The 143,270-nt window shown below is 48.6% G+C and overlaps 2 protein-coding genes across 5 annotated transcripts; one reads left to right on the plus strand and one right to left on the minus strand.

Moving 5' to 3' along the window:
• Positions 1-37,190: 37,190 nt before the first annotated feature.
• THAP12 (THAP domain containing 12) lies at positions 37,191-101,677 on the minus strand. Of its 4 annotated transcripts, none has more exons than XM_058663611.1 (5): positions 101,295-101,672; positions 89,048-89,168; positions 85,709-85,816; positions 82,128-82,164; positions 37,191-37,810 (listed from the first exon to the last, which is right to left on the minus strand). In XM_058663611.1, the coding sequence occupies exons 1-5, from the start codon at positions 101,381-101,383 to the stop codon at positions 37,782-37,784; spliced, it is 384 nt and encodes a 127-aa protein (XP_058519594.1). In that variant the 5' UTR covers positions 101,384-101,672; the 3' UTR covers positions 37,191-37,781. The 4 variants fall into 4 exon arrangements, with proteins under 4 accessions (XP_058519594.1, XP_058519593.1, XP_058519591.1 ...); XM_058663610.1 differs by lacking the exon at positions 37,191-37,810 and adding an exon at positions 38,426-38,514 and having other exon boundaries at positions 101,295-101,675; XM_058663607.1 differs by lacking the exon at positions 37,191-37,810 and adding an exon at positions 77,136-79,906 and having other exon boundaries at positions 101,295-101,677.
• Positions 101,678-102,151: 474 nt separating this feature from the next.
• Positions 102,152-103,605, plus strand: GVQW3 (GVQW motif containing 3). Its single transcript, XM_012928305.3, has one exon. It carries the CDS (start codon positions 102,182-102,184, stop codon positions 102,704-102,706), a length of 525 nt encoding a protein of 174 aa, XP_012783759.3. The 5' UTR covers positions 102,152-102,181; the 3' UTR covers positions 102,707-103,605.
• The last annotated feature ends 39,665 nt before the right edge of the window (positions 103,606-143,270 follow it).

The raw sequence follows: 143,270 nt of genomic DNA on the forward strand, positions 1-143,270 counted from the left end.
CGGGCTCTTTTCCCCTCTAGTGGTAGGATGAGCACAGAGGGGCTATCTGGCTCTGTTCCTGTCATTTCCAGTCGCTGCCTGGGCTCTGGCCCAGGGAGGGCGGGTGTGTTAGAGAGCAGGGAGAGGGCTGGGGGTGGGAGTGGGGGGTGAAGGGCCAGTCTTCAAAGTTCTCAGCTGACAGGGGCTTGGCAAGCCCAAGTTGGGTATCTTCCTGGAGCGCCCATAGACCCTGCCACTGCTATCCTTGGAGCCCACACAGAAGGGGTGTTTATGGGGGTATCCTGCAAAACAGAGTCTTCCCCCAGGGTTCAGGACATTCCTGGAGACCTGTAGAGTCCTGATGTGCTGCCAGGTGGCTTGGTTTTCTCCTCCATCGACATGGTGCCCTCTAACACTGCCCACCTGGCACCTGGACTCTGCAGCTGGCCACCTTCCTGGCTTGCTCTTTGCTCCATGTGACGTAGTAGCCACAGGGCTCCACCAAGAGGAGGCAGAGAAGCTGCAAGGCCTGTCCTTACAGTGTGGGGCTTAGGCTAGGGTCTCCCCATCATGGGGAAGGAGTTACTTCCAGATAATCCCATTTACCCTGTGCCCAGGGGTCTGGCACTGTGGGAGTTCCCTGCCACCCCTTGAGCTCTGTCCCCTGGCTCAGAAGAGGTGAGCAGGAGAGCAACCAAGGCCAGTCCAGAAGTCCAGCCTGGCTTCCTCCTCCAGACCCCCTCCCACCCCCTCCCTGAATCCCCTTCAGGCAGAGGCCATGGGACATGGTGGGGGTTGTCCCCATCCCAGCACTTGGCAGGCAGTGTGCAGAGCTGTAGGTCAATCATTAACTCCTGGATGCAGCCCAGGAAATTAAAAGCCACTTGAGCTCCCTTCCCCAGGGCAGGTTTCTTCTCCCATCGTCTAGGAGCTAAGTGGCTACCATATCTCAGCCTCAGGTACACAGAGGGTTTGTGTCCACTGGCCTGCTGCAAATAGTGTCCCGAGTGATGTCAGCTGAGCTGGTGTCTTCATCTCTTCAGGGCTGGGATGGATGAGTCTAGAAGTATCCCTTAAAAAAATACAAAATTTGTTTATCCGTTTATTTTAAAACATATTTATTTTATTTTCATTTTATTTGAAAGGGAGAAAAAAGAATCAGAATGACCTCCCATCTGCTGGTTCACTCATCAGACATCGTCAACAACCAGGGCTGGGCCAAGCTAAAGCTGCATCCAGGTCCCCTCATTGTGTAGCAGGGACTAAGCCACATGGGTTGTCATCTCCCAGGTTGCACTTTGGCAGGAAGCTGAATCAGAAGTGGAAGAGCCAGGATTTGAACTAGCAACTCCAGTGTGGGATATGGGCTTACCACACCCCCATCACATTATATTCTGAATGGAGCCGCTGTGACATAAAAATAGCTTTTGCTGAGCTCCCTGGCATGGGCAGGGGATCCTAGGGGAGTGGCCAGCAGGGACCCCTGAGCTGTCTGCAGTGCATGGTGGGGTTTGGCTGGGGGTTGGGGGTAGGCTCTGACTGGGCACTCCAGGGAGAAGAATGTACTTGGCCAGAAACGTGTCAGTGGCTGAGGGGCAGGTGGGCAGATGGCAGGCCGGTGGAGAGGAGGCCTGCTTGTCTGTGGTTTTGCTGCGGCTCCCCCAAAGAGGGCAGGGATGAGCAAGCCCTGAACATGCAGGACCTCCACCATCAAGGCCTGACTAGTCTGATGGAGGAGACAAACCCCTGTCCACACAGGATGTTCAGGGCTCAAGCAGGAGTTGAGGATGAAGCACAGCGGGCTGGGGAGTCAGGCACCCTGAACAAAGCTGTTTGCGCTCCTGGAAGGGAGGATGCGGGCAGAGGACTGGGACTCCCTACCCTGCCTTGGTTTACCCCTATGCACTTGAGTTCCCTCCCCCTCCCCCTGCCTACCCTCCCTGCCTCCAACCTTACCCACTTGTAGTTTATCCTAGATGGGACCCAAGCCATGCCCTATTGCCCTCTGGGTCATGTCCAGATTTCCCATGGTCATGAGAGGGTGGGGGAAATCAAAGCCCTGCCAAGCTTCCCAGCCTCCAGAAGGCAAGACCAGGTGAGACTGAGGTAGGTGGGTGGGGGTGGGGGATGTGCAAGGGCGATTCCGGATGGGGCAGGCGGAACTTCCCGAGATAAGGCTGCAACAATGAGGGGCCATATGGTGCGGTGGTGTGGCAGGCTCCCAGTAGAGGAAATGAGTGGCCTCTGCACCATTAACCCACACAGCCTGCGGCACCCTGGAGAAGGGTGACCCCCTTCTAAAGTGTGTGCACCAGTAGGGGCTAAGGCAACTAGGGGGTGGGGACACAGGACCCGGGCCTGCTGTCAGAGAGAGCCTCCATTCTCAGGGTCCAAGCAAGCATCTCACCTTTTCCGGAACCCGCCTCCTGACTTCTGGTTCTTTCCTTCTCTCCCTGCCCAGAACCCTGAGGGTGCCCCACGCCTGCAATTTTTACCTGTCTGCCTCTCAGGGCCCCTGGACCTACAGGGGGGCTGTGGCCTCCAGGTTTTAAGAAGCAAGCAAGGTTGACAGGGGAGGGGCCTTGGGCTTGTCTGGGTTCAACCCAGCACCCTCCTGGCCTGAGTTTCACCTTCTGGGAAAAGAGTTATGGAAGCCAGTGACTATCCTATGGAGCAGGGCTGCTGTGGTCAGTGACAAGGGACAAGACACCAGGGTAAGCTGAAGTTGCACTGAGTTCAGGCAGACCGCTTCTTGCCTTGGGACCTTAGCCTTCCTGACTGTGAAAAAAGTTGACTGAGGCACCTTGCAGGAATTCCCTAATAGTGAGTATGAATGCAGCCCTGTATGAGTTGGGGGAAGTTGGGCCGGGGAGCACCAACCCCCCACCCAGTCTGAGAGTGCCCCCTCTGTGCCCCCTACAGGTGGGGTAACAACGTTCTCAAGGGCCTGCAGAGATTTGAACCTGAGCCCAAGTCTGCCTCAAACTTCAACCCTGGGTACCCCGCAGAAGCTGAACCCTGGACAGCTGGCTGTGGGGGTGCAGAGCCCAGGAGAGTAACTCTGACAGTGATCTGGGGGATCAATATCCAGTTGCTGGGCCAACAGGGAGGTGGCAGTGGGCACAGAAGTGGTGACTCCAGTGACCCAAGATGCAGGAGGCAATCAGAGAAACTGTGTGAGAGGGGCCAGGAGTGGGCAGCGGGGCAGACGGCTGGTGAACTGGGAGCCAAGGGTGGCAAGCAGAGGGTCAGGGAGAGCAAGGGAGAGAATGAGAAGGAGATGCAGAGAGGTGGGGGGTTGAAGGACAGGAAGTGTGACATGCTTCCTATGACCTGCCAGATCTGTGATTGAAGCAGCTGACCAGGATCTGCCCCTAGGGACCAGAGACCCAGCAGCCAGTGGGCCAAGTACCCTAACGTGCAGACAGTGGCCACAAGAGCTAGGCCACAACACCGGCAGCCTGACCACAACTTCTAGCTCCATGCTGCCACAGCCTGCGAGCCCCTCAGTGGAAGGGCCCAGTGCAAGATGCCTGGCGCTGCAGCCAGCCTCTCCCAGGGGTGGTGGGTTGAAGGCCGTGAGGCAAGTCTGGTGACACATGGACAGACACACGGACCTAGGCAAACTCACGTCCAGCTTGGGAAAAAGTGTGGAGGAGCTCCAGAGCCCAATCCTTTTGTATTGTCCCCCTTCAAGGTTCTGCCCAAGCCCTGGCCAGGCAATGTGGTTCCTTCCCTGCTCCCCAAGCCTGGTGCTCCCTGACTGCAGACACTGGAAGGTCTGGGAAATCCAAGTCCCTCTAGGGTGGGCTGCTTGCACTTGCCCCACTCTGCCACGCCCTTGCAGCCCAAGCCCTGCTGGGAGAAGGCCAGGAGCTGGCTGGGGACAGCTGGGGCCAAGAGATGGCTTAGGAACTTAATTGGGGTGGTGCAGCAAGTCCTAACAGATGCCAAGTTCATCACCCCTGGAAGGGCCAGACTGACAGGGTGCAGGGCCTTCTGTGGCTGCTGCCCGCCCCCACATGCAGGCCTTTCTCTTTCTTGCCTCTCCCAGCTGCCCAGATTGTTGGCTGTCTCTCCCCCTGCCCTCATGCCACCCAACTGTAGGGCTCAGAATCTCCCAGGAGACCCCTTTGGGTGGGTTCCCCCACCCCCTTTCAAATGCTTCCAGTCCTTGGCCTCCCACCCCCCAGGAAGATTTTGTCCACTCCATCATCCCATCTGCCTGTGGCCTAAATGGAACTGTCCTCAGGAATTCTCTACCCTGTCACCCTGACGCCTCTCCCCAACCCCGGATTCCTTGGCCTCCACTCTCATAGCAATAGTCTCATTTAGCAAGTGGAGAGATGGGGGAATCTTCTGCTGCACCCTGCTGAAGACCTCTGCCTGGAAGGTCACAACTCTCAGACTAAACTCTGGAGACACTGTTCTGTCCCTGGGGAGACTCCATCTGCACGCCAGCAGCTGCTTCCCCTGGCTTCCTCAGGACCGGTCTTGGCATGCACAGACAGCTGCGCTGACCCCTCCCCTGGCACTCCTGCCCTCAATGCTCAGCCCAGGCCTGTGCTCCTCTGGAGAACCCAGGGCTGGAAGGGCAGGGACAGCCCTGAGTCCAGTCCCACTAGCAGAAGAAGAAAAGTGAAGCTCTGGGAGGGCCCCAAACAGTCCCAAGTCCCCACTCCCACCCCAGCCTGAGCACTGGCCTAGTTCTTTCTGCTTTGCCAACTCCTCCCTTACTTTGCTCAGCCTTCTGATGAGGTGGGGGTTCAGCCTTTATTAAATTTTAAAATTTATTTATTTATTTTGAAAGAGTTACAGAAAGAGGGGCAGACAGAGAGGTCTTATATCACTGGTCCTCTCCCCAGGTGGCTGCAACAGCCGGGGCTGGGTCAAGCCAAAGCCATAAGCCAGGAGCTTCATCTGGTCTCTCATATAGATGGCAGGATCCAAGAACTTGGGCCATCCTGCTCTGCTTTTCCAGGCCATTAACAGTGAGCTGGATCAGAAGTGGGACTGCTGGGACACAAAACAGTGTCCATATATGTCTGATGCTTAACATGCTGTGGCACAGTATCATCCCGCTTGAGTCTGATTTTAATACTCTGAGAATGATGGGGCTTGTATCTCCCAGCCCCATGCCTTGGCGTTGCCTGTCAGGATCTAGTTCCGCCACCTGCTTCTATAGCTTGCCTTCCACCAGCCCAGCTGAACCTTGTGTACCTTTTGCACACCTCAGCTCTTTTCACTCCCCAACTGTCCATAATGGCTGGAGCTGATCTGATCTGAATGAAGCCAGGAACCAAGAGTTTCCTCTGGGTCTTTCGCAAGGGTGCAGGGCACCCTCTTCCTGTCAGGGGAGAGGAGGCAGAAGCTTGAAGGGGATGCTTTGCCCTCTCCCCCAATGTCACCTCCTCCCTGGACCCAAGGTAGCTGAGAGGACCAGCTCCACCCATCAGGTACTCAGGCCATGGCTTTGATCTTGAAAGAGTGACCTTGTGTTTCAAGTGCAGTATGCAAATTCATTCAGGGAAATTTTATTGAGCGTTTACTATGCATAAAGAACAGAGTGAATGAAGGAATGCGTGACAAAGTGCAGGGGTAGGGAAACCTCAGGTGGCTGCCAGAGAGTGCTGAGCCTGGTGGAGAAGCCTGGCTGGGCGTGTCAGGGAGTGATTCTGGCTTGAGATCCAGGAAGTCCATTGCTACATGCACGGGCCAGGCAGGGGTCTGGCCTCCTCAATGCTTGGGTTGCTTTCTGCTCCAGACCCTGTGGCCTGTGATGTTGTAAAGCCCTGTTTATTTCCTTGGTATGGTCTCCATGAGTTCTCACCCCATGTGGTGAGAAGGATGGAAGCTGGGAAATATTTTTCATGAAATTTCTAAACTTCATCACCTCTTGTTCTGGCAGAATTTGGTATCTTGATGAAGGTGGCAGCTGGAGGCCTAAAGGACCAGGTAGATGCTCGTGGGCTGGGGAGCAGGCGGATCTCTAGGTAGGGAAGGCGGTGGCCAGGGCACTGTGTCTGTCAGGCAGGCATAGTCCTGGCTCCCACAGTGCCTCTTACAACTGTGCATAGCTTATGGGGTCATGCCTGGGCCTTGGTTTCTTTGTGAATAAGGTGTGAATGCGGCCACTCACTTTCTAGAGGCTCTGGTTGAATGAAGCAATTCTGGGAAAGCACAGCGCTTGGCCTACAGGAAATCTTAGTAAGTGTAGGCTGTTATTCCTGGAAGAAATGATTGTCCAGGGGCTGGCGTTGTGGTGCAGTGAGTTAAACTGTTATGTGCAAGGCCAGTATCCCATTCTAGAGCACCAGTTTGGGTACTGGCTGCTCTACTTCTGACCAGCTGGCCCAAGTGCTTAGAACCCTGCCATGTATGGTCCCTGAGTGACCCCCTTTGGAACACAGGCTAGGGGAGTGAATACCAAACCCCCAAGTTCAGCACAAGAACACGTGACTAGGCTAGCCAGTGCTACATGCCCACCCCATCCCAATCAGGAGTTGGTGGTCACAGTTGGGCAAACACAGCTGCCAGGGCTCCACCTGTTAGTCTGGCCCACAGAGAAGCACCTGGGGCAGCAGGGGGGTATGACATCCCAGAAGGTAGCTACCTGCCAGTAGAACAGTCTCCATGACACAGTCTAGAATCTGTAGGTGGGGTGTAGCTGTGGTGCAGCAGGTCAAGCTATACCTGCTACTCCACTCCAAGCTCATGTACTTGGGAAAGCAACAGAGGATGGGCCCCTGCATCCACAGGGACCCGGGTGAAGCTCCTGGCTCCTGGCTTCCGAACAGGCCCAGTTCTGGCCATTGTGGCCATCTACAGAGTGAACCAGTGGATGGAAGATGGTCTCTTACTCTCTGTGTAACTCTATCTTTCAAGTAAATAAAATAAATCTTAAAAACTAAACAAAAGCCCTCAACACAGGGGGATGAAAAACAGCGACAGCACATTCCAAAGCTCTCTGCAAGAGGCCCGCAAGAGGCCCCAGAAGCCTCGCTGGGCGCTCCTCAGGGCTGGTGCTCCATGAGTGTGGCCGGGAGAAGGGAGCAGAGAATAGAAGCGTGGGCTGCCTGGCAGGATGACAGATCATGCCAGGCAGCCCTGCATGTCACTCCTGGCACCTGTCCAGCCTACATTCCCCCATGTGCCCAGTAGATGGGCCATCCACCTCCCCGGCCTGGGTGGCGGAAAGGGGACGAAGCCCAGGGTGCTAGGACCCTTAGGCACTGAGATAAGCCAGCCCTGCTTCTGTCCCTGCTTGTGCTCCCATCTCTGTGGCTGCAGCCTGCGTGAAGGACCTGCTCCCTCGGTGGAGCTCAGAGAAGCTTCTTAGCCAATTCATCAGGGTTGGGTCTGGTCGACTCTCAACTGTGTCTTTCCTAGGAAACCAGAAGTACATAGAAATGTGAGCACAGACTCCCCCAGCTGGACACACTTTTGACAAAATTGTGCCCTGGGAGGTGCTAAGGTCCTGATTCCCTTGTCTGGCTGGACCTTGCATGATTGGTGCTGCTAACAGAGGAGTGTGGGCCTGGTCTCCTCACATGCCTCACTTGGCCTCACTGCTGGGAGGTGACAGGCCCTGGGAGCATGTTTGAGAGATGTCAGCTCAGGCCAGGAGCTGTCCGGGGAGGGCCACTCAGCCTGGCCTGAGAACTGCATCCCCTCGGGGATCCCTGAGCCCTGAGTTCATTGCTTAACTCCACCCCTCATCCCTCCTCCACTCCCTGCCCTGGCCCAACTTAGCCTGGCTTAGCCTAGGGCTGCTTGGGACACCCAGTTCCTCCTGGAATCTCTATTTGGGTTTGGTTTGGGGTTGGAGTTTGTTTCCATTCAAGGCAACTTGATCCTGACGCAGTCTCCAACCCCTTCCCCAGCGGCCCTGCCTTCCTGCCTCTTGGGAGGGGGTTTACCCTGGCCCACATGCTGACAGGGCAGTGCCTGCAGACCTCCCATCGAGGGTATGGGGGTTTGGCTGACTTTGATGTTCTGAGAGGGGGGCCTCCCAGCCCCAGCCTTGCTGTGCCCTCAACAAGTAAACAAGTCAGAGGCTGGGAAGACCAAATGCCACCACGTAGAGGACAAGAAAGAAAAACAGGCTTGGGGAGACAGAAGATGCTTCTCCTCCATCACGCACCTTGGGAGAAGACCCCCAAGCCTCTTGTGGGGAAGGTGGCTGAAACAGCAGTGTTACTAGCTGGCCTATGTTGGGTGGACCAGATGACCACTGCAGTGCCTGCCTGCCTGCCTTTGCTAGCCTTTGTTTTGGGTGGGGGCTCTGGCCCACACTGTACTTGGAGTAACACGTGGATACATTTTAGTCCTGCTCCCAAGGAACCCATCCACCTGAGGACTAAGTCCCAGCTGAGGAAACCGTATCAGAGAACATGACTACACTGGGAAGTTGGATGCTAGGCTGGGGCAGCTGAGGCCCAAGCAATTAAGGCACTGTGGGCTTTGTGGTGGTTGGGGACAGTGTGTGTGTGCTCGAGCTGGGCGCACAAGGAAGACTTGATCAGAGGGACCTGCTGTGCCCTCCCTGGGGGACCTTGGCCCCCACTCTGGTCCTGGATATCCACTTTGCATTATTTCCTTTGTGGTTTTAAAAAATGTATTTGAAAAGCAGAATGAGACGCACACACACACACACACACACACACACATCTTGCATCCACTGGTTTGCTCTCCAAATGGCAGCAATAGCCAGGGCTGGGTCAGCTGAAGTCAGGAGCCAGGAGCTATATCCAGGTTTTTCCTGTTGGGGCACAGACAGTTGAGCCATCATCTGCTGCTTTTCCAGGCACAGCCAGGACTTGAACCAGGTGCCCATATGAGACATTGGTGCCTACAGCAGCCGCTTGACCCACTGCTCACACTAACCCAGACACCTGCTTTTTTTCCATTTGCCTCTGAATTCCATGAGGTCACCAAAGTTCCTCAGAGATGCCAGCACCATTCAAGGCCCTTCACACCTTATTAGGAGCCTGAATCCTGAGCAGATGCAAGCCAAGAGTTCATTGGTCAGCTAAGATTAGGATGCCCTTGATTAGATGGACCTGGAGGTGGGGGAGGTGGAGTGGGTTGTGGTACCCATGCATTGAGGGGTCAGCAGGTTTGGGATCTGATTCAAGTCTGTCTGTTGCCACAACTTTGCTCCCAACACTGTGGAAGTGAGACCCTGGGCTCAGACAGAAGGCCTGGCCAGAGTGCCAAAGGCTGCATCACAGTTCACACTCTGTGACTCTGGACAGAGGGGTTTTCACGGACCCTCTAGGGCCCAGTTCACCATCTGGGTCACCCACACACGAGGAATTCTAGGGGTCCACAGGCCAAGATTCTGTGTTGCAAATGGAATCTCTGTTTCAACCAAAGAAAACACCAAAGTGCTGTTACTGTGGCTTTGTGTGATTCAATGATTATAGAATCCTAAGATGACATCAGTAGCAGGCTCCATGGTCCCACAATTCCAGGATTCCGGCAGCCTCAGAGAGCCTGGGGCACTGAGGAATAGGAAAATCCAGCTGAGGTGGTGTAGGGGGCAGGGACAGCTTTCTCAACAACGACAGAACAAGATGCTGTTTGATTTGCATTGTGTTCAAAGGGAAGCCTGGGCTCAGCCAAGCCACATCACAGTGCGAGTTCATCCACCCTAGGGCAGAGCAGCCCTGGGAGCTGGAGGACTGGGAGGCGAAGGGGAGGAAGGGTGAGGATGAAGGATGAGGAGGAAAGAAGGAGGAAGGAACACTGACCTTCTAGGCTGAAGCTGGCTGGAACCCTGCTTCCATCAGCAGGGGCCTGGGTCGTGCCTAGTGCTGTGGGAACCGGGGAATGTGTGTCACTCACTCCTTTGTCCCCAGACACTAGGAGAGGCCACACGGGATGCAGGAACAGACAAGCAGACAAGAAAAGTTAGAACAGGAGACGGCCATAAGGATTCACCCTACTGTAGTGTGAAGACAGTCAGGGAGGGCTTCCAAGAGGAGGTATTGTCTTCCGGGAGTTGGGGAGGACAGCAAGGAAAGGGTGCTCCGAGAGTCTGGGAGGGTGACAGCTGGGGCTGAAGGCGGAGGTAGGAAGTGGGAAGAGATGGACTTTTAGGGCCACAGAAGTCAGTTCACACGGGGCCTTGAATGTCGTGTTAAGAGCGTGAACTCTGTTCTGAGACAAGCGAGTGCCAAATGAAGTTCCTGTTGGTGGAATGAGGTCCCTGGACACTCTGGTGTTGTCGCAGATGGAGGGACATGAGAGCATTGGGTCCAAACACGTACTAGACAGTCAAGGACATTTTCTCCTGGACATCCAGCTGTCCCTCAAAGTCCCACATCTATTGCCAGATTCCTGCCATCCAACCTGACCTCCCCACCCCTGGCAGCCAGTAATCTGTTCTCCATGCCTGCAACTGATCACTTAGGCATGCGTGCATGTGGACTCACGCAGTGTGACGGATGGGGCTTTCTTTGCCAGCCCTGAGATCCCCCAGTAATACATTGTGTAGACAAACAGCTCGTTCCTTCTGGCTGCTCAGTGGTGTTCCATCGTCATTTCTGGCTGTTAACCCCTGTCTTGCCCTGGCCTCTGAACTACTCATTCTTATCTGTCCCACTCCCTACTTTTCTCCCTTTTACTCAGTTACTGCTGGGATGGGACCCAGCTGTCATCTTAATGTGGGCTGGGTCTTGGAGGTGGAGCAACGGATGCACGGAAAGCAGGTCAAGGCTGTAGTACTGGCACTGGCTGGGTTAGCCTGTACCTCAGGCCATGCCAGGGAGGCCAGACAGGGCTGTTCAGAGGGAAGCTGTGACCAAAGGATAGGCACTGGTATTCTAAGCCAGAGATGCCATGGAGGGGTGGGCTATAGGAGGAGAGGTACCCCATGGTTAAGCTAGGGCTGTCCACAACCAGAACTTGCTGGGGCACCACCTGGGAGGCTCCCTTACTCTGAGTGTCATGTTGGGGCAATTTTAAGTATCCACTAAGGAACAGATTACTGGCTGCCAGAGACTGGAGAGGTCAGGTTAGATGGCAGGAATCTGGCAATACCGATGGAACCTTGATGGACAGCTGGCTGTCCAGGAGAAGGGAAGGGACTGTAAGTGGATGAAGGGGGATGAGACGGTGAGCATGAAGGCCCTGTGCATGGGCAGGGGAATGTATGGCGCCCAGGGTAAAACAGAAAGCCCACCTTTGTACAGAGGCCCTGTGTTGCCAAGGCGAGTGAGAGTAGAGCAGCTTCCCCTCATGGCTACCTTGCCGAGCTCCTCCCAGAGGCTATTCTGCCCTGGCCTTACCACAAAGTAGCACTGGAACAAGCAAAGAGGCTGGCCTAGTTCTGAGTCCTGACTGCCTGCTGGCTGCCTCAAATGTGTGGCCTGATGACTTATCAGGCTCTCTTAGGAGAGCTTATTATCTCCTTCCTCAGTCCCCTACCAAATGCTATGGTCCCAGAGGAGGCCACCGTTTCCCAGGCCTTCCTTGGGTTCCTGGGAACCCTTTGGGACTCACAGCATGGACAGCAGTGCGAGTTCATAGACCTGGCCAGTGGCACTTCCAGCCACTGCAGAGCTGGGCTGGCTGGGACAACACTGTTTTGTGTCCCTAGCAGAGCACAGGACCCATGATATAGCACCTGGCTGGCTCATGTCCTAATTAAAATTCATGACCAAAAAGGGGGATATGACCCAGAAGTTCTCCTCTCCCAAATAAAAACCTTCACCACTCTCTTGCAAGATTCACCCGAAAATCTCACATTTGGACACATCTGACTTTCAACCTCTCAAAATGCACAATGTTGGGCTCAGGGGAGGGGCATCCAAGAGAACGTTCTCACGCCCAGCTAACTGACTTCCTGGGAGACATGAAGTCTGCCTCCAAGAACTCTGTTAACTTCCCATTTAGCAATTGCATGCCTAAAACGGATTTCTGTCTTGGCCCAGGGCCTCAACCTGTCTGTAAGTTTCTGTTTTGTCCTCATCCCGGAGGCAGGAGGCTGGAGAGAGGGCGTAGCCTGTAGAGATCCTTCCACTGGGGACGGTCCCAGCTGCTGGGTAGCAGCTCATTGGGCAGCAGACCAATTGGTATCTCAACTTCCATGAAGCCCAACACAACTCTTGCTCTAATTCCCCCCAGTCCTGGGTGCCTCTGATGACACCCAAAGGCTCCAGTCCTGCGAAGGAGCCAGGGCTGCAGTCAAGCATGGCACATGCTCAAGTCTGAGTGCATGTCTACTGGGAAAGGACATCTGAGAGTGTGGATGTCGTCTTGGCCCAGGAGCTCACCCTGTAGATAACACTGCCCAACTGAAGACTTCCGCACCCATCACTGCTGGAGCCGGCCTGGTTCCCTGGCCTGGAGACAACCTTGCCACCGACATCCCAATTTGTGGAAAGTCTGTAGGTGCCCAGGTCCTGCTCCAAGCTCCACGGTGAGCTGCCCTGGCTTTGGGGTGCTTCACCATAGCTGTCTTCATTCCAGGCGGCCCCCAGATTTCTCACCACAGGGCCTGGCAAAGCCCAAGTCTCCAACTCCTGCGCCTGAGCCACCAAACCTGTTGGGGCTCTCAACAACTGCAGCTGCCTTTCTTGTCCCCTTGGGAGACCATGTGCGTGCTCACCAGGAGATGGGCTGGGTTGATCAGATGGGACTGTGCCCAGGTTTCTCCTCTTCCCAGACCACCTGCCTTCCGGGAGATGACTGAACTTAGCCCAACCCTTGCACAATGCTGGCAAGGCTCTCGTGTCTAGAGCTAATCTTTCCCAACCACGTAGCTCTTTCATGGCGCTTCCTGGGGCTGGGGGTCTGGCCTTGGCAAGCAGCTGTTATGGTGGAGTCACAGGCTCTGGGTGGGTCGGAGGTGGCGCTATTTTGGGGCCAAGGAGTCACAAACAGGCAGGATGTGAAAGCACAGCACCACCTGTGAGCTCACTGCCATCTGCCAACACGCTGAATTTTCTCACTCACAGAGACCAAGGCCCCAGGGAGCTGTGGTGACTCATGTTGTGTCCATCCAGCAGCAGGCAGGGATCGGCACTGGAGACGGTAGAAAGCTCTGGCTGTGACTGAACAGACCCCAAGTCTCAATCACAGTCCTGGTGCCTCTGAGCTTGCCGATTCTGCTCTCCGGGCCTCAGTGTCTTTATCAGCAACCTGAGGTTGATAATACCCATTACACAGGGCATCAAAGCCATCAGTGCCTGCAAAGCATGGGGCTAGTGTCCACATGGCTTTTGCAAGTGCTGTTCTCTAGGGACTCCCACGCCCCTTGCAGCAGCTACCCACTGTGTCCCTCAGGGTGCCCCTGGGTCTGTCAGCTCCACTAGTAGAAACCCTGACAGCCAGTGACATCACAGCGGAGGTGGTCTCTCAAAACTGAGGGTTGGGGCCCGGCAGCGTGGCCTAGCAGCTAAAGTCCTCGCCTTGAATGCGCCGGGATCTCACACAGGTGCCAGTTCTAATTCTGGTAGCTCCACTTCCCATCCAGCTCCCTGTTTGTGGCCTAGGAAAGCAGCTGAGGACAGCCCAAAGCCTTGGGACCTTGCACCTGTGTGGGAGACCTGGAGGAACTTCCTGGCTCCTGGCTTTGGATTGGCACAGCACCGGTCATTGCAGTCACTTGGAGAGTGAATCAACAGATGGAAGAACTTCCTCTCTGTCTCTCCTCCTCTCTGTGTATCTGACTTTGTAATAAAAATAAACAAATCTTAAAAAAAAAACTAAGGGTGTTCAAGACCTACAGATAGCCCTCTGCCTGGGGTGTCTGCTGCCGAAACAATGTCCAATCTCTCCATGGCTAGATTCAGGATCCCTGCTCCCAGGGCTGGTATCTGGTTAGGATGCCACCTGGGATGCCCACAAACCTGATGAGAGTGCCTGGGTCCACAACCGGACTCTAGACTCTACCCCTGATTCCGGCTTCCTGCTAATGCAGACCCTGGGAGGCAGTGGCGATGGCTCAGGGTAGCTGGATTCCTGTCACGCACATGGGATCTTCAGCCTGGCATAGTTGTTGTGGACATTTGGGGATGGCATTTTCTCTCTCTTTCTTGTTCTGTCTTTTGAATGAATACGGAAAATGAATTCCTGCTTCAGGCAGTGCCACATTCCTGCTTAACTTGTCTTCAGAATGTGGTGTTCCGCTCCTGGGACAAGTTCTGAGTGTCAGTCCCCTTGCCATGGATGCATGTCGCAGCATTAAGGTTGTTTTGAGATTTCCAGGGAAGAACATGCTGAAAGGACTTCGCTCCACACCTGGAGCTCCTTCGGCACTGGTGCTGTCTCTGATGGCTGGGTGCTCAGTCAAATTTTGCTGAATGGACAGGCATCCCTATGCCCGACTTACAGAAAAGGAAAACTGAGGCCAGGGAAGAGAAGAGTGGCTTGCGCTGGTAGCTAGGATCTTGAAGGCTCTGAAGTTGAGGCTCTGCCCACCTCCTTCCAGAGCTCCATTCCTTCCTAAGTTGTCCTTTCTGAGTGGGTTTTGGGGAAATTCTGGGTTTCTGGCATTCGGCAAATCCCTGATGGTGTTTGGATCCACCCCCGCGGCTGGGACTGGACAGTCTTGGGGTAGAGAAAGCAGACAGACACCGACCCTGGTCTTCCCCAGCCAGTCCGTCCTGAGTCCGGGACATTCCGGAAGCCACACCCTGTCCCCAAGCTGCTCTTGCATCTTGGCAGTTTTATCTGCTGAGGGGGAGGAGCAGAGGGTCAGTAGGCGGAGAGAGGCCGGGCAGGGAGGGATGGAGAACACCCCAGAGAATTCAGCCACGGCCTGCTGAGCACTTGCTGCACTAGCCTTCAGGCTGCAAGTGAGAACTGGCCCCCAGCCCTGGCTCTGTCCTGAGCCTGCTGGGTGACCTTGGTGAAACCATTGCTCTTCTCTGGGCCTTGGTTTCCCAGCCTGTGAAATGGGAAGTGGAACCCCAACAGGAGCCTCCATCCATGGGGAAGAAGCAGCATTTCTAGAATGAGGCTTCTGACTTGTCTATCCTCCCTCTTCCCGTGGGGCCCCACACCATCTGCATGTGTCCAAGAATTCGGCTGTGGAATTTCATTCATCATCCTGTGGTTTGCAGGTACTGTGGTGGTAGGCTGATTACTCAATAGGCTTATGACCTCTTTGGTGACTAATAGATTCTTTTTCTGTTTGTGTTTTCAAGCCATAGTAATAATGTTGGCTCCCGTAACTCCACTGAAGTCACCATCCTCCAGGGCGACCCTACCTACATGATACATAGTTCTGCTCAGAGAGTGGGGGCCCCTGCTTCTCTCCCAAGCCGGACCAGTTGCCGACATGGATATTGCTGGTGTGTGCTGGGGGTGGGGTGGATTTATGAACTGCGGAGAATCATAGCATTAGGTCATTGCTCTGGGCCTGTCCAGCTCTGAGCTACACACCGGCTCTCATCAAAGGGAGGGGCTGAGCAGATACCATCTTCCCTTGGAGAGTTCCAGAGTTGGGGGTAAGAGCCCAGCTGGGAGTCAGCCAGCATGGCTTTTGGGTCCTGACATGATTACTTCCAGCTGGCAGGAGAGGGGTGGGGGGGTCTCGGGCAAGTCGTACCCTCTCTCAGAGCTGGTCTTCTTCTCTGGAGCTGGGGAGATCAGGGTGATCACCCCTGGGAGTTTGGGAAGGTGGTCAGAAGGAAGCAAGGTACCACAAGAGCTCGGCACCCAGGTGGAGCCCAAACTTTGGGTCTTGCTAATACAAACTGTCTTCAAAAAGTTCATGGCGAAGTACATTTTGGGGGACAGGAGAAGCATTGATTTCAGTATGTTTTGCACAAAAATAAGGTTTTCTTTTCATTCTGGTTTTCCATGAGCTTGTTAAAATGCCCTTGCTCAGGTACATGGGACCCTGGGGAGTGGGCTGGGGCCAGCAGGGTTTGTAGTCCTGACTTAGATGCTGAGGTGGACTTGAGGGGTACCATGGCTCCAAAGGGGACCCAATGAAGGGCTGGTCAAAGTCAGAGCCCCTTGCTCCCCATTTCCTGTCTTGTCAGCTTGGGCAAAACTGTCCAGCACAGCACAGTGGCCCCAGCATCCAGCATGCAAAGTTGCTAGAATGCTCTGATGGTGCACCGTGACAGCAACTGCTGGGCATGGTATCAGGGTCAGGTATACCAGAGCACCTTACAAGATGTGTTGCTGGTGGTGATGCCAGTTTGGTGAAATGGTGAGCCAGTCTCCATAATGTTCTGAGCAAGTCGCGTCTCGCTCAATTTACAAGGCAGTCACACTCCTGGAACATTCAGGGTATATTAGAACCATTACAAATATAAGGTGTGCATATACAGGAAACATAATTAGACTCAAGGTGCAGTTAATTAAAAACAGATTTTTTTTGTCCACCCAAAGGTCCCTCAGATCTTCCAAATGTTTCCACTTACAAGATGCCAGTCTAGAGACTCCCACAGACTTTCAGTCCAGCCCTTCGGCTTGGCAGCTCGCACCTGTTGAGACCACTGCTCCGATTGTACAGTCCTCACCCCAGGAAGCTTCTCTCTAAGACACCTGTTTCTCTGTGACTTTTATTCACTTGTTCATACAGTGTCTTCCCAGTTCTGACCTAGAGTTTAGTCAGCCAGCCAGCCAGCCAGCCACCCATCCATCCTTCCATCCATCTACTCATCCATACACTCACCCATCCCTCCATCTACCCACCATCCATCCACCATCCATGTCTTCTGGGCCAGTCCTTAGGTCCCAGGATTAAGTCGCTGGGATCTCCTCAGGAAGTTTTGAGTAAAGTGCACAGACAGGTGATGGAAGATATATATATATCTCCTGCTGTCTCAGAGCTGTTGTGTCTGTAAACAAGGAGAAGGATCGCAGTGGCCCCACATGCCCTGGCAGGAGCTCCGAGCAGTGGAAACGGCAGCCACAGCTTCTTGCTGGTGCGCCCTGTCACCAGCTACTGTTCCTGTCCCATGGTACCCCGGGTAGTAGGAGCTGGAGCTTGTTCTAGGCTTCACAGTCCTAGTTTTGTAGTGATCTGACCTCTCAGGGATGGCCCAGGGCTTCCACCATGCCCATGTCTGCTGTAGCGTCCCACGTGTCGGCTGGACGTGCCACTGTCCAGGCTGAGCCCCTACCCTGGGCAGTCCCCAAGTGACCAGTGATGCCGACAGCCCCTGAACCACTGGGGGGCTTCTAGCTATGGGCCAGGCCCTGCCCGTGCTTTGTCTCTCAGCAGCCACACCACAGTCCCTGTCACCCACTCGTCTCGATCTGTCCCTGATGACGATCCCCACTCCCCAGGAAGCTCCTGGCTCAAGCTCAGTGCTCCTTGGCCCCCATGGGGAGGAGGAAATTGCCCCACTTCCCTGTCTTCCCCAGCCCCGTGGCCTGTACAATAGCAAACAGCTGCTGTGACCACGCGCTGCCCAGACCCCAGGGGCCCTGGGGAAGACATGGGCCAAGGAGAACTTGGAGAAAGAGCTCTTAATAGCATGCCTTTCCTGAGCTGCTTCCAAAGCAACCTCTGCTCGCAAATCATTCCATAAACACTTCGCAGGCGCAGGAAGGCGTGCGCGCTCTCACCCGCCTGTCAGGAGGCTCCGACGAGGAAATTGAGACCAGGCCGCCAGGGTCTGTGCCAAACCCCCCTTCCTGCTCTCTTCTCCCTGGCCTCCTCCTCCCCCCATGCTGGGCTTAAAGCTCCCCAGACAGGCCAGGGTCCTGTCCCCATTGTTGCTGCTGCCCTGGACAGCTCTCCAGCTTCTCTCCCTCTCCCCATGGGTGCCCTGAGACCCACAGCCCCTCTTCCCGAACCAGCTGCTGTTGCTAGGAGGCTCTCCTGAACTGCTGTGGTTGGGTAGGGAGTATGAGGGGCATGCCGAAACCCTCTTGAGGTTTCTGGGGGCTATCTCACCAGGCCAGCCTGACACAGCCACCCCGTAGCCGCCTAGGCTGCTGGTGTCTCTCCGGCTGGGGCTGCTTGGCCAGGGAAATAACTCCAGGTCCATCCAAGTCACGAGCTGGAAAATCCCTCCCCTCAAACAGCCTGCTCCAGGGAGAACACAGTGCAATTCTCAGCTGGCCAGCTGCCAACACCTGGCCAAGATCCCCAGCAAGGAAAGCCAGTGAAGGGGTCGTGCGTGAGCTGACACATGGGCTTGTGGGTTAGCAGCTGGCCGGGTGATGAAGTATATGAGGGCCCCCGGGGACAGTGGTGTAGGATAGCATCCCAGCGTCGCCCTCCAGTGCCATCTGCCATATAAAGAATGACTGGATTTGTGGGCACTGAAATAAGAAGTCGAGGGGCTTGAACACGTGGAGCTGGAGTTGAGAGCCCGTCCCAAACTCACTGGAAGGCTAGGGGTGAGCAAGGCTGTGCACCTTCAGAGTAGGGTAGCCCCTTCTACTCCAAGAGCCGCCAGGATGAGTGCCCTGCACTCTGCCATGCTTGCTGTGTGCTGGGGCAGGGTGGGTGGAGGATATTGGAGAGTTCCTAGGGCTTCGGTAGCCTAGGCTTGCCCATGGTCCATGAACCCTGGGGGTTCAATCGTTGTCTACCCATTTAGCCTTCCTTTCAGCAAATGCATCAGAGTCTTTTTCTGTTTCCCAGACATGAAAGCAAGTTGCCAACCAGGACAGAGGCATGCCTGCTATGTGAGGAGCAGACAGGGAGCAGGGACAAGCATGCAAAGACAAAGAAAAGCTGCAGCTGCAGCTGTGGTCAGAGGACAATGGACAGAACATTTCCTTCCCAGGGCAGGGGTCAGTCTCCCAGGCCAGAGCAGCAAGGAGGAAAGAAATCCAGACCCCAAGGTCTCTGGGAGAAGAATCCAGTTTCCGGGGTATGTTGGCTGCTCTGGAGAAAGGCAGGAGTGATGCCAGCCCTGAGGGTAGGAATGTTACCACAATGGTGATGACGGTGACATGATGGTGATAATGGCAGTGGTGGAGGAGGGCAGGTGCCTTTCACAGAGGCACTTAGCGTCAAGCACCTTCTATATTTACTTTTATTTGAAAGTCATACATAGAGAGAAGAGATGGAAAGATCTTCTATCTGCTGGTTCACTCCCCAAATGGCTGCAATGGCTGGAGTTGAACCCATCTGAAGCCAGGAGCCAAGAGCCTCTTCCAGGGTTCTCCAACTGGTTGCAGGATTCCAAGGACTTGGGAAATCCCCCATTGCTTTCCCATACCATAAGCAAGCAGGGAAGTGGAGCAGCTGGGACACGAACTGGCGCCCATATGAGATGCTGGTGCTTAATTGTGGAGGATTAGCCTGTTGAGTCAAGGCACTGGCTCCTTCTGTTATTGTTTTCCAAGTTTTATTCATGTGAAATCAGAGTGTGGGAGAGAGAGACACACATTCATATATATGTGTGCGTGCACACGTGCACACACACACACACACAGAGGTTTTCTAGTTTCTGGTTCATTCTCCAGAATACCTGTGCTAGGTCAGGTCAAAGCCAGGATTCTGGAATTCTATCCCGTTTCCCATGTAGGTAGCAAGGACCAAGCACTTGAGCCACCACCTGCTATTGTAAGATGCGTTAGCAGGGATCTGGAGCACAAGTGGGGAAGCTGAGTCTGTGACTGGGCATTCTGAGAGAGTGTGCAGATGTCCCCAGAGGTGCTGGAACCTGCTGCATCACAAGTGGGATGCACCTGCCCCTTTATTTTTTTTTTCAGTATACCATTTTATCTTTATTTCATGCTTTTTTCAAGATTTCAGGTTTTTTTCTCTTTTTTTCTCTTTTTTTATTTTTTTTTATTTTTTTTTTATTTTATTGTATTGTTGTTGACAATCTTTACATAGCTAATTGTGGTTAAAAAAAAAAGGTTCAGGGGGTATAGGGAAGTGGGTAATACTATTATGTCCATATTGCTTCCATCATGTATCCAAGGTAAAGGGGGATATTGAGGGTGAAGCCCCACCCAGTTTCCCACCCACCCCAAGTCCTGGATGTGGGGCATGCTCTGAGATATTTGCTTAAGTGGTGTTAATAGTTCTCCAGTTATGAATCACTGCCAGTTTCACTTGATGAGGTCGTCCACTGATTGATATGGTCCATCATAAAGTCACCGTTTGCCCCATATTTCGCTGCCAACATATAGCTAAGATGAATGATTGACCTGTTCTGTCTTCTGTCTTTTCTTGATTAGAGTTCTGAGTCCAGCAGTTCGATTGGGGAGATCTCCAAAGAAACCTTGAGGTATTCCCAGACCAGATTCTTGTATGTTCTAGCAAGCACAGGGCCCGGCACAGTCCATCACCCCGATCAGCTGGTGGTTTCAATTGCTGGGTTGTTTCTGTTTTCAGTCCCAAGTTGCACTGGAACCAATGGGTGTTGCAGTCCAGTCTGGTTCTGCCCAGCACATACTCGGCCCTTACATCAACCAGTGCACCTGCCCCTTTATTTTCATGATTGAAAATCTGTATTCCCCTGCTCTGTGACTCACAGGTGTGACTTTAGAATGGTCTGCACTGAGTCTCAGAAAAATGAGGTGAGCTGGTCCACGCCACACAACTTGGAAGCAAAAGGGCCATACTGGAAGCCCTGGATGCAAATTCAGCTATACGTCCTAGTGTAAGAAGCTGATGGCCAGACCCCTCCCCAGATCTGAATCACCGGAGTCTCCTCCAGATGCTGGGCCATGAGATACCTGTCCCCAGTGTGTGATCTGGGAGACACAACATAGACTTAGAGCCCCTCCAAAAGCTTCTCTCAGAGGCCAGGTGCTGGGATGCCCCCCTTGGTGCCCTGCCTCTCTGAACTCATCCTTGTCATCCATGCATTAGGGGTCTTCTAACAGCACATAAAAGACCTACATTATGGGAACCCCACACATGAGTATCCATATTTTTGCACCAAAATAAAGACGTAATTTCACTTTTTCCACCAGCTTTTTGAAGTCACACTATGCCTCCTAGGAACTGGAGGACTTTTACTTAGAAGCTACTTGACTTGGCACACAGACTGCCTGCTTGCCTGCCACCTGTGTACTTGTCCTCACATCCCAGTCTGCCCCATTCTCCACACCTGCCCACTCCCCCACCCAGCTTTGGTTCACAGTTTCGTCCTACAAGGACCTCCTATCCTCCTCCTGTTGGAATGCAACCTATCCTTCAAAACCCAGCTCCCACTCTGCTTTCTCCAGAGACTGGGAAGCTCTCAGAAGAGGAGAGAAAAAAAACACCTGTTCTCACCTCAGAGAACTTGACCCTAGTGCTTAGCTAATGTCATCCAAGATCAAGTCCCATTAGCTTCACAGGCTGTGCAGCTTATTATTATTATTATTACTTAAAATATTTCTTATTTTACTTTTCTTAACAGGCATGCACACACACACACACACACACACACACACACTTCCTCCATCTGCTGATTTCAAGTGTCCAGTTAGCCCAGGGCTAGGTCAGGCCAAAGCCAGCGGTGCAGAGCTGCATCCTGGTCTCCTGTGTGGGAAGCTGCCACCCAGTTTCTTGAGCAGTCATCTTCTGCCTCTGAGGGGACACATTAGCAGGAAGCTGGATTTGGAAGTGACTTTGGGACTCGAGCCCAAGCGCTCTTCTGGGTCCCACCCAGCACCTTACATGCCACACCAAATGCCCACCCTCAGTTTTCTTATCTGAAAGGTAAGGTAAATAGTCCTCACTTCATGAGTTTAGTGTAATGATTAGGCAAGGTATGGGCATGAAAGTACTTTGTAAATGACAGGTTACTTAAGTATTATTTATAATCAAGGATTCTGTTGCCTGACCAGAAAAAAATAGGCGCTAGCTTAAAAAAGGAACTGACATAAGCAATTGAAAAGTCAGAGAATTTCAAGCATGGCTTTATTCAGGGACTCAAATTCCATCCCAGGCCCTGTTTGCCCCATTTCTGAGTTTTGATTCTCATGTTAGTCTCATTGTAAACTCTCTGTGGTGGGAAGATAACTGTAAAGTCGTCTATCTTGGGTTCAGGTTCAGCCCTTCTGTACCCTTTCTGAGCATTTCCACCAAGTATCCAAGTAGTTCACCTCACTGCTTCTTATGAGTCCCGGGTCCACCCCTCAACAAGCTCCTGTGTCCAGGAAGGCATGATGCTCTGCACAGGGAAGTCAGGGGCCTCAGGAAAGGACACACCAATGTCAGTTCCCTGATTGGTTCACGTAGCATGCCTCATTAGCATGCAACTGGACCAGTCAGGGGGAACTTGTTGCTTTAGAAGCACATAAAAGTCTGAGCTGGGCAGTGTTGAGAAGCAGCTCTGCAGCCAACCCCTGTGCAGCAAATCTTCCAAGCTTTCTCTCCCTCACTTGTTGTGGTTGTGAGAAAAAGGACGCAACAACATGGTGGACAGGTGCTGCGCGGTTCCTGAAGAATCCCCATGAGAAGAATGGAAATGATGAAGATCCAGACAACCAGAGCTGCAGACTCCTTCTGCCTCTACTCCTGTAAACACCATACCAGAAGGAGAAGGGGTCAATCAAGGCCTTAGAGCCAGGCTGCAGGACCAGGTGCAAGAGTGGCCCAGGCCAACGTTTCATCGGATTTCTTCATTGGCCCTGAGAGGGGAAGTGACTTTCCCAGAGTCACACAGCAAAGCTGGGTTGAGATTCAGCTTTCCCCACCCCCGTACCCCTGGTGAGGAAGAGGCTGGGTTGAGGCAGGTACTGCTACGGGAGCTACTCACTGCATGCTGAGTGCTAGGAATTCTTGACTTCATTTCACCCTCTTGACGAGTCAGGGAGCTGTTGCCCATTTTACAGATGATGAAACTGAGTTTCCACAAGGAAATTCTTTTCTTAAAAATATTATTCATGGGCTTGGCAGCGTGGCCTAGTGGCTAAGGGCCTCGCCTTGATCCCATATGGCCGCTGGTTCTAATCCCGGCAGCTCCACTTCCTCTCTGTCTCTCCTCCTCTCAGTACATCTGACTTTGTAATAAAAATAAAATAAATCTTAAAAAAAATATTATTCATGTATTTATTTGTTTGAAAGAGAGAGGAGAAAGAGCCTGAGCGAGATCTTCTATCTGCTGGTTCACTTTCCAAATGGCCACAAAGCTCAGAGCAGGGCTGGGTTGGAAGGCAGGAGCCTGGAGACATTACACTCGGATCTGGCTAAATGCTGTGAAAGTGAAACCCAGAGAGGTTTAGTAACTTTTCCAAGACCACACAGTGGAGAGTGGCAAAGCTAGCTGGTTTGCTATTGGCCCATTATGAATTCCGATGTGCAAACCCTCACCTAGGGGTGTGACTGGGGAGACCCTAGAGAGAAGTCTGATGGAGACAGGCCCACCTGCAGTCCCCACCCCTCAGGTGGTGTTCTGCTTGGTGCACAGCCCTGGGAGCGGGGAGGGGAGGAAGCGGACTTCTGACCCAGCACTCTGTCCACGCTGGACACTTCACTGGGTGCAGGGTCTTAATTCCTCAGCTGGCTCTGTGTTGGGCGCTGGGGACAGGGATGGTCAGACACAGTCCCTGGGTGCTTGTGGGAGCTGAGGGAAGAGATGACACGAGGAGGGCAGCCAGGGCAGGTGGTACCATTTCCCACCCACAAAGGGAACCCCCTCCTGCACAGAGTGGCAAATTGAATAAATATGCAAATCCCTGATGACAGCTGGGCAAAGGCGGCACCTGCACAGCTGCATGCGGTGGGGGGGGGGGTCCATGCACCCCAGGTCTCCGGGCCACCTCCAAAGCTGTGCTTTTCCTGGTGTTTCACACCAGGCCCAGCTCCCTCTGCACCCTCTTTTTCTGTGCTGCCCCCTCTTGCCTCCTCTGGGCTAGCAACTCTGGATCAGACCTCCTGGCCCCTCCCTGACAGCATAAGCAGGGTTGGAGGGAGACCCCCAGGGTGCCAGCAGCCTGGGGCAGCCCCAATTCTCTGTGTGGGAGTATAGAGCTGGTTCTCGAGTAATGGGCCTTGACGTTTCCAGTCAATGTGTCGTGACCACAAGGGTCACTTGGAAAGGGCGGGACGAATGGCTCGTGGCGGGCGCGGGAGCATGGTGAGAGTCCCTTCTGTCTGCACAGTTCCTGTCTCGTGGTCTCCATGAAGCTTCAAAGGCATGGGCAGCAGGAGAGCCTCCCAGAGCTTGGGGACCTGCCCCAGGTCACACAGCCACACCCCGCAAGCTGTGCCTGTCTCAGTGCCACAGGATTCCTTCACCACCCCAGTCCCTCTGTGGCTCACATGGGTGGGCTCTGGGAGGCAGGGGGCTGGGCCCCACTGAGAGCGCTGAGCCGATGGAGTTGGCAATGATGACGGAGCTGCTGTCTTCTGGGAGGAGTCACGGTCTGCAAACGCCACGGTCTGTTGGCTTTGTGAGCCGGGTAAGCTGGAGAAGCCCACCTGGGCTGCACAAGCTCGGGCTAGGGGGCCTCGCCTTGGGTAGGCTGGGAGATGCTGGCATAGCAGTGGGGGGTGGCCCGGACAGCAGCACAGCCCCCAGCCCTCTTCCTGCCAAGTGGAGCACACAGCGCTGTGCACGCTGGAGGGTAACAGGCAGGAAGGCTGGGAGGAGGGGGCTGGTGGGGCTGCCGGTCAAGGCAATACCTTTGGCAGTCTTGGACTAGTGGAGTAGAAGAGCCCACCTGAGGAGTGACTGCCACTGAGTGACCCTCAGCAGGCCTTTTTCTAGTCCTGTGTCCCAGCCGACCACCCTGGGGTTGCTGTGGAGACCACGGAACCATCGGGATGAGTGCCTCCTTTCAACCAAAGTGTGGCACCTGCGTGAGAAGTGCCACTCAGTCTTCCCAGCTGCGGTGAGAAGGTCTGTCCCCTGGGGCTCCCCTGGGCGTTTGGCCATACCATGCCCTGTGCCCCCAGGGACACCAAGAGGGAAGCCCAGCTGGCCTCCAGGTCCAGGACAAGGAGAGGACACCGCCTCACCTCAGGCCAGGATCCCAGATGGCCCCTTTGAGGTCAAGGAGAATGGTACAGAGATGGTGGTGGCACCTGGGATGGCGTGAGGGCCATCTCCCTGTGTCACTTGCCCATGGCTGAGGCCAGGCCCCTTAGGCAGTACAAAACAATCAGGCTGGGAGCAGCCCTAGCAGCTCCCCAGCTCAACTTTCCTTCGAAAGCAAAACTGTTACCAGGTCTCTCCCTCTGGGTATGGTTTGGGACCAGACAGGCGTAGGTTCTCTCTCTCACTCTTTCCACTTAATGCTGTGTGACCTTGGGCAACACTCACAATCTCTCTGTACTTCCCCTCTTAGGTCCTAGGTGACTTGTGGGAGGTGACTGAATGTGACTTGATGTTCAAGGGTGCCAACTCCCCATCCCAGCCACCCGATGCTGCCTGGGGGCCCACAACAGCCCAGAATCAGCTGTGATTTCTGGGAGTTCAAGGGTCCTTGAGGCCCCTTCATTGGGCTGAGGGTGGGTTTGTTTGTCATTGATGAAGGTGAGTGATCAGCATATGGAGGCTCGAAACACTGCGACTTAAATGTCCTGCAATTTAAGCTTTTTCACGAGTCACCTAGAATCACCTGGAAAACCATCATCCATTCTCAGCCAGACTTCACGGGATGCATTTGAAGATCTAGCTAGCTTTACCTCTTAGGGACAAGCTCCAGGCTATCACAGAGCCCAGAGGGCAACTCCTCTGTACCTCGCCTCCACGGTTCTGACTCCTGAGCCTCTAGTGTTATAGCCAAAGAAGATTCCAGTTTTCTCCACAGCCCCTTGCTGTTAGCTCATGGCTGGCGTCTCTCCCTCTGCTCCTACGCTGCCACGGTTCTGACTCCTGAGCCTCTAGTGTTATAGCCAGAGAAGATTCCAGTATTCTCCACAGCCCCTTGCTGTTAGCTCATGGCTGGCGTCTCTCCCTCTGCTCCTACGCTGGGTGGTCTGCAGGTGGGCCTAGCTGCAGGAATGCATTGTCATGGAAGACTACTCGGCAGGTGTCCGTGTGTGTACCAGAGGTGAAACAGGGGCCAGGGGCTGAGGAAGGAACTGCCTGATGCCTCACACCTGTGAGGGGGCCCAGACAGTGGATGACCCAGCTGCAACCCCAGTCAAGTTCAAAGGCTGAGGGGGAGTGCGGGGAGTAGGGAGAGGTGCAGTTTGGACATTAGAAGAGCAGGGCACAAACATGTCATCAAAGGCTGGGATGACAGCTCTGCCAGCTGCACCTGAGCTGGGAGCTGGGCCTGAGAAGCCAGGTGGGGGCCCCCGGCAGGGAAGGGCAGCTCTTGGGAGAGGCCCGGTATCCAGAGAGACCCCTGGGGGTTGGGGAAGGAGTGACAGAATCTAAGGGCTGAGGAGCCTGGTGTAGCAGGATGTGACTACCTGCTGAGTTGCACAGAATGGCCCAGAGTGCCCCAGGGTCACCCCAACCTGCAGCCTCAGCTGGGATGCTCTTCCAGTCCTCTCAGAATAGCAGTGCCATTTCCCAGAGCAGAGGTGACAGCAGGTGCTTAGCAGAGAGGAAATGAACTATCTCTGAATCCAGCCCAGCTTGCAGCTCACACACTCAGGTTCCGGAGCAAGTTTGTGGAAAACAGAGCTAAAATGTGTGCCTCTTTTGGTGCAAAGACTTGTGAAATCTGGGGCTGGCATGGTGATGTAATGGGCTAATCCTCTGCCTGCAGCGCCAGCATCTCATGGTGTCCAGGTTGTTCCACTTCTGATCTAGTTTCTTGATTTTGGCCTGGAAAACCAACAAAGAATAGCCCAAGTCCTTGGGCCCCTGCACGTACCTGGGAGACCTGAAAAAGCTCCTGGCTCCCAGTTTTAGACCAACCCAGTTCTGGTCACTGCAGCTATTTGGGGAATGAATCATCGAATGGAAGAGCTCTCTCTCTCATGTCACTCCCTTATTCTGTAACTCTGACTTTCCAAGTAAAATAAATAACTCTTTTTTAAAATCCACAAAGCTTGTGAAATCCATGCATAGAGGGGTTTTTAGAAAGTTCATGAGACAGTGATATTATAGGAAGACTATACATGGATCTCAATTTTGTTTTGCACTAAAATAATGAAAATTTGTTTATTTGAGAGAGAGAGACTGACCAGATCTCTCATCCACTGATTCATACCATATGCTTGGAGCCAGGAACTCAGCCCAGGTCTCCCACATGAGTGTCAGGGACCCAATCACTTGAGCTATCACCATTGCCTCCCAGGACATGTATTCACAGGAAGTTAGAATTGAGAGAAAGAATAGGGACCCAAATCCAGGCACTCTGGGAATGCAGGTATCCATGCCCCAACATAATGCTAGTCATAGCATCCATTGCTAAGTTCATCTTTTAATCTTGTTTCCCAGGTCCTTTCCCAGGCCCTTTGATCTCAGTGTCAGCAGCAAAGTGCCTGGCACTCAGCGCTTTATAGGCCCTGGCATAGGGCAACTGTACCAACGAGGGACTGCGGTGATCTCCCCTTTTGCGATGGGGGTGCTGGGGCTGGGGAGCCGAGGACATGTACTGGGCTGCAAAGTTGATATGTGATGGCAGACTGGCCCCTTGGCCATCCGTGCCCTGCAGCTTACCACCTGGGCTGCTGCTGTCATTCTCAGAGCAGCCAGATTTACCACGGCAGAGACTCCGTCCATGCCTGCCTGCCAACCCATTGGGTCACGGAGACCCCAGGCAGCTTTCATCCTCTAGAGAGATGAGGGTCTGGGTGAGGGGAGTAAGGGTTCTGCCATGGCTACTGAGGGCCCAAGCCCTTGTCCCAGGCTGTGGCTGCCCCTGGTGTGGAGAAGAGGGAGGTAGGGACAGGAAGGGATGCGCCCAAGTAGCTGAACCGCTAATGCATCATTGGGGTGAGCATAAAAGGGTGCCAGAGGGTAGGAACTCGGGATTTGCAGAATGTCCCGGGGCAAGCCCCACACCCTCTCTGCACCTCCAATCCTGCCAATCTGACACTTGGCTCTGTGGGGATGTCCAGCAGGATGGTGGGTGGGCAGTGCTTGGAGCTCTTCCTGTTGTTGCCACTGCATGGGCACGGACACAGGTGTGGCTGCCCTGGGCTGCTCAGATAAGAGGTCCTTGCTCCAAAACAGGATGGCAATGTCACCCTCCCACCTTGTGATTACAGAACCATCGGGGCCATGCAAGCAAGCAGCCAAACCATACTACACAGCCTCAGCAGAGAGGGACCCCAGAGGGAGTGGGCACATCATGCATCACAGGGCTGGATCAAGGATGCCCTTGCCCTGCCATCTGGTGTTTCCGGGATCCAAGGATTTCTGAGAATCCAACTCCAGTGCAATACACACCCTGGCCTAAACCATGCTACAGCCTCCCCACAGCTCCTTGCACACCCTCCTTCCAAACAGCAGCAGACATCACCCAAAGAAGCAAGCAAGGGGGAACCCTCAAGGACAAACCTCTGGCAGACTCCTGGCTGAGGGGGTACCCAGTGCACCCTCACTGAAGGCGAGCCCCAGGCAGAGAAGATCAGGTTTCCCTGGCCCACCTGGCACCATTGTGTGAGGAGCCTGGGGGGCTCCTCGATTGAGATAGGATGGCGACACAGGTGACAGGAGTTGAGCTGGCCAGGACTCCTGGGGTAGATTGTGAGGCTCAAGTCCAGACCATGTACACTCAGTCTGCAGGGCCGAGGCTCCAGTGGAGGGCCCCCACAGGAGAAGGAGCCCAGGGGCAGTGGCCGGGAGAATGAGGCTGGAGGTTCATTGTGCAGTCCTCCAGAGCACTGCAAATTGGTGCTCACACTCCAGACAGGAGTCTCATTGGGCCTGTGGTTCTAGGTAGGGTGAGCCAGGGCATGGAGGCTCCAGTGTCTGGGATGTAGACGCAGGCTGGGACAGAAGGCCTGAGCAGGAGACTGATGCTGCCTGCCTCCCCAAAACAAGCTGGCTGGTATGCGGATGGCGGCACCCATTTGCCCATCTGACACAGTCTGGCCCTGCCTCCCCCAGGATCCAGTAACTGGGCTCCCTGCCCCAGACTCCTCCTTCCCACCAGCCCCTCTCCCGGTGTTCCCCAGGGTTCTACAAATCAGAGTTCACCTCTTCCAGGCAGCCTTCCTGCAGTCTTCTCACTCTGGATTCCCCCAAAGTGCCTAGACTTCCAGGCTCTGATCATGCTGTCCTGGCACTTTTTGAACCAATGCTCTTTACCCAAAAGATGCTGGGACTCCTAGGGTGACTGCTTTTGGGTTCCTGACACTAGGCCTGTGAGACAGGGGCAGTCTGACATGAACTGTGGCCTGAGTATATTCCCCAACAGCATGCATGGCACCCCAAGGGCCACGATGCACCTGTTTGGCCAGCTCCCTGAGTTGGCGGTGAGGCATTCACTCTCTGACTCTGCTGCTCTCCTGAGCCCCAGCTCAGTTGGCTGCCCCCACTGGATCTCAGGGAGGGGCAGGTGACCAGCATGTGACACCCTCTGAAGTGCTGTGATCCTAGCCGGGAGGAAGCCAGGAGCCAGCAGAGGAGGGGCCTTCCAGCTGGGGAAGAAGTTGACTGAGGAAAGCTTCTCAGAGGGGGTGATGCTGAGCTGGTTCTGAATGATGAGTCAGTTTCTTCAGCCAGGAGGATGGGGCTCATGGGAACGCACACAAAGACCTCCAAAGGGCGCAGGTGGCAGCTCAATGGGTGTGGGTGTCAGGGTTTTTTGTTTGTATGTTTTATTTTTTAAAGATTTATTTGTTTGTTTGAAAGAGATTTCACTTACCAAATGGCTGCAGTGACCCAGGCTGGGCAAGCCCATGGCCAGGATCTAGGAGCTTCTTTGGGGTCTCCCACATGGGTGCAGCAGCCCAAGCATTTGGACCGTCTTGGGCTGCTTTCTCAAGAACATCAGCAGGGAACTTGATTGGAAGTGCTGCAGCCACAGCGCTGACCCCCTTGGGGTATGGAATCTAAAAGGGGCAAGTGGAGAGTTAGGATTGAAGGGCACTGCAGGAGGCCCCTGATTGCTGGCAGTGATGGGCAGGAAGGGACGGAGGCTGGAGGCAGGAAGCCCAGGCCTGAGCTCACATGCCTCAGGGATTTTGCATCACTTGTCCCTCCCACCCGTCAATGCTCCACCCAGCCTAGGCCTGCAGCCCACACAAGCAGGGCTTGATGTGTTGAATAGTCTTGTCTCCCACACCCAGCTCAGGGCTGTCTGCTCGGTTTGGCCATGAGTAGCTCAATGGCAGCATGAAAGATGGATGGATGGCAAGGCAGGGCAGGGTGAGGTGGTGAGGCAGGGGGTACTGCATCCTCCACATAGCCCCATAGAGCTCTCCTATGCCCCTGGCTCTGCCTCCTGGCCAGGGAAAGCCATGGGTCTTGCCCACTCCATACTAGCTGTGATTTAGGAGAGAGGGGTCCCCAAGGTGATGAAAGATACCTGGGCCCCTTCTCCTGCCTGCTTGACCTGTGAGGAACTCTTGGAGTCCACATGCCTGAGAATCACCTCCTTCCCTGGGGTGGTATCTCTTAACAGTGGAAGAGAGGGGATGCGGTCAGCTCATTTGTCAGCCCTGCCGGTCCCCACTTGCCTGCCTCACAGTGAGGAGCTGGCTCTGACCTTGGCACTGCCCCTTGGAGCCCTTTCCCAGAGCTGTCTGTTCCCCAGGAGCCAAACCTGCTCATTTCCTTCTGAAAATACCAACCACTTCCTGGCAGATGACACAGACCGCTGGTTGGAGGCAGTCTGCGCATCCCCAACCCGCTCCACTTCTGAGACACTCAGGGACCTACCCTGCCAACACTGGACAGGCACACAATTCAGCTCCCTAGCCAGCATCCTCTGGGTACCTGGGCTGGGGTGGAGGAGGCCTGGAGTTTAGCCAGGTTGTGCTGGACTGGCCCTGGGTGAGTGCTAGGCTCCCAGCCCCCAGTGCAGGTTGCTTTGGGCTGGGGGAGAAGCAGAAGGCCCTGGGTGCTTCTGCCAACAGGGTTGGGAGGGAGCTGGAGAGTGTCACAAGCTGGGACTGGAATCAGAGCAGCAGTCCACAGCCCCAGGGCCAGAAGGTCCTGGCGCCCAGACTTCCCTATGCATACAGAGGTTCACTGAGGCCCAGAGAAGAGCTGGATTGTGTCTCAGGCCCCACACTCTGCTGAGGCAGTGCCTGGGATGGGAGAAGCTGTTGAACCAAGCTTGGCTGCAACTGACCCCACAATCCTAGACAGAGCCAAAAAAGGACAATGTGGCAGCATGGAGAAGAGGTTGTGAGGACGAGGTCCAGGGAGGTGCAGGGGTGAAGGCGGGTTTGATGAAGAGGGAGCAGGTGCACTTCTGCCCTCAGACCGCACCCTGCTGGCTGATGCATTCAGCAATCCCAGGCTTCCTGCAGCCCCTGTGGACTCAGCAGCTCCACCTGCAAGCCTGCACTCACACAATCTCTCTTCTCCCAGAGGTGCACTCACACCCACTCCAGGACCCCAGCCAGGGCAAGGCACCCCCTGGGTAACCCACCCCTTTCCATGCTGAGTCTGACCACACCCCCAGCTAAAGCTCCCAGGTGAGGATGCAGCTCGCCTGGGACACAGAACTGGGAGGTGGGCACACATCTTTTGGAAAAGTATGTGGCGGTCAAAGCCAGATGCCACTGAGAACCAGCCACTCTCTCTGGGGTGACAGACACTGCTGTGTGCTGGTGGGTGCTTAAGAAACAGTGCTCCAGAAAGCAAAAGCCATGCTTTGCAGTGTTTGCTAATTGCTCTGGTGTAAATCTTTCCACCACTGTGCGTTTATGGTTGTCACTGCCAGCAGAACTAGGAGACACCCAGCTTCCAGCACACCCCCGAGGCTGGCCCCTACAAGGCAGACCTGTGCACACCAGGAATATGCGCACATGCTTCCCGACAGCAGACAGGCAATAATTTGTGGTCTCGTCAACCAGGACACAACCACGGCTAGACACACAGCCAGCAGGAAACCCACAGCCTTGAGCAGCCAGCCCCATTACATGCATGGGGAACCAAGCCATCTTAAGGCAGCACAGGAAGGACGTGTGGGTTCCACTCTGGAGGTCACTCAGGTGTGTTCATGATGATGATTGATGGAAGTGTATGTTTATCTTTTTTGTGCGTTGTCCTGTACAGGTGCTAACCTGCCAAGGCTAGTTTTTGTTGGGGAAAATGAGAAGAAGCCAGTTCTCTCGGCTGTTGTCCCCTAGTCCCGTGGTCACTGTTCTGGGCAGGCCACTGGCAGCTATCCATGGACCATTGGCCAGCTCCAGGCTGCAGCTCCCAACTCCAGCTCCCAGCAGTGCAGACCCTGTGGGGCAACTAAGTGAGTTTCTGGCACGCACATGGGAAACTTAGATTGAGTTCCTGTCCCCTGGCTTCAGCCCTTGCTATCTTGACCATCTAGGCATTTGGGGGATAAGCCAGCTGATAAGAGGTTCCCCCTTACTACCAAATACATTTTTAGAAAAAAAAGTTTTAAAATACACAGACACCAGAAGTTCAAATTTCACCAAGTATTTGGATATCCCGCACTTCACCAGACAGCTGTACCCCAGGTCAAGGGTCAGTGCGTGCTTCCAGGAACCGCTAAAGCCCCTCAGGCAGTCCCTCACCAGCCTTCTGAGAGTTCTTTCTTACAGGTGAATCTGGACACACACGCCCCTTCCCGGCTCCTGTCTGGCCACAGGACCTCCCAGATGCCTGAGAGTGGTCCCTAACACACTCCAGACCTCAGCCCCTCCAGTCTCTTTCAATGCCACTTCTCCAAGCCCTCCACATTTCTTACCATTCATTCATTCCTTCATTCACTGATTTTGAAGTTGCCCCCTGAGTGTCCAGGTGTCCTCCCTGGCCACGCTGCTTCCTGGCAGGGACTGGTATTTTACTAATGCCATCCCCTCTGTCTCAGGGGCCTCCTGACTGTAGCTGACTCCTCTTCAACACTCAGCTCAGATCTCACTGCCGGGGCCTCATACCCCTCAACTCCCAGCTCCCTCTTGTCCCAGGCTGTGTCAGGGGCCACTCCCCATTGTTCTTTAGTTCTGGGGCTGAGCACACTGGTCTGGAACTGTCACTCCCTTGTCTGCACCTGTCCCTCCACCAGACCGTGTGACCTCGTCCTGGACAAAGGCCAGACCTGACTCATCTGGGGTCCTCTGCCTGGCTCAGAGTTGGAGGAGCCAGGGGAGGAATCGGTGAGCCAGGAGCCGGGGAGTGGAGCCTGGAGTGTTTGGGTTGGTGTGGATGTCAGTTTCTTGTCAGTGGCCGCTGTAAGGAGCCAGTGAGCTCAGTGAGGGTAATGAAATGGAGGCAGGCAGATGGGGTTGGCCTAGTTCTGTGCCTGCCTTAGTGGGCCCCTTAGCTCCCTGCCCTTCAGTCTGAGCTGCGGCCAGGGAGACTATTGCCTGGTTCTTTTAGTGGGAGCTGCCCCAGGGCCTCACGCTCCAGCGCCTGCAGCGCTTGGAGGTGAGGCTGACAGCCCTGTAGGTGAAAGCCCGGGTGCATTAATGGGGCCGTGTTTACCCAGGCTGAGCCCATAAAATGCCTGGAGCGGAACTGAGCTTGGGCTCTGTGCTCTGGGGCATTGTCCGTTCCAGCTGCTGAGCCTGGAATGGACCACCCGGGGTGGGCAGCTCGCTCCCCAGGTCCCTTGGGACACTTCAGAGGGAAGCTTGGGAATGCCTGGGAGCCAAGGAGTGGACGTGGATGGGCTGTAGGGCTGCAGGACCTGCAGGTCAGTTTGTGTAAGGACCCCCACCACCCCATACCCCTGCAGGTTGTGAGCTGCTGGCCCAAGACTTTTCCTACTGCCACCTCTAAGCAGAAGCCTAACCCAATGCCCGGAGGACTTGGTACGCATGGCCCTGTCACCCCTGCCCAGACTGCATGTGTCTCCTCTCCTGGACACTTTTACTGAGCTCTGTCTGGCAGCCTGGCCATTCTCTGAATGCCCAGTGCTGAACCCTACCCTTAGTCCCATATCATGGCTTACTTTGGGGGGACAGTTTGTGAATCAACAGGGAAAGCAGTCAGGTTCCCCAGCAACTTAGATAGAGGACTGGGTCAGGGTCTCTCCCAGCACCTCTGCCCACCACCTCATTAGCTTCTGACCTTAGCTCCAGCTCCGCAGTCACATGCTCCAACCCCACCCCCGGCCTTTATCCAGTGACCTGGGAGTTCTCTATCTGCTTTTCTGGACTTCTGATTGGTTGAGCTACATGCGTATACGGAGGAGTTGCACTTGCCTAGCCCTTACTGACATCCACATTCAGCACCCCTTCTCTGGAGACAGACCCCAGCCCTTTGCCCCATGGGCTGTTGTAACATTTTGTCAGATATAAGGCATTGTCAGACTCAGTGGGATAGCCCAGTGGCTAAATTCTCGCCTTGAACACGCAGGGATCCCCTATGGGCGCCGGTTCATGTCCTGGCAGCTCCGCTTCCCATCCAGCTCCCTGCTTATGGCCTGGGAAAGCAATTGAGGATGGCCCATAAGCCTTGGGACCCTGCGTCCATGTGGGAGACCTGGAAGAAACTCCTGGCTCCTGGTTTTGGATTGGCTCAGTTCCAACTGTTGAGGCCACTTGGGGAGTAAACCAGCAGATGGAAGATCTTTCTGTCTGTCTCTCCTTCTCTCTGTATATCTGCCTTTCCAATAAAAATAAATCTTAAAAGAAAAAAAAAGTAAGGTATTGTTGTCACTGAGAGCTGAGACACTCCCCCCTTCCTTTCCTCCCTGGGGGTGTTAGGTAGGAGTGGAGGTCTTGATGTGGGGTGAAGATGAAGCTGATGATCTGGGTACAGTAAGCTGGGGCACGTGGTAGATACTCAATGTGGTCATTACCAGGTCCGCTGCTGTGGGAGCTGTTTCTAGAATGCACACACCTGCCCAGTGGACCCACTGTAAGTAACGTGAGGGAGACCTCTGGCCTAATACCCTTATGCCAGCCAGGACACTTGGGAGTGTCTCCCCTCTCCTCCTAGTGTAGACTGCAGGATCCACGTTTTGGCTTTCAGTTGCAAGTGCTGCTTGAGCCACGACAATCAGGTCTCAGTGGATCCATTGAGGCTAAGTCTGCAGTGCATATGATATACCTAAACTGCTGGCCTTAGAACAGCATCATCGAGCAGCAAGGATCGGCTGTCCCTGGGAGACGGTGTGGCTGACAGGAGAGGTGCTCACTGCCCCATGCCGCATCCATTGCCCTCTTCCAGCCTGGAGAAAGATCAAGAGGCAAAATTTGCAGTGGGGCTTCCATTGAAAGTGTATCACATCCACGTTGTTGTGTGTACATACAGGAACACGTAGAGGATCAGCAACTACAATAAGGAGGACTATGGGCTACAAGTCCCCATCACTCAGAATAGCCTGCAGAGAGAGGGTGGTGGGAATGGGTTCCAGGCCCTGAGCTGTGGCCTTGGCTGCTGGGGGTGGGGGTGTGTGTGCTGGGAGTGGGGAGGGAGATGGCAGGGGGTATTAATAGTTCAGAGGAGCACCTAGATAGCCAGGGGGTGGGAATGGAGAAGGAACTGACCATCAACCCCAGGGCCAGCCTCCAGAAGGCATGATTAGGGTGACTGTATCTCAGGCTCCACCCAAACTGAGGACACCTCCAAAATCCCATGGGAAAATGGAAGTGCTTACAGTCAGCCCACCGGGCAGCTGATGGGGGATTTGTTGCCTGTCAGAGGAACTGGGGGCCTACTGAGAACCCAGGGCCAGCAAGGGCACTGCCTGTATAAGCTCAGGTCAACCAAGTGGCTTTAAGCAGGACTGCTCCCTTGGGTGCCCTCACCCATCTGCCATCCAGGCTGTTCTGACCCGCCCCGCTCCCACCAAATAAACTCCGTTTCATCACACTGAAGACACAGTGATAGTGACGGAGAGGAGACAGAGATCTTTCATCCATTGGTTCACTCCTCAAATGGCTGCAACTGCTGGGGCTGGGCCAGGCTGAAACCCAGGAGCTGGGAACAACTCCTGCATCCCCCATGTGTGTGGGCCCTGGGGACTTGGGCCATCTTCCTCTACTTTCCCAGGTATATTAGCAGGGAGCTGGATTAGAAGAGAAACAGTTGGGGTTCGAACCAGTGCCCAAATGGGATGCAGGCATTGCAAGCAATGGCTTTTCCTGCTGCAATACAACACTGTCCCTGGGATATCACATCTTAGTTGTGAGGCCTCCCCTATAGCCACTTCATTTTTCAACCCCGTCACTTCCCTGAGCCTCAGTTTTATCCTTGCAACATGAGAACAGAAGAACAGTTTACAAAATCCAATCCAACTGGAAAATGGTGTTTACAAAGGGGATAAGGATACACCTAATGTGGGGGGTTGCCAGGAGATGGGGACTGCCAGGTAGCTGAAAGCTGCGAGCTCTCCTGGCCAGTCACAGTGGTCCTGAGCTTCTTTGTTTTTCCTGCTTTCTGAGCCAGGCACACCCAACAGCCTCGCCAAATCGCTCTATCAGATTCAAAAGCCTCAAGACCACCCAAAGCCCTTGGCCCCCCAGCACCTTGAGCTCACTGGAGAACAAGCCACAGAACCCCTAACCAAGGACAAGCTGTCAGGCCTGCTCCTGTGCCCTCTGCCTTGCTAGCCCTGGAGCCTACAGGGTGTGGAGGAGGGGAGAGGGATGCATCCCATCACAGCAAGGCTGCCAGAGGCCCCAGGAGGAGCCCTTCCATGCAGTGATTTCCTGTGACTTTTGACTTGGGGAGGAAATCATCAACCTAGTTAGGCGGTGCCACTGGGCTGCTCAGCAGGTGCACCACGCGGAAGCAAGAGGGATGACAGGAGGCAGCAGAGAACACCTCTGCTTCCCTCCTGTGGAGGGCCAAGGTTAAAAGCACAGGCCCATGTCAGCCCTTTGCTTCTTTCTGTCTCCTTCTCTGTGACCTCCAGCAGTCATGATTCTCCCATCTCTGCCCTGGGAACACAGGTAGCTGCTTCTCCCTCGTGTGAAGACTGAGCCAGATTTAGGGGAGCAGCAAGGGCACCTGCTCTGACCTCCAGACTAGGTGATGCCAATCACTGACACACAGGGCAGGTACTTCCTGTCATCACTCAGGCCGGGTCCGCCCCCAGCCCCTGGGCCTCTCCAGTTCCTGAGAGACTTTTGAACAGGCCTGGGCAGGCCCATCATTCCTTCCCTTACAGAAGCTCCACCTGCAGGGAGCCTGCCTGTGAGCCTTGGTGTCACAGTGACATCTCTGCTACCACTGCCATGAACTGCATGTCTGCAGCACGTGTTCCCACGTCAGACATGTCACACAGAACTGAGCACTGAAGCTAATTCAATCCATCCTTATATCCACCTTCCCAGCTGGGTACCAAAATAGTCCCATTTTATTGAAGATAGTAAGGCACAGGGAGAAGTAACTTACCCTATAGTCACACAAGTTAGAGATAGGCGGAGCAAGGATCCAACTCGTTAAGTCAGTTTCCAAAGCCCCAACATGGCTTTTGCTGGCACATGCTGAGTCCACACATGGACATGCATGGGCACAGCAAATGTGACAGTGAGAGGGCATCCGCCCCTCTGGACATCCACTCAGCACCTGGGCAAGCACATTCCTCAAACACTGGGACCTGCTGCATTCCCACTGCAAATGAGGCAGCTGGGCTCAGCAAGGGGAAGCCGGGGACCCTGGGGAGCCCATATCTGAGGTCCAGAGAGTTCCCTGATGATGTCACCCCTGTACCCTGCAGCTGCGCAGTCACCTGCAATGTCACCAAATGGGCAGTAGGTGAGGGTCGCTTCCCAAGGCATGAGTCTCCCAGGCAGCAGTGGAATGCAATCCTTGGTCCCATTCCCAGTGTTCTGAAGTGGAAATGCCAGGCCAGAAGGAATTCTGCCCAGATGCTCGAGTCCATTCAGATGCTGAATCAGGCATGCTGGGCCAGTTGCAGGAATTCTCCATCCATCTGCCTTTGTATCTGCAGTTGTGGAAGTCCTGGAGATCCCATACTTACGGCTGGTGGACAGAACAAGCTAGACCTGCAATATACAAGGCAAAAACAACCTGATTTTATCCCCCATCACCTCATACCCATGCTGTTGGACCTTGATGCTCCCCCAGAGATCTAGGGTGGCCCCCAAGAAACAAACTCATTTTCAGGTGGTGACAGGTGCACCTGGGGCTGCTGAATCTGGGGATATTGGGGTTCCCCTCAGGGTCACCAAGTCCAAGAGCCAGCCTCCTTTATCACCTGGGGAGAGCTCTGGGCTCTCCGGTGACCCCCCTTTCATTCCTAGCAGAGAATCTCCGAGTTGCCACTCACTGATGCAGTGAGGCCTCCTCCTCCTCCCCATGTCTTCACGTCTCCCCCAGCTCCAGCTGATGTCTTCCCTACTACCCCATGTAGTCCATTACTGCTGGGGTCACCAACCCTGGCAGACAACAGTGCCCCCCTGCATTTGCCCTTGCCAAGTCCCACTCTACTCCCTAGTGCCCATAAAGTCCCACAAGATACTTGCTCCTCTGCCCACCACTCCACAAGCACCTTGCTGCTCCAGGCCTCAAGCCTTCTGGTACTGTCTCAGGCATGAACCAGACGCACAGCCCTCTGTTTCCAGGCTCCAGGATCCACCACAATGAAGGGACAGGCCACTCTTTCTAGCCTTGTCTCATAGCTGAGCTGGATAAGATGGGGCCACCCTTCTCTCTCTCTGGTCCCACACACTGATGGGTGCTGAGGCACCTGCAGTTGTCAGGGAGGGGCCTTGGTGACTCACACAAAGCAGGTGTCCAGAAACAGTTCCAGACCCTCCAAAGAGTTCCCCCCTCCAAAGCGAGGGGGGCCAGGGATGTAAGCGAGAGACCAAAACAGCAGAAACTAGCACCCCACAAAACATTAGGAAGAGCGCTGCCTCCTTGGGTTCCCGGAGATGGACATAAACCCAGGGATTGGGAGGGATTCATTTTTAATTAAAAGGCAATTGAGGGGCAGATATAAAGTATCATGACACTAATGGTCCAGGAAATCTGGAATCTTAAATCACAGCAATTTCCCCCCAGAGGGCAGGGCTGAGACCCCAGGATTACATGGAGGGGCATGGGGGCGAGCAGGGAGGGGGGCTTGCTGCATGCCAAGGAAGGAAGTGATGCAAGTTCAAGCAGGCCCCTTCCTGCTGTGGCTCTTAGAGTACTCCAGTGAGAGCCCTAGAGGCTCTGGTGCCAGACGGGGAAACTGAGGCCTGGCGGGGCAGGGGTTGGGAACATGCCCAGGGGAACAATGGAATCAGAAGCTGAGCTGGAGGGCCTCTCCCATCAAGCCCCGGGGATTACACACCTTGGGATGTAGGATGTGCTCACAACCCCCACCAGGAGCACTAAGCCCAGAGCCCCTCATCTGCAGGCCTGCGGGGTGTCGCAGTGTGCAAGGCAAGGAGAGGGGCCTGGGCCACGCAGCTCCGACAAGCTGTGACTGACTGAGTCGTCATCTTTGGGCTCCACCCCGCCAAGCAGGGAACTGCAGGGTGTAGAGGCTGATGGATGGGGAGACAGGAAGCACTCTGGGCTCCCAAAGAAAAACTAACAGCGCTCCCAGCCTGGATGATCCCTCTTTGCGACCTCCCCCACCTCCCCTTTAATTCTCTGGATTTCCCTCCTCAGGCCTGGCCCAAGCCGAAAGTCAGACACTTCATTCATTCATCCCTCAAAGATTGATTGCTTCCCCGGAATGCTCTGCTGCTTTCTATAAATCTTAGGCAGTCTGGGAGCATCTAGCCCAAGTGGGTGGGTTCCCCTGCCTTGATGGAGAGGAAGGAAGTGGCGCTGGCAAGTAAAACTGACCTCTCAGCCACATCAGCAGAGATCCCTGGGTCCTAATCCACGGAGATGAATCCCCACCCTACCCACCTCCTGCCGCCTAGATGCCTAGATGGTGAAGAACAGTATGGGAGCAGGACTGAGTGGAACCAGATGAGGCAGGCAGCCCCAGGGGCATTCTGGAGCCCAGAGCTCATGGACCAGCTAGCTTAGCTAGAAGACACAGACGTGGGGACAAGGGCTCCCCACCTCCAAGAGTGTCTCAGACAGACAACCTTTTGTGCCTGGGGCAGTGTAGACCTGAAAACTGGAAGACCTCTGAATGTCCCAATGCAACTTCCCCCATAACTGATAGTCCATGTCCACCTGGCAGGTGCTTCCCATTGCATGATAGAAAGTTCTGCATCATCCTGGTACCAGCCTTCTGCAATGACACCTGCCCTGACCTCTGCAAGTCTCGGGACTGGTGCTGTCGGCCTGGGAAGTAAGATCTACAGCCCTGTTTGGCAGAGGCTGTGGCTTGGCCTTGCCCGATGACCTCCTCCAAGTCTACAGCAGACAACACGGAATGGAGGCTTAGCATTTTCTTCTGACACCAGATTGCATCTGCTTTTCTCTAGTCCTCTCTCATAACTCTCCTGCCTACCTGTGTGTCCCACCTCCAAATGTCTTGGGGTGAGCCAGCTCTGCCCGGGTCCCTGCTGCCCATCCCACGGCTCCATACCACTTGCCTGCCGGCCCCTGGCACCAATCCTGAACTGCACTCAGAAAGGAATGCAAACACGTGGGACTCCAGTGAGATGTGAAGGTGACCTTGACTAACCCCCTTTTACTACAGAAGAGAAAACTGAGGCTTAAAGAGGGTAACACTGGAAAGACTGGGCTCCAAGCTCCAAGACCCCAGTCAGTGAGACCCAAGTTCCACCTTCAGCTTCTACCATTGATTTCCAGCTCCAAACTCTTCACCCTCCCCACCAAGAACCCTGCAGCCTTCAAGGCTCTAGAAGAAGTGGGGTCTCCCTCTGTCAGGCCCCACTGCCCTGTGGGGTCAAGAACTGCGGAGAAATCCAAGGGAGATAGTGTTCCACCCTGTCTAGAGGGTGGAAGGGTGCCTGCAGGAGCCCTGCGTGGAGCCATCTCAGGATAGGCTTATGCCTGTCCACAGTCAACCAGGCCTTTCCCTGCTCAACATGGCTCCCACACCTCTGAGGATGTAGTTCCAGCCCCTCTTAGAGCTGGAGGCAGCAAAGGACGGTGGAGGAGGGGATAGGAGGGGGAAGGACAGAGGGAGCAAGGGAGGCTGACACCTTGCCCGTTACCTGTGCATCTAGAGTCATGTGGTCCTGGTCTAAGTCCCCTTTCTGAGTAGCAAGAGGGGCCCACGGCAGAGGGCAGGGGACAAGGGGTGCCCAGTGGCCCTCTTTTGCCTTGCCTTGTGACACAACTCTCTGAAGCCAGGGACAACACAGATTTCTGCTTGGTGAACCAAGACTTACACAGCAGGGACCAATGCAGGAGCAGCCAGGGGTATCCCTGACACTGAGTGCCACTTTCTGTACTTTGGGACAATAAAACTGAGGGAAAGGAAGCATCTTGTGTCGGGCCAGGAGCAGAGCCACTGTGGCCCAGCCTGCTCAGGGGACATGGCCGTGCTTACTGCAGAGCCACTTCCATGCTGAGGACCCCCATGCCAGGCCCTGGGGCAGGGCATGCTCAGATCTGTCCCTGTTCTCCTCCTGGTCCTTTCCTGGCAGGATGTCACCATGTTCCATGTAAGTGGAGTGACAAGCAAAGGAACAGGTACTCTCTGGGAAGAGGAAGGAAGATCAAAGTGGGGCAACAGGGAACACAAAGGCTGGAGGGGGACAGCCAAGCAGGTGGATTCAGCGTGAACAGGGTGTAGGTGCACATCCTGCTGCAAGGAGGAGAAGTAGGAGGTGAAACACACAGGCTGAGTGGATGAAGGCTCCAGGCGTGCCTCTGCTTCCAGGTGGGGTTCCAGAGCTGCCTCCACAGAACTGGCTGGGATGCAGCCCAGCCCATGCCCGAACATTCCCCACCAAGAACCACAGGTCCCTGTGCCAAGGCCACTACCACCCCGGAGGGTCTCCACAAGGACCCTCCCCTAGAAGTGTGGGGATCCTGCTCTTGGCCTGCAATTCCCAACCTTCTGTAATCCAGAAGTCGCTTCCTGGATTCCATGTTTAAGTTTTCTCCTAATCTGCACATCACACTGATACAAGACCAGAACCAATCCTTTCCCTTCTGGGGCCCAGAACTTGCTTTCCCTTGCACCAGGGGGATGGCAGATCCCATCGCCACCTACCCACCATCACCCAGAGCTCCCAGCATGGCAGGACCCCTGGGAGGGGGAGCCAAGCTGTGTTGGGGGGGTCAGGCTTGCCCCATCCACTGCTGGTCAAGGGTGGGGACAGAGCTGAGAGTCCACATAAATAAATTTAATTGGACCCTATTATCACTTTGCTCCAAGCCTGCAAGTCTAATCTAGTGCTGAAGTAATTCATGGGGTGTGAAGTGTCCTGGAGCCAAGACTTGCCTCTGCTCACGGAACAAACCTCTCTGCGCTTGGCCCAAGCCCCGGGCCACTGCAGCCTGGCTCGGCAGAGGGGCTGCATGGGGAGCAGGGCAGCCAGGGGATGCATTAAAAATAGCTCTGGTGGACCTGGTGGCGTGGCCTAGCAGCTAAAGTCCTCGCGTTGAACGCGCCAGGATCCCATATGGGTGCCAGTTCTAATCCTGGCAGCTCCACTTCCCGTCCAGCTCCCTGCCTGTGGCTTGGTTCCCGGCTTCGGATTGGAGCAACACCGGCCTTTGCGGCTCACTTGGGGAGTGAATCATCGGACGGAAGATCTTCCTCTCTGTCTCTCCTCCTCTCTGTATATCTGACTTTGCAATAAAAAATAAATAAATCTTTAAAAAAATAGCTCTGGTCCCTGACTTCCCCAAATGAGGCCCCAGCCATCACCATCTGCATCCCCAGTCCACACGACCGTCCACATCCACACCTACGGAATTGACACTAGCATCACACAGGAGCTCAAGGTAACAAGAGTGGCACTGAATCCCAGAGTACTGTGTCGTTCTCTGACTCAGTTTCCCTTCTTGCAAAATGTCCTGGCATTTCCCCTTAGTAGTGATGAGACCTTGGGCAAGTCAACATCTCTAAGGCTCAGGTCCCTTACGGAACATTGAACCAGACTTGCAAGCTTGCAGCAAAGTGACAATGACCATCATGAGAATCTTAGAACAACTGTCAGTGTTCTGGGAAAGGTGGAATTAGTTAATACGTACAAAGTGATGAGAACTATGCCTGGCATATGGCAAGCACTCCATACATGCTTACTGGTTATGACCGTGGGACTCAGCTGGGATGGGGGAAGGGCATCCTCTTTCAAGTGGACCAGCTCAGACCCAGGTACACACCGCGGCTGTAATTTGAGCCAGGTAGGAGGCAGGTGGAGTGGTTCCCAGGATCTGGCACTTGAAAGCTGAGAGAATGCAACTTGCCCAGCCTGGTGTTGTTATGATTAGATTTGCATACTTTATGGTGCAATTATTCCTCTCTGATGCCAAGCTCATTAGGCAACCAGGCACCATGAACCCCATAGTGGAGCCCCAAACTGAAGGGGTGACACAGTCTTGGGGGTCCAGGGCAGAAGCAGTACGCTCATGTGTGAATGGCACTTGTGCACACAACATCCACAAGGGGAAATGTGTGCTCTAGGCCTCTTGTCTCCAAGAAGAAAGAGCCACTGGCTGGTCCGACTGGCCCTTGGGAGTTGGGAGATTGCCCACAAGCTGGTCAGCACAGCCCCTGTCTTCCCTGCCCTGTGGTCTTCCTGTGCTCTGGGCACTGTGCCTAGACTAACCCCTACTGTGCAAGGCAGTTCACAGTGCCATTTAACAGATGGGGGAACGAGGGTTGGCAGAGCCAAGCACATCATCCCCTGACAAGCACAGAGGTGAACAGAGGCCCCTGCCCATAACATCTGGCTTCCTAGTCCAGGGACTGTAGGAGACAAGCCTTACCCTTTGGGATGAAGTGATGGGGCCAGTCCCTTGGCCTCTCTGCACCTCAGCCCTTGCACTGCAACAACAGAAGCAACTGCCTCTCTCCCAAGGGTGGCTGTGCCATGTGGGTGAGCCCAATGACTCTCACCACCCTCCAGCCCCAAACATGGGCCTGGTGTGTGCTCCATGGGCCCATGATGAGACAACACCTCAAATCAGCACTAGAGATGGCCAGCCACAGATGCTCAACAGCCTCCTGTAGGTATACCAGCACTGTGACCCAAGACGGAACCTTCCACAGCCCTGACTGGTGGTCAGGAGGTGGGGTATGGTTTCAGCCCCCTCCACTTTAGTTTCTGACCTCAGACAAGCTTGGCCTGGGGTTCTGTGGCAGAGGCCAAGTTAACTGTCACCCTTCCCACATGTTCCCAGGCGCAGACCTGAGATGACCCGACTGGACCTGGGCACAATCCCGAGGGCCACATGAGCTGTGCAGAAGTGACAGTGGCTCCCACAAGGCAGGGGACCAACCAACAGTCTCTCTCCACCCCTGCTTTGTAATTCTCTCCTCCTTGAGCTCTTACCATCACCACTTACAAGCTGGACCCCGCCAGGCAAGCCACGGGACTCTTCAAGCCCCAATGTCCTCTTTCAAACAGGCTAACAAGGGCCTGGCACTCTGGTGTAGGGGGGAAAACCACCACCTATGACACTGGCATTCCACATGGGCCTCAGTTTGAGTCCTGGCTGCTCCACTTCCGATCCAGCTCCCATCTAATAGCCTGGGAAAAACAGCAGAAGATGGACTAAGCACCGGAACCTTGTGCCATCCACATGGGAGACCCAGATGAAGTTCCTGGTGCTGCCTTGCCTCTGGCCCAGCTCCAGCTTTGTGGCCATCTAGGGAGTGAACCAGCAAATGAAAGATCTCTGTGATTTTCTCTTCTTTCTATAATTCTGTAATATAATAAAAAATACATTTTAATAAGTAAGTAAGTAAGATGGAATAGTAAATTACCCTTCCTCCTGGAGTCTGAGAACCACGTACAATGTACACAAAGCCCACAGGAAAGCACCCTGCCGAAGTCACAGACATCCGGGAGCTGGGTGCTTGTTTTTCTTTGTTGTTTAGCCTGTCAAAACTGCGATCCTGGGAACAGCCGGGCCCAGCTCTGACTTACCTGTGTTTCCTCTCAAAACAGCTGGCTTACGTCACCTCCTGGCTCTCAGCCAGCAGTACTCTGGCTGCGTCTCTGCAGGGTCCAAGGCCAGGGATGCCACCAGGGGCCAGGCGAGGACAGCTCTGAGGCTGTGAAACACCACGGTAGGCCAAGATCCCACCTGCCAGCCTGCCTCTGCAATCCCACAGCACTGGAAAGGAGCAAACTTGGGAACAGATAGGCCCAGGGAGTCAGGAAGAGGAGCCAAGATGTCGGCGAGACGTCCAACCTCCTGTGGCACGTCCTATGGTTCCAATGTGTCCCCTCAAGTTCCTGGGTTGGAAATTTTATACTCCATGCAGCAGTGTTGGGTGGGGGGGGGGAGGGACAGGAGACAGGGGGTGAGGGAGCAGGTCTCCTAAAGGGCTTAACTGGTCCATGAGCCATGGAATCAGAGTGTGGGGTGGCTCCGCTATGGCAGAGGTGGGCTCCTTGTGAAAAAGCAACATCCCCACACTGCTGCCCACACAGTGGCTTCTGTGTTGAGATGACACAGCAAGGAGCTCTCAGCAGCTGCATTCCCAGCCTGACATGGATCTCTCAGGCTTGAACCCTGAACTAAACACACATCTGCTCATTGCTTGGCATGCAGGATTCTGCCAGAATAGTGCCAAGTAGGCAAAGGCTATGGGTGGGGGTAGGGGATCACACGGTATACCTCCCAGGGGCTGCATGGGGCATGCCAACCCCTCCACAGGGGTCAGGTGACATGAGTGCAACCCAGCTATGAGCCTCAGCTGTCAGGTTCTGATGCAGATACTGCCCCACCCAGCAGCTACCCTTCACTCACTGCTTGCTTGCAAGAGAAAGGGACGATTCAACCCTCACACCACACCCGACACTGGGCCAATGCTGAGTCTTGGCCTCCCTATGCGACCCAATCACAACCCAGCTCCTGCCTCAGCCCGGCCCTGCTCACCTGCCTCTCTTTTAAAGGGGCATGACTCTGTGAGCAGCCTCGGTCAGCATCCTGAACCACATCTACACCTCCAAGGCCAGGGCCCTGCGGCAGGCACTGTGAACAGGTGCACACAGCTCCCCTGGGTGGATAGCTGCCTGGGGTTGCCTTGTCCCATGTGTGTCTCTCTCATTAGCCTCTAAGACCATGGTGTTCATTTGTGTCCATCTCTGCATGTCTATGCTCGGAATACAGTAGGTGCTGAATAAACATGGACAAAAAAAAGAGAGAAGCAGGGAATGCAAGGGGCAGGAAGTTCCAGAGGGGAAGAGAGAGCAGTCAGAATGCCCAGAGGATATGTACCGGGATTAGTAGTGCTTGGGCTGAAAGCTGACAGAAGGGAGTGGATGGGCCCACAGGGGATGTGCATGGAAGGAGCAAAAAGACACCTGCTTTGGGCAGAGGTACTAGGAGGAGGGTTAGGGAGTGGAAAGAAGGCAGGAGAGGGATGAGGTCAGAGGTGGGGAGAGCTGGACACCGGCCCACTGGACATGGCTCTAGTCTCAAGGTCATGGGTTTCAGCAGAGATTTCAGTAGAGACACTGGTAAGACTGTATATCTGGAAGAATGGGTGAGAGGTCCCAGCCTGAGCAACATTGTGGGAGGGAGAGAACGTACTTGGAAGAAAACTTTTGGCTTTTCCTGCTTGCCTTTGGGGTGTCAGAATGAGGGGAGAGAGGAGTTTAGAAAGACACCAAGGTTTTAGACCAAGCCCCAGGGGAGGGGACAAGTAGCAGGGGTGTGTACAGCAGGTGGGAGGGAGGAAGGGAGAGATGCAAATCAAGTGTTCCAGTTTGAGGAACCTATGCGACACCCAAAAGGAGAAACCCAGGCATCTGTGAAGTGCAAGAAATGTCCCAGATGGGGACCGAGATGTGGGGACAGCTTAGAGTGGATCTTGAGTCTCTAAGGCCTCAGCAACAGTTCTTCATGTTTTCTTTTTCTTCTTCTTCTTCCTCTTCTTTTTAAATTTTTGGCCGGCCCACGATGACCAAAGTCCTTGGGCCCCTGACACCCATGGGAAAGATCGTGATGGATTTCTGGCTCCTGCCTTTGGCCTGCCCCAGATCTGGCTGTTGCAGGCACTGGAGGAGTGAAACCAGCAGAGAGGGAGTTTCTCTTGTATGTCTCTTCTCTCTCTGCCTTTCAAACAAGTGAATATAAATCTTGGGAGAGTGAAGAGTAGAGAGAGATGGAGACACAGAGAGACTTCTCATTGGCAGGTTCAGTCCTCCAGTGCTTACAGCAACCTGGCGCACACTCCAGGTCTCCCATGTGGAGGCCAGGAACCCAAGCATGAGCCAGCCACGCCTGCTGCAACCCAGCGTGCAGGGAGCGGATCAGAGTAGAGCCGGCCCTTGAATCCTGGCCTCAGACTCGGGATGTGAGTGTTCCAAGCAGCGTCCCCACTGCCTTCTCCTCATCTCTAGCCGCAGGCAGACATGACATCTGAAACCCTAGCGGAACAGGGCTGCAACAGATCACAAGTTGGAGATTCTTGCTCGCGCTCTCTGCTAGCTGCAGCCTTCCCTCCAGACTTGCTAAGGAAACTACATACTCCAGCGGCCCCTGAGCTCCACTGCAGAAGAAACCACCAGCTAACCGCCTGGAACTGTATGACTGCTTGTCCCAAGGGCCCGGTGCCCTGTGGCGAGGCCCGACCAGGCTCCGGAGGGAATTGGCTTCCTGGGGGAGGCGCTGCTGCCCTCTATGGGAAGGCAGGGATGCCGAGCCCAGCAGGGAGCCCAGACAGATGAGAGCCACGGGGTGGGCTTGGGGGATGGGAGCTCCACTGCTCCTTCTACCCCAACCCAAGCCTGTCTCAAAGGGAGGGGCAGAGAGGAAATGACACCCCAGCAAGTTGCAACAGGTCAGTGTGGTTCTGTCACCAGCTCAGAACACTTCCTCTCTGGTCTCAGCAGTCACTGCTGTGCAAACAATGTGGTGCTCCATATAGCTGGTGCTGAGCCTCGACAAGGGCAAGGCCAACCACCCCGCCCCTGCCCTGAGAGCCAGCTTACCCACCTGCTCAATAAACCAACACCCATGAAGCTCCTATCACATGAGGGCCATCCCTATCAGATAGGCTTGTTCTAAGAAAATATAATGGATTGGGCTGGTGCAGTGGCATAGCATGCTAATCTTCCACCTGTGGCGCCAGCACCCTTAGTGGGACTGCTTTGAGTCCCAGCTATTCCATTGCCGATTCAACTTCTTACTAATGGCCTGGGAAAGCAGTGGAGGTTGGCTCAAGTGCTTGGGTCCCTGCACCTGCATGCGAGTTCCAGAAGAAGCTCTTGACCCCCAGTTTCTGATCTGCCCAGCTCTGGCCTTTGTGGCCATTCAGGGAGTAAATCAGCAGATAGACGGTCTCTCTCTCTCTCTCTCTCTCTCTCTCTCTCTGCCTCCCTTCCTCTTTCTCTTTCTCTGTATCTCTGACTTCCAAATAAAATAAAATAATTCTAAAAGAAAAAACATGATAGATATCTTTCTGATACACACTGGGGATCTCTTGGTTGATGGGACAAATTTAGAATCTGAGAGACATTCAAGTGCTCCTACCATCACCCCTCCCCCTGCCACCTTACTGTGGTTTGGCAATTTGAGAGGTATCTCAGGCAGCCCCTGGGACCAGTGACAGCCACACCTCCCAGAGTGGCTGGGAGGGCTGACAGACGTGACATTACACACCCCCCCCGGGCCCAGCACATGTGGGTCCCCTCTGCTGAGGGAGTGGCAGACAAGCCCCTCCGTGCACCTGCCCTGGGCAGGCAGCAGATGCTTCAGGAATGAGGCAGGGCTTGTGGAGGAGCCAGGCAGCCGGGAGGGAGGCTGCGGAGCAGGCCGAGACTCGCCTGGCTCCCCGACTCGGGGGTGGGAGTTGGGGTGAGGTGGGGAGATGATGCCTTAGCCCTCATGGACCCTGAGGCAGGTTGGTGGAACCAACCCAGGGGCTGAAATGACTTTTCCCACCAGGAAACCAGCCAGAAGCGCTCTCGGTTGGAGAGGGGGAGGAGGGCTGCAATGACCAAAGGCCTTGTCATCCAGAAATGGTGGTGTGGCTAGAAGAGAGACACCCCCTGCCACTCCCAACAATGTCCACGGGATGGTCACCTTCTAGCAGTGGCTTGCCCTGTTTGGCTAAGTCAGGGAGGAGACCCTGCAGAAGCCTCTGACGTGAGGGCCCCCCTCGCCCCAGCAAGTGGATGACCTCACTTGGTGGTGTGATGCGGTGGGCCAGCAATGCTAGGTACCTGCAAACACCCCTCCCCTCTGCAGCAGCTCTGACCCCTGCCCAGGAACCCCCACACAGGCTGTTGCAGCCAGAGGCTGGGAGGCTCTGGGGTGTTCCCCGGTGCTGTCTGGAGCAGACCCAGGCTCTACAGACATTCTGGAAGCTCACTCCCAAGGGAGGAAAGTCCCTGCTGGCCAGCCACAGGGGTGGCACCCATCACTGTCTCAGGGGGTCCAGGTAGGACCTGAGAAGGCTGTGTGCTTTGTGTGGGTGTGCATGGTTCAGGTATGGGAGGATAATAAGGATCCTGTCCATAGCACTGCGCAGGGAACGGCTACAGCAGGGGAGGGCAGCAGGTGCATCTTGCGTGCCCTAGCCAGGATGGATGGGGATGGACAACATTGGGGGAGCCACAGAGCAAGGTCCTGCAGGGGGCAGTGAGGGTTGGGTGGAGACACCAAAGAGGAGTGAGGGATTTAGAGGAAGGGGTGGGATGACCTCCCACACCTGCACTGTCACACGGAACACCACTCAGTGCTGTGCACAAGCCTCTCCCTCTTGGGTCCCTAGTTTCCCCATCTGTGAAATAAGCACATGGGCTGGGTGAGCCCCAATGCCCTCTCTGCTCACACCACACAACCTGCAGTTTTGTAAAGCCTTGTTGGAGGCAGGGGAAGAGAAAGTGTCCAGCCCTTCTCTCAGCCTCAGGAGTGGGGACAGTGTCCAGCACCAGAGCCCAGCAGGTCAGGGGCTTCTCCTGCCCAGGTGAGCACAGGTGGCCTTGCCCAGGAGGCTGGATGTACAGAGCTGCAGCGCCACCTGCTGTTCACCTAAGCAGAAGCCCGCATTCCCCAGAGCCCAGCTCTGACCCAAGCAGGAGGTTTGGGGCCCCACTGCCCCAGCTGCCCCTGCAGCTGCCCTTGGCCATGGCTCCCTGAACACAGAATAACTCCTTCTCTAAGGGCTTCTGAACGCATCACTCTTGTTCAGAAGTTTCCTTCTGGCCCCTAGATTACAGACTGGCTCCTTGGCTGGCATTCAAGGCCTTTCCATCCCCAACCTTGGCTGACCTCTGGCAGCCCCATTTCCCACTTGGCAAAAGGATCACCACCGCTCCTTACACTCTCCTATGGTTTCACCCTAACAGGTTGCCACCTGCTTTTTTGGCTTACAGAACCACACAGTCATTAAAGACTAGTGTATGTGTCACTACCTCCATGAAGCCCTCCTAGATAGGTATTTCTCCCTAAGTTCCCCACCAAGCACAGAGCCTGCTGAGAAGGTGACATTCCCTCACGTTTTCTCTGGGTCCCCGCAGTCCCCAATCTGGATCTCTGGATGTCAGGAAGGTTTCAGAGCTCCGCTCTCCCTCTCCTCAGCCCTGAGCTCTCAGAGAGGAGACAGACTGTCTGGGTCCACTGCATCCTGGTGGCAGGTCTGCTGCCAACTGCTATAGTCCCTATTATGTGCTGCTGACTGGGTAGCCCCCACTGTGTGTTGCTGACAACTGGTTAGTCCTTACTGTGTGTTGCTGACTGGGGTAGACCCTACTGTGTGTTGCTGATGGGGGTAGCCCCCACTGTGTGCTACAGGCTGACAGTTTCCCGCTTCTGTTCCTGTGACCTTCTTTCTGCTGAACCACATGGTCTCTGCTCTTTCTGCCATCCTGTGTCCTGCTGTGAGCCTGCTTCAGGGCCATAGGTGGCTCACTTGCCTCTCACATGTACAACGCCCCCAGTCTCACAGCCCCCTTGGTTAGGACCTACTCTGCTTACACACAGCTCAACCTGCTGTTCCCCAGGTACCCACTTGCCCTTGTTGACACCTGCTCTGTCACCTTGGTCATCTTCCAGGCACCCAAGCCTCGCAAGGAGACCCACACTGGGCACCCCAGCCCCTCTGCCCCACTGGCCCCGGCTTTGGTCTCTGATGGTCAGCAGTGGCCCTGCCAGGAGTAGGGGTGCCTGGAAGGAAAGGACACAGGTGTCCCATGGCACTGAGAGTTTGCTGGGGAACACCACAGGAGTTGGGTGCTCAGTGAGCACTAGGGGGGCCTCCTTGCCCAACTCCTTGCTGCCGAGGGTCCACAGAGGACCCTTGAACTGGCCTGAAGTGACAGCAGGGGCCCGCGCCCACCCATTCCCAGGCCTGAAAGTCCCTGTGAGGCCATTGCGTTACTTCTGTTCGAAAGCCCAGGAGAAGAGGGTTCAGGAGCCAGGCCATGGGTGGGAGTCAGGGGAAGACCCTGCAGGGTATCCACACCAGCCCACTCACCCACGGGACACATACAAGCCACACATGCAGACACTGGAGGGAGGAGAGTGGGGCACAAGTAGATTTCCTGGGACACAGTTTGCAGTCCCAGGGGCGTTCTCCCATTTGCCACCACACACAGATCAATCCTACAGTGCCGGAGGAGGCAGCGTGTGACCAACCGCATACCTCACTGCCCCTACTTCCCACTTGTAAAGACCACCCTCTCAATGCCTCAGCCTCTCACTAACTCCTACCCCCGCTCCTCAGAAATCCCCATGAATGCATCCGTAGCAGCCTCCTCACCCATGTCCCCGCCCCTCTGTCCCACCTCCCTCTCCAATGCGCTGCCTTCACAGCCAGCCATCTGGTCACCCCACCCCCAGCAAGGTTCTCCACCGCTCTGCCACTGCCCCACGTCCTTCCCAGTCTCAGCCCCATCTCATGACACTTCATCTTGAAATCAGCATGTCTGCGACACATAATACTTGTCATCTCCCCTTCCGTTCCCCCCAACCACTGTGTTTTTCTTTTAGTCCTCCAGAGCTTGGCTAACCGGCTCCAGGCAGCCCTCCTTGGGCCCTGGACTCCTGCAGTGCCCACAGAATTGAGGAGGAGGGATCTGTGCTGTGCCTGGAGCAAGCAGCCTGTACCCCTTGGAGGCAAGCTCAGTGCCATCCTCCGGCTGGGCCCAGGAAATATTTATGGGCCACTGGAAGACTGGTAGGGGAGGTGGAGGCTGCAACTGCCTGGTTGGCAAGAAGCTCCACCCCCATCTCTTTCTCCCCACCGGGTCAGGGCCAGTGGGTGGATGGAAGCTGGAATGTCTGAGAAGCAGTCAGGTGGAGCACTTGCCTGTGCACCAGGGCCCAGAGCCCGCTTTACAGATGGGAAACTGAAGCAGTCTTAAGGTCAGAGCTAGCAAGGGAAGGGCAATGCTGACTCCACTGACCTCCCCCACGCACCATGAAAATTGCATCCCTGGAGGCGACGGACAGCTGGCTCCTAGCGGAGAATCCCTGGGACTGCGAGAATGTGGACGCTCCAACTCCATCTCCTGGAAACCAGACGGGTGAAACCCAATAACCGCCTTTCAGTTTATTTATTTTTTTGAGAAAGAGACAGAGACAAGAGATCATCTCCTGGTTCACTCCCCAGATGCAATGGCTGGAGCTGGGCCAGCTCCAAACCAGAAGTTTGGGTCTTTGATGTACTTGGCAGGTGCCCAAGTACTTGAGTCACCACCTGCTACCTCCCAGGGTGCACGTTAACAGGAAGCTGGGTCCCCCAAATGGGCCAGAGATCCCACCCAGGCTCCCCAATCAGTGATGCAAGCTGTGTAGGCAGCAGATTAACTCACTGCACAATGCTGGCCTCAGTAGTCGTCGTTTAGGTTTTGTTTTGTTTTTTAACAAGTAGACAGGAGAGGCATTTGGCTTGGTGGTGAAGGCTCCGTTTGGAATGAGCACATCCCACATTGGAAGTCCCTGGGTTTGAGTCCTGCCTCCACTTCTCATTCCAGCTTCCTGCTAATGTGTATTCTGGGACAGAGCAGGTGTCCAGCCCCCACAGAGAGCTAGCTCTGTCCTGGCCCAGCCCTGGCTGTTGCAGCCACTGGGAGTGAATCTCGGATCAGAGACACTTCTGTGTGGCACAGCTGCTGTCACCTTTGTCGGTTATCACATCTGTGATCTAATGCTGCTGGTTAATATGGACAGGCAGTAGATCCGGCGTGGTAGCCTAGCGGCGAGAGCTCTTGCCTTGAATGCGCCGAGATCCCATATGAGAGACAGTTCTAATCCCGGTGGCCCTGCTTCCCATCCAGCTCCCTGGTTGTGGCTTGGGAAAGCAGTTGAGGACGGCCCAAAGCCTTGGGATCCTGCACCCGTGTGGGAGACCTGGAAGAGCTCCTGGCTCCTGCCTTCAGATCGGCTCAGCTCCGGCCATTGTGATCACTTTGGGGAGTGAATCATCAAACGGAAGATTTTCCTCTCTGTATATCTGACTTTGCAATAAAAATAAATAAATCTTTACAAATATATATGAACAGGGAGAAAAGAACAAATAAACATGGGAAGAAAGCCCCTGGTAAGAAAAGCACAGGGAAGCAGGTGCTTAGCCTAAGTGATGTAAAAAGCCCACAACCCGTACTGTAGTGGAGTCCCAGCTGCAGCTCCTAATTCCACTGCAGACCCTGGGAGGCAACAGCGCTGGAGCAATGTGGGGCCCTGCTGCTGAAGTCCGCCCTGGCTTAGCCCCGGGGGGGTATAGGGAGCTGAGCAGATGGGCGCTCTTTCTGCCCCTCTGTTTCTCTTTCGTCATCTTTTACATAACGGTTTTTGGAGACACAGTCAAAACAAACAATGGGAAAAACAAACAGAAAAAGGCTCTCACAAGACACCAACCACACAAAAAGTAGGCTTAGAAGAGAAAACTCAAGGAGATGGCATTGTAGTGTCACACCCACAGCAGCACGGGCACCAGTTTACATTCCAGCTGCTCCAGGTCTGATCCAGCGCCCTGTTAATGTACCCAGGGAAGCAGAAGGTGGTACAAGTGTTTGGATCCCTGCATGTGTGGGAGACCCGGGGGAAGCTCCTTGCACCTGCCTTTGGAGTGACCTAGCCCCAGCCATTACAGACATTTGGAGAGTGAACCAGTGGACAGAAGATCTGTGTCTCTCTCTCTTCTGTGTGTGTGTGTGTGTGTATGCATGTCTGTAATTCTGCCTTTCAAATAAATAAAATAAAAAACAGAAAAGTAAAATTAACATCCTCAGAAATAAGATGCTGTTTCCACGAGCAAGTATCAGCTACTACAAAAGAGAATACAGCAAGCAGACTACTTAATGACCATGGCAGAAAAACATTTTAGGACTAGCAAAAATTGAGTGGAAAATAAATTTTTTTTGTTAAAAAAGAGTCCAAAAGCAAAATGATAGAAAAGAGAAAAGATAGAGGCTAATCAAGAGTAGGGAATGTCTGCAAGGGGACTTCCCCCGAGGGGCCGTGCAAGGGCTGCAGTGAGAGTGTCAGACAGGAGAGCCCCATGACCCGCGGCATACTGCAGGTACACACCCACACACCCACGTTACAAAACCCCAGAATACAGAGGACCCAAGGCTTCCTCACAGAGCAAAAGCACTTCACAGAAAGCAGTCAGAATCAGAATGTGTAAATCTTACAAAGAAAAAGGGGTGCAACATGGTGGGGCAGCATATGAAGCCAGCAACTGCAATGTCTCATGTGGACATCTGTTTGAGTCCCAGCTGCTCCTCTTCTGGTCCAGCTCCCTGCTAATGCACCCAGGAAAGCAGCAGAAGATGGGTCAAGTCCTTGCCACCCACATAGGAGAGTTCCAGGTCCCTGGCCTTGGCTGGGCCCAGGGCTGGACATTGCCATTATTTGCAGAGTGAATCTAGCAGATGGAAGCTCTCTTTGCTTATCTCTCCCTGTCTCTGTGTAAACTCTTCTAAGTAACTGAACAGATCTTTAAAGAAGAAGGAGAAGAATGTCATGGGATTGCTCAATAGTAACACAGGAACTGGGAGACAACAGGAATGTGATTCCAGATTTTGGATGGGAATCCTATCCATTCTAGAACTCTGCACCCAACCAAGGGCGAAGACAGAATACACTTCCAGTTGTGTCAGTTCTCTCTACGTGCTGTCTTAGGAAGCTGCTGGAAGACATGCTTCTGCAGGAGTGAATGAATAAGCCGAGACAGAAGGAGACACAACCGAGGAGAAGGGCAGAGAGGTCCCCAGGCCATGGCTGTGCCACTAGAAGCAGCTACTGCCCACTGGAATGGAGCAGGAGATGGAGAGAGAGCACCTGAGACAGTGAGGTGCTGGGCCAGTCCATGCACTTAAATACACCGGGAGCAGTGTGTGGCTACAGCCCTGCGGCAAGGAGCAGGAGCCGTGGTCAGCGCCAGATTGGCCGTCAGCGGCATTACGTGGCCAACCCATGTCCACAGGGACTGGGAGGAGGTGAGGAAAGCAAGACTAGATCAGAAATAGCAAGGAGTGGCAATAGAAGCAAACAATGTGAGTTGAGAGCAGCTGGCTCTGCAAAGCAGAAAGTGTGTGTGTGTGTGTGTGTGTGTGTGTGTGTGTGTGTGGTTGGTGGTGGGCGAGGAGCAAGGTATGCTGCTTCCACAACAAACCTGATACACTCTCTAAACTATTTATACACACAATGACACTGCTTAAAAGTGCGTGACCGGGGTCATCACAGTGGCTAATGTTCATGCTAATCCCCCATCTGCACCTCATATGGAGCTGGTCTGAGTGCCAACTATTCCACTTCTGCTCCAGCTCCCTGCTTTTGGCCTGGGAATGTAGCAGAGGAGGGCTCAAGTGCTTGAGACCCTGCACACACATGGGGGATCTGGAAGGAACTCCTGGCTCCTGACTTCAGATCAGCTCAGCTCCAGCTGTTCAGGCTATTTGGAGAGTGAACGGGTGGATGGAAGATCTTTCTCTATGTTTCTCTATATGTAATTCTTTCGAATAAAAATAAATATATATTTTTTAAAGTGAGTGACCATAAGGCTCTGGCAGCACAAGAGCCGTTATTTTCGGGAGAAGCCAGGCCTGACATTGGTGGGCTTTGTGAGCCCCACAAGAGAATGTCCCGGGAAGCCCAGGAGCTGAGGAGGTAGGCAGTTCATCTCTCAGGGCAATTTCAAATGCTAGCCCTTTCTGCCACCTCCTCTATTCTCTGCAAGCCTCCTGGCTGCTTTCTTCAGCCTCACACCTTATTGCATTCCCTTACCTGCATTCACTGTCCTCAGCAGCCACTGGCCAGCTGGCTTTTGGGAGCTCCCCAAAGCCAGTGATTTAAATCCACCTGGGGACACGGAGAAGCTGCCCAGTGGCTGTGCTGAAGGCCAGGGCAATCGCACCCAGCAGCAGCTGGCACGGGCTTCTTTGGCAGCAGCTTCCGGCTGACAGCAAAGCCCTGAAAAACATGCAGTGCCTGCAAGGTAAGGGGAGGACTTCCAGCCTTGAACCTGCTGTGCCACTATGAACAAGTCCCACCCATTCCAGAAGGCAGCCAGCATTTCCCCTTATGGCTGGAGGAAGGATAGAAGATGACCTCCAGGGAGATATGAAGTGGAGATCCACTAGGGAGACAGGGTAGGGTGATGACGTGCCGGAAGCAGCCCTGAGAATTCCCAGGTGTCCAAGGGGAAGGGAGGAGCACTGGGAGGGTGAATGGAAGGAATGAGCCTTTTCCAGCCATTTCTGCTACCCAGAACTGTGCTTCCTCACTGCCCCTTGGCCCTGGCTCCATGCGGCCAGATGCTGACCCACATCTGGAGGGAGTTCTTGGCTGGATTCCCCATGTCCTCCAGGATCAGACAAGCAGGGCCATAGGCCTCTCTGATGTATGCATCACCCAAAATGCCTGCTGCAAGGGCCCCAGCATGACTGCAGAGTACTGCTCCTGCCTGGGGTGTTATTAGTCACCTCGCCAGGAAGGCACAGACTTCAGAGTAGATGGACTGGTGACTTTTCTTTTTTAAAGATTTATTCATTTTTATTGGAAAGTCAGAAATACAGAGAGGAGGAGAGACAGAAAGCAAGATCTTCCATCTACTGATTCACTCCCCAAACAGCTGCAACAGACTGAAACCAGGAGCCAGGAGCTTCTTCTATGTCTCCCACGCGGGTGCAGGGTCCCAAGGTCTTGGGCCATCCTTGACTGCTTTCCCAGGCCACGTGCAGGGAGCTGGATGGGAAGCAGGGCTGCTGGGATTGGAACCAGCGCCCATATGGGATGCTGGTGCATGCAAGGTAAGGATTTTAGCCACTACGCTACCGCGTTCAGGCCCAATGAACTGGTGACATTTAATAAAGAATGCTGTCTTTTACTTTACTAAGAAAAGAGCATCGGGCCTGGCGTGGTGGCTTAGCGGCTAAAGTCCTCTCCTTGATTGCGCTGGGATCCCAGGTGGGCGCTAGTTCTAATCCTGGCTGCCCTGCTTCCCATCCAGTTTTTGGCTTGGGAAAGCAGTCAAGGACAGTCTGAAGCCTTGGGATCCTGCACCCACATAGGAGACCTAGAGGAAGTTCCTGGCTCCTGGCTTCAGATTGGCTTAGCACCAACTGTTGCAGTCACTTGGGGAATGAACCATCGGATAGAAGATCTTCTTGTCTCTCCTCCTCTCTGTATATATTTTAAAGATCTATAAATAGATCTTTTTAAAAAAGAAGAAAGAAAAGAACATCTAGAGGCTGGCGCTGTGATGTAGCAAATTAAGCTGCCAACTGCCATGCCAGCATCCCACATCAGTGCCAATTCATGTCCTGACTACTCCAACTTCTGATCCAGCTCCCTGCTAAAGCACTCGGGGAAAGCAGCAGAGGATGGGCCACATGCTTCCACCTTTGCGGTCATGTGGGAGGTGCAGGAAGAAGCTCCTGGCTTCAGAACTGCCCACTTCCAGCTTTGTGGCCATTTAGGGAGTGAATCAGCAGGCAGAAGAACTCAATCTTTCTCTGTAACTGACTTTCCAAAAAAAGAAAAAAAAAAAAAAAAAAGAACAGAACAGAACATTCAGAAAAAGGAGCCCTCAGCATGTCCTCTTTCTTGAGCTGCACAGTATTTACCTGACGTGCTCACTGCAAATGCATTGAACCGCACATCCATGACTGTGACTGTGTGCATGTGAGACTTGGCAAAAAGAAGTGTACTTTACCATCACACTGGAATTGAAAGGCAAAAATCATTTTGGGGCAGGCAATTGGCCTAATGGTCATGCCTGCACCCCAGCTCAGACTGCCTGAGCGCAAGTCCTGGCTCCAATGCTTTGTTTTTGTTTTTAAGATTTATTTTTATTGGACAGTCAGAAATACAGAGAGGAGGAGAGACAGAAAGGAAGCTCTTCCATCTACTGATTCACTCCCCAAGCAGCTGCAACAGCTGGAGCTGAGCTGATCTGAAGCCAAGAGCCCGGAGCCTTTTCCAGGTCTCCCACATGGGTGCAGGGTCCTAAGGTCTTGGGCTGTCCTCGACTGCTTTCCCAGGCCACAAGTAGGGAACTGGATGGAAAGCAGGATTGGAAAGGATTGGAAGCCGCACCCATATGGGATCCCAGCATGTTCAAGGCGAGGACTTTAGCCACCACACTATCGCGCAGGACCCCTGGCTCCACTTCTGATCTGTTTTCCCGCTAACATGCACCTGAGACCTGGAAGGCAGCAGTAATGGCTCTTGTTTGGGTGATCTGGAGGGTGTCTGGCTCCTGACTTCAGTCTGGCCAAGCCCAGGCCATTGCAGGCATTTGGAGAGGGAACCAGCACGTGGGCACTCTCCCATTCTCTATTCCTCTTTGTGTAAGTGTGTGTGTGCTTACTCCGCAAATGTAAGTGCATATGTGTGTGTGTGTGATTTATTTGTTTTTATTGGGAAGACGGATATAAAGAGAGCAGAAGAGACAGAGACAAAGATCTTCCATCCACTGGTTCACTCCCCAAATGGCCACAATGGCCAGAGCTGAGCCAATCTGAAGCTAGGAGCCAGGAGATTCTTCTGGGTCTCCCACATGGTTGCAGGGTCCCAGGGACTTGGGTCATCCTATGCTGCTTTTTCAGGCCATGAAGGAGCTGGATGGGAAGTGGAGCAACTGGGACACTAACTGGTGCTGATATGGAATGCCAGTGCTTGCAGTCAGAGGATTAGCCAATTGAGCCATTGTGCTGTCCCCTAAACCCCAAGACATCTTAATAATAATAATAATAATAATAATAATAATAGGAATACATAATCCTCATGAAGGACAAGTCAATGATTTTGCAAAGAGCAGCAGCAAATCCACAAAAGTATACTTCATGTGTATGATGGGAAAAATCTGGGGTGAACTCGTCCACAGGCTTGGTGCACAGTATTGCTTGCACATTGGCTTGGTTGACTTAGGGATTCAGGCATGAAGCAGCATCCTGTATCCAGCTCATTACAGTTGCTGCGAAAAGTCTGGCTTCAACGGGGAGCTTGAGGCGACTGGGAGCCACATACCCCACTCAGCTTCTCTGGGTGTGGAGAAGCTGAGAACCCTGCCTGCTCGCCTCACGGCTTCAGGCAATCTGCATGTCACCAAGCAGCCACCAGAATGGGTAGCAGGCCAGTCTGTCTGCAAGCTTTGGGTCCCAGCTCAGCACTGGGGATGGGGGTGGCCTCCTGCTGGCTCAGTTCCACCCTGAATTTTCCTAGTGTGTGTCAGAGACTAAAAACAAAAAGAGGCTGCAGGCCATAGTATGTCCCAGGCACCTTGAAGGTCTCGGAACGTGCTGAAGAGATGATAGAATGACCAGACTCAATCTAGGATTATTTCCAGGAAAAGGGCCAATGCTTTTACAATAAACCAAGACCTAGGCCAGCTGCTCTTCTCTCACAGAGAGGGGGAAGGTAGGCTCAGGGACGGGCCTGTCTCACTAATGGTCCCAAGGCACACACAGGGACTGGGAGGGTGACTAGTGCCCAGCAGTCGCACACCTGCAGTTTTGACTGGAGGGAGCCCATCCGGTGGCCAGGGCTGGCTACCCCACAGGTTGTCACACAGCCAACCTGCTCCCAGACCAGTTTCCTACAAATTCCCTACACTCCCTGGGTAAGTCTGCTATACCTAGGTTTCCGGGAACCTGCCAGTGTTCCCTGGACTTGGGGAGTAGCTGGGCTTCTCCAAGCTGGCACGTCCTGGATAGTAAAGTGAGCAGAACAGTGCGGACCCTGAATACTAGCTCCAGGCTCACACGCCAGCAGAGCAAGTCAGCACCGGGAGACCTCCACTTCACGCCAGACACATGCAAGACATGGGGTTTTGCTTACCCAAGCCAGAGTAGTTACATGGCAATTAGATTCCCAGGTGGGATTAACCTGAACTGGAATTCTAACTCCACCAGTAACTGGCACACAGTGTCACCCTGGGCAAGTCACATAGCCCTCCTGGGACTCTAGCTTTCCACATGAGAAATGCCTACAATGCTGACAATGCTTACAAGTGCCAGGCTACAGGAGGCAGAGGTGAAAGTGGCGCCTGTGAGTGTAGTGGTCTGCCTGGTATGGGCAGAAAGGACGGCCTACACATGTGGCCTCTCCTTAAAGGGTGATTTAGCAGGTCCTGAGTCCACAACCATGGAGTCCTTACTTGGGTCTAATTAGAAGTACTGCAGTAGAGAGGAAGGAGGAGGCCCTGGGATGGGGAGCCTGGAACAGTGCTGTGGGGGGTTGGCAGCCAGCAGACCTGGCCCTATGCCCCAGCCCCCGAATAGCCACCTCTCTAAATCAGAGCCTGCCCTCCCTCTCTCCTAGCAAGCAGGCTCTGGCAGAGGACCTGGCCAAGCACAGCGGAATCTTTGTGAGCTCTTGGCTCTCTCCATGGCTTCCCCCGCCACTACTCCCCATTCTTGTCATCACCTACAGGCAGCCCTGGGACTCCAGGCAGGAAAGCAGTACTCAGGCTGAGGACTGCCCATGCTTCCGGCCATCTCATGGCCTTAGCCTGGCATTCATGGCCCCAGGGGCTGATCTAGGGTTGGTCCCCCTGGCCCCACCCTCCCCAACCTGCTGCTCTGTCTTGGCAAGCACAGCTCTCTCTGTCCTTGACCTAGGGCTGTGGCGGACTAGGAGGACCTTCACTCCAGGAGAGCTCAGCCTGCTTTTGTGCTCTGGGCTGCCCTCAGCCCCCACGTAGGATTCTACAGGCAGGGTGGCCTCCGTCCTAGCATCACCATCTTCCCCCATGAAGAGCCCACACTTCTGCCCCATGCAGGAGCCTAGGAGGACAGCTCTCTGCTCAATCTCAGGGACTTTGGGAAACTCCCAGGACCCTTGTCCTTGTCCCCCCAAATTCAGAAGGGGTTATGCTAGGAACTTCATCACTCCTCAGGAACCTGAACTTGAAGTTGTCCTTGCTCAGAGCTGGCCCCCTGCATTCTGGACCCAAGGGTCACCCCTCCCTACCCCTACTGCTCAGGACTGGCTGGGGGAGATGCCCTGTGTTGGCAGCACCCCCACCCACCTCATTTGCCACTGGGCTCCCAGGGCCTGCAGCAACTCAGGGGCTCCAGAAGCCAGTACTTTCTGCCTGGCCCAGGCCCCTCGGCCCTTCAGCCCCCATAGTTCATGCAGAAGTGAGCCTTTCTGCACGGGGGAAAAATCAGTTTAATAATAAACAGAGAGAATGTGTGCACCCAAGATAGGGACAAAATGCTGCTTTTTTCAGTATTTATAAAGCCATAAGGGAAACACTTTTTAGTAGTTTTTATCCAATTGAAAACAAAATTAACTATGTAGGGGCCAGCACCATGGCTTAACAGGCTAAGTCTTTGCCTGCCTGCATCCCATATATGCATGAGTTCAAGTTCTGGGTGCTCCAATTCTGACCCAGCTTCCTGCTTGTAACCTGGGAAAATAGTAGAGAATGGCCCTAGTCCTCAGGACCCTGCACCCATGTGGGAGACCCAGAGGAAGCTCCTGGTTCCTGGCTTCAGATTGGCTCAGCTCTGGCCATTGTGGCTACTTGGAGAGTGAACTAGCAGATGGAAGATCTTTCTGTCTTTCTTGCTCTGTGTAAATTTGCCTTTGCAATAAAAATAAAATAAATTTACATAATTAATGCAGAAATGAGGATTATAAGCACTTTTGGATTTGTTCAAAGCTGCTAAATCTCCTTCAAAAGAAAACAGTCATGGGATGTGCTTTTGAGCTGCACCCCACAGACGGGCTCTGGTCAAATGGGAGCCTGTGTGAGCTCGGTGTGCAGTGCTGTTGGCCAGGCTAGGGGAGGCCGCTGCCTGCAGCACTGTCTGGAGTAGGGGCTGGGAAACATACTTAGGATCAGATGGCCATTACCTTTTACATGAAGACCACACAGTGTCACCCCAGTACCCAACAGTGCTGTTGTAGCTCAAAAGGACCCAAAACCAAACATAAATGTGTATAGCTGGATGCTCCCAACAAAATCTTATTTAGGAACATTGAAATGTAAATTTCATGTAGGTTTCATGTCTCCCAAACTACTCTTTTAATTGCCTAAAATCATAAAAATAATTTTCTAATTTGAGGATGCTGGGCTGGATCTGAGCAAAGCACACCTGCTCTGTTTCCAATGGATGGATACTACAAGCTCTTTTCAATGGCTTCTCTGGTTTAAGATGTGCTTTGTGGCAAGCAGGATTGGTGTAAGCCAGGTAGGCAAGGGTCTCTGCTGCAGAGTTTGGGGTAAAGCAGGTGTCTTCACTCCTTGGCTGTGTCTTACGAACACTTCCGAGGATTAGCGCTTTCCCAGCTTTTTGCTGGAACCCTGTTTACACTGAGCATCTCTGGTTACTAGGGGCTCACACCTGCCCTCCCTGCCATGGCATGTTCAGGCTCACATTTCTCAGGTCACCAATCTCTGTAGTCAGGTATCTGGGGACTCCACTGCTCTGCCCGCGTGGTTGATGGATGACTGCTCCTGCAGTGCGCAGAGCGCTGTCTGCTTGCGTTCTTCCTTCCATCTGGAGCATGTTTTGTTGCCACCCACTTCTGTCTGCCAAAGCTCTCTATTGTCTATCAAGGCTTGAACCTTGTGCTTTCCACACCATGATGGAGGGCTTCTTGCATCTGGCATAATACTAGAGATGCCTGACAGGTGTCCCCAGAACTTGTGATAGAGGGACAGCTTTGGCGGTGGAGAGGGTGAGGGGTGGAGATTTACAATGATGGGATGACTGTGACTGGGATAATGAATAGGGCTCACAGTAGCAAGTGATACTAGCGCCCACAGTTGAGTTCTGGGGACCCCAAAGCAGCTTACAGGCCAGTTCTTGGATAACTGAAAGGCCTCTCTCTGAAGCCTAACTCCGGAGTCACTCACTGTTACCCAAAGCCCCACCATGAACACTGCTCAGCCCTGGAAGTGGGGCTGGGTGTGCCTGCCCACATTCCTTGCTCTTGCCCTTTAGACTGTCGCCATGGGAACTGCATGGGAGGCAGGCATCTGAGCACATTTGACCAGAAAACCTGGTAGCACTCTGGACCCTGTCCTCTTTTTTTTTCCCCCTGTGGCAAAGAAATGTTACAGGTAACTGTTTTTGGATTTATCTTTTTTCCATTTTTTGATTTTATTTTTGACAATCTTTACATAGTTAATTAGGGCACAAAGGTTCAAGGGCTACAGGAAAGTGGATAAGTCTATCATTTCCACATTTTTTTTCTATATCTGGGGTAAAGGGGGAAGTAAAGGTGTCCTCACTTTCTACCCAGATACTGCTGCTCACTGGACACCCCAAACTGCCCCCAGATAGAAGCAGTTTCCCCTTAGCAATGTTCAGTAAATCATATAACTTCCTTCGGCCTTGATTTCCCAGAGCCTAGAATGGATATATCTACTGCATCAGCTACTTGTGAGTGTAAAATCAAAGAAAGCACCTTGCATACAGTAGGCACTCTGCGGCAGTTTCTTGCCTCCTTCTGTCGAAGTGCTGATTCTAAGTTATGGAGACACATAGTTTCTATTTCCCATTGTATCAGGACATTGAATGAAGCTCAAGGTAGGGTGGATGGGGGAGGGGAGCTATGTTCCACCAGTGCCAAGTATACACACACAAACTTCAAAAATGGCCTGACCCCTCAGGACATTGCTCAAGGTCCTTTCTCTCCAAGGATTGTTTTATCAAGCTGACTCATGATTCACTGCTTTTCTCCCCTCTGCCTCCTCCTCCTCCTCACCTCTCCCCCACAGCTTGGATCCCACCCTCCAGACCCAGTGCCAGAGCTGACTTGGCTCTGTGGGTTCACCAGACTGAAACTGCTGTCACTGAGGATCCCCTATACAGCAGTACAATCACTGGTTGGGAGAGGCTGCCAAGCCCTGAAAGAAAGTCAGCAGGCTCTAGGGGTGGGGCTGGGGGGAAAAGAGGGACCATGGGAGGGAGAGGGGTCAGGTTGTGACAGGCAGGGATGACCAGATGGCCGGAATACCCTGAGGAACACCCTGCTCTGTGAAGTGCACTTGGGCCTTCATTCATGAGATTCAATCAGTGAGTCCTAAGGATCGTGTGTTTGCCAGGATCTTTGCACAGTCTGGCTCGGGGATCTGCAATGCACTGGTTGGGAGTGAGGTGCATTCTTGGGCCAGTTACTAATGTCCCTCAGTCTCAGTGATATCATCAGTAACATGGCTATAATGCTCAAGTTTCCCAAAGGTTGTTCTGAGACTCACACAAGTTTATTTATGTAAATTGCTTGGACTCAATTTACTAGGAGCATGCTAGATAGCTTCAGGCTCCTAGAACTGTTCAAGCCAATCAGAATTCCCATTCAGTACTGTGTGGTTACAGCAAAGACTCCAGCAGGCTTGGAGTCCCGGCCAGCAATCAGTTCCTTCATCTGAGAGCTGCAAACACAGAGGTGGAGCCGCAGTGGATCCCAGGCCAAGGGCTCTCAGGGCCCTTCCTTTCCATCCATGCTCTGTTTTTTCTCCTGCAGAGCCGGCCTGTCTGCTGCTTCGCCAAGCACTCCTTTGGGGGATGCGGTATGTGAAACTGGGGCGCAGCCTGCACATAACAGTGTCGTTCAGGCGACTTCCTGGCCTCGCAGCTGAGGATGTACTTAAGGAGCAATTTGCAGCTGGGACTGCAACATGCTGCTCTGCACCCCACTTCTCCCTCCGGCCTTCCCTTCTGCTGAGTTACAGCCTGGCCCGTGAGAGCTAATTGTTTCACACACACCCCCAAACCTCATCTTCTCTTAGTGGATGGAGTTGGAGGCAGTAATAATAATACAAGTATATTTGTAAGATTTTCCACCATTTCCATATCATATCCTTGATTTCATTTGATTCCCCACATTTTTGTTTTTAAACAAATGGAAAAACTATGGCTCAGTGTTAAGTTCCCTTGTCTAACATCTTGCCCCACTTAGGCATTTTCAGTAAATTTAGTGCTCATCCAATACTTAAAAGCTGAGTGCCCACGGGAAGTTGGATTCTGTGGGAGATATTCTACCTGCATGGTGTGCTAATAGTTCTCACAAGCACTCTGTGGCACATAGGGTTAAAATGTAGTTATTTGAGATTAAGCACAGAAACGGGGACAGACTGGATCTTCCATCTGCTAGTTCACTCCCCCAAAACCCACAATGACTGGGACTGGGTCAGGAGAAAGCCAGGAGCTGGGTATTCAACCCAGGTATTCCATATAGGTGCTGGCAGAGACCCAGTGACCCGCACCATTGCCAACTGCCTCCAGGGTGTACAGTAGCAGGAAGCTGGCAGTTGGAGCAGAGCTGGTATTTGAACTCAGGCACTCTGATATGGGATGCAGGCACCTGCACTGACATTTCATCACTACACCAAGACACTTGGACCTGGTCAACTTTAGCAAGAGGTTTACAGAAACATACTTTGTCTAAAATCAAGGGTTGAAATGTTTTTTTTTTTTTTTAAGATTTATTTATTTTTATTATAAAGTCAGATATACGAGAGGAGAAACAGAGAGGAAGATCTTCCGTCCAATGATTCACTCCCCAAGTGACCACAACGGCCACTGCTGCGCCGATCTGAAGCCGGGAACCTGGAACCTCTTCCGGGTCTCCCACACGGGTGCAGGGTCCCAAAACCTTGGGCCATCCTCGACTGCTTTCCCAGGCCACAAGCAGGGAGCTGGATGGGAAGTGGGGCTGCTGGGATTAGAACCAGCGCCCATATGGTATCCTGGCGCGTTCAAGGCGAGGACTTTAGCTGCTAGGCCACCATACTGCCGGGCCCTGAAATGTTTCTAGAATTAACAACTTATTATTTTGGAGAGCATGACACAGAGCAAAGTGGCTCTCAGCGGGGGGGTGACTTTACTCCCAAGTGACACTCGGCAATGTTAAAGATGTGTTTAGTGATCACAACTGTGGGGAGGGAAGTCGTGCAGACCAGAGACCAAGGATGCTTCTGACATTACCGTATGCCTGGTACAGCCCCTCCACAGAGGAAGACCTGGGCCGGAAATGCTCATTAAGACTCGGGGATTTGGAGCTGGCATTGTGGCAAAGTGGGTTAAGTCACCGCCTATAATGCTGCTGGGGTCCCATATGGGTGCCACGTGGAGTCCTGGCTGCATCACTTCCAGTCCAGCTCCCTGCTTTTGGCCTGGGAAAGCAGCAGAAGATGGTGCAAGTGCCTGGGCCCTGCACCCACATGGGAGACCCAGAAGAAGCTCTAGAATCCTGACTTCAGACTAGCCCAGTTCTGGCCATTGTGGCCATCTGGGGAGTCAAACAGTGGATGGAAGAGCTGTGTGTGTGTGTGTGTGTGTGTGTGTGTGTGTGCGCATGCATGTGTGTGTGTGCGTGTGTGAGTCTTCCAAATAATTAAAATTTTTTAAGTTACAGATTTTTCTCTCAATTGTTTAAAAAACAAGTGAATCAACCTGAACTGCTCAGTTACTATGCATAGGTAATTGGCCGCTTTGTGTTCTTGTGCAGGGACCATGCTAATCTTTGTGTCATTCCAATTTCAGTATGTGCTGTGAAGTGAGGAACACCACTTGGTAGTCTTTAAAATTTTCATTTATTTGAAAGGCAGTAACAGAGAGAGGGAGAGAGACACAGAGAGATCTTCCATCTGCTTATTCACTTCCCAGATGGTCAAAATGGCCAGAGCTGGGCCAGTCTGAAGCTAAGAACACGGACTTCTGGGTCTTTCACGTGGGTACATGCGCCAAAGGAGTTGCATCATCCTCTGTTGCTTTCCCAGGCCATTAGGAAGGAACTGGATCAGAAATGGAGCCACCAGGACTCAAATGGGATGCTGGCACTTCAGATAAAGGCTCAGCCTGCTATGGTGTCTGCCACAAGTCACTTTCTTTTTTTTTTTTAGAGTATCCATTCTATGCTTAGTCATTTAACTATGACACAGTTCTCTAAAAGAAAAGTTAGACATTCTTGTTTTTATAGAAGGGGCTGAGGCACTTGTAGCCTCTTTTGCTGCTTTCCCAGGGCATGAGCAGGAAGCTGGATTGGAAGCAGATAGCCAGGACTCAAACTGGACTCCAAATGCCAGCATCACAGGTGGCAGCTTTATCCATTAAGTCTTAGCCCTGGCATTGATCATTTTAAAAAATGAACTGATGCTTAAAGATACCAAGTGACTTGCCTAGGATCCCCAGCTCCTACAATGGCAGGATGGGAACTTCAGCATTGTTTTCCAAATCCACTTGGTGACCCTTTTTTTTCCGGTCATACTTATTCTGAAGTAACCATTTTTAATTCTAGGATACATTGTCTCCCACAATAGTTTGAGATTGGGATGCAATTTGAAAACAGGATGACTATAGCAGAAGCATTTAAAAATTCTCCTGAAAGCTATTCTTTAAAGTACATTTAGAGGGCCCAGCAATGTGGCCTAGTGGCTAAAGTCCTCGCCTTGCACATGCTGGGATCCCATACAGGCGCCGGTTCAAAACCCAGCAGCCCCACTTCCCATCCAGCTCCCTGCTTGTGGCCTGGGAAAGCAGTCGAGGATGGCCCAAATCCTTGGGACCCTGCACCCACGTGGGAGACCTGGAGGAAGTTCCTGGCTCCTGGCTTCGGATCGGCGCAGCAGTGGCCATTGTGGTCACTTGGGGAGTAAATCATTGGATGGAAGATCTTCCTCTCTGTCTCTCCTCCTCTATGTATATATGACTTTGCAATAAAAATAAATAAATGTTGGGCCCGGCGGCGTGGCCTAGCGGCTGGAGTCCTCGCCTTGAACGCCCCGGAATCTCATATGGGCGCCGGTTCTAGTCCCGGCAGCTCCACTTCCCATCCAGCTCCCTGCTTGTGGCCTGGGAAGGCAGTTGAGGACGGCCCAATGCATGGGGACACTGCACCCGTGTAGGAGACCTGGAGGAGGTTCCTGGTTCCTGGCTTCGGATCGGCGCAGCACCGGGCCCGTTGCGGCTCACTTGGGGAGTGAATCATCGGACGGAAGGTCTTCTTCTCTGTCTCTCCTCCTCTCTGTATATCTGACTTTGTAATGAAATAAATAAATCTTTTTTAAAAAAATAATAAATGTTTAAAAAAAATAAAGTGCATTTAGACTAGTAACTCCTAAGAGCTGAGACCCAAGGCTTGAGCAGAGGTGGGGAGGCTGATGAAGGCAAATGGGAAGGATGTTTTGAGAAGGGGCCTGATCCTCTGTCCCACTGCCCTTCCTTGTCGACACCTGCCCATCCTCCATGAGCATGCTTAGCCCATACTTCCAAAAAGCCCTTCCAGGTGGGAACCACACCCTTTTCACACTGCATCTCTCCAGCAGAGCTTTCAGTAACATGATACTGTGTCAACTTTCTCCTTCCCCATGGAAGACTTTGCCATCCTAGCTTTATACTTGGGGAGACTGAGGCCCAGAGAGGGACAGTACTTTGCCCAAGATCTCCAGGTCAGTGGGAGGACAGGGAAGTGGGTCTCTAGGTCCTTCACATGCAGCCTGACACCTGCTCTGAGGTGCTGCCTCACAGCCAGCTGCCCAGCAGTCAGGTAAGCCAAGCACTTCCTTGGAAAAAGTGCCATTCTAGGGTAGAGGGGGAGGGAGGATTTGAGCATGAGTCTGCAACAGAACCTGTGTTCTCCGGGCTCCGAGAGATGAAGCGGCTGCTCCAAGGCCCCTAGTTCTTAAACGGAAGCCCTCAAACTGGAGTCCTGTTTTCCAAGTCCATCTTTTCCTGCTGCTCACTGCCAACCTGCACAACCCTGACCTTTTCCCACACCGCTGTTTCCAGATCCCAGCCAGGCCTGTCTCTACTCTCACCCACAGGAAGGGACAGCAGCCTCTTGCAGGTCCTCCCCATCTCTCTGCTTTCAATAATGTCATGGGGGCTGTGGACATGCCTTGCCACATGGCCCATGGATGCTGTAACACTTCAAGAGCTGGGAGTCAGATCTCTCCATCTAGCACAGGGTCGCACACAGGGTCCTGCTCACAGCACTGGCGGGACCTCACATGTGTAAACACCCTCAATTCACATGCAAGCGCTGGGGCAGAGCCTGGCTGTGTCCAAAGAGAATGGCCTCTGGCTTTGCAGACATAGACTGTGTGACCTCAGGCAAATAACCTCTGAAATTCGGTTCCCTCATGGAAATAATGTCTATCTCATCAACTGAGTCTTCAAGCATTTTGCATAGTACCTGCCACGCAGGAGGCCCTGGTCCTTCTGCATACACCAGTATAGGAAGTGTGGCAGAATTCTAGCCCTTCCTGCTATCACTGACGCACTTACACTTGATGCTTCATGTAGTGACATAGCTAATTACCCCAAAGCTCGCACAGCTGCCTTTGCATGTGGCCATCTGTCTTTCAGGGAGGTTGCAATGCTGGAAAAGGAGCTGCAGGCCAGAAGAAAAGGCTAGTGAGTAACAAAGCTCATTCACAAGTCTACAGCTCTCTGTCCACATGTTCAGGTCTGTTCCCTTCTCTATGGAAAGGAGCCCAGACAAAAACAGGTTCCAAAGAGGCAATGAAAATTATATAGGTTGTGGTTTAAGAAGGAAAGGAAGAGAAGAAAAAAAATCCAACATAGGAATGACTTGACTTGGAAAGGAAAGAGTAGAAAGGGTGATAAATAGGAGGGTATTATACAGGAGGGAGGGTGGGGAGTCACTTGCCAGTCATTATCATGGTAGGGGCCTGGAGGACCAAAAGAATCAGGTCTCCAGCTTGGAACATTTTGCAAAAAGGACTGTACAAAGCACAGACATTATTAATAATAATTAACAACTTTATCCAAGTAGAGTCTGATTTTAGCTTAACTGAGCTTTTAAAAAAAGATTTATTTTTATTGCAAAGGCAGATCAGATTTTAGAGAGGGGAGAGACAGAGAAAGATATTCCCTCCACTGGTTCACTCCCCCAATGGTCACAACAGCTGGAGCTGAGCCTATCTGAAGCCAGAAACTAGGAGCTTCTTCCAGATATTCCACAAGGGTACAGAATTCCAAGGCTTTGGGCCATCCTCTACTGCTTTCCCAAGCTACAAGCAGAGAGCTGGATGGGAAGTGGAGCAGCCAGGACACGAACCAGCGCCTAAATGGGATCCCAGCACTTGCAAGGTTGAGGATTCGTGCCGGTCTTCTCTCTTTTTTGACACAACACTCAAAACTGTAGGTTAGACTTTGCCACAGGTATTTTCCCAATTGTATTCACTGATGTTTATTTATTTGGAAGGCAGAGCAGAGCACTGGTGAGGATTTAGGCATACATCCCATCTACTGGTTTATTTTCCAAATGTCCCAAATATTAAGACTGTGTGAGGCCAAAGCCAGGAGCCAGAAACCCCAGCTGGGTCTCTCACACAATGTGTTGTCATCTTTTACCTCCTGGGGTATGCATTAGCAGGCAGCTGCATCTGAAGTAAAGGCAGGACTAAATCCCAGGGACTCCAGTATGGAATGCAGGCTTCCAAAGTGATGACTTGGGACCAGCATTGTGGCATACCACCTTAAACTGGTGCCTGCAATCCTGGCATCCCATATGAGCACTGGTTCAAGTTCTGACTGTTCTACTTGCTTTTTCTGTAAGAATTATTCATTTTTATAGGAAAGTCAGATTTAGAGAGAGAAGGAAACTCAGGCAGAAAGATTTTCTCTCTTTTTCACTCCCCAAGGGGCCAAATGGCTGAAGCTGAGCTGACGTGAAGCCAGGAACCAGGAGCTTCTTCTGGTTCTCTCACATGGGGAGCTGACCATTTCATTTCCAATCCAGCTTGCTGCTAATGCACTTATTCCTTATAAAATGAATAAAGGACCCTGCATGGTGGCTCATTTGGCTAATCCTCCCCTCATATACGCTGGGATCCCATATAGATGACAGTTCATGTCCCAGCTGTTCCATTTCCCATCCAGCTCCCTGCTTGTGGCCTAGGAAAGCAGTGGAGGATGGCCCAAAGCCTTGGGACCCTGTACCCGTGTGGGAGACCTGGGGAAGTTCCTGGCTTCAGATAGGCTCAGCTCCAGTTGTTGCAGCCATTTGGGGAGTGGAATGGTGGATGAAAGTTCTCTCTGTAAATCTGGCTTTCCAATAAGAAAAAAAAAATCTGCCTTTCAAATAAATGAATGTTAAAATAAAATGACTTAATCTGTTGCAGCCCAGCATCCACCCCTCAGAGGCACGTTTGCCTGTGACCAGCACCTTCCTGTGGCCAGTGCAGATGGGAACACGAGGATCTGCACGTCATGACACCTACTGACCAGAAACATTTCTAAATCTTTCTCTGTTCTCACCTCTGTTTGCTTCCCTCTGCCTGAATCCTGCAGTTACTCTGAATTCCCACTGGTTCTAGAACACATCATTTGTTCATTCAAGCAACACATATGGAGCAACTACTACATGGTAGGCACCATTTCACACAGTGGGAACACAATCACAATAGATACGATTCCAGCCCGTACAGAACCTATTCTAAAAAAAAAAAAAAGGTCATTTACTTAAAAGGCAGATCTACAGAGAGGAGAGGAAGAAAGAGTGAGTGAGAGAATGAATCTTCCATCCACTGGTTCACTCCCCAATGGCTGCAATGGCCAGAGCTGGGCCAGTGGTGGTCTAAAGCTAGATACTTACAGCTTCTTCTGGGTCTACCAGGTGGATGCAGGACCCCAAAGACTTGAGCCATCTTCTACCGCTCTACCAGGCACATTAGCAGGGAGCTGGATTAGAACCAGAACAACCGGGATTCAAAATGGCACTCATGCAAAAATGGCATCTGTATCTGATACCCGCATAGCAGGCTGAAGTTTAACTTACTATGCGAGGGAGCCAGCCCTGTGCCTTCCATTTGTTAAGAGATGAGTATTTCCTCTGAGCAGCAGCCTAGTAAATCCAAATCTGGGTTTGAACCCTACTCTATCACTTAGTGGTTTCAGACAACTCACGTGCTGACTCATACAATGAGGATAGCAGCAGCATCTACAATCTCAGGTTACCGTGATTCTAAATGAAATGATTCCTACAAAGCAGCCAGGAGGCATTCAATATAGCTGCCTTTAGTAAGAGGAAGCCCACATTCCATAAGACATAGTTCTAAGAAATACAGTATCTACTTGCTTATTGTGTCTTTACTATCCAGTTGCATGTACTCTTTTAAAGAAAAACAATCATACCAAGAACAGGAATGTGCCAACTAAGATGTAAGCAATACCAAAGATTTTTAAAACCAAAATTTTACGGTAATGCAGAAATGTGCCAAGAACTTCAGCTCCTGGTCTGCTCAATCAATCTCTCCTCAAAAATGACATACTTCAGGGAATAACAGAAATTACAGACACTGCTCAGCAGCCAAGACACAATCCCTCCACAGTTTCTGTCTTTGGTTACCTGGGTGTGGTATGGCAGAGCATGACAATGGGCAGGCTTCTGCCACCACTGAGTGGTGGGAGCCCAGCAAACGTATGCTGCCCAGCCCCAGGGCTTCCTAAGCAGTCACCACCCTGCAGAACTGTTATGGTGTAATACGCATAAGACTGGTGTGAGGAGGAAAAAGCCCCCTTTAACCAGTTACTTTGAAAACCTGAGTGAGCATATCCCAAATCCTCATTCTCATCTTCTGGGGTTTTAGTGGGGTAAAGGAATCACATTATAGGGGAAGACTTGTAAGACCCAGGCAACAAATCATGTTTTCCACGAGAAGGAAATGAGACCCCCTTAGAAACACTTGGTGGGTCATGAAGTCGCACAGTAGGCAATATTTTTCATCTGTGCTCACCAAACGCTAAGTTCTCAGTAACTTCAACCCATTCTAACTGAACCTACATTGGCCATGACAGTGGCGAATTTGGCTTAGTCTTATATACTATCATCACTCATTAATTGAATGAGGTAATGTACAGGCACTCTATTGCTGCTATTATGGTTTCTGCATTGAGCACCACTTACTCTTTTGACCTGAGTACACCACACTGCCTTCCACTGTGCCTGCCGACTGGGAGCCACGCCAAAACCACACAGCTTCTCCACTGCTGGTCCCCAGTGGAAGAGCTAGGCAAACCTGGGAGCACCTGAAAGGGCCACCCGACCCAGGATTCAGGCCAGGGAAGTGACTCCTAAGCTAAGGTCTGAAGGTCTTTAACAGAGTGTGTGGTGCCAGGCTAGTTGGTTATATCACCCTCAGCACTTCCCTGGTAACTGGGGGTTTACCATCAACCCTAGTTTGCCCCAAATAGTGTTTATCTGTTGCTCTGACCTCATTAGCAGTGCCCACTTTTTTGACAGTAGCTAGTTAGGAGAATCAGGCGGCGACTTCAGTTCTGTTCCTGGCAGTGCCTGGATTCCACGTTTGGCTCCTCCAAGTGACTCAGCTCCCCAGGGGTCTGGGCTCCTATCTTCCCTTTGTATCCAACACATGGGCTGGGTTTCCTTCAGTATCCAATGACACTTGAACTTCTCCCTGCTGCTAAACAGGTTGAGCAGCACAGTCATTCAATACAATCATCTAAAATCAGAATGGAAAGAAAATACAAGAGATAATGATGGAAACCTGGTCCTACATTTCACTAGCCACATGACTTTCTGACTCTCATGTTTTCACCTGAAAGATGGGGTAACAGCAGATTCTCCACAGGGTGGTGTACAGAAAGCACAGCTCCAACCACTGCAGCACACCAAGGCATACAGTAAGCACGCTGCAAGCAGCAGCACTGCTGAAGACAATGACGCCACCTCCTGCTCTTGGAACCCTAACCTGCTGTAAAAACTTCAAGCCAACACTGAGCAAGCACCCAACAGGGATTCAACAAGTATGCACTAAATGAACACATAATTTCATGCTTGGGTTTGGCAGCAGACCAGGATCTTGGATTACAAGATGTATTAATCAAAATTACAACTTAGAATTGGAAAGTTTTGATTCTGTTAAGTCCAGTTTGAGTAATTGCAATTTAAGAAAAAATTTCTTCTTACACCCATCAAGTGCAGGACAGAGAACACAGCAGCACTGTGTGGCTATATCCTGGACGTGGTCATGAACAGCTTTCAAACCTCACCCTTGTGATAACAAGACCCGTTAACTATGTCAACTCCTACAAGTGCGTGCCAACTCAGATATCTGGGTCCATCTCTCACTCTGAACTGTCAGTCTTTGTGACTAATGTATATAAGGTAGAAAGGCCTGATTGTGTCAGCAGTTTTCATGACCCCCAATTACAATACCCCCTTTGCAGTATATCCTTGTTCCCAACATTTGGAATGAATTAAAACTAAACTTCCAGATGTTTAAACTACTACTGTAAATTTAAACTCATTAAAAAAGGGGCAGATTTACTACTCCTGCTTCGTTTTGAAGCCTGTTGTTCACCCTGTCTACATAATTTATGAAACCAAATACAGTGGCAGGTAGAGAAGTCTATTTATATAGCATTCATGGTGAGAAATAAAGCACTTAAAAAATGCCTGGAAATTAATTTTGCACGACCTATAGATCACATTCTTTGTTGTTTCTAAGCTAGTAATTGTTTCCTGAAACTGATCTAGTAGATATTTTTATGCTAATCTGTACCAAAAATGACTTTGCTTTTTCTGGCCATAAAAAGCTGGCAACGGAGGAACATTTGATTATGGCAGGAAGACAGCTGCACCCACCCTGGTGAAATTAATGAACCTGGACCTACAGTCCTTTGTGGTAGTGTTCTGGCAGCCCAAAAAAGGTGGCAGCATTTCTACACCCAGTTTGTGACAGCTCAAGAGTTCCAGGCTCCAGTCATTTATACATATATTTGCAAGGAACTCCTGTCGACTATAATGAGTGAATTTTAGATGCTGCATTGAAAGCTGGCAACGGATAAAACAAAAACATAAAAGGAAACTATTCCCAGAGCAAACATTTCTTTCACAAAGCTTAAGAATGAAGTGGCTTTCATAATCAATTTAAGATGAAGGATTAGAATGAACTACCAGGCTCTGGCACTTATTAGCTACATAATTTGAGGTGATTAGTTTTCTGTGGGATTGACTTATCAACTGAAAAATGGGACTAATATTTACTTGAGCTTTTCTGAAAACTTGAATGAGATAACCAAGGGACTCTGTCAGCTCTCATGTATCACATAAATGTTAAACTTAAAAAGTGGCTGCCCCTTAAATCAAACAAAAATAAACCAAATCCAACGAAGTTACTGCAGAGGAACAGGCCTCAAAAGAAGCACTAACTCAACTCATAGCAATGCCTTATAGTGATTTTTCTGACAGTGAAAGTTACATAAAATTATTTATCAAGAATGTTCTCATTTTACAAGTGCCAGATCCTGCATTAGGTTTCAACTGTATAACTTACTCTTTAAAAATAAGTTTATCAAAAACAAAAAAAATTTCTCCAATTATATATATGCTAATTCTTCAATGTAGTTCTTTGTATATTTTACAAGTTGTTCAGATGTGATACGGACCTTATTTTAACTACACAAGGTTTTTAGGGGTCATTTATGTCAATTTCCTTTAATCTTGATAATGTGATTTAGTGACATTTATAAGTGTTACATGAAGTACAATCATGGTCTTGTGGACCAGCTCTAGGCTGTTTTTAGTCAAAATACATGTCCAGTATTGACAGCACCCAGCCCAGAAGCCTGGCTCAGAGCAGGCACTCAACTACTGTTTATGGAATAGACACTGAACTACCATTCCCTAATTATCTCATCTTGTGAACCTCTGCTGCATTGATGAGACGGAACACTGTGGACTCAATCTACCAAAGACCAGTGTGAAAACAATCTAAACAGTAAGTGTTATGCCTTTTATAGATTTATCAGCATTAGGGAATGTGCAAAAATAATAATAGAAAAATAAGCTGATGGGCTCTTCACCAAGCACTTCTTGCACGAATGCTTCTGGATGTTATTATTGTGGCAGACTGAAAATGGGGCCAATTTCCCAGCTCCTTCAAAAGGAGAAATCCATTTCTTTTTTCCTCAGATCTATGAGGGCCAAGTAACTTGCCATGACGAAAGCAATGTGATGAACTGAGTTCTTAAGCAGTTGTCTTGCTTTGTTTTGGCACTACTCTTAGGATGGCCACGTGATAAGGCCAAGGAAAAGGATGACAAGAGACCCGGCCATCCCATTCAGTCCCCAGCCAATCTGTCAGGGGAATGCAGAAAGCCCAGATTAGCAAAAGAATCACTCCATCAACCTATAAAACTGGTAAGTAACTAGTAAATGACAGGTTCTTTCAGCTACTGAGTTATGGGATGTTCCAAGGTCACCAATGATAAATTACCTAACCATCAAAAGCACAACTTTATGCATGTTTTATTATCATAACCCAGCCCTGGGTTAGATTACCTGCCAAGGGTCACACCACTCTGAAGGGCACTGAGAACTGGACACAGGTAAGGAAAGGTCAGCTAGTGTCATTCTGCTGTAAGGAACTTCATCAGTTCTTTCTGTCAAGGACGGCATCACCTCTTGAGAAGTTTGGTTGTAAAACTTTATTTTTTGATAATATATACGTGTCTTCATTTGACACATCTGTTGGGCCTGTCTATGACAGGAAGAGGCAGTGCTGCCTATCATTCAGGCTTGGCCCTCCAGCAAACACCCTGTGAGGCTTCTGAGGTTCAAACAGCACTAACTTACTATAAGTTAATTCAATGACAGCTCTGAAATTCAATTCATCAATTGACATAAACCAGGACAATTTATATTAGTGCATATACACAATATTTAAAAAAAAAACTAAGTCTTATAACTAGTAATTTCTTAATCAAAATGTTTTTCTATATCTCAAGTAGTAAACCACACACCAAAAACAAAACCACTTGCTCTGGAATCTGCTACCCCCATATTTCTAAAGAATTTGTCACAACTGTTTGACCCCACCAAAACATATTTAAAAACTTAAACACTTTTAAACAAAATTCACATTTTATTTAGATTGAAATAAACTATACAAAATTGATTTTCTTCACCAAAAATAATAGCAATATTTTCTGTATTATTTCTAGATAAACCACAAAACACTTCCTTTTGTAGGTTTTCCAGGTTTTGCTTATAAATCAAGACAAGGCAGCAGTCATGGAAAAAGAGGAAGAAAGAAGTCAGCTTTCGGTATCCACGACCCCTGGCCCAGTCTTAAAAATTAAACACAAATGTTCAACATAAACCTGCTGAGATGTAGGCTCAACAAAGGAATGTAAACAGCAATATCTAGATGTGGAATGACATGGGCAGGTCTTTCCACTGCTCACTTACTCCTTTAGGTACATCTGATCAACACAAAATTGATACTGAAATCCTCATGTGGGGAGATCACTAACTTCCCTCTGGTAATTATCCATTACAGATTTTTAACACCTATTAGTCAAAACTCCTAGTAGTCTAAAGGTCAATCGTGGGCTTCATTGCAAATCTCTTAAAATCTATTACTTTCCTCACACCTCCTCAATATTTATCTCTTCAAAACATTACTGAAACCTGACAAATGGATCCATAATAATGAATGTCTAAAATGACTCAGCTATTTCCAGAGTGCCACCACCAGAGACCCAGAAGTGGAACATGGCACTTTCAATGCAAATTTCTGGAAGAACTGAGAGGTTGTCCAAGCACGGGAGTTTTAACAGCAGCCATTTTAATTAGGGAGATTATCGATGGCTAATGTATTCAATGGGAGGCCTACAGGCAGATATTCATCGATTAATTCGCCTACATTTATCAAGTGTAAGAGAACGTTTATCTTTAAAGTCTCTAAATATTTTCAACAGGTTCTGAATTATCTGTAGGAAGCTCTGACTTAGTTGTATAGAGTTTGATATAAGTATCCACCATTAAATCTAGATCATGTTTTATATCAAAATTTATATTAAGCAAAGCCAAGTTGCTTGACCTTTGGTCTGTTAAAGTGTTCCTCAAGTATGCTTTGAGACGCTTTCGTCCATTTTCATAGCGCTCATTCTCAACCTTCATCACAGGAAGTATACACAGCACCTTCAGTAAGGCATACACATTAGGAAAAAACTTGATGTCAGGCAGATGGAGGGCCTCATAAATGGTGGACGGAAGCTCTATATCTTTGCCTCTGTGCTTCCATTTGATTCTCCAACAATGAAGCTCGGCAGAGAGTGTGTCAGGATTGGGCAAGTCACTTCTGTACATGTCAGCATGATGCTCCTCTGATGTGTTGAATTTGAGTTGTCCCATGACCGAGGGTACCAGAGATAAGCATTTGAGAGCTTTGAGGTGCTGCTCGGAGAATATATCTTTAAGCTCTTGAATGATGTGCTCCACCGTTGGAACACTTAGGGTTTCTTTATAGTAACTTTCAGAAGTTAGTTGAGACTCCAGGTTGCCTTGCTGTGCCCTGCGGAATTTCCCAGGGAGTTTCATCTGAATATCAAGCTTGGTTGCCAAGTTTGTAGCTTCCTCAAACCAAAATTCATGATATACTTCAATATTTTCCATTACTTCGTTCAGTGAATGCAGGACTGCCGTCAAGCTACTGGCTGCAAAGAAGACATCAGAGGTTTGGCCCTGGAGATTTTTCCCAAAGGCTCTTGTGAAAGATAAGACATTTTTTAGAACAACTATGGTAACAATGAAATCAAAATCTGTGACTGCACTACAGAGTACAAATGCTCGGCCAGCTATATAGTTATTCCATCTAATATTTGTATCACTATTTATCCCATCTAAACATAAAACAAGTGCTTGCAGAAGATCCACAAGAATTTCAAAAACATCATGCCTGACTGTCCACTGAGAATGGCAAATTTCCTTCAGCTCTTTGCCTCTTTCTTCACTGTTTTGAAAAAGAACGGAAATCACATTGTCAAGTTCTAGCAGCAGCTGTGGTGATCGATGGAAAAAAGAACAGACTTCCTCAATTGTTCCCAATGCAACAGATACTCCCATAACAGGCACTGATTTTGCCAACCACATATTTAAGGCACAGGAAGAACAGAGTGTGTAGACAGCTTGGGGATATTTCTCTAAAAGTCTAGAAGCAACAACTTTCATCTTGGAAGAAAATCCACTGGACACAATATAAGCCTGGCCACGGCAATATTCCATATTTAGCCCCCACTTCTCAGTTATCGTAGTGTGAAATTTCACAGCCAAAATCTCTGCATCAGCTTCATAAGGCAGGAAGCCCACAAATTCCTCTCTCAGGTTGTGAGATTCATCCACGAACCTCACCAACACGGGCAGGTGCTCTTCTCCTGCTATGTCTACTACGTCATCGGTGATAATGGAGAAGAAGTGAGAGTCTCTCACTTCCCTGAGCGTTTCTTCCCGAATGCAGCTCTCACAGATCTCCAGCATCTGCTTCTGCTGTGTCTTGGAACAGAACAGTGTGTTAACAGCTGTGGTCTCAAAGCGCTTCCTCAGGACTTCTTCGCCAGAATTTATCCGGCACTCCAGCAGAGCTTGAAAGTTATCAGGAGTAAAGAGACCTTCTGGGATTTCATCAGCTTCATGGCCATCCAGAGGTATGTTTTGTTTGCCCATAAGAATCAAAATTTCAAATAAAGACTTTAAATATTCCTTGTTTTCCTTCTCCTCAAGGGTTAAAGGTAAAATGTCTTCATCTTGCTCATCGCCCCCTTCTTGTGCACTGGGGTTCTGAGCATTGCTGTTGTTTGTTTCTTTATGCCTTTGTTCTTGTTCAGAAGTTTCATCAACTGGAAAACAGAGAATTAATTTGATAAGCAGGGTCTTGAAGAATCATACTGGAAAGCATTTTGATTGGCTAAATATTTAAAAATCCACAAACTCATTCATTCAACATCCACAGGGCAACTAGAGGACCACAGACTAGGATATAAAGATTAAAACAAAGCATATTCTAGTGGGAGGCAAACACTGCCAACAGACCCCCTCTAATCCTGTGCTGTTATGAAAGAGAAGCAACTGTTTATAAGGTGGTTCATATTACACAAAATAAATGCACCAAGGGAGAAGAACTCATAACTATGTACCATGTTTGGCATTTCACTTTATTCTTTGTTCAGGTAGGTGACAAGTTTGACAAAGGGAGGCAGAAAGTAACTTGTTCAAGGTCACAGACATGGTTAGGAGGATGGAAGGGAAATCCAAGCTCATCTTCCTGGCTGGTTCATCCTGCCGCTACTTCTATCAAATCATTAAATCTTACCTTTTTATGGAGGATGAAACAGCTATCCGAACCAATGTGATATAAAGTAGTTCACATAATATTTGGGTCTAGCATTAAAAACTTTAGCCTAATCTCTTCCTTCCTAGTTCAATGGAAAACCAAGGTCTTACAAGTTAAGCATCCCACCCAATCATATAGATGGTACTAGTAGAAGAACTCAAATCTGAGGACTGGTTAGAACCTAGTTCTTGGAACACAAAACTATGACAGCAATGCTGAAAGCTGTGCAGTATCGGGCAAGGGATCACCGCAGAAAAAACTCAGAACAAAGTTACATTTGATGATGACAAAGGTAAGGAGGACACCAATAGGTTGTTGAAATTCTCCAGCAAAAGTACCATTAAGGTGCAATTGGAAAGACAGCTGTCCCCTTACGAAGCAAAATCTAGTCAGACCAGAGCCTGTGTAAGCTATGCTTCCATGTATCCCAGGCCCTTCAACTCAGGCAGAGAGGACTCTGACCTCAACTCTCAACTAAAATATAATCCTCATCCAGCACATATTACAGAGCAGTAGTCCTATATGATGTGGGTTTTCCTAAGCTGAAAGCAAGAGGTTACCCTAGACATTCCGTGACTGCCCGTCTCCCACCCTCTCCCTTCCTCCCTCCTTTTTCCACCTCTCCCCTCCATTACCTCTACTTCCAAACAACAAGTACTAATTCTACCTGTTTTCATATTTTCAAGCTCAGTAAAGCACAAATATAAAGTGAACATTAAGTCTCTCTCTGGGGGCACCTTTCCAGACATAGTTAAATGGCCTTGTGGCTCTCCAGTGATACCTTCTCTAATCCAACACAGTGTTCTACATAAGGAAATTGGATCAACTGCACCACCTCCCTACCAATCTCTGAGTGGGTTCCTACTGTCAATACCTCACAAAGATGGGAGCAGGCATCATGGCACATCAGGTTAAACAGTTGCCTGTAACGCTGGCATCCTTTATAAGCACCAGTTCAAGTCCCAGCTGTTCTGCTTTTAATCCAGCTCTCTGATGTGCCTGAGAAGGCAGTCGAAGATGAACCAGAAACCTGGGCCATTGCCATCCTCGTGGCAGACCCAGATTGAGCTCTGGGCTCCTGTCTTCAGCCTGGCCCAGCACTGGCATTGTGGTTATTTGAGAAGTGAACAAACGAATGGAAAATAACTGTCTCCCTATTGGTAATTCTGCCTTTCAGATAGATAGATACACTTTAAAAAGATGATTGACAATAGCAATAAGAGGTTCTGAAGCACAAGGAGCAGTAGCAATCAGCTGACAGGAACAAGTGCTGCTCCCAGGTCTCCGGTACCAAGGCTCAGGCACTGGCTCTGTGCAAAGGCTGCTGTGACCACCATGCTCAATGCTGCACAGTGCTCCCCAATGTGGATTCCTTCCACATTTACCAAGAGCACATTCTAGCCCGCAAATTGGATAGATGGAGACTTAGTGCCTGTCCTTACTGTTGTCACTCCTTTCCTACAATAGGGAAAGGCTCCTATCTGTGAGCCTGACCCTGCTCTAACGGCAACCATCCTGAGGGGGTGGCACAGCAGCACTCAGTAAAAACAAACTGAACCAAGACTTCAGCTTCACAGACAATTTCAGACCACAGAACAAGAGCTGACCACATTTTTCCAACCATTCTCAAAGCAGATTTTGGGCATAAAACATATTTATTTGTCCTTACCAGGTCAAGGCCTTTTTAAAAGGCATTCAGAAGTTGAGTCATTAACACTATCACTTACTTTTTTTCTGTTTCAGTGTCCTGATTTCATCTTCGCTCTAAATGACAAGAAAAAAACAAGCCATCTTTAAGAGAACTGACCTCTGCTGTGTATCGCTTCAGCTTCACAAATAAAACGTCCATTTTCAGATAAATTTAGTTCCCTTCCAAGAGCAGAAACTCTTTATATGGAACACATTCTTCACAAAGATGATGACAAAACCAAAACAATAATTTGCTAAAGACTCCAATATTATAATAAAGGAGCAAGTACATCATTAACTTAGCTTCTCCTTAATTCATCATAATTTGTGTTACATGTGTTTACTGGCTAAGAAAAGCGTGCGAGTATGCCATGACACTTGGCAGTCAAATTCAAGAAGATGTAAATCATTCACTATCCCTCCCTGGAAATGTCACACAGTTGGCAGGTTACTGAACCCTAGACCTTAACCAGAAATGAAGAGCAATCCTTGGGAGCAGAGGGCAACAAGATGCCAGTACAGGGACCCTCTGTGATACTGACACCATAACCACCTTCTCCCTTGTTACTATTCTGTGGTAGGAGAGCAGCAAAGCCATGACAGTTGGGCCAACTGGACATGGTGCTCAGTCTACACTATCTTTATCCCGTAAGCAGGCAGATCTGGAAGACTGGAAGAGCATGCCTGCTCTAAGATATGAGGTTCCCTGAGCGACAGGGCAGAGAAGTCACGGCTACACACCAGGAAGTGGCTGAGTTTCTCACCTTTGATATATGTTATTACTAAAAACAAAAAGACACACAAAAAACAACTGACATGGAAGACTGTCTTGCCAGCCTTCATCTGTGAGAAGATACAGAAATAAACAAACACGGCAAGACATGTATAAAGAAATAAAAAATGAATTTAAATGAAAATCTTCATATATAAAGTGGTATAAACAGTATACATCAGAAAACCAAATATCACATCTACATATAGTTTAGCAAAGCTTAAAATGTCAACTATAAAGAAAACATTCTAGGGGCCAGCACTGTGGTATAGCCAGTAAAGCTTTTACTTGTGGTGCTGGCATCCCATATAAGCATCGGTTCAAGACCTGGTTGCTCTACTTCCAATCCAGTGCCCAGGAAAGTAACAGAGAATGGGTCCAAATGCTTGGCCCCTGCACACATGTGGAGATCGAGAAGAAGTTCCTGGCTCCTGGCTTCAGATTGGCTCAGTTTCAGCCACTGCGGCCACTGGGGGAGTAAACCAGAGGTTAGAAGATCTTTCTCTCTCTCCTCTCTGTAAATCGGATTTTCCAATAAAAATAAATAAATCTTTTAAGAAAAAGAAAGTTCTACAAAACTGCTGAAAACTAGAACGTATACTCTACATTAACAAGAATCATAATGTATCTGTAGTAATCTAAAGAAAAATATTCACATTTTTAAAAAGAACTGCAACAACCACTCCACCCCTCCAAAAAAAAAAAAAAAAAAAAAAAGAGGGCCAGGAACAGTAGCCTAGGGGCTTAAGTCCTCACCTTGAATGCGCCAGAATCCCATATGAGCGTCAGTTCTAATCCTGGTGGCCCCACTTCCCATCTAGCTCCCTGCTTGTGGCCTGGGAAAGCAGTCAAGGACAACCCAAAGCCTTGGGACCCTGCACCTATGTGGGAGACCCAGAAGAGGCTCCGGGCTCCTGGCTTCAGACTGGCACAGCTCCGGCCGTTGCAGCCACTTGGGGAGTGAATCAGAGGACAAAAAACCTTCCTCTCTGTCTCTCCTCCTGTCTATACACCTGGCTTTCAAATAAAATAAATCTTAAAAAAAAATCTTAAAAAAAAAGAAAAGAAAAAGAACAACCCTTAAATTTTATTTGTTTGGAAGGCCAAAAGACAAAAATAGAGATCTATTCACTGGCTCACTCCCCAAGTGCCAAGAATAAATATATGAAACTGGGCTGGGGCCAACGCTGGGAGCCAACAACTCAAACTAGGTTTTCCATATAGGTGGTAAAAGCTCAAACACTTAAGGCTTGCTGCCTCCTAGGGGACACAGCAGCAGGATGCTAAATTGCCAGCAGAACAAGGACTTGAACCTAGAAAAGTACTTTGATATGGAATGGGGGGGTCCAATGTCTGACCCCAATTTTCTTTTTTTAAAGATTTATTTTATTTTTATTACAAAGTCAGATATACTGAGAGGAGGAGAGATAGAGAGGAAGTGGAGCTGCCGGGATTAGAACCAGCGGCCATATGGGATCAAGGCGAGGACCTTAGCCACCAGGCCACGCTGCCGAGCCCATTGACCCCAATTTTTTACTTTCTTTTCTCCTGAACGTATTTAAGGAACAAGTATTCAGTTTTGTGAATGATAGCTGTTAAGTGATAGCATTTTTTTTCTTATCCACAGATGCAATCAATGAATATCAGAAAAAATCAAGTAAAAGAAATTATAGCAAAAATCCCAACAGGATTTCCAATTTATCCTAACAGACTGTCAAAGTTATGTATGAAGGAGCAACGCCCATATATAGTTTTAAGTTTTGAAAAAGAAGAATAAAACACTCTCTGAAAATAAATTACAAAGCCACAGTAATGAAACTAGTGTGGTACAGATGTAAATAGACAAAAATCACTCAGTGGATGCAATAGAACTCCCAGAAAAATGCCTTGCTTATAACGCCAAGAGGTGGCATTTTATACATCTGGAGTTGAAAAGATGAAACAATTAACAGACTATGTGGAAAAACTAGTTTCTATAAGGGGAAAAATAAAGATAGATCACTGGTGGATACCATCCATCAAGGCAAGATGTTAAGGATAAAAAGTAAACACAGGGCACAGTGCAATGGCTCAGTGGTCAAATTCTTGCCTTGCATGTGCCAGGATCCCTGGCTGCTCCATTTCCCATACAATTCCCTGCTTGTGGCCTGGGAAAGCAGCAGAGGACGGCCCAAAGCCTAGGGACTTTGCAGTTGCATGGGAGACCTGGAAGAAGCTCTTGACTTCTAGCTTCAAATTGGTTCAGCTCCATGCATTGCAGTCATTTGGGGGAAGGAACCAGTGGATGGAAGATCAGTCTCTCCTCTCCATAAATCTTATCTGCCTTTCCAATAAAAATGAATGTTAAAAAGATAAATTTTAAAAACCAGAAGAATTTAACAAAAATTAGATAATTGATTAAAAGCGCAGACTGAGTTGACATGACATTTTAAATACACTAGCATGGATACTAACAAATAGAGGAGGAATGGAAATATTAAGAAAATAAAAGAAGGGCCTTGCTAATGGCAAAGACAACAGAAAGCCATGGACTGAGGAGTCTGAATAATTTAATTTTGTTTATAAAATCAACAAAATATAGATAGGTTTCAATCAACAGGACTAAAGGATATCAAAAGAATAAAAAAAAAGCAAGCATTAATTACATCATATATGTAGACTTTAAACTGAGCAAACTGCCAGTTTTTAACAGTGACAGAATCTTCACGCGTAAACATTTATGCATTTCCTCCTTGCATTCACTTCCTATTACGCTACCTTTGAAACACAGTTAACTGGATCAATTTAACATAAAAACTGATTTCACAGTACTAAAGGGCCAGGAAAGCTGAAGGCAGATACACCTACCAATTCTTTTATTCGTTTTCTGTGTCTACTGTGAGGATTGTTCAAATGACTGGTAAGATCAAATATTGTTGGTATTGCATTGTCTCGAAGAACCGTTCTATAAGGACTCTGAAAAAGAAAAGTGTTAATTCAGAGATAGTCTTTCAGAATGTATTACATATAAAATTTTATGTTAATGATTTACCCAGTATTTCTTCAATTCCAGCTCTACAATATGCAGAGTTGCAGAATTTGATATTAGTTCAGGGTAATCTATTTTTATATTTGCCTGTCTGGTAATCTTATTATTATAAATTAAGGCATCAACTGGTGGCAGGTATTAAAAATGTATTTATATTTTATATAACTATTTCTAGTTTAGTCCCCAGCTATTTTATGTCTTGCCCTTCCATGAGTCCTCCAAAGCTACAGGAAACACAAACCTACCAAATATTCCATCCACCTGTAAGTCCTATAAAACTGCTTCCCTCCTTTACCTGCTGTTCATTACATATCTGCTAATACAAGCACTTTTGAAAAGCATCAAGGCACAATGAAAATACTGAACTTGGACCCAAGAGACTTACAAACTAGTCCAAGCTTCCGGTGACTCACTAAGAGGCCCTGGCTAAATTACTTTCCCTTTTGGATCCTAGTTTCCTCTTCTGAGCAAAGTTAAGGTATTGAACTAGATCAACATTTCCTCAAATGAAATCACTTACATATCAATGATCATTACACTTGCCATTTCAGTTATACCATCTGTACTTCTACAAATCTGTTTTTTAAACATTATCTTAATTCAAAATAACCATTTGATGGATTGTATTTTACATTTTAACACAAGATATAACTTCTAAACTAAAAATGGATTCATTTTTCACTTGAAATCATCTCTCACATGATATACACGTAGGTATTTTTAATTTCTTTTCCAGGTTCTAATGACCTGTAATTGGGAGATGATCCTTCTCTATGCTACTTTTTAACACAATTCAACCTGGCTGGAAGCTGGGAGGGTCCTCAGATGATGCCAGTCTTCCACAGACAGCCCAGCAGGCTGGTAAGCACAAGAGTTTATGAAGACGGAGAGTGACAGATAAATAACTGCCATTACATTCCCCCCAGCTAGTCCAGGCAAACAGTGCCTTTCATTTCTTGCTTGAATTTGCAATTATTAAGAAAAAACACAAGTAACATTTCAATCAAAAAAGCCTTCTTGGGAGCAATGATTAGCCTAAAGCTAACTATTAAGATACGTTCAAACGATACGCCAATGAAACAATAACTGCTTTCACCCAGGGAGGGAAGGCTAGGAAGAAATAAAGGAAGAACACAGATCACATGGAAAATGCTATCCTGGGCTTTATCCAAGCAGTTGCTGAAACCCTTCAGGAAGAATTCCCATTTGGAATACTATTCAATCTCATGCAGCACAGAAAACACAAGAAGAAAAGCTGACTGCTTAAGGACACTCAGCTTTGAGTGCTGGGCTAATGATGAGATGAATCTACCAAGGAGTCTAAATCAGGGATTGATTAGAGACACAATCATTCAAGAAAGCAAAAACAAAGACTCAAAGCTTCCCATCTTTATCACTGAGCAAATTCCCCCAAGCAGGCAAGCATACACACATACAGTCCACTCTTGATAGTGCACCAATTATTAGAGGAGGGAAGCACAAAAATATTTAATGAATCCTTAAAATTAAAAAATTACTGAATTAGCTATTTGCAAATAGAACAAAAATATTAAAGACCAGAAAATAGAATTATCTGGATGACAAATATTGCCGGTTTACATATATTTATAAGAACACATGCCAAAAAGTTATGTCCAACTCACATGTATGATCGTTTTAATTCAGTATCAATAATTAATCTTTGCTGAATTAGGTTTGAACATACAGAGATGATCTTACTCCCAGTATGAAACATAATAAAATATCTGGCTTCAGCTGAGCTAGCCATGAATGTTTACTGATGAGACCTTAAATGTCAAACTAATGAAGCCAGAACTCCTAACATTTGGATACACATATCAGATGGTCTAGTTTTTAATAGCAGCATCTACTTTCACATGGAAAGAACATGTTCTCACATATAAGTTAATTTCTTCAAGGCTGAAGAATCACTAAAAATTTAAAAAACAAAACTAGTTCATCTTTCTGTTCTATGCTTTGACTAAAGAGTACAAAAGTGAACTACATTTTAAATTTCTCACATTAATTTGGTTAGGATTATCTAATTAAAGGACCATATTTTTTATTAAAATAAAAGTGCAAAAATGCATATAGCTTATGATTTAAAATAGTAATTTGGGATATTTTTACTAAATGTCAAAAACATAAACATAGTTTGCCTTTTAAGTATATTAAACCTCTTAGTTTGATCACTGTTACCCTCTTAACATAGAAAGGCAAAAATATCCCTCAAGATACTGTGATTAAACTGTTGAACCTGAATTGGCTCACCTCCCAATGACTTCACAAGAATCTGCTTCAATTAATTTTGAGAAATAAAATAACCCAATCATTCTTTAGTTTGCTGATGCCTCTGCAAAATGAATCTGAAAAAAAATATCAAAATAAATTGCTGCATAATAATATATAGTGTACCTTCAAATCAAGTTGTACCTATCCTGACATCTAAGACGATACATTAGTTATACCTGAACAAGAATATATTATTTTAACAAAACTTTCTTCCTAACTAATTCTTCATCTGCCTCCTCTCATGCAATTCTGCTCTATTTGTGTCTTTTGTGAATGACAGCAATAGCAGAATCACAGGAGACTAAACGTCTTTGATCTCAGAAACCATCTGACTTAATCTCATTAGAAATTGGGGTCCAGAGAGGGAAAATGACTTGGCCAAGCTCACAGTTCACAGATCTTAACAGGAAACTGCAGAATTCTGACGGGAATGTTTCTTTACCTTACCTGTGTGATTTGTCTCCGGATCTCCTGTCTTATCTAGCAAATAAAAATGAAGAGTTGGGTTCCAAGAGAACATATAAAGACATGAAAACAAAGAGCTCCCTTCCTATATGATTTCACTCAGAAAAAGGCTCTATAGAAACTGCTCCAAATAAAATCAACATTACCTTAAATAAGCATACACTGCCAAAGTCACCTAAGCTTTTCTCATCAATCACCTCTGCTAAGTGGGAACTGGGCATTAGGAACAGAAGGGTAAAAGAACCTAAACACAACTCAGTCCAAACTTGTATTCATCTTAAGGTGGCAGGATAGAGGCATATCTTTAAATTCACATTTCCAATTCATGAGACAGAGTAAGAGAAAAGAAGGAAGAAGCAGGGAAGGAGGGAGGGAGAGAAACTAACCCTTTTATTACTTACAGTTCTACAGATCATAGAGGTCTCAAAGTGTTTGGCACACAATCGATAATGTTTATTTAGTTGATCAGGTGTTTTATCTTCTAAGTCAGCTCTCCTACAATTCTCCACCCACTTCTGACATCTATATAAAAACCAAAATACAATTATGGTTCAATATTTACATTTCAGCATTCCGTTTCAAGGCAAATACATATTTTGAATAACAAATTCCTTGTGGTCCCCTCTTCCAAAATGTATTTTGGAGAAGCTGATTAGTAACAAAATGAGAGTTGGAAGAGACCTTAGGAATCATTTAGCATAAATCCTTCAAGGAAAACATTAAGAAATAGCTTGTTTGAAGTCATGTACAGAATCAGGAGCTAAACTAATTGTGGGTCTTCCAATTCCCAGGAAATTCTAGCATCAGAGAGGACTTTTGTCAGCAGCAATACAAGCAAAAGGCACACAACCCAAAGGGTTAATACTCTAATACTCTCTTCAGAATGAAAACAACACCATCATTGTAGAAATCAGCACTCAGACACCCTAGAAATGACTGGAATTTCTTATGGAAGCACCACACTCATCTGTCCTACTGTAAATATGATTTATTATCTACAAAGATATGTACAGCACAGTTTGTAAGTGCTATGTCTACACACTCTAGTACAGAGAAAGTATTACAAGACACTGAGCAAGACAAAGTTCATGCTCTCACTGTGCGTAAATATTTGCAAAGGGGGAAAAAACCCCACATAATAATGATAGACAATGCTTACCAAGTACTCATAAGCCAGGTGCTGTTTCAAGTCCTTTCCAAAGGATTTATTATCATAATTCCCCCCTTGTGTAGACAAAGCCAGCCAAGCATGGGAATATTAAGCAATTTGCTGAAGGTCACAACTAATTTTACTCTCAATGAAGTTTCCTAACACAATAATTCTGCCACCACAATAAACAGTGCTACCAACTTGAGAACATAATTATTTTTAAATGATGTAACATTGTATTTTCTTAACACAACCATCTATCTACTCCCTACACTCCCCTTCACTGAAAATATGGAAAAACCATAGTGAAACATTGTGATTTTCAAACTTAAACTAAAACCCCACCAAAACTGAACAGCACCTCATTCAACCACAAATTTTATTTCACAATAATACCAAAGTTGCCCATACATAATCATGTTAAACACATTCTACACACTTCTTGTTTTAAAATCTAAACATGAAATTAAAAAGTTGTCTCAGCATAGAATAATTTGCCATATTATTCGGCTGTTTTTTAATTCATCCCACATAGAGCACTACTGTCCATTTTATCTCTGAATTAAAGTGAAACAGCTTTCTGACAAGAGCAGCAACTCAAATTCAATCACCAACATATTGGGCATCAAGCAGAGAACCTAATTAGCTTCTACAGAAAAAATCTAATGAAAGGTGTTTAAAACTTCTAACACACTTAATTTTTTTAAAAATGTCTATTTCGAGCTTCTTGAAAGGCAAAGGAGGAAAAACAGAAAGGCAGAGAGGGAGGGCAGTAAAGCTACCTTTGATCTGAGGTTCACTCCCCAAATGACCTGTAAAACCAGAGCCTGAAACTCCATTTAAGTCTCCCAATTCTGGTGGCATAGGCCTAAGCACCTGAACCATTATCCACTGCTCTTCAGAATGCATTAATAGGAAGCAGGCACTGCAAGTAGGGTTTCACCTCACCTGATGTGACAAGGCTCATCTCGATATGTTCTTTAAAAAAAGAAATTTAGAGGCAGGCATTTGGCACAGGTTTAAGAAACCAGTTGGTGGTCCCGGCGCAGTAGGCTAGTGGCTGAAGTCCTCGCCTTGCACGTGCCAGGATACCATATGGGTGCTGGTCCTAATCCTGGAAGCCCCACTTCCTGTCCAGCTCCCTGCTTGTGGCCTGGGAAAGCAGCAGAGAAAAGTCCAAAGCCTTGGGACCCTGCACTCCAGGCTCCTGGCTTCAGATTGGCGCAGCACCGGCCATTGAGGTCACTTGGGGAGTGAATCATCGGATGGAAGATCTTCGTCTGTCTCTCCTCCTCTCTTTATATCTGACTTTATAATATACATTAAAAAAAATTCCACTGGTCTAACTTGTATGTACACACGTTTTGTGTAAAATCATAAATCAGTCATTTGTAAAATGTCATTTTAATAAGTTATACAGAATGTGATAAAACAATTAATTATACCACATAAAATATCACATCTATCAATATCATCAATGACTTCATCAGAAAATTCATATATGACAGCTATCAAGATCATAATGGTGCATGTAATTTTCCCAAATGTTTTTCACAGAAATGCTGAATGTCAGCTGGTTTCCTGGTAAGCTTATTTTATAAATCTTGGGAAAATATTTTTCAAACAGTTAGATCTGGACCACAGTATTTAAAAACATTCTAGAAAACACAATACACAACCAAAGTAATGACGTCAAATGTAAGATAGTCCCCCTAAAGACCTTCCTTGTATGCTCCAGAGCAAAAGCCAAGTATCAGGGTTTCGACATTGGAAATGGTCTTTTTTTTTTTTTTAAGATTTATTTCATTTTTATTGGAAAGTCAGATATACAGAGGAGAAGAGACAGAGAGGAAGAGCCTCTTTCTGGGTCTCCCACGCAGGTGCAGGGTCCCTAGGCTTTGGGACGTCCTCGACTGCTTTCCCAGGCCACAAGCGGGGCTGCCGAGATTAGAACTGGTGCTCATATGGGATCATAGCGTGTACAAGACAAGGACTTTTGCCACTACACTACCACAACAGGCCCAGAGACTCCTTTTAAAAGGTTCTTAGGAAGGCCCTGATTCGTGTTCTGGTGGCCCTGCTTTCCATTCAGTTCCCTGCTTGTGGCCTGGGAGAGCAGTTAAGGATGGTCCAAGGTTTTGGGATCCTGCACCCACATGGGAGACCTGGAGGAAGTCGGGGAGGAGAAGAGGGGGAGTGGCTCCTGGCTTTGGATTGGCTCATCTCCAGTCACAGCATGTGCTTGGGAAGTGAATCAGCAGATGGAAGATCTTCCTCTTTCTCTCTCTGTATATCTGGTTTTCCAATATAAATAAATAAATTTTAATAAAATTTTTTTTAAAAAGGACTATTATTACTGGCTGCAGATCCATCGTTCGTTCACTCTTGTCCTCGAGTTTTTAAAAAACTTTTTAAAATTACTATTACTTTTTAAAGATTTGTTTATTTTTATTGGAAAGGCAGATACACAGAGAGGAAGAGAGACAGAGATGATCTTCCATCCAATGGTTCACTTCCCAAGCAGCCATAACAGCCAGAGCTGAGCCAATCTGAAGCCTGGAGCTTCGTTCAGGTCTCCCATGCGGGTGCAGGGTCCCAAGGACCGTTCTCAAATGCATTCCCAGGCCACATGCAAGGAGTTGGATGGGAAGCAGGACTGCCGCGATTAGAACCGGTGCCTAGATGGGATGCTGGCGCATTCAAGGCAAGGACTTTAGCTGCTAGGCTATCGCATCCGGGCCCTATTATCATTTTATGATAGAGTTCCATAGGCCCTGACATTTCCCTTACCCCCTCAAGTTTTTTACGTTCAAACCTACTCATTAGCACAGTGGTGTTAGGAAGTGAAGCATCTGGGAGGTGCTTAGAACACAAGGGCAGGGCACTCAGGAATGGAGTCAATGTCCTTATATAAGAAGTTCCAGGGAATTTGTTTGCCTCTTCCACTGTGTAAAGACACAGCAATAGGTATCATTCACTACCTATAAAGCTCAATCAATCCCTTCCCAGATACCCTTTCTATTTAAGCCACCTTGGTCGTTGGATTTGCCAGTGTCAAGAACTATGAGAACTAAATTTGTATATGTTCTCCAGTCTAAGAGATTTATTACATCAGCCTAATGGAGTAACCTGGAATTTACATGAATTCTTGAGTCCCAGAAAACCAGCTTCTGAGTAAAGTCTACGAAACAGAACATATCAATTCCCAATTAACCCTGATTAATGGCCAAACGAACCTTAGAAGAACTTAGCACCTTGTGAGTGAGTGAATGTTAACTGCCTGAGGTTAACAACCTCATTTTCAATTAAAGAAAATTTATTTATTTATTTGAAAGTGTTATTCATTATTGAAAGTTACTTGAGAGAAGGGAGACAGAGATTTTCCATCCACTGCTTCACTCCCCAGATGGCCTCAACTTCTCCTTGCTGAAGTCAGGAACTTCTTCCAGGTCTCTCACGTGGGTGGCAGGGGCCCAAACACTTGGTACATCTTCCACTGCTTTCCCAGGCATATTAGTAGGGAACTGGTTTGGAAGTGGAGCAGCTGGGACTTGAACCAATGTCCATATGGATGGCAGTGCCGCACGTAGTGGCTTTACCTGCCACTCCACAACAACAGCTCCACCTATACCTTCCCCTCTTCCTTTCCTTGGTTTGGGGATAAGCTCCACTGTGAGGATCCCCCAATTCTGGCCAAGCCTTGGCACCAGGCAGCCACCAAGGACAATCAAGGCTTAGGCAGTGGCTGCTGTTAAACTTTATTTTTGGGGTCAGTATGATGGCTGAACGGCCAAAAACTCACACTCCAAGTGCCAGGATTTCATATGTGTGCCAGTCAGTGTCCCAGCTGCTCCACTGCCAATCCATCTCCCTGCTTATGGCCAGGGAAAGCAGGAGGGAATGGCCCAAGTCCTTGGGACCCTGCACCCACGTGAAACCCTGAAGAAGCTCCTGACTCCTGACTTTAGATTGGCTCAGTTCCAGCTGTTGCAGCCACTCGGGGAGTGAACCAGCAGATGGAGGATATTTCTGTCTCTCCTTTTCTCCGTAAATCTGATCTGCCTTTCCAAAAATAAATAAATAAATAAATCTTCAAATACAAATAAATAAAAATTTATTTTTATTATATTTCTTTTATTTACTAGAAAGCAGAGAAACAAACAGGTACCCTATCCACTGGTTCACTCCCCAAATGCTACAAAAGTCTAGGACTGCGCCAGGCTAAGATAGGAGCCAGGAATTCCATCCAGGCTTCATGGGTGACAGGAACCCAAACAGTTGAACCATCACTTTTTCAGCTGTAGTTTTTCCACTTCATGGCAGTGTCCTAAGCTGAATTCATTACTTTCCTTTTTTTAAAGGCACAGGAGGGGCAGGTATTGTGTTGTAGTCAAGCCATTATTTTTTGATAGCCACCTGCTTTCCACATCAGAGCACTTGGGTTTGCATCCTGGCTCTGCCCACAAGGCCAGCCTCCTGGGCAATGGCTCAAGTACTTGGGTCCCTGTCTCCTACATGGAGAGTTGGATTGAGTCCTAGTCTCCTAACTTTGGCCCTGGCCCAGCTCCAGTTGTTGCAGACATCTGGGCAATGAACCAATGGGTGAAAAACCTTTACCTTTCAAATAAACAACAAATATTTAAAAGGCACAATAATGTAACTTAACTACATGCTTCAATTTAAATTATTCCTAAATAGGTATTTCTAAAAATGCACCTGTAATTTATAATTAGGAACTAAAAATACAGTACTTAATAACATTAACTATATTTATCTTAAATTGTTGGTTAATAATGTTAGTTAACCTGAAAAATAGTTGGGTTGGCAATGTCACCTTTTATCAATTTTCCCTACAATTCAATTACAGCAAAAGAAAATGGGGTTACAACTAATAACCCTTAAAGTACTGTTATTAACTCAATAAACATCTCTGGAAACGATTTCTTTGCTCTAATTAACTCTAGGTACAGAGAACAGCAAATTGTCAAATACAATAGAACTCAATACCAGATAGCATGAGGAAATCTGTTTTGGATAAAAGGTTATGTTGAAAACATGTTAGGTAAAATAAGTCAGTCATAAAAGGTCAATTGCAGTATGATTCCAGCTAAAACAGGCAAATGCAGGCCTGGTGTGGTAGCTGAGTTGCTAAAGTCTCTGGCTTGCATGTGCTGGGACCTCATATGGGCACCAGTTCTTGTCCCGGCTGCTCCACTTCCCTTCTAGCTCCTTGCCTGTGGCCTCGGATATCAGTTGAGGATAGCCCACAGCCTTGGGACCCAGCACCCACGTGAAACCCAGAAAAAGCTCCTGGCTCCTGGCTTCAGATCAGTTCAGCTCTGGCCATAGCAACCACTTGGGGAGTGAACCAGCAGATGGAAGATCTTTCCCTCTGTCTCTCCTTCAGTAAATCTGCCTTTCCAATTAAAAAATAAATAAATCATAAATAAAACAGATAAATGCATAAAGACTGAAAGTGTATGAGAGATTACTGAAGGTTAGAAAACAGCAAAAAGGGAAGTTCTTGCTTAACGGCCAGTTTTGCTGGAGTAATAAAAACGTTTTAGAAATAGATGACATTTCTAGTGTTGTACAACTGCACACTGACATTTAAAAATGGCTGGTGGGTGCGGTGTGGTCAAGTGGTTAAAGATGCCAGTTGGGATGTGTGTATTCCACAACAGAACGCCTGGGTTTGAATGCCAAGTCTCCCTTGCTGGGCTTCTCAGGCAGGCAGGCAGGAACTCTCTCTTATCGTGCTTTGCTTCTTACACAAATAAAAATGACAGAAAGTTAAAGTGACAATTTTCTTGTTTATTTTACCAACATTTTAGAAATATAATATGTGTGGGCCCAGCACAAATAGCCTAGCGGCTAAAGTCCTCGCCTTGCATACGCCAGGATCCCATATTGGCACTAGTTCATACCCTGGCTGTTTCACCCCCCTTCCAGCTCCCTGCTTGTGGCCTGGGAAAGCAGTCGAGGATGGCCCAAGGCCTTGGGTCCCAGCACCCGGGTGGGAGACCCAGAGGAGGCTCCTGGCTTCTAGCCTCGGATCAGCTCAGCTCCAGCCACTGCAGCCACTTGAGGAAGGAACCAGCAGATGGAAGATCTTTCTCTGCCTTTCCTTTCTCTCTGTAAAATCTGATTTTTCAATACAAATAAATATTTAAAAAAATGTAAATATGCCTCCCCAAATTAATCATACACTTTACATGGGTGACTCAAGCAGTATGTGAATTACCTCTCAATAGCAATGTTGAAAATAAGAATTAAGGTAGCTTGGCATGGTAGCCTAGTGGCTAAAAGTCATCGCCTTGAATGCGCCAGGATCCCATATGGGCACCAGTTCTAACCCCAGCAGCCCCACTTCCCATCCAGCTCCATGCCTGGGGCCTGGGAAAGCAGTGGAGGATGGCCCAAGGCCTTGGATTCTGCACCTGTGTGGGAGACCTGGAAGAAGTTCCTGGCTGCTGGCTCCGGTTCGGTGCAGCACCAGCATTGCGGTCACTTGAGGAATGAATCAGTAGACAGAGAATCTTCCTGTCTCTCCTCCTCTCGGTATGTCTGACTTTGCAATAAAAATAAATAAACCTTTCAAAAAAGTTAAGGTCAAAAGTTGGTCTCGAAATGTTCAAATGGCTGTTAAATAGAAAAGAACACAGACTTGCTTAGTGTGACAGAGGAAAATTCGACTTTTAAAGCATAAATTGAGGCAGATATCCATTCAATAAAAGATAGAAACAACAGTCAAATCTGCCCAGAATCCTCAGGTGTCTGCTAGCAATGCAGGGAAGTGTCCCTGGAGGTGTTCGGGATAACCCATGTGAGGAATACCCAAGGCTGTGTGAAAGCTCCAAAAACATACTGGTGGTGGAATGCAAATTCTTTTTTCTTTTTTTAAAGATTTATTTATTTGTATTACAAAGTCAGATATACAGAGAGAGGAGGAGAGACAGAGAGAAAGATCTTCCATCTGATGTTTCATTCCCCAAGTGAGTGCAATGGCCGGTTCTACGCGGATCCAAAGCCAGGAACCAGGAACCTCTTCTGGGTCTCCCACACAGGTGCAGGGTCCGTAGGCATTGGGCTGTCCTCGACTGCTTTCCCAGGTCACAAGCAGGGAGCTGGATGGGACGTGGAGCTGCCGGGATTAGAACCGGCGCCCATATGGGATCCCGGCGCATTCAAGGCGAGGACTTTAACCGCTAGGCCACGCCGCCGGGCCCCTGGAATGTAAATACTATCTACTTTTTTTTTTTTCTCAAGTAAGGGTCTTTCAAAATTTATCTATTTTTATTTAAAAAGAGTTTGAGAGAGAAAGAACTTCCATCTGCTGATTCACATCTCAATTGGCTAAAACAGCTGGAGCAGGACTGGTCCAAAACTAGGAGCCCGCAGCCTGCTCCAGGTAACGCAGGCGGGTGCAGAGGCCCAAGGCCTCGGGCCATCCTCCCCTACTGTCTTCCCAGGCCCTTTAGGAGGGATCTGGATTGCAAGTGCAGCCACCGGGATTCATGCCCATATGGGATGCTGGTGTCACAGGCAGAGGCTTAGCTTGATATTCCACAGTGCAGGCCCAATGAGGGCTCTATCGCACATTACATTCTCAAAGGGGATAATGAGGCCAAAACAAAGCATAACGGCTGATGGAATTCTAACATTTCAAAGGAGATTGCACAGTACTAAAATGTCCTTTCAAATCTGAGACTGTAAGTTTCTATAGGCTGTACTTCTATGTGTGAAAAGGGCATTTTTACTACACACCTGAATAACTTGTAATTCAAAATAGGTGGTGTCCTTTACTATGTAAATGGAATCTAAAAGAGTGTCCGTGGTGGGTAGGGAGGGTGGGGTGGGGGAAGAATGGAAATATTGGGGCATAGCTGGTTTAGCTACTGTGTGTGGCAGGTTTGAATCCCAAGTGCTCCATTTCTGATGCAGCTAATGCATCCAGGGAGGTAGAGAATGCTGGCTCAAGTGTTTGGGCCCTGGCAACAAGGGAACCCAGACAGAGTTCCAGGACTCTGATTCCGGCCTGCAAGTGTGTTGGGAATGAACCAGCACACAGTCTCTCTTTCCCTGCCTTTCAAGTAGGTGAAACTACAGAAAAATTAAAACTATCCAAAAAACAGTCACACTACAGGAGCCAGTGCTGTGGCACAGCTGGTTAGGCCTCCCACATTGGCATCGGTTTAGGTCTGGGCGATTTCCCTTCCAATCCAGATCCCTATTAATGGCCTGGGAAAGCAGCTGTCCCTGTACCTGCAGTGGGAGACCTGGAAGAGGCTCCTGACTTCAGACCAGCCCAGCTCCAGCCACTGAGGCCATTTAGGGAGTGAGCCAGCAGTTAGATCTGTTTCTCCTGTGTAAATTTGCCTCTCAAATAAGTCTTTCAAAACATTAGTACAGAAGAATATTTTTTAAATTACCTTGAACTAAAATTCGGGTAAAAAGGAAACAATGCTTAATGGAGAAGGCTCCTCTTCTTTGCCTGCTATTTCTGACTCTCCTAATGAACTGCACGTTATCAAACTCAAACCTTTGCGTATCAAAGGACATTATCAAGAAAGTGCAAAGAATACAACTGATAAAGATCTAATAACAAGAATAACAGCAATTCGTTACGCTCCTGAGGTGGTTTTTCCTCAGCTCCCTGAACATTATACACTCTGAATGCTGCCTCAGGGCTCAATCCTCATTCCTTTTGTAATGTAACTGAGAACACCTCGATCCTAATGTACAAGAACCCGAATCCTAACTTACATATCCCACAATTCACTCAAGACACTGTTTTCATGTGTGCAATTTTGACAGAGAATGCAAACTCACATCCACTGGTTCACCCTCACTGCCTGCAGCCAGGGCCAGGAACTCAATCTAGATGTACAACACAGGTGCTAGGGCCCCAAAGCTGAAATCATCACCAGCTACTTTCCAAGGTTTGCATTTGCAGGAATTGAGAATTGGAGTTGGGAATCAAACCCAGGCACTTCAATACAGGCCAAATGTCCACACTCTATTTTTAAAAACTAAAGTAAAATTCCATGACACAAAATTAGCCATTTTAACCCCCCCAAAATCAAGAGGACACTGGTATATTTAAAATATTATATAATCGTCACCACTACATAGCTTTGACACATTTCATCAACCAGAGGAAACCCTCTCCACATTCACACACTGTCCCCTACTCCCCCTTTGCTCCAGCCTGGATCAACCACCAACTGACTTTTGGTGTTCCTGGACTTAGCTACTCTGAGTGTTTCAGAGAAACAGTCATACACAGTCTTTTGGTAACTGGTTTCCCTCACTTAGCTTGTTTTCAAGGTCAAGCATCACTCTAGTGTGTTATCAGCACTTCACTCGTTTTTTTAGGCAGAATAACACGCCATTGTATTGACATGTTGTTTATCCATTTATGCACAAATGGACATTCAGGTTGTTTCCATCTCTTGACAACTGTACTAGTGGTCCTAAAAATAGGCGCATACTTGCTTTTTGTTTGAACACCAATTTGTAATCTTTTGGATAAACATTTAGGAGTAACTTAGTTGAGTCTTTTATTCTATGTTTGCCATTCCTTGTAGTTTTCATATAATTTCCCTAATAATTAATTGTTAGATATACGGGTGTTAACAATCTGTACCTTTTCTTTGGGAGAATATTTAAAGTTCTTGGCTCACTTTTAAATTGGGTTGTCTTTCTGTTTTTGAATTGTGATAATTCTTTATATACTCTAGGTATTAGGTTATCAGCTGTATTTGTGAATTATTTTCTTGGTAATATCCTTTGACAGACACAAGTGCAATTTTAATGATGTTCAGTTCATCTATTTCTCCTTTTAATGCATGTTTTTTTGGTTTCACACCTAAGAACCTGGTGCCAAACCCAAGTTCATTAAAATTTACCCATAAAGACCTAAATGGTTTCAGCTCTCATTCTGCCACACTTCTAAGACAGACATCTATTCTTGAATGTGTATCAGGCTTTAGAAACAAGACAATTCCCATGCCGAACTTTAGCATGTTCTTCCATCAAACCTGCTCTCTCCTCAGCTTTCCCTGTCTCAGAAAATACTTAGGTTAAATTATTATTTTATTGGAAATGGAAAAGAGTTCCCATCTGATAGCTTACTCCTCAAATGCTGCCAATGACGGGAGCTGGGCCAGGCCAAGGGGAGAAGGGATGGTAATAAAACCCACCCAAGGGGGCAGGAACTCACCTACTTGAGCAGGTAGTGCTGCATTAGCAGGAAACTGGGGTCAGGAGCTGGAGCTCAGGAACTTCGATGCGGGACACCAGCATCTTAGCAGTTAGGCTAGATGCTCACTTCTAAAATCCTCACCTCATCTCTGACCTCTTCCGCTCTGACCATCTACATGCAATTCATTAGCAAACCTTGTTGGTTTCAAACAGCATCTCACAGGTACCAATCTGGGCTACCGGGTCTTCCTGCTTCCACTTCTGCGGCCCTATAATGAGGCAGCAGCGAGGAAGCCCGTCAAAGGTTCTCCGCTTGAAGGCCGTCATCTCAGAATAAAACAGTGCTTCCTTCCCATGGACTACAATCTACTACACACACCCTTTCCAGTCTCAGCAAGTCAGCCTGTACTGTTTCCCACATGGCGGACCCCCTTGCCTACCGGTCTTTGCTCAAATTCACCTTTTTTAGTGAGGTCTTCTCTGATTACCCACTTAGGTATCAACTGCACTCCCCCGGTTACTAAGCACCCCCACCCTCCAATCGCTGCTGTATTCTTCTGTGTAGTGCTGAGCACCTGACACTCTGAGTCTTACTTACCTGTTCCCCCTCAAAAGAACGTAATCTTCAAGGTGGCAGGTGTCTCAAGGCATTCATCAGTACCCTCCCCCCGCGCCTTCAGATCAAAGCTCAGCACACAGTAGGCCTTCTATAATTCTCTGAGCTAATCAAGAGCATGTCATGTTATGATCACCTGCTGATGTCTGCTCTCTATGGATTGAGATTTCTGCAAGAAGTGACACCATCTCATTCACCTCCGAATCTCCAAGTACTTAACGTCCATGCTCAGCACATAGTAGGCATTTTACAAAAACCCACGAGCGATGGTGGGAACATCCCCAATGGCTCGCACACAGATCCCTACGCTATCCGGCCCTAAATACGAGCTGTCAGGGCAGGGGTCCCTCACGCGTACCCTCCGCTGCACTGTCCGCCTGAGAACCAAGTGCGGAATCAGAACGGCGCGGTGACAAGCTGGGCAAGCGGGAACACACAGCGCGCGGGGCGGTGGCAGGGCCGCGGTGACCACCACCTCGGCGTCCAGATCCCTCTTCTGACAGCTCAGAAGGGAGAGCGCCCCGTGCCGCCCCAGCTGCAGGGCACCTCGGCGATGCGGGCCCCGCGGCCACACGTGCTCCCGACCAGCCCGGGCGAGGCGGACGGCGGCGCGCGGTGCCCCCCTCGGGGTCCGAGCCTGCCCCGGGTCGGCGGGAGCCGGGCCGCCGCCGCTTACCTGGCCGGATCCCGCGGGAACCTGAAGAAGGCCAGGTCGGACTGCGTGCTCTTCCGCGTGCAGTTAGGGGCAGCGCAGAAGTTCGGCATCGTCGCCCGCCCGCCGGCCGGCCCGCTGCTCCCCTCCCCGCCTCCTCAGGGCAGCCCAGCCCGCCCGTCGGGGCCGGGGAGGGGAGCCAGGCCGGCCGGCCGGCTCGGCGAGGCCGGCGCGCGGGGGAGGGGCGGCGGCCGAGGAGCCGCGAGGGGCAGGAGGGGCGCCGCGGTCCGAGGCCGGGCTGGGGACGCGGCTCCACAGTGCTGTGAGCGGCCTGGAGGATTTACCGCCGCCGCCGCCGCTGCTGCACCTCCCGCCCGCCCGGGACGCTGCCGCCTCCTTCCCACAATGCACCCCGGCGCCCGGAGGTGCCCTCTCTTCCCTCAGCCTTTCCTCCGCCGCCTGCGCCGCAGCGGGCACGCGCAAGGAAGTGCGCCTGCGGGGTGTGGGCTGCCGCAGTGCGCCTGCGCACAGCCTGCCCGGGGGGGGGGTTGGAGACGGGAGTGCGCGTGCGCGCCTGCCTCCCCGGGCTCTGAGCAGGTGACTTCCCCTGTCGGTTTGGCTTTTCTTGCCTGGAGGGTGCTGATTTCAGGCAAACGTGCACGTTACGCTACCGTGGCGTCTCTTCTCTGGGACTTGTGTCAGAAATCGCCCTAGACCTTGAAAGGCCGCAGAATGGGGATAACGTTGGTGACTGGCGAGCTCCCGGCGGTGATTTAGTGTTTCCCAGCTCCACAGTCCCTCGTCGGCCCCGTTAGCTTCTAAGAACCCGCCGCCACTGCAACCTGGGGGCGCCAGTGCAGTCAAGCAGTTACTCTGTCTTCCACAGGAGCGACATGGCAGCTCTGTAGAGAATGATCCCTCTGGTTTCCTGTCACAGTCGTGGCCCGTTAGCGTCCCCGAGTACCAGAATGAGTGGTCGCTATTTGGAACAAAGGCTTAGTATAAAATTTTGCGTGAAGCTGAACAAGTCTGCAAGTGAGACCCACCATCTTCTGCAACAAGCTTACGGGGACGAAGTCATGTCCAGGGCTCGCGTTTTTGACTGGCACAAAAGATTTAAGGAAGGGCGGGAAGATGTTCGAGACGACGCCCGGAGTGGTCGTCCCGTCACCCACCGGACCAAGGAAAACATCCAGAAGGTCAAGGACTTGGTTTGTTCCAACAGGCAGTTAACCGTAAGGATGATGGCGGAAGAATTAAATTTAGACAAGGAAACGGTTAGACTCATCCTGAAAGAGAACTTGAACATGAGGAAAGTTTCTGCAAAAATTTTGTCAGAGATTTTAAAGGATGATCCTAAACCTCGCGAACTTGGCATGCAGTCTGCTTTTCCAAAGGAAACTCGAAAACATGGCTCACACGTGAGGAAAAGGTAGCGAGTTCTCACATGTGAGGAAAAAGTAGCGAGGAAACGTGGCATCGTCTCCACCAGGAGGCTGGTGAGGAAATGTCAGGGGCTGTTTCCGGGTCAGGTGTCCCCTTCCCTGCCGACCAGCTTCTGAAGGCTTCCTCTCCAACAAGCCTTCCCAGCTGAGCAGCTCAGGACGGGTTCGCAGTATGTTGAAGGGTGTCTGAAGTGGCTCAACCCGAATGAAGCAGCCGCCTCGCTGGGAAGCACCTCCATCTGATGGGTCTTGTCTGCCACTCCTCCCTACAGGTCTTCACTCTCCTTACTTCCTCTTCGCTGGACCATTGGACTGTCTTCCTTACTGTTCAATCACAACCTGAAAGAACCTTAGGCTGTTGGCTTGCAGAACGTGCTTGCTGTTACATTCTTTTGCTTAACGAGTTGGGATCGCTACATCTCCCAAAACTTAAGTTGTGGTGACAGTCCTGTTGCTTTGTTCTCGACGTTCTGCCCCCCGGGGCATCACGCCAGTGAGAAATGGGTCCAGGATCTCCTGCATTCTATCCCTCTGTGCCCAGGGAGGCATGCTCTGCCCAGAAGACCCCTAAAAGAAGCCCTAGAGTTTGAGCCTGCTTCATGGTCAGGGCCCTGAGGTATGGTACAGAAGCCAATGGTATACTGGCCTAGTGAGCAGCGCTGAGCAGAAGGGCTGAAGTGGCCCAAATCATTCAGTGAGAGTCCCTAAGAACTCAGATTGACCACCAGTATTGACCTAGAAGACCTACCCCTGCCAGAAGGATTAGATTTGTGTCATCGTAGTTTTGTGCTTTGGATCCCCACTTATTTGGGAATTCCCTTTGCTGTAAAAGAAGAATCTGGTTCTGGAACACAGAAACCAGTACACCTGGTGCCAGGCTGTAATGTGTGGGAAGGCCAGGTGACTCTAAATTAAAGGAGTACCTACTATTTTTAGAACTGTGAAATTACAATCATCAGAGACTAGTAGGCTGGGCCAAGTGTTTTTTTCAGTGGATCTATGAGGAAGTGGGAGACAGAGGGTTATGAAATTAGGGAAAGCTTCCCAGCAGGTGAAACAGCATGAGACTTTGAAACTGCATAAGCAGAAAATAATGACACCGTCGGCTAAAATAGCAAAGTGCAAAGGGAAGATAGTGGTGTTGCAGAAGATGAGCAATTTGAGATAACTTGCTCCTTCTCTAAGTCTATGCCAATGGCTTGCAAATTGCTTCCCCTGTGTCTGTAAGTAAGTTATTAACCCACTTATTTGATTATGATTGTTCTATAGAACCCCATGGGGACAGTCTACAAATTCCAGTTCTCACCTCTTTCACTTTCCTGAAGTAAGATTTTTCCATGTAAGTTAACACTTTCCCATGTAAGGCCACACCAACTGGAAACATCTCAAAATTTGGTAGGAATGCAGGAGGAAGTGGAGGAGGTAACAGCATTCACAGTGTTAGCCAGTGTCTGTGATTTATCCAAGGAGTTTTACATATAATGTCTCCTGTTATTTAACTTTTAGGGAAATAGTGCCATCTCTAATGGTAATATTGGTTGATAGTAAAAGCCTAACAAAAGTTAAACATTATTATCTTTAGGACTGCTCATTACCTATCTTTATTGCATCAAAAACAGCACAGGTTCCTTGTACCTGTCAGTTTGGAAGTATCTTGACATCTAGACTTTGTCCCATAAGTAAAAGAAAAAAATAAAACAAACAGCAGCTTATAGATTTCAATCTATTTAGGAATCCTAGGCATTCCATTTTAGGACCTTTAAGTCTTCCAAAGCAAGTAAGACCCTGCACTTTGGGAATACCTGTAACATCTTAATTGCTGAGTCTCATTAATGCTAGCTTAAACCTGGTGGTCAATGTTGTGCAGATTTGTATGTTCCTGGACTCAGGCCGAGATTTCATAACAATACCTGCAGGCATTATGTCCAGTCTTATACAGTGCAGGGATTCTGAGAGAGCTGATTTCTAGATTGGAGTTTAGCAATGCTGCTGGAAGATAGGTACTAGAGCAGCACTGGCCCAAACAGGATTTGCATGCAGCAGCTGAGAGCAGGTCATTAGGAATGTGAATGTAAGCTGTCCTAAATGGCTATAATGAAAAGGACCTAATATATTTTCTTAGATCATGACATTACCTATTTGTAAGCTTTTCAAAGATGGCAGGATGCCTCAGATTTAGGGAAAATAAAATTACTTGCCTAACAGTTGTTGAGAGCAAACTGTTCTTACTTGGTTGTTCAGAATTGCTGAACCCAGGGTTAGACCATGTGCTCCTAAGAGAACAGGAGGGTTCTTACAGAACAGTGCTCCTTATGTGCCCACCTGTAACATCCATGTTGTTGCTGACATCAGTTCTCTGGCCTTCTTACCCCCTGGTCCTATAGCGTCCTAGATGCAGCCGTACGTCACACCTCAGGCTGCTGTTCTTGGCTCTTCTCAAATGCCTCAGTGACTTCACTGCCAGTTTGCTCCTGTCTCCTGGGTGCTAGGTTTTCTGGTCTTCAACTCCAGCTCCAATTGATGCTTCTGTCCACTGTGATATGCTGAGCTTTGAGTTGCCCTTTTCGTCATGATTTACAATTTGATTTGAAACCTCTCCCTAGTGTTGGGTTCCTTCTAGACCCCACTTGAGCCACTACTGAGTAAGGTTATTAGCTTCTGTAGCCCTGGCCCCTACGTTACCTTCCTGTCTGCAGAAGTGAGGTGGAATGATCTGGGGAAGGGATGGTTCTTGTTCTTATTTTTCATAAGGCATCTTTGGGAGAAAAAACCCTCTCTCCTACCTTAGCCATCATTCGTTTCACCCTCAAAAGGCAAGAAATATTACCAGTTTCCCAAGGAAGCAATTTAGTTACTTTCTGTACTGAGAGTCACAAAACTTTATCAGAGTTGTAGGATCCAAATCACTTACTTCTAAGAAGTGGCTTTTTCCTGATCTCACTGCCTGTCTCTTTGTTCCAATAGTAGGAAAACTGGTCATCTTCCATCCTTGACCGTTATTCCCAAGTTTCCTACAGTCAGACCTTGAAGCCATTTGGTTTTCCAGTTGATCTTCCCCACCTTGACTCTCATCCTATTTCCATTTGAAATCCATATGGAATTTGTAGAGCACAGCTGTGATTTAATAGACATCTTCTAGGACATTATTTCCTCAGTGATTTTGATCTAATTCTCCCTTCCATTGCCCCTTCCCATTTTGTCTGTAAAAATGATCAGAAAGAGAGAGAGAGAGAGAGAGAGAGAGAGAGAAAAGGAATTTCATAAAAAATCTTTAACTTAGAAAAATACATGGGTGGTTCTGCAGTCTTGTGAATTCTACAGTGAGTTCTCACTGACATGTCATTATTTGGAAAGAATAAGTACATGGAGCCTATTTTCCAGAACCTTCCTTTCAGATCCATTTCTTACATAAATCCAGACTTGCCATTGGAGATGCTTGGATTAAATCTCAATGCTACATGACTTGAGACATCATGGTTAGGGATCTGCCACCATATCACATACGCTGCTCAGCTTGCCTGCTAGTTGCAGACATGATCACATGAGCATATCTCTGGGCTCCCTGGTGTTGGTGTTGCCAGGGTCCACACCGCTCAGCATGCCTTGCTTGCTGAACTATTCATTACCCTGTGCTCTCCAACAACTTCTTCAGTCACTTCAGCTTTCCCAGATTTCTGCCAGGTTTTCATTTCCTATCCAAAGCAATCATCCTTTATTTATGACTTCTGTAAAGTAAATTTCTGCTTACCAGATCCATGCAAATACTATCCAAATGGTATCACTCTTTTCCCATTATTAATAGCCAAAACCAAAACCCCAGAGTGGGGAGCTTTGTTGCCTCCAGGGACCCACTTGGGACTAGTGCAGGGGTCAGCAGACTCCTGTAAAGTTGGTGTAGGCCTGTTGGGCTGTGTGGCCTCATTCACAACCACTCAGCCTTTTAGTGCCAAAGCAGACACAGCTAATACAGAAATAGGTGAACATGGGTGTGTTCCAATACAATTTTATAATTGGATACTAGAAGGTGAATTTTTCACAGCTGGAAAAATATTATTTTGATAATTTTTCCAACCATTAAATATAAAAAAGCATTCTTGTAGGCTTAATGAAAACTGACAGTGGGTCAGATTTGGCCCATAGGCCATAGTTTGCCAATCCCTGGTCTGATATACATAAAATGTGTATATATAAAAATGACATCTTTTTCCATCAATAATATTCATAATGGTAAATTGATCTGGCAGTGTCACACAAAGTAGAAACTGTTGAATATTGGAAGGACTATTTGCGGAGCCACTTGAGTAAACGACCATATTCCATAACACAGAATAAACTACATATTGTTTTTGACTAAAAATGATATCACACGAACTATCACCTATGTATTCCGTATAGTACCTCAGAACCAATTTGGCAATACTGGAAATGATTGCCAATTGCAACCATCAGCAATAGAATGAACTAAAAGTAGTTTCAAAAATGCCTTGCTTATGTGCAGCATATGAATAAGTTTTTTTTTTGAAGATTCATTCATTTTATTTGAAAGGCAGACAGAGAAGGAGATCTTCTATTTGTTGGCTCACTCTTTAAATGGCTGTATTGGGCGAGATTAGGCCAGACTAAAGCCAAGAGCCAGAAACTTCTACCAGGTCTCCCACATGGGTGCAGAGACCCAAGCACTTGGGCCATCCTCTGATGCTTTCCTACGTGCATTAGCAGAGAGCTGGGTGAGAAGTGGAACAGTCAGTACTTGAACTGTTGTGCACATGGAATGCCAGTCATGGCAGTCAATGGCTTTACCAGCTATGCCATGTCATGCCACCATCCTCTTGAATAAATTTATTACGTATTAAAGTGTCTAGAGGAGACAAAACACTGAATTGTATTAGTTTCATGCTTGTAACAAAAATTATACTTGTGTATGTATGTGTATATGTATATGTACATTTTGTACACACGCAGATAATAGATGTGACCTTTGCCACGTGTTTTGAGCTATGGTCATGATGCCTATTCAACTTGCAGATATATATGCATATATACACATACGGGTGCTGATATAGGTAAGCACATTTATTTTTCTCTTAAAGGGAACTTGATTGGGTCAGCAACATTTAATCTGATTTTCTGAAATTGTGACAGAGTCTCAGAGTTGAACAGATCTTTACAAGAGCGTCTGACCCAGCCAGTCATACTTAAACCAGGAATAACCAAGCTCTGCAACTGCTGAAAGACCATAGGAAAAAAGATTCTGTGTTAATTCACTCAACAAATGTTTATTGAGTGGTTGTATGTGCCAAGCACTGTCCTGTGTCTGGTGGACAAAACAGACGCAGGTCTTAGATTTGACAGTTTGACATCTAATTATGTCACCCTTCACTCTTGCAAAACTTGTGTTCCATGTGTTCACACTAATTCGTTGTTAACTGCGTACCTGGAAATAGGTATGACCTTTGCCACATGCCTTTGTGTTGTGGTCATGATGCCTATCCAGCTGCATTCATAATTCGAGAACTGTATATTCTGCTCTAAGTTTTATTATCCTTTAGGCAGACCTAGATTGGTAGAAAAACATGCTGGCAATGTTGGAAGTGTAGATTGGCAACGGCTTTCTGAAAAAGCAATTTGGCAGTATCTATTAGGAGCTTTAAAAATGTTTATATCCTCTGATCCTCTAATTCCACTTCTGGGATTCCGTCCTAAAGAAACAGTCTAAAATGTGGGCAGCATTTATACTTAACAATCCAAAAGTCCAACAGTAGAAAATTGGTTAAATAAATTACAGTGTGACTACACAATGGGCTATTATGCAGTCACATTGATGGTTATGAAGAGTGTGGCAACACGGCAGAATGCTTGTAAGGCTAAGTATAAAGAGTGATACTTAAAGTTGTATGTCTAAATCTCGAAAGTTTTTTTTCTAAATGACTGGAAAGAATATCTTAACTCTGAGTAGTTGGATTATGAATGTTTTTAAATTTTTCTAGGTTTTATGCTTTTAAAAAATATTTTTTCACAATACTATTACATTTATTATGAGAAACAACAGTATAAAAAGTTGCCGGTGGAGAGGCTGAGCCCACCTCATCAGTTTGGTTTGTGAGCAGCTGTCTGGCTAGGCCAACCTGGAGGCTATGTGATGGATAACTGTGTCGGAGGCAGGAGTGGGACATAGGAAGGGAAAGGACCTGGCCCAAAAGAGAAGGGGAGGTGGTCAGAGTCCCTGTCAAGGACCTCAGGTTTTCATGAGGAGATACCTGGAGTGACACTGTTGCTGTCAATTGTTGTTGTAGTCCAAACTAGATTTATATATGTTCCATAATTCCATATTGTAGAACAGTAATGCATGGATTTCTTTTCTTTTTTAGGATTTATTTATTTTTACTACAAAGTCAGACAGAAAGGAGGAGAGACAGAGAGGAAGATCTTCTGTCCGATGATTCACTCCCCAAGTGACTGTGCCAATCCGAAGCCAGGAACCAGGAACTTCCTCCAGGTCTCCCACATGGGTGCAGGGTCCCACGACTTGGGCCATGGTCAACTTTTTTACCAGGCCACAAACAGGGAGCTGGACAGGAAGTGGAGCTGCTGGGATTAGAACCGGCGCCTGTATAGGATCCCAAGTGGAGCAAGTAGCCCAGGGCACAAGCCAGTGCCCATATGGGATCCTGGCACTGCAAGTGAAGGCTCAATCTACTATGCCACAACACCATCCCCTCATAAAACTCAAGGGTTGCAAATGTTATTCTGTTGGTGCCCATAATCACTGCTTTTATGTCTGAAGAATAATTGCCGATCTTAAAAGTGAGAAGTTATTTAGCTAATGCCTAACTATAAATTAAACTATTGTGTTGGGATAATACATATTTAATTGTTTTAGTAAAATAGTTATCACTAAGATGTTAAATACATATATCCTTGATGAAATGCTAAGCCTTTAGTGAGTATGTAAGGAAAAATACAAGTTTTGTAGGCTTATACAAAGAGTCTTCAAAAAGTTCATGGTAATGTGTAAAATGGCCAAATTTTGTATTGGTTTCAGATTTTTTGAACCAGAATAAATTCATTTTTCTGCATTTTTCACAGATTTTTGAAGTACCCTGCTAGGTTATAGATCTGTCAGACTGCAAGAGTTCATACACATCTCTTGGAGCATAGAAAGTAGAAAAGAAGGAGGCTTGAGTTTCAGTTCTGGCCTCCTAACTGGCAGTGAAGCTTTGGCAGTTCACCTGCACCCTCTGAGCACATCAGTTATTCATCTGTCAGGAAAGTAATGCCGCCAATCTCATGGAGTTGATCATTTGTTGCTTCTATGTGTCTGGCCCTCCCTTCTAGACATAGACTATAGCAATAGACGAGACAAATGCAAGTTCCTTAAAAAAGATAAGTGAAAATGTAGTATGTTAGTAATTGTTAGATGTGCTGCTGAGGAGGTGCATAAAACCTGGTATGTGTGTACTGACGAGCAGTAATTTCCTTTGCTGCTTTTGTCTTCCAAACAGTTCCTGAATTGCTCCACCAAAAGGAGACGGTCAACAAAAGGCCTGACTCCATTGCCTTCTTTTTTTCTCAGGATTTTAAAAATTTTTACTTTTATTGGAAAGTCAGATTTACAGAGAGAAGGAAAGACAGAAGGATCTTCCTTCCACTGGTTCATTCCCCAAGTGGCTGCCAACAACTGGAGCCAAGCCAATCTGATGCCAGGAGCTTCTTCCAAGTCTTCCACTTAGGGCCGTCCTCAACTGCTTTTCCAGGCCACAAGCAGGGAGCAGGAAGGGAAGTGGAACAGATGGGATACGAACCGGCACCCATATGGGATCCTGGCATATGCAAGACCACTACTTTAGCCACTAGGCTACCATCATTGCCTTCTATCACTTGTTAGTTAGTAAGAATCTGTCCTTGCTTTTAAGATGACAAAAGATTGCTTATAATTGTGTTTCGTGCTTCCTATAGGGAAGAGTTATTGAGTTATTGCCTAAACTGTGAATAAGTGGCCTTTTCTGGAGCCAGTTGACTAAAGCCCTTTCATGGGGCTGCAAGGCAGGTGTTGGGTCCACAAAGACAAATACATAGTGCCGTTGCTGTTTAAGCAGAGCGAACTAGGAGACATTAGTGGCTGTTTCTCTTAATAAGAAGCTGTGTGCCCAATGTCTGTGCCAAACCTTGGAGAACTGGGCAAAGTTTGCAGTATTCGAAGGATTATTTATGGCCACTGCGTTATTTATGGGAAATCAGGGCATAGACAGAAAGCCAGGAAAAGGGAATATTTGTGGTTGGCTGATTTTTTGGCTCTCTGCAGAAAATATTTAAAGAAACAGCCAGAAGTTTACCACTAGGGGCTTTCACCAGACCCATCACTCTGCCTCGACTTGCTCTTTCAAAATATCCGGTGGACAGTTATTGCAGGATTCCTTCTTTGGGCCTCAGCCTACGCTAGGCACAGAGGGCAGAGCCTTTGCTGTGTGGAGGCACCAAGAATGTTGATCACTCCCAGAGGCAAGCGTTGAGGATTCAATGTTTATGAAGTATTTATGAAAAGAAAGAAAAGGAAAGGAGAGTTGAAATCATTATAGGATTGTGGAAATGAGAAAAGTGGCTTATAAAGCAGTAAAGGCACAGAACATTGGTCCCAGGGTCTGTGGGCAGTGCCATCCCTGGACTCATGCCAGAGGCCTGAGCTCCATGCACAAGGAATCTGTAGAATGTTGCCTTTCCAAAGAAATTGGGTGGGGGGCTGCTTGCCAGTACCCCTGTTCCGTACTTTAAGAATCTAATAAGTGAAAATTCAGAATTACAACCCAGATTAGATGAGGAAATTGGCCCAGGAAGGTGGAATGACTTTTCTTGAATAACACATTTACTTGGTGGCAGAGCCAGAGTAATAATGAAGGATCTTGAATCTTATGCAGTCCTGGGATTTTTTTGATTTTAATTTTTTTAATTTTTTCTATTACTCCAGTGAAGAAAATTTTCTTTACTAAAATATACATTCTTCAGCTATCTTTAAAATAGTACTCACCCTTGCATTCATCAGATGATTTACCCACAGTTTTCAAGGAACATGTTTACAACATCGCATGTCGAGACAGGATTTTTCCATATGGCCCTGGGGTGTCCATGCGCCCTGGTCATTCTCCCCAAGGTGTGTATTCGTAAGTGAATGTTGGCATTCTGTCATCCATTTTCCAGATGTTTCTCCCAAGCAATATGCATTTTGTGTTTTTAAATATTTCTCCTGTTCTATTTTTTTCTTCTGGGCACATAAATCCTAATAAAGCTCTCAACTATCTCCTCCCTGCTGTTTCAAATTTCTGAGTGTGTTTATGTTTGTGACACAGTGCCTGATGTCACAAATGCTGTCACATCATTAGACCTTACATCTCTAAACCTCAGCCTTGTGTTGCTAGATGTTCTGAAAATTCTTTACACTTCACTTGTAAATGCCACCATCCTGTGCCATGACATTCCCATAGTAACAAAGTTTAAACAGAAAAACAGAGGAAGCCCAATCAAAAACAATGAAGTTTTCAAGTGAAAAAAAAATTAAGTAAAAATAGTAGAATATATAAGATGGTGCAAGGGGGTTGACTATTCTGTGCTACTTTGTTATTACCTGAGAACGAACTGTCCTACAGGCTCCCCTTAGAGACTGGCTGTGTCCACCCCCACCAGGTGGCCAGTCTTGAACTTAAGTTTTCTTTGATCTTCACATCCTGGCAGGTCCACATCATTCAGACATCTCTTCCTTTCATCTGCTGCGACCAAACAGGAGCGGGCACCCACCTCTCCCACCCCAGTGGCCTGCAGTCTGTGCCCTGTGCCACACATGTGCTGTTTGGTTTAGAGTATGCAGAGAAACCATAGCCTTGAAGACACTGATGTTTTTGACTTTGCTCCCTCAAGCTATGTCCTCTGGCTGAAATCCTCACCTGGCACACTGCTGCGCAGCTCTCCAGCCTCAGCTTCCCCACAGCTACCCCCAGTGCAGGGCATATTCCTATATCCTGGAAATTGTAATACTTAATTGAAGTTCATTATTGGAATGTATTTTTTTCTTCCCCTACCAGCCCTTGAACTTAAAATCCAGAATCAAATCTGCTTCTTCCCTGCATTTATTTATTTTTTTGAAAGGTAGAGTTAGAGAGAGAGGAATCTCCCATTTACTGTTTGACTCCTCAAATGACCATAACAGCTGGGACTGGGTCAGAGCAAAGCCATGAGTCTGGAATGCCATCACAGTCTTCCACACGTGTGACAGGAGCTCAAAGTCTTGGGACTATCTTCCACTACTTTCCTAGGTGTATTAGCAGGGAGCTTTTGAAGAAGCAAAAGAGCTGGGACTCAAACCATCACCCATGTAAATGCCAGCATCACAGACAGTGGATGGGCTTGTGCCACAACACCAGGCCCCATGTGAATCATTTTAGAGTGTACATTTCAGGTAGAGCTCTCATCTTTTGAATGTTAGACCCTTATCAGATATATTATTTGTAAATATTCTCTACCATTCTATGAACTTTCTTTTCATGTTCTTGATATTGTTCTTTGGTGCACAAAAGTTTTGGATTTAAAAATGTTTTATTTATTTTCATTTCTTTGAAAGGTAAAGAGAGATCTTTGGTTTGCTGCTTCATGCCCACAACAGCCAGAGGCGAGCCAGGCTGAAGCCAAGATCTCAGAACCTAATCCAAGTTTCCCCTGTGGGTGGCAGGCACCTAAGTACTTGAGCCATCTGTCACCTGTTGCCACGCAGGGCCCACAGGACTTGTACCCTTGTGATGCATTTGGGGGTCCCGAGTGACATCTTAACTGCTGCACTAAAACACACCCCTAAATTTTTATGAACTTCAAAAAATCTGTCAGTTTAAATCTTTAACTTAGGTCTTGTACTCCATTCTGAATTTGTATTTGTGTATGGTTCAAGCGTCCAGTTTTCTTTTTTTAAAGATTTATTAATTTATTATTGAAAAGGCAGATCTACAGAGAGGAGAGGCAGAGAGAAAGATCCTCCATTCACTGGTTCACTCCCCAAGTGGCCTTAGGGTTTGGGCCAAGACTTTAGGGTTTAGGCCATCCTCTGCTGCTTTCCCAGGCCAGAAGAAGGGAGCTCAATGGGAAGTGGAGCAGTCAGCACACAGACTGGTGCCCATAAGGGATCCTGACACTTACAGGGGGAGGATTAGCCATTTGAGCCATTGCACTTAGTCCCTAACTTAATTCTTCTACATAGGTTATCCAGTTATTTAAGCAAACTCATTGAAAAAGACTATTCTTTCCTTATTGTCACATTTGTTTTTGAAGGATATTTTCAACTATAAACTGACAGGGATTTTTTGGGTTTTTTTGTTTGCTTGTTTGTTTGTTTTTCCTTTTTGTGCCCTCAAAACTTTGCTCCAGTGTTCTTTGGCTTACGTTGTTTTTATTTCCACTTATCTGAAGGACAGGGAGACTTATTCTACCTACTTGTTCTCTCCCCAAAGGTTCACAACAGCTGAGGCTGAGCCAGGCTGAAGCCTGAAGCCCAGAACGCAATGTAGACCTCACAGGTGGGCGACAAGTAGCCAAGTAATGGAACTGTCACCTGCTGCCTCCCTCCGTGGGCATTGGCAGGAAGCTAAAATCAGAAGCAGAGGCAAAACGGGAACCTAGGCACTGTGGTATGGGATGCAGGCATCCCAAGCAGCATCTTAACTGCTGTGCCAAGTGCCTTTCTTGTGCATAATTCATATCTTTGTTGGTTTTTTTTATTGGAAAGTCAGATACACAGAGAAGAGGGGAGACAGAGAGGAAGATCTTCCATCAGTTGATTCACTCCCCAAGCAGCCACAGTGGCTGGTACTGAACCAATCCGAAGCTAGGAGCCAGGAGCTTCTTCTAGCTCTCCCACACAGGTGCAGGGTCCCAAGGCTTTGGACCATCCTTGACTGCTTTTCCAGGCCACAAGCAGGGAGCAGGAAGGGAAATAGAGCAGCCAGGACATGAATCAGCACCCACAGGGCATACCAATGGGTGCAAGGTGAGGATTTAGCTGCTGAGCTATCGCACCAATAAATAAGTCTTAAAAAAAAAACTTTGTCATTGACTTGAAGGAATTTGATTAAGATATGTCCTAATGTAGTTTTCTTCATGTTTTGCTTAGGGTTATGGAGCTGGTTTGAAATTTATGGAACAAAAGTTTTTATAGAATTTGAAAAATTCACACCATTATTTCTTCAAACTTTTTTTCTAAGTCTCCCCTCTTAAGATTTCAGTTACAAATAAATGTAATTTATGCTACTACTTGAAAGTATCCCACAGTTCACTGATGCTCTGTTCATGTTTCTCATTTTTTTCTCTGTGCCTTTTCGTGATTTTTTATTGTTGTGTCTCCAAGTTTAGAAATCTTGAGATTTCTAAACTTTTAAAAATCTCATCTTGTGTATTTTTCACCTAAAATATTATAGTTTCCTTTTTTCGTTAAAGATGTATTTATTTGAAAGGTAGAGTTACAGAGAGAGACAAACACAGAGAGCTCTTACATCCTCTGGTTCACTCCCCATATGGCCATATGGCCAGGACTAGGCCAATCCAAAGCCAGGATCTAGGAGCTTCTTCTGGATCTCTAAATGTTTCAATTGGATTTTTAAACAGGTTTTCTTTCTTTTGAATATTGTTATGTTCATAGGAAATTTACAAAGATATTACAGTGTGCTGGTATGTCCGTAACTTCATTTTAGTCTCTTCTGTTATTAATCTGCATTACTGTGATATGCTTATCAAAACTAGGATACCACAAGGGTGTTGTAGTACAGCGAGTTAAACTACCACTTTCAATGTCTGCATCCCATACACAGCATCTGAAATCATGTCTACGTTCAATGCAGCTGGCTGCTAACGCACCTGGGAGGCAACTGCTGATTGCACCTGCTACTTAGGTTCTACCGCCAGGATGGAGTTCCTGGCGCCTGGCATCAGCTTGGCTCGGCCCCAACTGTTGCAGATATTTAGGGAATAAACCTGCAAATAAAATCTCTCTTCTACCCCCATCTCTGACACACTGTCTTCCAAAAAAACCACAAATAAATAGAACTAAAACAAACAAACAAATAATTAAATAAACAAACCACCTCTGGGACCTGTTTAAAAAAAAATAAGTAAAATGTCAAGGATGCCAGCATGAGTACATTTCTGCTAACTAAATTCTATAGTCAATTCACATTGCAGGTTTTTCCACTACTGTTCTATTTCTGTTCCAGGAATCAATTAAGGATGTTACATTGCATTTCAAAAGTCCCACCTCTTTCTTTTCCTCTAATTCTTGAAAGTTTCTCAGTCTTCTTGTTTTTCATGGCCTTGGAAGTTTTGAGGTCTACTGGTCATATATTTGGTAAAATGTCCCTTAATTTGGGTTTGTCTGGTATTTTTCTCATGATTAGACTGGCTGTGGATTTGGGGAAAGAATAAGAAGTGAATTACCCTTCTTGTTATTCCATAATAGAGGATCTATTAGAGCCCCGTGGCATCATTGGCCCTGTTAACACTGATTACTTGGCCATCTCTTTTCTGTGAAGCCGCTTTTTTTTTTCTTTTTCATGTTCTAGAAGAAAGTAAGTTCAGCCCACACTCAAAACAGTTAAGCACTTAAGTACTTTCTCCTGGAAGGGATGCTAAATATATTATTCTTCCAGTTTAATTTTTCAGTTACTTCTTTGCAACAGTTTGGACTCACATTTATTTTGTGTTGGGGGCAGTCATCCAGCCCTATGTGATTTATTTGTGGCTCATGTTACCAGCTCTGGCCATCATGTACTCTCTCAGATTGACTCCGTGTCTCTTTGTGTGGTTTGGGGTTGGGGTTTTGGTTTTTTAACGCTTCCTTCCCTTCTGTGGTACAACATACTCCCAAAGATATGGGCACTAGGGATGTCTGACTGGGGTTTAGGTCTTTTTCATATGTTTGATTTTTCTATTAAATAAACTCAATCTCTCCTCTTGGTTATTGATCACGGATAACTCAGTTACATTTTTTTTGTTGTTGTTTATTTGTTTGTTTCAGAAACAGAGCTCTTTCATCTACTGGTTCATTGCTCAAATGCCCACAGAAGACAGGGCTGGGCCAGGCCAAGGCCAGGTTTCTAGAATTCAATCCAGGTTGCTCATGTGGGTGGCAGGGACCCACTACTTGTGCTAACATCTTCTGCCTCCCAGGGTTCACATTAGAGTATTCAAGACCAAGACCAGGCACTTTAGTAGGGACATAGGCACCCCAAACAATGACTTCATTGTCTGTATATAGTTATATTGCAATCACTTCTACCTATTTACTTCAGGTTCCAGTCATTGTAGATCCTTTATTATAGATGCTGTTGCTTTTTATAGTTTTGTTAGCTGGGACCATAGTAACCCTGGTCTAGGACTCATTTTGCCCGGCCATTGCCCTGCTAGTGATACACATATCACTAGTGTATGTTCTCTGAGAATGATTTCTCATTTATTTGTTTAGGAGGCAGATCAAGAGAGAGAGATTGTCATTCCATACATCAGTTCTCCAAATGCTTGAAACAGCTGAATTGGGGAGAAAGGGGATCCTGATTGGGGACCTCTAATCAGGTTCCCTATGTGAGTGGCAGGAACCTGATTCTTTGAGCTGTGTGCTGTCCCCCGAGGCCTGTTTTGGTAGGAAGCTGAGAGTCAGGAGCCAGAGCTGGGGGTGGAACCCAGGGATCCTGATGTGGGCTGCAGACATGCTGACCAGCATCTTGACCACTAGACCAAATGCCTGCCCCAGAAGGGTTCCTTCTGATCTTTGCAGGCAGCTCTTTCTCTGCCTTAGGGAGTTTCCTGTCATGCACCATGAGGACTTGAAGGGGACCCTCAGCCGAGAGCTGGAGCTAGCTCTTTGTACAGTTCTCTTCACCATCCCGACTCCTCCCCATCTCCAATGGCTCTGGCCATATTGCTACCCTGGACCCCTAACTCCACCTCCTCAACTCAGGGAAAGTCTTAGGCTTACCATGGCCCAGAGACCCCTCTAGGAGGTAAGCAGGCAATTTTCTTTTTTAAAAAAAAGATTTACTTATTTTCAAAGTCAAAGAGAGGGACAGAGCTGTTCCATCCTCTGGTTTACTGCCTAAATGGTCACAATGGCTGTGATTAAGCCATGCCAAAGCCAAGAGCCATGCCAAAGCCAAGAGCCAAGAGCCTGGGGCCTTGTCAAGGTTTCCCATCTGGATGACAGGATCCCAAACACTGGGGCCATCTTTCTCTGCTGCTTTTCTCAGGCATATTAGCAGGGAATTCAGCTGGAGTGGAACAGCCATATGGGATACTGGCAACACAAGCTGCATTTACTGGCTACACTACAGTGCGAGCCCCCATAGGTAGACAACATTAAGGCTCACCTCACTTGCCCCCATCTCACAGGATAACACTGTCATTATTTGCCTAGTGTCAGTGCTTTAAAACCATTGTTTCATATCTGTCCAGAATCGTCTAACCCTATTTTCACATGTTCAGCAAAAGTGACAGAATAAGCATAGAAAATGGATAGAATCAGAGGTTGTTCTGATTAGCACTCAATTATGCATACCTTAAGACCAAATGAGGAAAATACTGTGTGGTGCTTAAGCATGAGGACACCAGAACTAGATCACCTGCACTCAGATTCTAGCTGACCTGTGCATCTTACTAACTGTATATCATAGGCTAGTTAGGAAGCCTTGCTAGTTTGTTTTGTAATTCTTTGTTGTTGTTTTAGACTTACTTATTTTTATTGGAAAGGCAGATTTACAAAGAGACGGAGAGGCAGAAAGATCTTCCATCCATTGGTTCACTCCCTACCTGGCTGTAACAGCTAGAGCTGAGCCAATCCAAAGCCAGGTTCCAGGAGCTTCTTCTGGATCTCTCACATGGGTGCAGGGTCCCAAGGCTTTGAGCTATCCTTTATTGCTTTCCTAATCCATAAGCAGGGAACTGGATGAGAAATGTAGCAGCCAGGACAGGAACTGGTGCCCATGTGGAATCCTGGCACTTGAAGGTAGAGAATTAGCCAATTGAGCTAAACACCATTCTCAAGATTCCTGGAGTTTTACCAGTTGGCTGTGTGGGCTGATATGAGCAGGCTCTAGTTCTTCACTTGTCTCCAACCCCCTCGTGTTAGATCTTCCTGCAGCATATCTGTCAGTGAACAACCAAAAACAGTTGGTGTTTCAGGCCAGTTGTAGTTCTGAAAATGTCTGACAGTTTGGCTCCGACTTATTTAATCGTGCCTGAATTCTGCTTGGAGGCTCATTTTCTTCCCACATGTTGAAGAGAGTACCCTAAAATCTGCTGATGGCCATTGTTATTAATGAAAGGGCTGCTGTCATGGCAGTTCACATTGGTTTTGGTAGTCTGTTCCTTGTCAGTGAAATCTCTTTTTTTTCTCTTCACCTTGTGATTTTGCAGTTTCATCAGGTTGAGACTGCTTGTGTAATTGCTTATTCGCTGCCTTGGTATGTTTCTTCAGTTTTGGGAAATATTTGTGATGGTTGATTTTTGTCTCCTGGGCTGTGAGGTGCCCAAATATTTGGTCATAGGATCAGGCGCATAGGCTAGCAATTCTGGTGCTGATCCAGGTGCCTGTCTTTCTGTCAAAGTACATGGGTTCAATCCCTAGGTCTGGCTCCTAATTTCAGCTAATGAGACTGAAGCAGTGATGGCTCAAGTAATTTGGTCTCTGCTATCCATGGGGGAATCTATATTGAATTCACAGCCTCTGGCTTAGGCCCAGAGCAAGCCCAGCTATGGCAGGCATTTGAAGAGTGAACAGACAGATGGGGACCCCCCATCAACTGCATTTCAAATAAATTTTTTTCAGAACTTGCCTATCAAATGACAAAACAGATGTGAGAGGTTTTTTTTTTGTTTGTTTTTGTACAAATTGTCAGGTGCTGCATAAATGTGAGATGACTGTCATCAATATTGTTTGTCCTTTGAAAGTGACTGTGAGTCAACTTACCCCTTACTGAGTAATTATTATGTGTGGACACTTTTATTATGTGTTTATTAGGTTGTTTTTAGTGACCAGTAATGACAATGCGCAGTGACTTCAATAGGAGGTCTTTTTCTATCATGGCAAGAGTGCCAGCTGTGTTTCCTTATAATACTCAGAATTCTATCCAAATTCTATCCAAATTCTTTTGTCCAGAATTGTACAAAACCATCTTTATCTACAAAGGTATTATGGTAGCAGGTAGTTAAGGATCAAAGCCTTCTGGATGATCCAAAGAGTCTGCTATATGCTTAAAAACACATTGCTTGAGGTTGGCATCAGGCTTAATGGCCAAGTCGTAGCCTGGGATTGCCCTATCAGAGTGCCTGGATTCGAGTTCCACCTGTGTTTCCGATCCCAGGTTCCTGCTGATGTACGGACTGTGGCAGACAGTGGTGACAATTCAGGGAGCATGTCACTGCTGCCCACATGGGAGACCTGGACTGAGTTGTCCAGGCTCCTGGCTTTGACTGTTGTGGGCATTTGGGCAGTGAATTAGCAGGTAGATTTCTCCATGTTTATCTGCCCCTCAAATAAATGAAAAAAAATTTTTAAAAGCACAGTACTTGGCACAGAGGCTACTTAATGATTGTGGACTATTTCCTGTGCCTGGGGGAGGTGGCTGGGTTGTAGATTATGTATATTCTCATTTCTCCTGTCCCTTCTGTGAAGTGGCATCCTTCTGTACCAATGAGGCCTAACTCAGACTCAGCTCTGTCTGCAGTCTGAGGGCTCTTTCTATTGTTGCACCATGCCCCACCCCTACTCACCCAAACTGCCGCTCTCAGGTCTTGGCCTGAATGGGCTTGATGAAGAAAGAAGAGGGAAAGAGATCACTTTTGAGTTAAGTTCATGTCTGCCTCAGGTCTATATGCCCAGCCATGGTAACATCATAGGAAGAGGTTCCGTGACTACATATGCTAGACTCCTACCTTCACCTGTGGGTAAGTGCCCTCACCTGGTCACACTGAAAGGCTTGGCACTTGTCCTGCTGAGGCACTGCTGCCCAGAAGTCCTGTGGGACTCCCCTGGACCAGTCACGAGAAGACCTCAGTCCCATTACTGTAAAATGACACCTCCACTCTGACCCCAGCTCCAGCTGCTTCTTATCTCATTTACCACAAGTTCCAAGTAGCTTTTGACTGCTGCCAAAAAAATCAAAAAACATTCTCCCAAAGACAGAAATGTCTTGCAATTTAGATGCAGAAAAATGTGTTGTCTGCTTTGTGGACAGTTTTCAAATAAAAATTATAGAAATTCTTAAAGCAGCAGAGCAGTATCATTTAAGTAAATGCATCCCTCCAGGTGGATGTCATGAAATAAGACAACTCTGTTGACTGTCTACTTTGTACTGTGTGTAAAAACAATTAGTTCTCCAAGGGTGTGGTGTGGTGGAAAGAGCATGGACTTGGGAAAGACACAGAGGGTATAATAGTGTTGGTCAGGGTACCATGAGACGGGCACACTCTTAAATTAGTGAAACGATAAATTGGCAGTACTTTCCCAGATTAGTCTGGCAGTGAATATCAGGAAGCGTGAAGATTCAGAAAGTTTAAACTAATTTGCCTAGTTATAGATGCAGAAAAGGATTTAAATATATCAGTGATTCTCTGCAGTATTGTTTGTAAAACAGTGAAAAGAAAGAACTAGGCGTGGGCATGGTGGCACAGCAGCTTAAGCCACTACGTGGGATGCCCTCATACCATAGGTAAGAGCATAGTTCAAGTTCAGGCTGTTTCAAACCCTGATCGGTTTCTCATGAAGGCATTCTGGGAGGCAGCAGATGATAGCCCAAGAGTTTGAGTCCCTGTTACTCACATGACAGATGCAAATAGAGTTTCTGACTTCTGCCTCCATCCTGACTCAGGCCTGGCTTTTGCAGAAATTTGGGGAAGTTAAACCAGTTGAATCAGCCAGTAGAAGATTCTCTCTCTCCTCCACCTTAGTCACTCTTGATTTCAAATAAATAAATCTTTTTACTAAAAAAGAAAAAAATATCTTAAGATCCTTCTGTGTGCAGGTGGTTTTATAAATTGTGGTATATTATTTCAATGAAGTATTATAACCAGTTTCTTAAATCTTTATTTCTTTATTCTCTTTTTAAAATTTTTATTTTTGATGATGTTTGCATAACCAAGAAAGATGCATGCCTATGTGGACCACTGACTAGAGTTGAGGAGTAGGGGAAAGTGGACAAGATCATTGTTTCCAATTTTCTTTTTCTTTTTCCTGAATCTGGGGGAAGGGGGCAGAGAAAGGTAGAAGCTGCACCCAGCATCCCAACTGCGATCAGTACTCCAGGATGGAGGACAGCAAGAAGACATCCTAGGGTCCCTAATGTGGAGCATGCTGTGAGGGTACTGCTCAAGTGGTTTTGATAGTTCTGAAATACTGTTTATTTCATTGCTCCATGGATGAGGAAATCCTTCCAAGGTCCATTGGCTGACATAACCCACCTTAGAGTCTCCATTTGCCCATGTATTTGCTGTCCCTGCTTGGCTGGGAGAGCTATCCAGTTTGTTCTGCCCTCCTTCCTCTGTTACGGTACTAGATGTCCTCTGCAGGCGCCAGTGGACTGTCATATCTCCCATGTGCATCTGGTATACCATCCATTGCCCTCTCTTCAGCAAGGCCCAGTTATGACGCATACACTCCACGGTCAAACCACAGATCCTATAATTCTCCCCATGGTGGAGTTCTGAGTCCAATAGTCCATTTGAGGGTTCCCCAAAGAAACCTCACCAGAGGTAACCCCAGAGCTGACTTCTGTGTATGCCAGCCAGTACAAGATCTGGCTCAGTCTCTCATCCATTTCAGCCTACACAACACTGGTGGTTACAGTTTTTGGGTCAGTTCTGTCTCCAGTTCCATCTCTTACACAAACCAATGGATGATGCAGCCCTGCCCAACCCTACCACCACATACTCGGCCCTCTCGTACACCAGTGGGAAATATAGCCCAGCTGGAGTGATCCCCAATAATCTCTATCAAGCTCACCCCCAGCCATGGTTCTCGCAAATGCTGGTATGTACAGCAGACCAGTCCAGTCTGGGCTGCATCCCATTCAGATTTTGTATATACCAACTGGTGCTGCAGCCTAGTTTGGAGCAACTGACCCCACAAGCCAGTCCACACTTATGCTGGTGCTAGCACATGTCCAGCCAGGCCCACCCCCAACCCTGGTTCTCATGCTCACCAGAGGGAGCTGCAGTCCATCAAAGGGTGGCCATAGTTTCCTCAACAGGCCCACTCCAAGCCCCAGATCTTGCACTTTCCAGGTGGTTCTGTGGTCAAGGTTGACAGGCTTTGCCCCCATTCCCAACACTTCCCAGCTAATGCTGCATCAAATCCCAATCAGGCTGCACTTACTCTGGTTCATGCATGCACCAGTAGATATGATTGCCTGGCTTTTCATTTAACCCAGCTCACAAGTGGGCCAGTGGGTATTGTAGGCCTGCCCAGCCTGGTCTGTCCTTGGTCCCAGTTCCCACACTCACCAATGGGAGCAGTGGCCCAGCAGGGCAGCCAGTGGGTGCTATGGGTGCTGCAGCATGGCCTGGCCCAGTCTATACCCAGTTCTAGCTCATGCTGGTTGGTGCTACAGTCTAGCCCAGCTAGACTGCTCCCAGGCTTGGCCCTAATGTGAACTGGTTGATGTTGCAGCCCAACCTGACCTGTCCTGCACCCCGTCCAGGTTCTCACATCTGCTAATGGATGCTATGAGCTGGCCCTGCCTGACCTGGCCCCAGAACTGACCTACATGTATGCTGGCAGGTACTGTAACTTGGCCTGATCTAGGCTCCTCCCACAGGGACTGTGTCCTGACAGAGGAGTTTCCCAAGCTCCTCTACCAGTTCACATCCCAGTGGCAGATCTTGTGTATACTGGTAGGTCCTTGTCGCAGCTTGACTTGGTCCACATCTTGTCCTGGCAGGAACAGCAGCCTTGCCCATCCATCCTGTGCTGGCTCTTACTGTTGAGTGCTACAGTCCAGCCCTGCCTGGTCCACCCCCAGGCCCTCATGTGGTTCAGCAGGTGCTGAGACCTAGCCCACCCATCTACACCCATCCTGGCTCTTGCAAGTACCAGTGGCTGCTGGAACCTAATCTAGTGTGGCACACCCCAGACCCAGTCCACACCCATGCTGAGGGATACTGCAGCCATATTGAATGCAGTTTGCTGCCCCCATTCTGGCTCTTGCACTCACTAGTGGGAACTACAACCCAACTTAGGCATCCCCTTAGCCCCTGACCAGGCCTGATCCCAGCCACAGATCTTATATGCCAGTGTTTGTGCCAACCCAGGCTGGCATAGCCCATCTCCCAACTTTGCTTTTTCATCAAAGCTGAAGCCTGGCCTGGCCTGGCCCGCCCCCAGTCCCAGCTCTTGCTGATGGGGGCTGCATCCTAGCCTTGGCCAGTCTGCCCCCATCCCTGGCCTTTGTGTAAGCCAGTAGGTGTGATAACCTAGCCCAGCATGGCCCGTACTCCATCCTGACTTCTGCGCATGCCAGTGTACTACAGTTTGTCCTAACCCTGTGCAGTCCACCCCCTCTAAAACCAACTCACACACTTGCCAACAACTGGAGCTACCTTGTCTGGCCTGACCCAACCCATGCCTGAATCAAATGCTTACCAGTTGGAGCTATGGCCTACCAGGGATGTCCCCCAAGTCCCCCCACCACTCCCATTCCCAGATCTCATGTATGTCAGCAGGTGCTAGGCCCTTATCCGACACAGTCCACCTCCTTTGTCTCAGCCTTCACGTGTGCTGGTGGATATTGCAGCCTGGCCCTCCTGACACCCTATTCTTGGGTGAGCCTATGGGTGCTGCAGCCTACTTGCAGCCTGGCCTGTTCCAAACCCCAGTACCCATGATTATGCCTAGCTCAACCCGTCACCACCACAGCTCTTAAGCAAACTATTGGATATTGCAGTTCCACAGGGGTGAGCCCACATATGCCCCATAAAAATCTGCCCCCAGACCTGGTTCTTTTATGTGCTGGTTAGTGTCATGGCCCAGCCTAACATTACCCATCCCCTGTTCTGACACTCAGTGGCAGATACTGTGATCTACTCTTGAAAAGTAGACCCACCCCCCCCACCTCTAGCTTTAATGTGGGCCAGTGAGTGGTAGTTGGTGGTAGTCAATGCTAACTAGCTCAGCTTAGGTCTCCCATGTGGGCAGATGCATTGGTCTGACCCAGAAAGGTCCTCCAGCTTCCCTCCTCCAAATCACTCGGTCTCAGCCTCCTCATTTACTTGCTAGTACGGTGACCTTATTGGTGGAAGTCCCCCAGAAGTCATAACTCATATCAACATACTCACTCAGTGGTCCTCCCTCCCACACATCCCCAAACCTCCTTCCCTGAACAATCCACAGTCCCTGTGCCTGGGAGCACATGGGTTCTCCAGCCTGGATTTTGCAATCCCAGTCTTCTGGTGGAGCTCTGTCTGCCCACCAGAGACCCAAGATCATAGACAGGCCTCCAGACCCTGTCCTCTGCCACACATGCTAGCCTGGGACCTTACCCCTCTGCCCAGCTGGGATGAAAGTGCGTGCATGAGACCCGAGGCCCAGCCCACAGACACACCTAGCTACCATGGGGCCTTTCCCTCCCCACTCACTACCTGCCCTTGGACTGAAACACTTGGGAGATCTCAGACCTGCTGTGATAGCCCCCAGAGCTCAAGAGAGTGAAGCTGCAGGTGGCTCCATCTCCCAGATTTATTTATTTTTTGTTGGAAAGGTAGAATTACAGAGACAAGGAGAGACAAAGAGAAAGAGATCTTCCATTTGCTGGTTCATTCCCTAAATGGCCTCAATAGCTGGAGCTAAGATGATCTAAAACCAGGAGCTTCTTCTGGGTTTCTCACACGGTTACAGGGTCCCAAGGACTTGGGTCGTCCCCTGTTACTTTCCCAAGCCACAAGCAGGGAGCTGAATGGGAAGTGCAGCAGCCAGAATACAAACTGGCACCCATATTGGATCCTGGTGCCTAAAGGTACTAGCCTATTGAGCTACCATGCTGGCCCCTAATGCAACCAATTAAAGTGAGTTTTTTTTTTTTAAAGACCATTAATGATACTTGAAATTTTTCACAGAATAGGTGATAAAAGCAGACTATCAAATTACATGCATTACATAGTCCTATTTTTACTTTTTGTGTGGGGAAAAATACTCAGTATACATAAAATCCTAATAGTGGTTTATCTAGGAAATGAAAATTACAGGTCATTCAATATTTTCTTTGTTGCACTTTCATATACAGGTCTTTAAAATTATTGTGACTGTAAATATTACTTTTATAGCTAGGAAAATATGTTTACGTTAAAGTTATGTAAGTTATAAGGAAGTTATAGAAGGAAGAAAGAGAAAAGAAAAAAAGAGGAAGAAAGAGAGAGGGGGAGATGGGAGACATCTATGCCCTAAGGAGCTTATGGTTTAATGGAGAAACAAACAATTGAGGGTAATAATGGGGAGTTTTCCAAGCAAAGGGGGAGAATTATTTCTGTCTGGGAGAGTTGAAAGTGGTTAAAATGGCCAAAGAGTTTTGAAGGATGAATAGGAGTTCCCTGGGGCTTGGTAATGTATTAAACACCATGTCCATTAGTCTTTGGCCCTTCCTATTACTGTCAATCCTTTATTCACGAAAAGCACTCTTGCATGCTCCGTGAAGTCCGGGGTCTCTGGGATGGGAAGCAGCAGTCACAGAGTTACACTCCAGTGCTCCAGCACATGAACTCAGAAGCATCCAGGTCCAGAGGACCTACAACAAGCTGGGAGCAGAGCCAGGAAGTGCTGGTGGGTAAACACTCCTCCTCTATTTGCCACCCTGTGAAAGGCTGGCCTTACTTGGGGGCCTCTCCACCTGGGGATGGTAAAAGCCAGGAACCAGCATCACACATGAGGCTGTGATTTACACTGACAGGAAATGGGCTATCAGATGTCCTGAAAGCGTCCAGACTGGGTGGGCTGGAAAGCAGGGGTGCGAGCAAAGGGCCCAGGAAGGGTAGCAAGGGGTGTCCTGTTCAGGAGAAATTCCTAAAAGTCCAAGATTGGAAGGGGCTTAAACTTGATCTAATCTGCTTGATCACTTCTCCCACACCTCCTTCTCCTTGTCATCCTTCTTTTCTGGTTGTGGCTTCTGGGTGTAGCCTGGAAGCCACCTCTTCTGCTACCTGCTACATCCATGCCTCTGGCTTTTCTCCAGGCATTCATCCTTGTTTCATTTTATGGAAAAAGAGGAAAAAAACCCAATACCCTCTGTGTACCAGGCACTGTATATATAAAATGAGGAGTCTCCAGAAAGTTCATGAAAAATGTATACTCCAACAAATTAGAAAAACAGAATTAAAAGATAACTTTATTTTGGTGCAAATTTTTTGAAGTCCGTGTATAGTGTCTTCATAATATGCATTTTAATGAACTTTTTGAGTACAATAAGCAGCTAAGAAAATATTGGGTTATAGATGTCAAGAAAGAGCCAGTTTAGGGACAAGCTGGGAGCAACTGGTTCCAAGGTCTGAGGGAGTTGGGCCCCTCTGCCAGCTCTAGAAGCAAAAGGAAAGCAACTGTGGCTTCCTTCTTTGTCTGAAAATTAAAATCTTCCCATGTGTCAATATTTTAGTCCAAGAATTGTTTGGGAAATCCATCCCGATTTCCCAGGAAAAAGTAACTTCCCCACCAACCCTGAGTAGGCAGGTGTCAGCTCACTTGTAATCTTTGCTATTCTTAACCATGCTTCATCACCTCTATTCCCTAATAGAACTCATCTCACATCCCAGGGGACAGGACTGAGATTCCTATTTTTTTTAAGTTCTTATTTGCTTTTCATCAACTGGAAAGACAGAGAAGGAAACAGAGAAAGCTTCCATCCACTGGTTCACTCCCCAGAAGCTCTCAGCATCCAAGATGGGGCTGGACCAAAGCCATGACCTCAGAACTCCACCAAAACTTCCCTTGGGTGTGGCAGGGGCCCAAGTGCCCAAGGTATCAAGCCATTATAGGAGCAGAAACTGAATCGGAAGCAGATTAGCCATGACTCACCAGGACTCCAAGTGGATGCTTAACGCTCTATACACAATATCTGTTCAACCATGCCTTCCAATTAAACCAGTTCCCAGCATGGAACCCAGCACAGAGTCCGATCTGTAATTGTCCTTGGCATAGATGAGCTCACACCCAGAGTCTCACAGTGAAATGTCTTCAGAATTGGCAATATGTATTGATCAGTGCTAGGCCTTGTGCCGAGCACTTTCTATCCTGCTAATTCTCATGAACCTCACACCACTACATGTGGATTATTATCCTATTGTATAGCGAAAGCTCAGAGAATCAACATGACTGTCTAAATTGGACCTGAGATTGGAACTGAAGTCCCCTGGCACCAGATGCCAGAGCTTCATCTACTACGTGATGCCCCTGGTTGTGCCTTCTTCCGTCTGTGCCTCTGGCCTCTCTATTTTCCTACCTCGCTAGCCATTGCCCTGAGGGAAGGGTCTGAACTTGAGCCCATGCTTGCTCCCTCTGACAGCAGAATTGTGCTTGTATTGAGTGTACACTCAATACCTGCATCTTAAATCCCCAAGGAAGCAGCAAAGAAAGAAGAAATGAGTGAATGACTTCTTCGCCTAAGGGGAATGAACGTTGGATATCAGTTCATAGGATGTGACGGCCAGTGGGCAAGATGTAGCTAAAGGCAGCTGCCTTCCCATGTACTGCCAAGTCTGCTGCCCGGGAGAAGCCTCCTAGGGAAAGCCAAGACTGTTGTCTCTGGCCCGAAGCACTCGGTTCTTAGAAATCACACCTTGTGCTCCGTTGCACATCTCCTCAGGCAGGAGGATGGGCGGACAGAATGGAGGGGAACATGCATGGCTTCCAAGGAGTTGGGAAAAGAGGTTAGGTTTCGATTCAGATAGTCATTTGTGTTTTCTAGGTCTGCACGGTCGATAAATTTTCAACGAGCAGTGATCCTGTTCCTCATCTTTCATGGCTTTATGGGGCTTCAGGGAATGAAAGCATAACATCCTGCTTTCCCATAAGTTCTCTGGCCGCTGCACCAGCACCAATTAAAGCTGGGTCTATGCAATTAATCAAAACCAATTTGGAAGCACCCTGGTGCTGCTCCTCTGATGTGCTGCCTGTTCCACACACAGTAGTTCCTCGGCTGCAGCACTGGAGCCAGGCACATAGGAGCTTTTGATGAACTGGCTGTGCCGGCTCCGAGTGTGAACTATGTCATCTGACATGACTAATGAGGCTCCGGACTTGATCCGTGTGAGCAGAACAGCCCTGCTGTCTGGAGGAGGCTCAGTTTCCGCAGCCAGCCTGGGAGGAGGCTGAAGTGTGCAGGGTACACACTCCATCATGTCAGCTGAAGTCCTAGAGGCCTCTGGTGTTGGAGCTGGGCAGCATCCATGGAGAGGGCACTGGAAACTGGGGCCCAGGCTCTGTGCGTTGGGCGCCAATATGAATATGACCCGATTTAAACTTCCAGCTCAGACTCCTCAGGTTACAGATGTGAAAAACAAGACCCATTGAAACAGTGCAGGGTTTGCCAGGGACTTGACTTTTGGAGAAAAAAGAAAAAAGCAAAGGAGAAGGCATGATCTCTGCCCTTGAAGATCTTAAACCCCTTTGGTGTGCATAAATAGGTATGAGGGCAATGGCAGGGCCTGAAGGCAAATGCACCTGTTCATGGGTCAAGTCAGGGCTTCCTTACTTCCTTCTGCAAACTTCTGTTACGGGGCAGGGGATTCCTGGGTCCTTGTCACCTCAGCAATCCCAAGAGTATAGAATTGGGAGTCAACAAGCCCGGGTTTGAGACCAAGCCCTGTTTTGAGTTGGTGTGATCTGGAGTAGATCACTTCTTGAGCCCTGGTTTCCTCCGCTCTGCCCGTGGAACGAGCCAAATACTCTGTTGTCAGCCTGCTTGCTGGAGCCTGTGTTTGAGTGGGGTTCATGAATGGGAACACGTAAGACGTTCTGCACGTGTTAGGTGTTATTCATATTATTACCCCTCCAAGGAGCCCTGGCTGAAGTCTCTGGAAATATAGACCCACGGATAGCTTTAACTCTTTTCCTCTCTTGAAATGCACAGGAAAGAAATGAGCATAAAACCAATTGGTCAACTGCCTATAATCTCCACAGCTTCCTCAAAGAGTCCAGGACATATGGAGGAAGATTTCAGCTTTTGTTAATGCCATTCCATGTGTTGATTGAGCTCCTACCACAGGCCAGACCTTGGCCATGCTGTGGGGATTCAGAGCTGGAGAAGACTTGTACCTTGGCCACCTTAAGCTCATCGTTTAGTGTAAGAAGCAGACCTGGACATAAATAACCATAATGTACTGCAGAAAAATACAATTACCATAGAAAAAAATCCCGAAACAAGGGCTTTGGGAGCCAGAGGAGGAAATGATTCATTCCCCAAAAGGAGATTGAGAAAAAAAGGTTCATCAAAGAAGGAGGCAGGGTTAGTTACCTGTATTCCCCTGGAAGAAACAGCTTGGGCACGTGTATGAAATCTAGAAAGGACTGGCCATCTTAAGGGCAGAGTAAGGTCCAATGAGCTCCTTGAGTGTAGGTGTGAACAGAAGTCAGATCACTGGACCCAAGCACTGCTTGGGATACTTTGGCCTGTGTCCCCAAGTCAGATAGAGTACAGACCTGGCCCTTTCTCCAGTAAGGCCAAACCCAAGCCGTGTTTGGGAGAGCCAACTAGAAAGGAACAGAGGACAGCAGAAGCAGCCAGGGATAACAAGGCTGTTACTGACAGTCAATATGCTGAGGAGGGACATCATCGCCTGCTCTACCTTCACATTGGCCTGGTTGGCACCTCAGCTCTTCTGCCTCTAAGCTAGGTGTCCCTTATGGGCTTGCAGAGAAAATTAAATGAGGGAAGTGTCCAGTGCAGGATAGCTTCCTTCCTGTGCCCTGGTAGGGGCTGATTGAAAAGACTGGTCTCTGGCCAACATCCTCTCCAGGCCTGCTGTCTCACCTGCTAGGGAGCAGGTAAAAGCCCCAGGGATAACAACTGATGTGGGGATGCACAGTGGGCAGGCTGGCTGTTGGCTGGCAGCCTGGTGGGCAACAGAACAGTCTCTGGATGGTTCCAACACAGAGCTTGTTGGGCCAGGAGGGTGTAGCAAGGCTAAAGTAACCCTACTGGGTGAGCCAGTGGCAGGGCTGGGAGGGACTGAAGGATGTTTGATTGGCACAGTAATGGATTGATCCAACCAATACCTAGTCTCATGGGCCAGATTCTGGAGCCCCTGACTGGGCCAGGTGTTTCACTTTAGTTGCTGGATCCTGAGAAGTTTTAGGGAGTTCTAAGAGAGGAAGCAGGGCCAGCCAGAGCAATGTAGTCATGGACTCAGGGGAGTAGGGAAGCTACTGTTTATCAACCAGTAGAGGAAAAACTTCAACCTTTGAACAACTAATACACTGTTCAGGAGTTAATACAGTCCCATTGGCCCTGATGACGACCTATGCATATGTTATTCACGGTCAAGCTATGTAAGACTCTTGATTACATTACCATTCTTGTTAAGATTTTAATACAGTCATTATGAAAACCAGCACGAGGGTCCTGAAAACACTAAAAACAGAACCTACCGTGTGGTCCAGCAGGCTTGCTGATGCTAAATACACATCCGGGGAGGTGAACTCAGTCTCTTGAAAAGACATCCGTATTCTCATGATTTTTTTTTTTTTTACAGCACTATTCACAGTAGCCAAAGAGTTAAAACAACCTCAGCATCCATCCACTGATGAATGGGTGAAGAGAATGTGGTGTTTAAGGTTGTACACAGTGGAATATTCACCAGCCATTAAAAAAAAGGATGCACCCTGTGCTTTGCAACACAATGGACAGAACTGGGGGCTGTTGGGTTAAATGAATAAACCAGGTACAGGAGGACAAGTGCTGCAGGGCTGGTGTTGTGGTATAGTGAGCTTAGCTGCCTTTTGGGGCATCAGCTCCCCATATTTGGGTGTCAGTTCAAGTCCTGGCATCTGCGCTGCTTCCGATCCAACTTTCTTCTAATGCATCTGGGAAAGCAGCAGAAGATGGCCCAAGTACTTGGGCCCGTTGCCAGCCATGTGGGGGACCAGCATGGAATTCTTGACTCCTGGCTTTGGCCTAGCTCTTGTGGCCATTTGGGGAGTGCACCAGCTGAAAAAAAGAAAAATGTCTCTTTCTGGGAACCATTCCATGGCATGGTAAAGTTGGCCCTGGCATCACGTATGGGCACTGGTTGGAGTTCTAACTGTTCCACTTCTGATCTAGCTCTAGGCTAATGTGCCAGAGAAAGCAGTGGAAGATGGCCCATGCACTTAGGTCCCTGCAACCATGTGGGAGACCAAGAAGCTCCTGTCTTTGGACTAGTCCAGCTCCTGCCTTTTGATCATCTGGGAAGGGAACCAGAAGATGGAAAATCTCTTTTTTGCTCCTCCCCGTGTGTGTGTGTGTGTGTGTGTGTAACTTTGGTTTTCAAATAAATAAACATTAAAAAAAAAAACATGTTTTCTCCCCATGCTGCATTTCTTCACCTTTCAAATAAATGCATTTTTTAAAAAAGAAGAAAAGGCAAATATATTACATGGTCTCATTCAGGTAGAATTTTTAAAAAGTCAATCTCACAGAATTTAGGAATTTAATGATTTAAAGAAGCTGAATAATGTGGGCCTGGGGAGAGTGGGAAAGGATAGGGAAATGGCTAAGTTCTGTTTAAATAGGAGCAAAAGACCCGGCGGCGTGGCCTAGCGGCTAAAGTCCTCGCCTTGAACGCCCCGAGATCCCATATGGGCGCCTGTTCTAATCCCGGCAGCTCCACTTCCCATCCAGCTCCCTGCCTGTGGCCTGGGAAAGCAGTCGAGGATGGCCCAAGGTTTTGGGACCCTGCACCCGTGTGGGAGACCTGGAAGAGGTTCCTGGTTCCTGGCTTTGGATCGGCGCAGCACCGGCCGTTGTGGCTCACTTGGGGAGTGAATCATCAGATGCAAGATCTTCCTCTCTGTCTCTCCTCCTCTCTGTATATCTGACTTTGTAATAAAATAAATAAAATCTTTAAAAAAAATAAATAGGAGTAAAAATTTCTGGTGTTAGGGTTCTCTAGATAATGATAAAGTAGTGTGTATTTTCTAAAAACAATAGAAGAAAGGATTTTCAATGTTTTGTCATAGACAAATGTTAAATGAGGTGCTAGAGATGTTTACTCTGATAAGACATTATATGCAATGTATGTATGTATTGAAATATCAATGTCCAATTTTTGTGTCAGTTATTTATAGTCTTAAGAGAGCTTTTAGGTTTTGCTGGAGTTCTTCATTGTCTTGCTTTATGGTACTCTGTTTCTGTACACATATCACTGACCTCTCAAACTTTATTATTATTATTATTGGAAAGTCAGATTTACAGAGAGAAGGAGAGACAGAGAGAAAGATCTTCCATCCATCCACTGGCTCACTCCTCAAGTAGACACAATGGCCAGAGTTGAGCTGATTCAAAACCAGCAACTAGGAGATTTTTCCAGGTCTCCCACGCAGGTGCAGGGTCCCAAGGCTTTGGGCTATCTTCGACTGCTTTCCCAGGCCATAAGCAGAGAGCTGGATGGAAGCAGGGCCACAAGATTAGAACCAGTACTCATATGAGATCCAGGTGGATCCAAGGGGAGGACTTTGGCCACTAGGCTACTGTGCCAGGTCCAGATCCCTCAAACTCTGTCAGATCTAACTGTGTTCTGGGCACAGTGGCTAGGGCCCCTAGCAACTCAGCTGGGAACCAAACAGATATGGTCCCTGTGTTCACCAAGTTTTTGTAAAATCCACTCACAAAATGGAGTCACTTTGGTTCAGGCCTGAGTGAATTTGCTAACGTGCTCTTTATGCTTCTGTACAAAATGCTTTGCCAGTTTCCTACTTTTTGTGCCAGATCACTAGGCTAACATGCCCTGCTGCAACCCTCAGTTCCAGGAATCAATATTGTATGATTTATTCACCCACTGTCTCCATGGCAGTCTCCTGTCTTTACTATAGCCTAGCCGTTGCCCACCCATTGTTCCCATGGCAGCCTCCTGTGGCTGTCCAACTCATCTGGTTCCCATGGCTGTATAACTAAACCCATCTATCTCTCACCTTGAGGGCACTCACTAAAGGAAAGGAGAGCTGACCCCAAGTGGTTGGTGCACCTGCCTCTGCAATAAACTTTGCTGCTTAGCAGAGTTGTCTGGGTCGCGTTTTTTGGGGGGAGAGGCTCAGATTGCATGCAACATTTACAGCCTGGTAAGGAAGCAGGCACAAGTAACTACAGCTGCTTTGGTTATTACAGTGTGAGCAGGTGTGGTTTTTCTGGGAACAGGTGGCAAAATTTCCTCACCCAGCTTTGTGGGATTGGACATGTTTCAGACCTGAGGGATGGACAAAACCCATTCTTTTTTGTTTATTTTTATTTTTTAAATTTAGTTATTTTTATTGGAAAGGCAGATTGACAGAGAGGAGGAGAGAGAGAGAAGAGGATCTTCCATCTGCTACTTTACTCCCCAAGTGCCTGCAACAGCTGCAGCTAAGGTAATCAAAGCTAGGAGCCAGGAGCTGCCTCTGGATCTCCCATATGGGTGCAGGGTCCCAGGGCTTTGAGCCATCCTTGACTGCTTTTCCAGGCCACAAACAGGGAGTTGGATGGGAAGTGGAACAGCTGGGATACAAACTGGCGCCCCTATGGAATCTCAGTGCTTGCAGGTGGAGGATTAGCGCCAGGCCCCAAAAACCATTCTTCAAGACAAAAGTTAGTTCGCTGCCTCTGTATGCTAGGCACCATTCTAACGCTAAGAACACAGCAGTGAACAGTACAAGCAGACTCCTTGGAGACGGGAAATAAACAGAGGGTCATTTTTTTAAAAAATAAAGATTTATTTATTTGAAAGGCAGAGAGACAAAGAAACAGATCTTCCCAGCTAATGGTTCATTCCCCCCAAAATGGCTACAGTAGCTGGGTTTGGGTCAGGAAGGCAGGAGCTAGGAACTCCGTCTGAGTCTCCCATGTGAGTGGCAAGAACCCACACACTTAGACCATCTGTTACTCCCTCCTGGGTGCATGAGCATGTAGTTGATTCAGAAGCATGGAGTAGTTGGGGCTCAAACCAGACACTGAAATGGGATTGCAATAAATGGGATCTATAGTAGTAAACACAGTGACATGATGGGGAATGGCTGGGACAGGATGGATGTGTGTGTGTGTGTATGTGTGTGTGTGTGTGTGTAGTTGTTTTAGGTAGGTGGGTAAGGTCATAGAAAATCTCTCTGAGGAGGTGACATCTGTCCTGATCTCTGAGGCTGGAAGAGCCACCCTGTGGCTCAGCTTGTGAAGAGAGGGAGCAGAAGAGGCAAGGACTGTGCAGCAGCAAGATCCCAAGGAGTTGGAGCAAACCAGAAGCAATTCAACAGCATCAGAACACAAAGGGTTGGGCAAGAGTGGCTGGAGCTTAGGCCGGGCATGGTGCAAGCACCAGGATCCCCTATGGATGCTGGGATCGCACATGGATGCTGGTTCCAATCTCAGCGGCCCTGCTTCCTATCCAACTCGCTGCTTTGGCCTGTGAAAGCTGTCGAAGATGGCCCAAAACCTTGGGACCCTGCACCCACATGAGAGACCTGGAAGAGGCTCCTGGCTCCCAGCTTTGTATCAGCTCAGTTCTAGCCATTGCGGCCACTTGGGGAGTGAATCAACAGATGCAAGATCTTCTCTTGTATATTGGACTCTTTCTCTCTATATATTGGACTTTCCAATTCTTAAAAAAAGTATTAAAAAAAGTGTCTGGAGCTGAGGGAAGGAGTAGAAGCTGTTGGTCAGGGGTCCTGGCCACTGTCTTGTGTCCTGACCCTATGGCGATTCAAAACCCGCCTCTGCAGGTCTTTATCATGAGACACGCTCTTACCCTCATGGCCTTCCTCAGTACATAGCAAGTGCGCAGCTGGCCTTTTTTTTTTTTTATTAATTATTTTGCATTATGTGACAGTTTCATAGGCTCTGGGAATCCCCACACCCCTCCCCACACCCTTCCCCCCTGGTGGATTCCTCCACCTTGTTGCAGTATTACAGTTCAAATTCATCAAGATTCTTTCCTTGCAAACATATACCAAGCATAGAGTCCAGCTACTTATTGTCCAGATGGGTTGAACAGTTTCTTGGGGAGACTATTTCTGGTCTGAAATTAAAGCTGGTAGAATATCATCCCAGTCAATTAAGAGTCCCAGTATAACATCAACAGCAATTTGCAACATTATGGAATTGACATGGTTTTGAGTAACCAGTATGTTAAAAAAAAAATGCAAGTTCTTAACCACATCCTATGATTAGCTCATTGACATTTCAATTTTAGTCTATGTACAGGACCGGCTGCTATATACCTTAAAATGGCTATAGGGTACTATTAAGCTGTCTCTTGTCTATTTCATTTTAGTATTTAGCCATTTGTTGTGTTGAAATATGATTTGCTGATCTTGGCAGATTTTAGGATAATCTAGACTGGCTTGTAACTCTAACAAGACATTTGTCAACAATTAAGGTGCAGAACATTTTTTTTGGGGGGGTGCAGGAAAATCCTCAACACCATGGTGAGGAGTGACTAATCTTTGTGTCCCACCCAGCGAGGCATGAGCAGATCCACACCAGCTCTTTCCTGTCAGATTCCAATCTCTACTTTTGTTGCTTGTCTATTTATTTTAGGTTTTTTTTTAGTTTGTATGATTATTTGTTTGCTATGAGGGGTTTTCGGAGTGATCCCGATGGTCATTGCGAGGGAGAGTGGGGGGTCCAGAGCCAGAGCCAGGCTAGGACCAGAGAAAGCTCTCCTCCCTCGTCCCGGGGTACGTTTATTGTTCTTCTGTTTCGCGCAGCTGGCCTTTTGAGGACTCCCTTAGCAAACAGAAGGAGTTGGCAGGAGACTGACAGGTATGTGGGTAGAAGAAGCCTTGTTTCGCCTTGCTCTGTGGTGGCCCCTCCAGCAGCTGCAGCCTTGGGGTCCTCCTCAGCATCTCTTGCTTCTCAGCAGCTGTGCCAGAGACAAGTTCTCTACTACAAACAGGTTGCAACCAGGGTAACTGAATTCTGTCCACTTTCCATCTTCTTGGCATTCTAAGCCCTTTCTTCCTTGGCCTGCTCCCATGTGCTCCTGACATTTTAAAAATGTTTTCCAGCATCAAATCACTTTCTTCTTGGAATAATACTGAGCAGCATCATGCAGCAGAATGTTCTGTGATGACAGGGCTACATTGGCTCATGTGCTATCTACTGGCTGCAGAAGATTACTGAACTCCTGAAATGAGGTAGGTGGGACTGAGCTTCTACTTGGATTTCATTCTAGTAATACAAATGGAAACAGACACATGTGGCTCATAGTTGCCATCTTGGTCAGCACAGACCTAAAGTGATTTGTTTTCCCAGTGGGATGTATGCTGATACGGTACTTGATACGGACAGTAGTTATGGGAAACTGACCCTTGAAGATGGGAATCTGGGATTGTAATAGGACCTGCTTGGGCTTGAGTTCAGTAGTGACCTCATTGCCTGTGGAAAATGGGATACTGTGTCAGGGAAGAACCCCAGCCCTATGGAAGAGGACAAGGAGAAACCAGACTCCAACTTGGCTTGCTACAGTCCCAGAGGTGTGGAAAGTCAACAGCAAGTCTCAGTGGATCAGAAAAAGAGAGTTTGTGACTCAGCACAGCATACAGCATACAGCGGGGCCAAGGGCTTGGGAAAGTTGATTTCCTCGCACCCACAGCTCATGGGGCAATCAAGGGTTCAGCTGTGTGTTACTGAAGAACCCTGGCCCAAGGGCTTAGAACCTTTCATAGCAAGTGGTCACAACAGTCCATTGGCATGGGTGTTGCGATACCATAGATTAAGCTTCCACACTTGGGATTCTGGCTGCCTGGACAGTGCCCAATTGTACAATAGTCATGTTCTGTCACCTGGATCTGCCTTTTTGCCTTTGTGACTGCAGAAATGGTTAATTCTGATAGTACGGCACATTCAACAAGGATGTATCATTAATTGACTGAATATCTAGCCACCAGTAGTCATGGCATATAATAACAAACAAGTTCCTCAAAGCATCACCTGTGAAGACCTGGAATCAAAAGCCTATTGAAGGAAACTGTTTGGAAGATCAGCTAACATTAGCTATGAAGGTGAAAATGGTGGCTAAACGGATTTTAAGATGCATTGACTGTTTCTTATTAAAAGAAAATTTCATGAGACTGGTGTTATGGTTCTTCAGCTAAAGGCTTCGCTTGTTAGGCCAGCATGCCATATCCAAGACTGCCCACTGCTCCCAAGCTGATCCAGCCACTATCAACCTGCCACTATGCCTGGAAAAGCAGTAGAAGATGGCCCTCATTCTTAAGCCTCTACTACCCATGTGTTGGTTAAGGGGGAATGTGTGACTAGTGAATGAAAGAGCTCTGTCGGTCTCTCTGCCTTTCCCAAATAAAAAAAAATATTATTTTAAAAACAAGAAAATGACAATCTTATGTTCTAAACTTTAAGTTCTACAGGTTCAGAGAATGAAAGAGTGTCTCTAAAAGCTCTGAAATGGTTTCTGATGACCTATGATTATAGCTGCAGGACCAACACATCATTGAAAATCAGACCCAAACTTTGATCCACTGGATGCAGAAATCTGTTCATGGAACTCACAGATGCCCCACATTTCTGACATGAAAGTTAGAGCCCTTAATGGGAACAGATGGGGTCCTGAACTTGGTAGTGGCAACATTTAGTTCAATTCAGACAAACACAAGAATCTGGAATGCTTAAATACTCCTGTGTTTCAGAAAAGTAAAAAAACGAAAATTTAGTTTCTCTTTTTCTAACCTATTCTTGGGGAAACACAAGACTGTAGATATTTTTTTAAAGACCTGCACATACAAGTGGTGTGTGTGTGTGTATGTGAGAGAGAGAGAGAGAGAGAGAGAGAGAGAGAGAAAGGAGGGGGGAAGGGAAGGCAAAGCGAGAACACATGTGTGCTCTAAGGTACCCAAATCCTCCTAAGACCACTCAGGAACTCTGTGTTTGAAGACTGAATATAACAACTCAAAGCTCTTTCCAAGTCAAGGTGTTCAGCCTCCTCCAAGCCACTTGGGCTCTGTGTCTCACCCTGCCTTAACTATACTGGAGGTCGGCGAGGTCCATGTGGAAGCATAAAAGTCCAAGTCATAAATCCACAAGCTTTGGATGTACTCACAGCCTCTTGCCAACTCTGATTCCAATCCTCCTCTTAAGGGGCTTCCATTTCCCTCTCCCATTCATTCCACACTTATTGTTTATTGAAAATGCTCCACTTGCTGGGCTTGTCTCCCAAGGAAATAAGTCATCATGCGATTTAGTTGTGGTTGGGATTGTGGGGGTGAGAGGACAGGCTGGATGAGCCTGTGATGCTGTTTTGGGCTCCACACAGCATCCATGACAACTTTATTGGCAGTTGCACATAAGATTTCTATGTAATAATAGTACCTTCGTGTTGTGTGTTCATCTTAAGGAAAAGCAGTGAGCAAGCCAGGGGAACTTGCTCTCAGTTTGTGGTCTCTTCGTCTAATGGTAAAGGAGAGAAGTTACAATCCTGGGACACTACAGAATTGGTTTTTTAAAAAGTGAGTGTGAGGCACTTGAGGATCATTGAATTGTGGATAGGAAGTGGAGACAGAGGTGCCTTCCTGATCCTCATCCTGAAGAGTGAGGTTGGTAGTGAGGTAGTGTTGGCAGAGGGAGAAGCAAAGCAGAGGCTTGCAGGCAAGAAACTATGGTTTCTTCAGGAAGTCTAGAAGCTGGAGTTCAGGGGGGGAAGGTGATGAAAGAGGAGGCCCCACTCCATTTTACAAGTGTGGGAAATGACATTCGGGAAAAGGTAAAGTTATTTGCCTGAGCTCATCCTGCTAGTAAGTGAGGGGAGTGGGATAGGAACTTGGATCTTACACAACTATGGTCTGGAGAGCCTCAGAGACGCCAAAGAAACCCAATGGATCCTGCCCACCCAGCCCTCCTATGGAGTTTAGAACTCAGAGCCCAGGGCCTGGCGGCATGGCCTAGCGGCTAAAGTCCTCGCCTTGAAAGCGCCGGGATCCCATATGGGCGCTGGTTCTAATCCCGGCAGCTCCACTTCCCATCCAGCTCCCTGCTTGTGGCCTGGGAAAGCAGTCAAGGACGGCCCAAAGCTTTGGGACCCTGCACCCGTGTGGGAGACCTGGAAGAGGTTCCTGGTCCCGGCGTCGGATTGGCGTATACCGGCCCGTTGTGGCTCACTTGGGGAGTGAATCATCGGACGCAAGATCTTCCTCTCTGTCTCTCCTCCTCTCTGTATATCCGGCTTTCCAATAATAATAATAAAATCTTTAAAAAAAAAACAAAAAACAAAAACAAACTCAGAGCCCAGGAAAAGACGGTGGGTGGGGCTGTTGGTCTTGGGCGGTAAATCTTCAGCCTCTAGCACCCTCTAGGGGTCGGGGGCCCCAGCACAGTGGACCACTTCCTAGAGATGATCTACTAGGTTGCTGTACAAGAAAGAGGAACTTCCTGCTGTGGGGAATTCTTTCTACAGGATAAGGGTATGGGAAATTAATGCATACAATCACAGTTGTAGAACACTAAGCATGAATTGTTTCCGGTGCCTGTGATTTTGAACTTTTAGGCTGGGCCCAGTCCCAGAAGCCTTTGTTGGAGACCTCAGCCTGCTGCCCAAGGATTCTAGCGGTAACTATGCACAGCTAGAATAAGTAATGGTCATTTACTAAGCACTGAAGACTTAACACGCATCACCACTTTTAAATGTATAACTATTCAACAAATCAGATGATCATTTTCCCGCTTTACAGATGGGAAAATCTGGGTTCTTGGAGATGTGTGATTCGAACATGTCCATTCAGGCAAGGGTTAGTCATGATAGCCTTCCAACCCAGGCTCTTACTGGCAGACACTGCTGGTTGTCTACCCAACAGCCATGCTACTCATTCTATGATACTAGAGCTCCAATTGCTTCCCATATCCATCCCTGGGGAAAGGTGACTCTGCCCAGGGTGGCTGGCCTGGCCAATCCCCCTTTGCAGGCAGTTGGATAGCAAACAGTGGGTTTGTTAAACAGCTCTGTCCAAAACATGTAAGAGAGCATCATTGGGGAAAGGTTTTCTCATTCTTAGAATGAGGTGGATGTCTCTCTTCTGCTGTTGCATAGTGTGGTGTCTGCACATGATGCCTAGAATCACGGCAGCCACATTCTGACCACGAGGGAAGCCAGCCCAGGGAAGTCCATGCATACCAAGGTTGGAAGAACCCCTTCCCCAATTAACCAATCAGGAACTTCCCTGCTTCTGCACTTCTTGTTATGTGAGATAACATATTTCCTTTTCATTTCCAGTATTTTCTGTTTTTACCTTTTACTCGGAGCTGAGGATATCTGACCTGATACAGATGTGTTTTCCATCTGGGGAGCAAAGCATTTCTTTATGGAAGAAACATACATCCATTGAAGATGGTACCTTGCTCTCATGCCCACTTGCTTTGGCTTGCTTATGCTGCTTGAGGGGTTTCCTAAATGGAGTGATGATTTCATGGGGCTGTAGTACTTTCAGGAGAAGTCACAGTGCTCAGAGACCATCAAGAAGGATGTGCTGGATGCCCTAGTCTTTTTAGTTTCTAAGATTTTAAAATTTATCTTGAAAGTCAGAGCTACCCAGAGAAAGACAAACAGAAACAGATATAGAGGTCTTCCATCTGCTGATTCACTCCCTAAATAGACACAATGGCTGAAACTGGGCTGGTCTGAAGCCAAAATTCATGAAATTCTTCAAGGTCTCCATATAAGTACAGGGGCCCAAGGCCTTGGGATATCCTCTGCTGCTTTCCTAGACTATTAGCAGGAAGCTGGATCAGAAGTGGAGCAGTCAAGATTCGAGCAGAATCCATATGGGGTGTGGGCGCTGCAGGCAGAGGATTAACATCCCACACCACTGTGTTGGCCCCTGGATGTGCTAGTTTTAAAGAAGGTGTAGGAGACATGTGCATGTCTGGCAAGAACTTAGTGACAAGAGGCCAACATGGACTTTCAGAGCCTCAAACAGGTGATGAATTGAGTAGAGAGACAGCAAGAGGATACAAATGATTACCCACGCTGGATCCAAAGACAGCAAATGGCAGAAATTCTCTGCAGTCAGTAACAACATGAAGAAGTTGCAGGGCAACCAACAGCTCACACCTGGACCCAGGACCAAACGAGCAAGCTGCTCTCATCATAGATGCTTTTCAGCAAGAAGACCCTTAAAACACCCTGTCTTTAGGTTCCCACCCTTGCTTCCTGGGAATAGACTGCGTTTCCGGGTATGGAAACTCTCCACCATCCCAAAGCCCGGAGCTCCTGCCTCCTCCTCTGTGCGCACCTGGCAGAGGCTGCCAGGTTCCCTGGGGGCCTCCTGCCTTCCTCGGAAGATTCTCTGCGGCTCACTTCTGGCAGCATCACCTCCTCTCCCTGTGAAACTGATCCCGGTCCCCGGGGTTCTGTCAGCACCTCTGCTGTGTGCACCAGCAAAAGTGTGAGCCCCCAGCTGGGTGGAAACCTGCAGAGGGAGGTGCCGGTTTCCTCCCAGGCCACTGAGGGGGCCTCCGCGGGCGGGTAAGCCAGACACTTGAGCTCCAAGAGTTTTGGAAACAGGGCAGGGGGATCTCCAGAGTCTTCAGATGGAGCTCCTTGCTCCCAATCTTTTTCCACATCAATTCTGCTGGTGCCGGTGAAATGACCGGACATTAAAGCAGAAGGCTATGCCTGTCATGTTTTGGATTAAATGCCTCTAGCAACTCCTCAGTTCATGTCGAATGTAAACCAAGTTACTTGTCCTGGCAGGTTGTGCCTTTCCTGGAACGGCTCCAGCATGCTTTTTATTGATTTATCTCACACTATAAATAACAAATGCTCCAACCTAAAGGACACTAGGCATTTTCTGCAAGCGTGGAGCTTTCTTGTTTTGTCCATTCTGCTGTTCCTTTCTCTTGGCCCTTTTCAACTGTCCAAAGCCTTTCTGTTCTGCACATCTCATCTCAGCTTATGGTCTGTCTGGTGGAGGAAATGGACCTGTAAACACATAATGACAAGAAAATGAGATGAGTGCTACAGCAGAGAAAGGCTGAGCTGAAGGTCCCTGATTCCATTATGGCGCAGGAGAGATCATTTACCTGCGGCCAAACAAGGCAGCACAACCAGTCTAGACTCCGAGTGTTGAGATGGCAAAGTCCAGGATTTTCTACTGCAGAAAATTGAGAGAAGGGGCCAGTGCTGTGGTTAATAGGTTAAGCTTCTGCCTATGAAAACAGCATCCCATATGAGCACCATTTCTAGTCCTGGCTGCTCTATTTCCTAATCAGTTCCTTGCTTATAGCCTGGGAAGGCAGAAGAGGATGGCTCACATCCTTGGATCTCTGCGCCCATATGGAAACCCAGAGGAGACTTCTGGCTCCTGGCTTTGGATTAGCTCAGCCCCGGCAATTGTGCCCAT

This window comes from Ochotona princeps, chromosome 4 (genome assembly GCF_030435755.1).
Source record: "Ochotona princeps isolate mOchPri1 chromosome 4, mOchPri1.hap1, whole genome shotgun sequence".
In the NCBI taxonomy this organism is placed as follows: domain Eukaryota; kingdom Metazoa; phylum Chordata; class Mammalia; order Lagomorpha; family Ochotonidae; genus Ochotona; species Ochotona princeps.

What these genes read in the sequence shown, in the direction of transcription:
- THAP12 (XM_058663607.1), bottom strand. Translation starts at nt 101,383, where the DNA reads ATGCCGAACTTCTGCGCTGCCCCTAACTGCACGCGGAAGAGCACGCAG. An exon ending in CCTCTATGATCTGTAGAACT is followed by an intron (nt 85,817 to 89,047) that starts GTAAGTAATAAA and finishes TTTCTTTTTCAG; the next exon opens with AGTCCTTATAGAACGGTTCT. An exon ending in GAAAACGAATAAAAGAATTG is followed by an intron (nt 82,165 to 85,708) that starts GTAGGTGTATCT and finishes CTTGTCATTTAG; the next exon opens with AGCGAAGATGAAATCAGGAC.
- GVQW3 (XM_012928305.3), top strand. Translation starts at nt 102,182, where the DNA reads ATGATCCCTCTGGTTTCCTGTCACAGTCGTGGCCCGTTAGCGTCCCCG.